This window comes from Paramormyrops kingsleyae, chromosome 22 (genome assembly GCF_048594095.1).
Source record: "Paramormyrops kingsleyae isolate MSU_618 chromosome 22, PKINGS_0.4, whole genome shotgun sequence".
Taxonomy (NCBI): Eukaryota; Metazoa; Chordata; class Actinopteri; order Osteoglossiformes; family Mormyridae; genus Paramormyrops; species Paramormyrops kingsleyae.
Window position 1 is genome coordinate 6,407,873 of NC_132818.1, and position 139,955 is coordinate 6,547,827.

Consider the following 139,955-nt stretch of genomic DNA (forward strand, 5'->3'; position numbering starts at 1 on the left):
ATTACAGTGCCTTTGATTTTTTCCGCTCTTTCCAGAGTGTATTATGGATTCTTAGAGGTTTTATAATGATGTGTATAGTAACCGTTTCACTAACATTTGGGGAATGTGAACATTCACACACAACATCTACTCAGAGAGAAAGAGAGAGAGAGGAGGGGAAGGAGGCAGGCATGGGGATGTCTAAATTTGGCTGGGGGGTGTTTAGGTTGCATAGTTAACTCCCAGGCACAGGGAGCTCAGGCGGGCAGTGAGGAGGGGGGAGGGCAGGCACACCGGACCGCCAGCCTATTACGGTGCCCGGCCCCAGGCTGGCATGAGATTTGCCCTTCTAGAAGCGGAGACTGTCTTGCAGCTCGTCATGACCTATGGTGACCTGAGGGGGTCACTGTCACTGGATGACAGACATTTAATCTATTTTATGGCCAGTAAAAGCAGAAAACATTTCCCATAGAACATATATGATCAGAATAACGTCACATGATTATTGTCAGCTAACTCGCAAGTCCCAGCTGAAAGGTGGGAGTAGTGTTTGAAAATGGAAGCTGCTTAGATAAAATCTCATACTGGCGGGTGACCTGGTGGTCAAGGCAGAGAGAAGGGATGCTGTAGAGGCGACCCACCCCCGCGGTCAGCTCCCGACCCAGGACACCCGCGGTCAGCTCCCGACCCAGGACCCTCACGGTCTGCTCCTGACCCAGGACCCCTACGGTCAGCTCCTGACCCAGGACCCCCGCGGTCTGCTCCTGACCCAGGACCCTCGCGGTCAGCTCCCGACCCAGGACCCTCGCGATCAGCTCCTGACCCAGGACCCTCGCGGTCAGCTCCCGACCCAGGACCCCCGCGGTCTGCTCCCGACCCAGGACCCCCGCGGTCTGCTCCCGACCCAGGACGCCCGCGGTCAGCTCCCGACCCAGGACCCTCGCGGTCTGCTCCCGACCCAGGACCCCCGCGGTCTGCTCCCGACCCAGGACCCTCGCGGTCAGCTCCCGACCCAGGACCCCCGCGGTCAGCTCCTGACCCAGGACCCCCGCGGTCTGCTCCCGACCCAGGACCCTCGCGGTCAGCTCCCGACCCAGGACGCCCACGGTCAGCTCCTGACCCAGGACCCCCGCGGTCTGCTCCTTTCCCAGGACCCCTGCGGTCAGCTCCCGACCCAGGACCCCCGCAGTCAGCTCCCGACGCAGGACCCCCACGGTCAGCTCCCGACCCAGGACCCCTACGGTCAGCTCCTGACCCAGGACCCCCACGGTCAGCTCCTCACAGTGATCCACCTGCTGTGTTTTGACCCGAGAAGGTGGGAGTCTACGCTGCCTTCATCACATGAAACTACACAGACACTTTTGTTTGCACAGATATGAAGCCACTTGCAGGCAATCAGAGAATGATGACGAACAGGAGACCTTACATAGTGCATCAGAACCTGCTGCAGCTGTGGCCCCCTCACAGAGGTGAAGCAAAATGTATGTGGGGTCATTGTAATGGTCATTGTAGATTCTATTTCGTTTTGATTTGTACAACTGTTTAAATTTCTGCCAACTCAGTTATAGGGATGAGAGAGAGACAGAGAGCAGTAGGAAGCTGTTACTGTCCTCCATGTTCATCTGGGAAAAGCGTATCAGATTTCATGGCTATGGATCGTCAGAAATCAACCTTCCGCCAAAGTGTTTTCCTGCCGTCCTTTATCCTGACCCCCCAGGGAAGGTGTCGTGTCTTCAAGGTTGAAACATGCTGAACCCAGGAGGGGGCTTTCAGGGGGTGGGGCTGGAGTGTCAAAAGATACAAGGAAAAACACGAAACAACGTTTGCTCCTTATCGGCAGTGCGGGGCTCCAAGGTCTCGGATCATCGTTTCTCTTCTCCCGACTCCAGCTGCTGTCAGAGTCTCGCGTTCTCCTCCAGCACAGAGACGCCGCAGTCTTCCGGAATGACCGCGGCACAGCGCGCTCACATCGCCCCGGACGCAGAGGTGACGGCCAGGGGACTTACAGGCCTGCCCGCTGTTCAGGTGTAGTCTGGCTCCAAAAACTGTGGATAGAAAACTTTCCTGCACGTCTAGGAACCGTTTAGACGCAAATGTGTACGTGTAACTGCCGTGAATGTGAATTTACATACATTGCGTACAAATAATCAGCGTATTTATGTAGATACTGTATTCATATATGCATACATACACGTGAAGGCGCTTCAAGATGTGAGGAGTAGATACACACATTGTACTGTATATAGTCACAGTGTAGCTATAAGAAACGGTTACACATATTTTGTGTGCATATATCCGCTGTGCACAGTTTACATGCATAACATCTATGTTTGCAGTGCTGCAGAAATGCGACCAGTGTGTTAGTGAGTCATGGTCCGCATGCAGCTCCCCTGATATGTAACCTCCGCGTACATCCGCACAGCGTGTCTGTGTGACCGCTGTCTACGTGTAATTGCCGTGTGCCAGTGAGTACAGTGTATGTGTAAACGCACTGGCATGTAGAAGCACACGCCAAGATGCCGCGCCGGGATTCCTGCAGCACGCGCCGGTCTCCTGCAACGCTTCAGTTCTGCGTCCTGCTGATGGGGGCCCTGGGGGCTGCGGGGACCCCAGGCTGCACGAGCGACGCCAGCAGCTGCTCTTTCCTCTGCCAGGGAAGCGGCGTTCGGCACATGCCTGCCGGAATCCCGCCGAACACCACCAGCATGTGAGTAGCGTGTAGCACGCTAACCACTCAGACTTCCTCACTTTAAATAGAATCTCACATTCCATGGAACGTTGAAGTTGAAAGACTATCACTGATTTAGTGTTTTTGTTACCATGCCTGTACCCAGAAATGAATTTCAGGATGGGGGGTTGGATTCCAGCAAATTTTATTACCTGGTTAATGTCTGATCAGGAGCAAACAATCATTTCTTTGGAGGGGGGACAGTGGGGGGGTTCAAACTCGTAATTTTATTCCGTAGCTACGTGCCCGCTTTCACCGAGACTGAATTTGCTTCAGTAGGATAAAGCGATTAAAGACCTGAATTTCTTCGCTACAATTCAGCTTCCCGTGAGTAAAGGTGGTGGTATGGTGATGTTTTGTGCAGCTAAAGCATGTACATGTGATAACAACAAAAGCTTGTTCTCTCACTAAAATCCGAGGTTCAGTGAGCTTCATGAGAACAAGGTTTGAATTTGATGCACATAAAGATCATTTTAAAATTCTTTGTAAAAATTGCCGTTGGAGTCATTTTGAGTTGCGTTTTCATATGAGTTGGCTCATAATGACCCTGTGATGTATCCTGTAATACAGTCACTGCCAGCCTTTCAGACACATGTATTTATACAACATCTATTTTAAATACAAAATAATATTATTGAACTTTTATTTGATCGACTTTATTACAAATGATTAAGTAATTAGTATCAAAATACAGAAAATACTTTTCCCAAAACTGCATCTGTGATGACGTCGTCGTGTACACAAAGGACCGCGTTCGGTGGGTGAAAGGTGTTTGCATCAAATAGAGCAACACCGTAAGCACTTTAATACTCACCTTTACATATGTTTGTTACTGGTAGGGATAAGGTCCTTTTCTTCATTGTAGCATAACCTTCGTGCTAAAGTTAGCTAAAGGAAGCCATGAGCCCCCATAGAGCGTGATTACTAATTTATTTCTTTGATTCACCAAAGAAAATCTATGATGCAAGTAAGGAAGCAATTTTATCACTTAAATTACAGTAAAATAAATGTTTCTGATTAGTTAGTTAGTTCACTTTATTAAAGACACAAAAGTAGGTTCATAGCAAGGATAATAATAATAGTTACAGGCTTACATAAAGGCTAAAACGTCAATAGTTCCACAAAGCAGAATAAAACCTGACGGAACTCAGTGTGGGGTTTGTCAAAGACATGATTATGCTGTTTTTAGAGCTCATCAGCCCACACATACAACTGTACATGAGGTTCCGTAATACAGCATAGCTTGTGGGCACACCGACACTAACAAACAATAAACTTGCACTGCACCACTGCCACAGTGAGTTTCCGCTTTCTGCTTCGTTTGTAGCGCCTCCATAGATACTTTGAAAAGTGCAGTTTTCACAGAAACAGAACACATTCCAAAATTCGCGTATCAGCATGTTAGCACTGTACATTCTTTAAGAACGAAGTCAGGAAATACCAGTTTCCTGTCCTCCTTACTTCTTACAATTAGAAGATTGCTCTTCTTAACATTGTAAGTGATGTCAAACTCTGAGCCATACTGAAAGCAGACCCTGAGTAACTGTTGAAGGCCAGCACTATATGGACAGAAGATCACTAAATCATCTGCATACATCAAGTGGTTGATTATAGTCCCACCAACTACACACCCTGTTCCACAATCAATTAGGCGTTTTGACAAATCGTCCATGTAAACATTGAAAAGAAGAGGAGACAGAATGCTTCTTTGTCTAAGTCCATTACAGACCTTAAAAGGGACGGACACACAATTACCCCATTTAACATACATAGACTGGTAAGTATACCAAAAGGACAGAATCCTAATTAAGGACTTGGGAACCCCACTGTATTGTAACTTACAAAATAACTTCTCGTGATTTACCCGATCAAAGGCTTTTGAAGCATCAATAAAACCCATAAAAACAGTAACATTGTGCCTGTTATACAAATCCAAAATCTCTTTCAGAGCAAAAATACACATATCTGTACCATGTTTTAATTTAAAACCAAACTGATTATCAATGGTCAAGATAAAATGTTCCATTCTATTTAAGATAGTTCTTTCCAGAACCTTTGATAGAATACTAGCTAGAGCTATAGGCCGATAGTTATCTCTGCTACTTATTTTGCCAGCTTTATTCTATGAAATGGGCACTAATTTTACAGATAAAATGGAGTCAGGATAAAAGGCCATGAATTAAAAACCCTGTAAAACAGACGGCAAGCAGAGGGACAAGTTTCCTACTCGCAAATTTTAAGCGCTTTTGTTCTGATTCTGTCCTTATTACTTTTTTAGTTTGATTTGCCTTTATCTGGGTGTTCGCATTACTTTTTTGGACATATCTTCGCACTTCAAAATATTTGGTATTTTGTTCCATACCTTGTTAAACAGTGAAAAGCTGTTCCTCTCATGCATGGCCCAGCTGAGTCAGTGCGCAGGTGAAGGAGCAGATCAAACAGACCGAGGTAGAATGGAAGTTTGTGAGATGTATTTTTATATTTGAAAAGTTTATCTTGATACATTGCATTGCTGTATTTTTAAGTTTGTTTTAATACACTTATGTTTAAGGTATTTTGGATTTAAAAACAAAGTACATTTTGCTCTATTTAGGCCCATCTCTGCTATCATTACCGTGGTACTAACACTGAGATATCTACATGGACCATGTAATAAGCAAGAGCAAAAGACAATGAAGAAACAGGAAGCGAGAATTCACCATCAAACTGTGATGCTAGCTCAGTGTCAATCTGTACATTGGCAGAAAGAATACAGCTTAACTGAAGTTAAAATGGAGTGAACAGGAATTGATGCTCATGATCACAGAACTGCTTTGGCAAACAGGCTGCCGCCACAGATCTCACACTGCAACACTGCAAACAGGCTGCCGCCGCCACAGATCTCGCACTGCAAACAGGCTGCCGCCACAGATCTCACACTGCCACACTGCAAACAGGCTGCTGCCTCCACAGATCTCACACTGCAAACAGGCTGCCCCCGCCACAGATCTCACACTGCATTGCTTATTTTATTTGGACTATAAATGTCACTGTTAGTTGCTTGATGGTCTTTACAATATAAAATGTTTACATTAAACACGAAATCTACTACTGAGTTTGATGGCCCATCCTGAGTTGTTCCTTGCCTTGTGCCCGCAGCCTCCAGGATAGGCTCTGGACCCTCAGTGACCCTGAATAAGACAAGCAGTTACATAAAATAGATGGATAGACTGATGGATGGATGGATGGATGGACAGATAAAAAGAAGAAAGGAAGAATAAGAATAGGGACTATTCCACACTGATGTGGCAAAAATGAAAGACATGACCTTCGGCGTAGTGTTCAGGGAGCGATAGCGTCCCCGGGAGATTCAGGCCATCGACGTTCTGCCGTAAACACAGACTGATGGATTGTTTCTTTGACTGATTGATGATTTGAGGATTGCCTGATTTTCCTCTGTCTTTCTGCAGTGAGCTGAAGCTGACGAAGCTGCAAGCCCTCCCTCCCCAGGCATTCTATGCACTTCAGAAGCTTCACAGGATGTACGCCCGACTCCCCCCCCCACCTAACCACTGCCATAACATCACACTGCATCTCCACTGCGTCTCCATGCCAGTGTGCGGTTTGTACTGAAACAGGAATGCAGACCACTGTACTTGTATCAACCTGTCCACGGAGAGTTGTTCTTATAATAATACAGATATATTTATATACTTAATAGATTTCTATGTCTTGTTAAACTTTTAACTAGCATGAGTAACATGGAGATTTGCAACTTGCATTTCACAAATTACTTATTAATATCACACATACATCCAAATTACCTAACGAAGTTTGCTGACATTTAGGGCTGTCCAACTTTTAAAAATCAGTATTTAGTCTTGTGAGCATGTTTAGTCTTTGACCTGGAACACTGAGTATTTTGGCTTACTGTGTCCAACACGTTTAAGAGGTGGACAAGATACAAAGAATCATTTTCAAAGCAAAGTCATCCAGAGAGGCATCATCCAAAGGATTATAAAGTACATTTATTTTTTACATTATTGTTGAGGTTTATATTACTAATCTGTGAGGATTTAATATGACGCTGCTTAATTATCAAGTCACATCCTTTGAATTTTTATACCTATTGTCTGACTCTAAACCTTATCTGTAAAGCTACACATTTGTGACATTCTAGCAGGAAACAAGAACAACAACAATACTAATACTACTGCTACTTATTCGACTACTACTACTAATAAAAATTATGATTATTATTATTAATATACATTAAAAACCAGCATGACAAACAAACATAGTAATTGAACTTCTTCTACTGACTGACAGAGATGATGCAATATCTTCATATTTTACGAGGGACAGAATGACAGATTCAGATCTTAGGTTACGCGTCATGCAGGTTTACATACTGATCCCATGTTCGTTTATCAGTAATCAGTCATGACAAATCATGTATTTCATGCAGTAATTACATTAGTTTATGATTTATACTGAGTTACTTGTACCTTGTCAAGTAAAGTGTTACCAGTTATACTGAAAATGTGCCTATATATCATGCTACTGATGATGGATGTCATTTGGTTCATAACAAATTTCTTGTGGTCTTCTTTTGGTCTTCTTGTGGTCTTCTTGTGGTCTTCTTGTGATCCTGTTCAGTGAAGTGTCCAAAAATGGATTCCTGGAGCGCATAGGAGCGCAGGCATTTGCTGACCTGTCCGAGCTAGCGGAGCTGTAAGTAGCTTCCCTAATATGCGCCTCCCTAATGCACGCTTCCCTGATGCGCGCCTCCCTAATGCGCGCTTCCGTAATGCGCGTCTCCCTGATGCGCGCCTCCCTAATGCGCGCTTCCGTAATGCGCGTCTCCCTGCTGCGCGCATCCCTAATGCGCGCTTCCGTAATGCGCGTCTCCCTGCTGCGCGCCTCCCTAATGCGCGCTTCCGTAATGCGCGTCTCCCTGATGCGCGCCTCCCTAATGCGCGCTTCCGTAATGCGCGTCTCCCTGATGCGCGCCTCCCTAATGCGCGTCTCCCTGATGCGCGCCTCCCTAATGCGCGCTTCCGTAATGCGCTATCACAGTGTGCATTCTGCCCATTCTAGCCTAATCTCAATCAACCCATCATGCGGCGTCGATTTCAATCACTTATTTCTTTTTACAGAACAATCACTAATTCAAGACATCTGGCTATCATTGACAAAGACGCCTTCTGGAATCTGCCAAAATTGAAATATTTGTGAGTGTTATTTATTTGTATAAGTTTGACTTTTAAAATCAATTTTACTTCTCCCATCTTACACGTGAAACCACAAAACCGCAGAAGGTCTTGGTTTTTAGTGTGGTGTGTAGGTATCAGCTTCTCATACCTCTGCATGTTTAATTCTTTTTATATATGTGTCTATTATATGTCAAGTGAGAATAAAATTAAAAGCTGAAAAGCACAGAGTGACCAAACAGACTCAGATGAAATAAAGTCTTCTAACAGTATTACAAAATACAAAAAATGATAGATGACGCGACTGCAATAGGTATGCATGAGTATCTACAGACCACGGAATGGTGCATGAAAACAAGTCACATAGCAGCTGATTCTGGGTCAGATCCGTCCACATCTCCTTAAATATACGTATGATCAGTCACTTACCAGATGTGTAGCTGATGCACTAAGAATCTTTGGGGCGATCGCCCCACATAGCAAGATGAGTCTGAACCCAATCCGGGCCAAATGTTGTTCAGAAATCACCACAGATCTGTAAGCTGGATCTGGCCGGGCCCATATCTACACCAGAGTAAAAAGTTACACTCAGAGCTGGTTAATGCCGGTGCAGGAAGTGGCTTGGTGGGCTAAGTCTCTGGCCTGTAAGTGGAAGGGTGTGGGTTCGAGCCCTGGCTTCTACAGGGGATGCTGCCCTTTAGCTGACCTCTGTACTGTGACCCCCCCCAGTTTATGGAGAATAAGATGGGGTCAGTGAGGAGAAGCATTCCAGTGTACTTGTGCTAATAAGCCATGTTTCTTTGTTAAATGTGGTTAAATGTTTTCCAGTCTGACTGCTGACCAGTTTTGCCCCAGGATCCCCCCTTAGGCTACAGTATGTGGGTGGTGATTGGCTCAGAGGGCTAAGTCTCTGTGCTCGTGAGCTAAAGGTCCCCGGTTTGAGGCCCTGCCCTGGTGGAATGATTGTGTGTGTGCATCCTTGACCAGGGCCTTTAACTGTGCTGTATGGTGTAGATGAAGCATAGCTGTGCAATTAATTCTTCCCCAGGACCCTAACTAAGGGTCCTGTTACACACTTATAATAAATACTTTATTCACAGAAGTACAGCTACACATCACATCTCTTTACTTACCCCATCTTGTGCTCCATAGCTTTGAGGTCAGAGTACAGGAAGCACTCCTGTAGCTGGGGGTTAAAGGCCTTACTCAAGGGCCCACAGACACACAACCATGGACCTCCTGTGCACGAGCACAGAGACTTAACCATCTGAGCCACTCACCAGCCACATATACTAAGGGAGGATCCTGGTCAGACTGGTAAACATTAGTCTGAGCCACATTTAACACAGAAATGAAACATGCTTTATTAGCACAAGTACATTGGTGCACTTCTCTTTACTGAACCCTTTATACACTGCATAGCTTTGGGGGGGGGGGGGGGGGGGGGCACAGAGACACCTAACACATAGAGCACACTACTGATGCCGGGGCTTGAATCAGCAACCTTCTGATCACAGGCACAGAGCCCTAGCCCACTGAGCCACTAACTGCACCTGTTTGGGTAGGATCTGAATTTACCTTCTGACTCTGGTGCAGATACAGGCCAGATCAGGTAACATTCAATGTGAATCTGGCCCATATATGGTCCTGATCTGTTAGAAATCCAGAATGTGGATTCAGACCAGTATTGGTGCGTTGTGTAAAAAGACACTGGGCCAGATCCGGTTTACGGACCTGCAGTAATTTCTGAACAACATTTGGCCCGGATTCGGTTCAGACTCATCTTGCTATGTGGGAAAGAATGGAGTATGCATTTGCATATTCATAAAAAAGGATAATCCGTACATATTCAATGTACTTCCTATGTTTAAAGTGTATACTACATAAATCTGCCAGCAAACTAATTTAATCAGAATTGGTAATGCTTGGTCTTGCTGGTCTACATGTTGTATACAATTTTAAATTGCCGAGTAGTAAATGTTCTGCATGCTTGTTAGTTCACGCTTAGAACGGCATTTTTTTATGAATTACATAAAATTCCACATTAAGCGACATGAGAACGAGCCCATGTTTATGCTTCTGTCTGGACACATCGATTTGTTCAGTACAAATGTGTTTGTGCATTTCCAGATCAATCTCCAACACCGGCCTCAAGCTGCTCCCCGACGTCTCGAAGATCAACTCTGCAGCATTTGACTTCTTATTGTATGTCTCTGTATGCTTAATCGTACTGCGTGTGCATGTGATGGTCCTGTCATTTCTGCACAAGAATTAACGTATTTGCACAAATGTTTCTTCTAAGTTGTGCTTCTGAGTTAGAAGGTTTTATCAGATACTTCTGAAACAAGAGCTTTTCGTCTTAAATAACACAAAGCCTGGGCTATTAAACATCCTGAATGAAGATGAATATTATCACAAAGATCCTCAGCACCTTTCCGAAAGTCATTCCCTTCCATGGATTTAAACCTTACGCCATAAGCAGTCTAACTCCACATCACTTTACTAATATTTGTAATAGTATTTGCTTATTAGTACATTACTCAGGAAAACTTTGAGTGTACTTACCATTATTAACTAATTAGTTAACTGTTAACTAATATAGTGCAAGAATGGAATATGAACTGTCTTAATTGATTAATGATGAACGAGCATGGGATCAGTATGTAACTAACACTTAGTTACTGGTCAATTAATGCATTAAGTAAGCATGTATTGCTACATTATTCATGTCCCCTCAAGTAAAGTGTTACCCATTTTTCGATGCTCTTGTAACCATTGATAACTACACTGAAGCAGAATGGATGACGTATGGACTGGCTTTGCTTGCAGTGACCTCCAGGAGAACATGCACATAGAAACCCTCCCCTCAAATGCGTTCCTGGGGCTGAGCACAGATGTCATTAAGGAGCTGTGAGTAAAGAGCTTTGCTTCAGCTCGCCGTCACAAACCTGCTCAGGGTGATTTTATCTGCCCAGAAAGCAGCCAGTCCATAACAATAACATTTATTTTCCTTCTCTGTCACTCATAATTAATACAGTCAAACCTCGGATTGCGAGTCACTTGGTTTGTGAGTGTTTTGAAAGACGAGCAAAATTTTAAAATAAATTTTAACTTGATAAACGAGCGAGGTCTTGCAATACAAGTATTATGTATACGCTTTGTCTGCCTAGTGTCACGTGATCACAACTGAGCTGATGGTTCTTCTCTCTCTCTCGCTACGGGATTGTGGGTAATCGTCTCCCATGCTCGGTCTCAGTCGGCGTGTCTCTCGTATAGTCAAAATTTAGTAGATAAGCACCACCCAAATAAGGGCGTAGCAGTCCAAGCGATGAATCTGTTTAACAACAATGCAATGTCCACATTTCCACAAAATTGAAAAGGAGGCAGAAGCGGCTGTCATAGGATAGGTTCCTTGTTAAAGTCGCACAGAAAGAAAAAGATTCCAGTGAACCAACAGATAGCAGTGATTCCATTAGTTATAGTGAAAGTCGTCCTACAAAATAACCCTCCTCTTCTCCTCTCTCTTGTCTCCCTCACACCATCTATAATTCTTGTCAAAGGTAAAGTGCAGGTCAATTTGTTTTATGTATTTTTACTTTATATTTTGTATTTGTCACGGTACGGGATGAAGGCGAGCAGGGAAGCAGGGAAACGGAGCCAGGGAGTCGGGTAAAGCGGGGATTTATTGGGCAGGACAGGACTGGGGAAGCAGGACGGCAAACAAAGGGTAACACTACAATGACTAATCTGGGGAAGACTGACTCAGACGAGGACTAAATACACATGACAAGCTAGACTTAACAGGACACAGGCAATCACAATTAGGGCTGAACACGAGGTAACGAGGTGGGCGTGGCACACATCGGGAACGGACGGAGCGGGGCGTGACAGTATTCATGACTTTTTAGTGAATATTTTTGGATTGTGGAACGGATCATCTAAGTTTTCATTATTTCTAATGGGAAAATTCGCTTTGATATATGAGTGCTTTGGATTATGATCATGTTTCTGGAACGAATTATGCTCACAATCTGAGGTTTTACTGTATGTATGTGTATATATATATGTGTATATATATATATAAACCTGTTAATGGCCCAGTGGCTCCTGCACTCCAAAGGTGTGTAGTTACAGAAACCGCCATTTCTAAACTGCCTGTTGTGAATGACTGTGGGTGCGAGCTGCATATATGTGTGTATACAACGGACTGGCATCTCATTCAGGGCATTCCCGAGCCGTGGGCCTGGTGAAGCCTGAGATAGACCAGCACAAGTGACTGGAAGATGGATGGATGGATGGACGTGAAGAAGTGACTGAAGAGGGAAGAACACCAGGTTCTTTTAATAATCCCACTACACCTCCCCACAGGAGACTGACCAGAAACGGGATCAAGGAAATACAAAGCCACGCTTTCAACGGCACAAAGATGCAAAAACTGTGAGTGCCCCGTTCCTGCTTATTTACACATCGCACATTTTATAGCAGCACCCCTTAGCATCTTAACATGCGATTCAGGAGAAACAGGCGAGACACACCAGGCAGGTGATGAAATAGGGGAACAAGGGGGAGACGAATCACATGGGAGATGCGTACCCCTGTGAAGAAGGTAAAATAATGAGTAAGAAGCAGCTGCCAGACGAAATATACCATAAGTTACCAATTATACAGGGAAATTCACATTGCTGACAGACGGAATATACCATAAGTCACCAAAATAGGGGAGAATTCACATTGCTCTATAACAAAAACCTTTTACATACTTCACACTCTTTACATGACCGAATTTTTAAAAATCTTACTGGCAGACGTTATTACACAACTATAACTAAAACTTTCAGAAGCACTGAAGTTTGGTGAAATGTAACATATGCTATTTACTTTGCTACACATGAGACAGGTGTGACGTGTGGACAGGAGGGACAGAGGAGACAGGTGTGACGTGTGGGACAGAGGAGACAGGTGTGACGTGTGGGACAGAGGAGACAGGTGTGACGTGTGGACAGGAGGGACAGAGGAGACAGGTGTGACGTGTGGGACAGAGGAGACAGGTGTGACGTGTGGACAGAGAAGACAGGTGTGACGTGTGGGACAGAGGAGACAGGTGTGACGTGTGGGACAGAGGAGACAGGTGTGACGTGTGGACAGGAGGGACAGAGGAGACAGGTGTGACGTGTGGGACAGAGGAGACAGGTGTGACGTGTGGACAGAGAAGACAGGTGTGACGTGTGGGACAGAGGAGACAGGTGTGACGTGTGGGACAGAGGAGACAGAGGAGACAGGTGTGATGTGTGGGACAGAGGAGACAGAGGAGACAGGTGTGACATGTGGGACAGAGGAGACAGGTGTGACGTGTGGGACAGAGGAGACAGAGGAGACAGAGGAGACAGGTGTGACGTGTAGGACAGGTGTGACGTGTGGACAGGAGGGACAGAGGAGACAGGTGTGACGTGTGGACAGGAGGGACAGAGGAGACAGGTGTGACGTGTGGACAGGAGGGACAGAGGAGACAGGTGTGACGTGTGGACAGGTGGGGCAGGTGTGACATGTGGGACAGGTGGGGCAGGTGTGGCTCATTAGATATGAGCTGATTCTCTGCTTTCCTCTTTTCCTACACAAGGTCTCTCATGGGAAATCAGTTGCTGAAACACATCCATAGCCAAGCCTTTGTAGGAGCCCAGGGCCCCGTCGTGCTGTAAGCAGTGTTTCTGCCTGGTTCTTCCCACATAACCCGCTAACCAACATGCCCCTTACTGGTATGGGGGTAACACCAGTGAACTCCTCGTCACTGAAAGCTGCAGCTTTAGTCTGTTGTCAATATGTCCTGCCCATGGCTTATTTGCTGTTTCTATACTGTCTGTTTCTCTAATGTGCCAGATTGCTCCAAAATAACAATCGATCAAATTTGAAAATACAGAACCAGTCAAAAATGTGGAGAGTGATAGTTTCGCATCACATGACCTGGCCACCTGACCTAAACACAGTAAAAATGGTTTTGGAGGAGTTTGCCCAGAGAGTGAAGGAAATGCAGCCAATGAGCACTCAATATATATATGGGACCACCTTCAGAACCAATGGAAAAGCATCCCAGGAGGCCACCTCATGAAACTGACGTAGAGGAGACAGTAGGGTCAGCCACTCCCTGGGGCAACTGGGGTTAAGGGTCTTTTTGTTTGATACATTTTTGGTCAGTGCATAATTCCCTATGTCATATTTTATAGTTTTGATGTCTTTGTGATTATCCTAGAATGAAGAGAATAGTACAAATAAACCTTTCTATGCGTAGGTGTGTCCAAACTTTTGACTGGTACTGTAAGTATACAGCACACTATAGTTTCAAGCATTTGGCGCCTTGCTTTGCTGTTTGTGATAGTGCCACAAACATTCTGCTGATGTGTGATCACTGCCCCATGGTAACTGTGGCGCAGGGACGTGTCGCACACTGCAGTCAGTGTCCTACCGGAGAAGATCCTGAAGGACATCAAGGTCCTGATAGCAAAAGCGGCAGAAAGGCTGAAGAAGCTGCCCAGGCCGGACCTCTTCACCCAGCTGACCGAGGCCAACCTTACCTTTCCCAGCCACTGCTGCGCCTTCGCCAGCTCCAGGAAAAACTCGTAGGTGGCCGCTGTTAGCAACCGAAGCGTCCAGGTGGAAATCTGCACTGGAGCTAGTTCACATGCTTGGCTAATATGGTCGCGTGACAGTTTGTATCTGTGCTCACAAGAGCTGTGTTAACCTCAGATTATGTGTGTGTATCGCTGTGCTGATATAACAGTTAATTTGCATGCGTTTGCACGTTCCAGGTCCATGGCAAGCTCCCTGTGCCACCTCCCTCAGATCCAGCAAGATGAGCCGTATTTCTTCCGGGATTTTTGCTGGAACGCTAACAGGGTGATGTGTTTCCCAAAGCCGGATGCTTTCAACCCCTGTGAGGACATCATGGGCTTTACCTACCTGCGCATACTTATCTGGTTCATTAGCGTGCTCGCTATCATAGGGAACCTGGCTGTGTTGACGGTGCTGCTCAGTAGCCGCTACAAGCTAACCGTGCCGCGCTTCCTCATGTGCCACCTGGCTTTCGCCGACCTCTGTATGGGCGTTTACTTGATCCTCATCGCCGGCGTCGACGTCCACACTCGCGGACGCTATTACAACTACGGTGTGGACTGGCAAACGGGGTCCGGCTGCTCCATCGCCGGCTTCCTCATCGTCTTCGCCAGTGAGCTGTCGGTGTATACGCTGACTGCCATCACCCTGGAGCGCTGGTACACCATCACCTTCGCCCTGCGGCTGGACCGGCGCCTGCGGGTGCGCCACGCCTGTGCCGTGATGGCCGCTGGCTGGCTTTTCGCCTCGATAGCTGCCCTGCTGCCCATCGCCGGTGTCAGTAGCTTTTCCAAGGTGAGCATCTGCTTACCCATGGATGTAGAGACGGTGGCCTCTCAGGCCTACGTGGTGGCGCTCCTCCTGCTCAACGTGGCCGCCTTCCTGGTAGTTTGCGTCTGCTACCTGTGCATCTACCTGTCGGTGCGCAAACGTACCTTCGTGCCCGCCAGCGCCGACATGCGGGTAGCCAAGAGGATGGCCGTGCTCATCTTCACCGACTTCCTGTGTATGGCTCCCATCTCCTTCTTCGCCATCTCGGCTGCCCTCAAGCTCCCGCTCATCACCGTCTCACATGCTAAAGTGCTGCTGGTTCTCTTCTATCCAATCAACTCTTGCGCCAACCCGTTCCTCTATGCCTTCTGCACTAAGACCTTCAAGAGGGATTTCTTCATCCTGGCAAGCCGTTTTGGCTGTTTCAAAGCCCGGGCACAGATGTACCGTACAGAAACATCCTTGTTACAGAATGGCGGCTCGACTCCCACCCCCAAGACATGTGAAGGTACCCTCTATTCACTGGTGCCCATCAACCATTCGCACTGAGCCACACACATACCCCAAAAAGATCACACTCTTCTACATCCTATGAGAATACAAGTTTTTCATGCCTGTGGTTATATGAAGACTTTCTGATATCATCTCTGTAGCAGTATGGATTTTAAGAGGATGATCTGTATGTTTATCTCAGGTTTTCACAGCAATTCAACGGCTCCATGGAAGTCATTTTACTAAGCTAAAATAGAACGCTAGAAGCAAAAGAATTTGGCCGCCTACATTAACACCCACACATTATGTGAAGCTTGAGACCTGTGATGCTCTATCATTGCTGATTTCTTGTATTTGGGACGTGTATTGGCACATTAAATGCAAGTTCTTATGGTGGAATGGTTCAGCATTTTCATGAGGTTGTGGAGCTCTTTATAGACTTCATAGACAAAGTGTTTCTGTAGTGTTACAAATAATGGGTGTACTCTAGCCTACAATTAGTCGGTTTGGTAACACTTCAGGGGGCACAAAAAAATGTAGTACTACGCTCTTACTTAATGCATTAATTAACCGGTAATTAATGTTACGTACTGATCCCATGTTCATTCATCATTAATTAATCATGACGGTTCATGTATTTGAAGTGTTTCATACAGAAACTATATTAGTTCATGATTTGTTCTCGAGTGGTGCCTGTATTGATGATATGCATACGGTGGTGCTGACGTAAAATCTCAGCCAGCTAAAGTAATGCTGATAACGTTTATCAGCTAGCGGCAGCTAATGTTACAGGGCAAAATGGTTTGTTCACATTTTAAATGTCATTGTCTGATTTTGTAAAACTGCATTGTTCATGTTTGCCTGCTTAGGCACAATGGCTACAGTGTTTTTAAGTACCTTGTAATTTAATGTAATTGCCTTGTCATTGCGGGAAAAAAAAACATTAATCTGTGTGTGTCCACATGAAACATGACTGAATGTACGATGTCTCTGTTTATCTTTTCTCTCCATGCCCCTTTGAATGCATAATCTATAAGCTTGTTCTGTATATTAATCATTTTCAAAATAAAAATTAATTAATGAAAATTAAATTATTAGAAGACGAAAATAAAAATGGCAGGTAATAATAGATTATAATGAAATTTTTATGAAAGTGACAGACAATGCAGGGTGACCACGTTTGCTTTGCAAAAAACACCAGCAGGACACAAAGAGAGGCATCAATATGCACACAGAAAGTATTCTGGCTGTAGAAAGCAAATGTTACAATGAAACAAAGTGAAATTCCCTAGGAGAATGAGAAAGTCTACGCAGCCTCTGCTTGAGACGTATAGTTTGATGCTCTTTTTGTATATGATGTATGGCACGACACCTGAATAATGTGACTAACGCACTGAAAAACGTCATAATTAGTCAGTTGTTGTTACACTGTATGAGCACTGGAAATGGAGCACTGGAAATGAAACAGCTGGTTGACTGAATGTAGAAGAGCATGTGCATGTTAGCGGATTGTAGCCTGACTTCATCTTTCATCCTCCAAGATGGTCCGGCCTTCAAATTTGGCCAAAATTAGCAACTGCTTTACGAATTCAAGGTTTCAGATGTTTGCCAATTCTTTAATCCCCACCAAAGGGGACTATTCTCTTCCCCTATGTTCTTCACACCTTGACCGGTAGTGACAACATAAAACATTTTGTTAGGACATGGTCTCCTTGGTGACTGAATACAAGGCTGCTCTCTGATGGAGACTTATCTCACAACAAATTGATATTTTCCTGTTTTTAAATAACCCCCCCCCCCCCCAGATGTGTCTGCTTCAGTGTTGTGAGAAGCACTGAAGGCTTATATCAGAGGGGAAACTGTTTCATATGCAAGCTATTAGAAAAAAAAAACTCTGGAAGGAGAAATCAGCATTTTTAACACCGTACTTAGCAGAACTTGACAATCTGCTAGCGTCGATAAGGGCGGCACAGGCAGAGTATGACACTCTCATGTCTCAACTCCTAATGCAAAAAACCTGCTACTATTACTGTATGAGCACGGTGACAAATAGCCAATTAATGGCACACCAGCTGCGACACACTGCTTTATCTCATCAAATTCCAGATTCAAACCAACTCAGGCTGTGCTACAGATCTGGAAGATGTATGGCTATACGTCATATTCTCCAGATTCCGATCGTTTCCGATAGTTTTGGTCATCACCTCACTGGAACAATGCACTTTTAACACTTCAGATACACCTATTGCTTTATCCAAACTTACCACAGCTGTGTCCACTCTGCAAAGTGGTAAATGTCCAACATCGGATGGATTTCTATCAGGGTTCTATAAAAAAAATGTTGTCCCCAGATCCCTGTCAGACTGTCCATGTTTTTGCTCCCTCCCAGCACCCAGTAGCAAAAACGTGGACTATCTGGGGCTCCCCAAGGACTGGGTTGGGAGACACTGTTAAAGTCTCCCTTTCTGCACTTGCCCAGGAACTGTAGCTGTCCAACATACATGCTTCCGTTCTGGCTGCCTTCTCTGTTCTTCATTTGGCCAGATATCTGGTTATATATCGAATCTGAGCAAATATTTAATATTTAATATAAAAACAGCTGCCGAGAGATACCGCTTACATAACCCCACTTTAAGATTGCAGGCAGATAACTTCACTTATCTCAGCTTAACTATTACACATAAATTCCAAAATCTCTTCAAGGATAACTGTCCCACTGTTGACTGGGATTCAGCATAATCACAAGCACTGGTCTATTTTGAGTCTCTATCTAGTAGGCAGAGTTAATGTTATCAAAACGAATGTTCTACCATGTTCAAAAATCAAAATGAATGTTCTCTGTGTCGAAGCATTCCAGTGTTTATTCCTCAGGGTTAGGGTTAGGGTTAGGGTTTTGCAAAGTTGCCAGCTTAGTTTTGCAATTTGTCTGGGAAAATCATACCAAGAGTGTGTAAAATATCAACAAAAACCAAAGATATTAGAAGCATTAACTTTACCCAGTTTTAGACTTTATTATTGGCTTGTAATATTAGAATTTTTAACATTGGCTTAGATCAGAGACCCTTAACTTTCCCCCCAAATGGGTAGCCATGGAGACAAATCCAGTATGTTTAAAACCCCCGCTCACTGTGCCTCATCTTATCCTTCAGAATGTAATTGTCAGGATTTCTCTCACGATCTGGGTTCGGTTTAAGTGCCCCTTTGTCCCGCAGTCACACTCCGTGGCTAATCACGCCCCCCCCCCCCCCCCCCCCCCGTCTGCATACACGGCTTTCTTTACTTTGGTTTAGATTAGGTGTGTGACAGTTAAAAGACTTGTATACTCACAACGTGTTGGCCTCTTTTCACCAACTCAGATAAATATTCTCTTCCTAAGCAGCTTTTTTTAGATACAAGTTCAAAGTTTTGTTTGTGCCAAATTCCCCAGATTCCTTTTCGTGGGGAAGGACACGCATCTTGATTACTTCTTGTTTACTGCAGCTGTTTTTCTGAAAGGTCTAACACAGTTCATCTTCTGTGCCCTCAAACCTCGGGACTCAGGAGAGAAAATATCAGATAATCTCTGGATGGATATTTTAAGTTGTGGGCGTAATTCCTCTATCTGCACAAGACGTGGCCTCTTACAATACAAACTTGTTCATTGTACTTATTACACCATGGTTAGACTCTAAGACAGAGGTAGGTATCCCTGATCCCAGAGTGCCAGGGTCCAGCACTCTCCTGCCGATCTTATTCACAAGTTCTGGCAATCTCAATGCTAGTGTAACTATTGCACAGACATTTTCCAAGCCATACAAAACATTACTGGAGAAACTGCACCAAATCCTTCTGCTGCTGTTCTTGGGATGTCGTTTTCATCTTCTCTTTCGTCAGTGCGAAAGAGAAGCTACCCTGATATCCAGATATTAAATAATTCATTAGAAATCAAAGACCCCCCCCCCACCACCTCCTGTTTCTCTTAGACTTATACTAAAGGTCTCCTCCAAAAAAAAGTGGAAAACATGGCCCCCCCACTTCCAACATGTGAAAGCCATTAACCTTGTAAATGATCTAGACTGAAAGATCAATCCGGTAGATTGTGATTTCAGTGCAATAAAGGTGACCGTATGATTGCATGTAAGTTACATAAGTACACTGACCATGCAATAATCTACTATCCAACTCCTTTTTTCTTTATTCTTTTGTCTGTGTCTCTGCTGTTGATACACTCTGAATTTGATTGATTTGTCGTATTGTACTGTTGTTGTGTAGCGGGCATATTTGTTTATCCTCTGTTTTGGACAATCGATTGTTGTGTTTGAAAATCACAATAAGTAAAAAAAAAAAAAAAAAAAACAGTCAGTGACCAGTAGTATCACATATTTCTTTTATTCTGGCAGTTTCCTGCATATTTGACTGCCTTTCTCCGGTATGCCCATGTACTGTACGCGTCCGTGGGCAGAGCAATGCTGCAGAGAGGGATCGCCATTGTAGCACAGAGAAGATCCCTGTCATGCTGGCCTTATTCTGTGCATCCAAGGCCACAGTGACCACCAAATGGAATTCCAGGAGACTCTGTGGGGAATGAAATGCACTCAGTAGGTGCGAAAACACCTTAGTCGTTTATTTGGAACTTTTTGTGGTTTGGAAGATTCTCTAGTGCAATACATCTGTTATGTATCATTAAAGAAAGGATACGAAATACACAAACTAAGCAGGCCGCAATTACTATAAGTAAAAGCGGTAACCATAGTCATGTATTATATTAACTATAATATTGTGTAATATAATTAAGTTTGACAAGTGTGTGTTCCCTGGTCACCTGATTTATTTTCTGTCTTTGAAGCTTGATCAGACGAGGGCCGTGCATGTGCTGAAGAGACTGACTCTGCCACCAGAAACCTCGAAGATTCGTCAGTGTGAGTCTGACATCTAGTGGCAAGAGTCACCGCTTCTAAGCTCTTATCAGATATAATGGGACTTGAGGGAACTGAAGCGTACACCGTTCAGCCATAACATGCATGTGTGGCGTTTGAGGGAGAGATAGTGCCAGGATGCACTACGGGAAGAAGGCAGTAAGGTAAAACACAGCTGAGTGTGAAGCTTTTGTCGCCATCTGGTGTTCATTTAAGGAAGCAGTCGCCAAATTCCTCAACAGTATAAACAACTGTATTCAAAAGACATACTAAGCAAATACATAAATACTGTTGTAGATGGCTCATTTTAGTTCAACACATACAATGAACTTTTGATTTTTAATAAATAAAACATTGCAACAATTAAATTATTCTCAATTTAATAATATAAACATGTATTATGTGGGAGCCTAACCCTAACCCTATTCCTAACCCTAAACCTATTCCTAACCCTAACCATAACCCTATTAAAAGTAAAGAGGCATATGTGTTTCCATCAGAATAACAGACATGGGGTATTTTTATTGCACTATAAAGAGTGCAGACAATATAAGAATCACAAAGAATAAATATGTAATAAACACAAACTGCAGGGTAAAAGACTTATGGCAGCTGAAGTCAAAGTAGAACATCCTGCAAAATTAACAATATCTCAGATACTCAAAACACTAACCCTAACCCTAATCCTAACCCTTTCATACAACCAGGACAACCAAATCCACGTCTGATCTATCTAATTACTTTGAATTGAACAATATTACAGCTACATTTTAAAAATGGTCAAAGTACTTGTAGATGTAAATCAATTCCCTATGATAACATGTCTTTTGGTCATATATTGAGTGTCACAACCACTAATTTGAGCTACAAAGCCGCTTCTGTGTAACAAAAAGCATGGCGTTGGGTGTCTAATCAAACCTGTTGAATATGAAATTCAGAAACTGAATCCATTTTGGAAAGTGTGTAAATGTTTTTAAAATTAAATTATAATGCAAAACAATCAGACTGAATTAGTCTACATTTATCAATATGAAGAATTCGACATCTTACCCTGTGTAACTATTCAAAATGGCTCCTTACAAACCTTCAGAATTCAGGATCTTCAACCTCGGCTTACAGCACACAGTTTGTGAGGGGAGGGTTTGAGGGTGAACCCAACCGCTGGAGTGAGGTCCAGATCAGATTCAGACACCCCAGGAGGTGGAGTGAAATGGAACTTCTGCAGAAGTGAGATGAAGAGACTAAGTCTGGAAAGTATCCTGATGGTAAAGGGAAAAGAGCTCACTTTCTCGATGTGGTATCCCCGGAAGACCACGTCACAGCTTGTGATGTGAGGGAGACTCATCAAACTAATGTTGGCCAGTCTCTGTATACGGCGTCTGTATACAGCAGGTTCTTCCTGTCCGCCAATCGAGTCTGCCGACCCCCAATGACCCTGTACACGGTCTAATGGTGGATGGGGAACAGACAGTATCTGTATATAATGGATTTGGGTGCATATCTGTGTATTACAAATGTACTGCATCAAGGCTTTTTGCTTTGTCAGTAACCACTATTTAAACAAAATAATAATAATTAAAAAATGCACTAAATTACAAATGCTCTGGTCAAGATTATAATAGCTCTGGTGTTGGGGTTGGCACTGACCCATTTGTAAGTTTAAAATGCATAAAAGCAGCACATAAATTTGTGTACTGTATCAAGGCTTTTTGACTTTGTCAGGAATCTCTATTTAAACAAAATAAATTAAAACAAAATCAAGGTAAGGCATGCCCATACATGTAAGGCAAGATAAGACCAATTCAGTTTATTTCTATAATTCTCTTGAGGTTTATTTTACCGTTATTTTTTTATTGAAAACGAGAGGTATGCTGTTAAAAGAAAGGTCCAGAAAGCCACACCAAAAATATTAAAACCAATCATTTCATGGATAAGGAAGCCTAACAAGGTAACCAACTTAACAAAGTAAGAAACAAATTGGATGATAAATAATTGTTTTGAGGGTATTTTATGGCTGATTTAAGACACGGGTCGACACCAACCCGTTTAACATAAGAGATAGGAACAGAAAGCTAACATAGGACAAAGGTTAACTTACCTTTGTCCTGCATCCGCAGTCACATTTACAAAGCCTGTAATTTATCAACATTCTCTTCGTATGGATGTTCATACGCATGAGTGACAAAAAACATCTTCCCATGCATACTGGTGATTCGAACAAACGCATTTAAAGACACCCTTCGAGAAATGAGACGCCTGGTTTATAATCTCATGCAGATACTTATCTCACGCTCCATATCTAATGTATGCAACTCTGTGTCTTTCACTCTGAACTCTCAGATTACACTGGCTATGTCCTGCTGGTTAGAGCATGATGTAATAATGCCTTTAGGCTAAGCCCCTCCCCCATCCTGGCCTCCGTAAGCCAACAGGAGCCCAGTACAGGTGACTGTCAGCCCGCCTCTGACGAATCAGCCACTAGACCATTCAGGTCTTGGTTCCTGAACAACAACCACAACCAGTAGCAGAAGGTGATCAGCAGTCTTCGAAGGGACCATGATCCTCTTGCAGGGACTTCTGCAGATTCCCAGCACCGTCATGCTCCTGGGGACCTTGCTGGTGTTGTTGGTCCTGTATCTCCTCTCCAGGACCTATAACAAGGGAAAAGAGCCCGCTGGACCGAGACCTTTGCCTCTCATCGGAAACCTGCTGCAGCTGGATCTCAAGAGACCATATCTCAGCCTCTTCCAGGTACAATGTGTTCCCAGACTCTCATGTGTAGTGGCATAGGACTGCATATTCTCACATTTAGTACATGTTTAAAAGTGCTGCACCCCCAATTAATTTATTTCTCATTATTTTGGTTCTCGTACCTCAATCTGATGACCTCCTGTTCCTGCGTTAATGTGGTCACATAAGACGTAGATGCTGGAATCAATTAAAACAAGACTTTGTTTAATTCTCAAAGCTATACACTCATCCATATATTATACAAATATAATCCCACTCAGTCTCAGAACCAATGTTTATGATATAGCAATTGCAATGAGGGCCTCTTTCCATTCACAGCAGGTCATTGTAACCGTAACCACAACTGGCTGATGAAATCTACTGAAGGGGAGCCCCTCCCCCAGTTGGATAAATCTACTGAGGTGGACCCTCCCCCGATCAGATTAATGTACTGAGGGACACTCCCAAAAATTGGAGTGTCTCTGATGCCGTTATTTTCAGGGTCGTGGGCTGGAAAGTTTGGAAGCCCCTGCTCTGAAATACAGGAAATAAGTGAGTAATAGAGCTTGTAATGGCACAAGGGCCTCAGTTTCATGTGGAAGCAAACAGCACTGCTGGGTATCGCCGCATGGCAACTGTGGGCGCCCAGGGCAGGCGAGTAATCCAGTCACGCAGGTGCAGTGATTTCAGGCCCTGAAGCAAAAGGCTGTGGGGGAGGGAACGCATGTGGGAGGGGCAACCAAGCGCTGAGCCTGCCCTCACCCGCCCAGCCCAGCCCACCACTGGGTGTGTGTTAATAATAAGATCTTTTTTAAAAAAATGTTGCAGAATCAGTCACTATTGACAAGCGTTACATGTGTAAGAAATGAAAGCTCCTCAGCAAAAACACTGTATGAAACACTGGGGAAAAATAGATGGGCTACCATGGACTGACTGGTAAAATGTCAAAAGGAACTGATGAGACTGAGAAATGGAGCCCATTTAAAAAGGGAGACATACGCAATGCAGTGAGCTTCCTTTGCAACTGCAATGCAGTGAGGTTCCAGTGAGTTGATTTCAGGATAGCTGAGAAGCCAGTGATGTAAAATGGCAACTTACAGGTTGTCCTACTCATTAATTGATTTCATTTTCCTGTTCTTTTAAGCTGTGAGAATACCCTCAATCAGCCCCAGTTTTGCTGTCTTTTTTGGTGCAATACCCTAATAAGTATTATCCATTAAAACAAGTATGAAACAAATGTGGGTGGGGGCACCGTTAGTGGCCCCAAATGTTACTGGGGGCTCCAAAACTTCCATTTTGGCTCAAAACACTTCTGCAGCTAGTATGAACAACATTACAGCTTCTGTAAAACAACACTACATAACCTCAATTAACAGTTTAATTAACACACAGAAATTAGTCTTAAGCTTTTCACCTTTCATGTAAAATCCAATGATTCTGGTTTCCATTAGAGCTATGCAGAATTTGCAGAGTTACTCCTCTGTAATGCCTCATTTCTGCGCTGTTGTGAATGAGATCCCTCTGGCAGAACAGGACAAACCGGGATTTAAGCTGCATTGCAATGTTGGGTGCATAAAGGAATTCTTTGGTAACCTTAGAAAGAACGATAATCTCATTCACATAAGGGGTCTGACACAATGCTGTGAAAATTGTTGTAAACACAAGAAGCGGAATAATACTTCTACTGGGATACAAGAAGTTTTTGTTTCCGAGTCTGATGTTCTATTAAGGTGAAGCACTGGATAAATATCTTACTCAGCTTCATTTAACCTGATAGACTCTCCTGATAGACTAAGCATATGGCAGAGGGACAGATGTTCTGTAGCTGTCCCTGGAGTATGTAATTAGCATGTAAAAACAGTGTGAGCCAGCGGGAAATAAAGTTCGAAATAAAGTTCGAGTGCCTAGGACACGTTCCCCTTATTTCTTAAATAAGGGGACCACAACCCTGGTCTACCAATCCAGTGGCACTGTCCCTGACCTCCAAGTGCTGTTGAGAAGGCATGTCAGCCATGACAGCCCCACAACATCCAGAGCCTTCAGGTACTCTGGGTGAATCTCGTCCACCTACATTAAATACAAACCCTTAGTATGACTCAAGGTAGTTGTGCTGTGTCTGGGTTTATGGAAAAGGTGTCGTTTTTTGTTTTTTTACTTTACACATTGTTTGGATACATTTATTTTCTTACTTTACAAATTACTGTTTTGATAAATGTGCTTAGATGTGTTTAGTATATGCTCTTCTTGTTTTATCCTGTTCACTTTGTGTTTAAATGCTAAAAAAAAAAAAACATATTTAGGTTAGGGAACCAATTAAATTAATTGGTTTTCCATTATTTCTTATGGGGAAAATTCGATCAGACTTTTTAGGATTTGAACCCGAGTTCTGAACGGATTACGTTCGAGCTCTGAGGTACCAATGTATATGTATCCTTTTTTGTTACTTGATACAATCTCTGTGTTGGTCAGTCAAACAGCATCTGTTTCTTAAATGTTATTTTTCTCCAGCTGTCTAAAAAATATGGATCAGTGTTCACTGTCCACTTTGGCCCCAAGAAAGTGGTGGTTCTTACCGGCTTCAAGACTGTGAAAGAGGCCCTGGTCAACCATGCAGAGGAATTTGGAGAACGGGAGATATCACCAATATTTTATGATTTCACCGAAGGTCATGGTATGGCTCAGTTACATACTGATGAATTTCAACTGTTCAATATTTAGTGAGTGACTTTCAAGGTGATATATTGAGAGTACATCAATCCATAATAACGGGTACATTAAATGCACATATTTACACTAATGCTTTGAGTATCCTGAATAAAAATGACAGCAATCCAATCCCACACAGGAGTCCTGTTTTCCAATGGAGACTCATGGAAGGAGATGAGACGCTTTGCTTTATCCACCCTTCGGGATTTGGGGATGGGAAAACGAGGAAGTGAGGAGAAGATCATCGAGGAGATCCACTACATGTCAGAGGTGTTTGAAAACTTCAAAGGTGAGATAATGGTTGTTAACTTGTTATAACATCCGATTAATGTTAATTTACTACATTAATGATTTATTGAAAAAAATAATTTAATGCCAGCAAAATGTGCATATCAGTGATGTGAGTATTGGGAGAGTCACAATATAATAAAGTTAAACAAAAGACATGATTGAAACAAAAGAGTGGGATGATGGTACTAAAAAATTATTATTGCACAGGTTAATCGGTCTATTGTACGGTCAGTTAAATGTCCTTCTGTCCCCCCTCCTGCTCCCCCTCCTCCCCCCAATGAGGAGTTTGATGGGGTGTAGCGTAATGCAAGTGTTTTCAAATGGCTACATAAATGCTCTGATTCTCCTTCCTGTTTCCCAGGCGAACCCTTTGACACATTGCAGGTAGTGAACTACTCAGTCTCCAACATCATTTCCTCCATCGTCTATGGTAGTAGGTTTGAATACGATGATCTAGAGTTCCAAAGGATGGTAAACAGGGCGAACCAAAATATCAGGCTCACCGGGTCACCTGCCATCCAGGTACTTTTCTGTTTCTACTGTATTTCACTTTTAAGGTTACTAGGGTACAGTCTGAATGGGGCAGCTGGAGGGACATTTGTTTAACATCAGTTCAGTTAATAGAAACTGCAGAACAAGGAGGAAGAAATTCTGATCAACCAGCAAAAGCCTGGCAATCTTAATCTCAGTTCTAAGATCTTCATAAACCTGCCTTCCCTGACAAATTCCATTAAAAACTAATGTTGAGTAATTAATTGAAATAGGAATCTCTCCAACATAAGGCTCCATGGTAACACATCTAATATGGTTTTTGTTTCTGTGGTGGCAGCTGTATAACATGTTCCCACGCCTGGGTCCTTGGCTGAAGGACTGGGTCACCCTGAAGAAGAATACTGAGAGCAACATAGAGCAGGTGAAAAGTCTGGTGAAGAATCTGCAGGAGACTCTGAATGCTGAGGACAGGAGATGCCTCGTGGACTCCTTTCTTATTCGACAGCAGGAGATTAAGGTACGAAAGTGTTCAATGGGAAACATCTACATTGATCATACTTTTCTTCCAGCTTTGACATGAGTTTTCTGTTTATTTATCATATCATGTTCTGCCATCTCTACCAGAAATCCAGGGAGCAAGAATTCTCCTACTACCATGAGAAGAACCTCATCATTACAGTGTCCAACCTTTTTGCAGCTGGAACTGACACCACTGCGACCACACTGCGTTGGGGCCTGCTGCTTATGGCCAAGTACCCCGATATACAGGGTGAGGACAGACACATTCACACAGGCCTTAACACGGTACCCCCCCCCCCCATATACAGGGTGAGGACAGACACATTCACACAGGTCTTAACACGGTACCCAACTGGTAAATTTTACCCCCCTGCATTCTGTCTCGTTCCTCTGTTGGCTCCAAAAAATAGCTTGAGTGTCACACAGGGGGCCCCCTAGCCATGTTATCTTAAGGTCCCCAGAGAAGTTAATCTGCCCCTGTCCCCATCCACCAATAGACCGCGTACAGGAGGAGCTGGACATGGTCATTGGGGGTCGGCAGACTCGAGTGGAGGACAGGAAGAACCTGCCGTTTACAGACGCCGTCATCCACGAGATACAGAGACTGGCCAACATTGTTCCAATGAATGTCCCTCACATCACAAGCTGTGACGTGGTCTTCCGGGGATACCACATCAAGAAAGTGAGCTCTTTTCCCTTTACCATCAGGATACTTTCCAGACTTAGTCTTTCTCTGCCTTGTCTTTAAGGTATTTTGCTCACGTAATCTGAAATGTGATGTTTGCTATTGAGTATAACTGCAATAACTGAGCTCCGTGGTTTTTCCTTGTTCCCTACAGGGGACCACTGTCATCCCGCTGTTGACGTCTGTACTTTATGATGAGAGTGAATGGGAGACTCCCCATACCTTCAACCCCGGCCACTTCCTGGACGATCAGGGCCGGTTCAGAAGGAGAGATGCCTTCTTGCCCTTCTCTGCAGGTACAGCTCAGGTTCTTCTCTGGCCTTCAGTAAAATGCTTATGAACGGAGCTCTGCTTTTTCCTCTGGCTAACTGTCTGAATATCGTTGTCCGTTATCCCCCTTAATAAGCAGAGAGAATCTCCCCATCTGTCTTTCCTCCAGGGCGTCGGGCGTGTCTTGGAGAGAGTCTGGCCAGGATGGAGCTCTTCCTCTTCTTCACCACACTTCTGCAGAAGTTCCGTTTCACTCCACCTCCTGGGGTGTCTGAATCTGATCTGGACCTCACTCCAGCGGTTGGATTCACCCTCAGCCCCTCCCCTCACAAACTGTGTGCTGTAAGCCGAGGTTGAAGATCCTGAATTCTGTTGGTTTATAAGGAGCCATTCTTATATACTGTAAGGTAGTCTACTTTTTTGAATAGTTACATAGGGTAAGATGTAAAATTCTTCATATTGAGAAATGCAGATTAATTCAGTCTGATTGATAATTAACATATAGTTTTGATTTTTAACATATAGTAAGCAACTCCACATATTTAGAGTAACAACATAGAACAACTTATTTTGAATAAATTACTCAGGGTCAGATGTTAAACTCAGCTTATTGAGAAATACTGACTGGTGTGGCTCGTTATACTCACTGGGGAAAGAACGAGGGGGGAGAATGCAGGGCGTGACAGTTGTAAGACAGAAGCGGCTTTGTAACTCAAATTAGTGGTTGTGACACTAACATTAGACCAACTGACATGAGTTATAATAAGAAATACTGATTCAATTCACCTAAAGAGTTCATTCTGATTCATTCACCAGCTCGTTCAGTGGCACTTCATAATTGCATAAAATAAATTTGGAACATTTGTGTATCGATATGTCGAAAAATAGGCTATTATTATTGGGCTACATAGTACTAAGGAGTACCCTTTTACAATCTTTTACAATGTTTGCATGCAGTTTTTGTCTCGCCTGTGCTTTTCTCGCCGTTTTCGTTTGTGATTACCAGAAAGCTAAAATGCTGCCACACCGCCAATTTAAGATCGGGGGTGTGTCCTCAATTTCAAATTTGCTTGCTGGTTCGGTGAAAACCAAAAACTAACATAGGCTACCTTTTGGCTTTTACTCCCACCTAGTGGTGAAAACATGCAACCGCAAACATAACCATAGAAAACACACAAAAGATTAATCATAAAGGGTCTATTACACTCGCACTATGTTTTCAACTGGTAGGTTTTACATTATTTGTGCAAACCATAATACTACCCCAATACACTTTCTGCCAAATTCAGGAAATTGCTCCTCACAGTTGCCTAGGTGTGTGTTTCACGAGTTCTCTTTAAAAAAATGAGGAATATAGTAGCACAGCCATAAACAGTTACAGCCATTCAACATATTGCTTCAGGAGGAAGGAAGGAAGTGATGTCAAGAAAGGAATTTGGCTGTTGAGCTCAAATATTAGTGATGTGCGATACCACTGATTTCCTCTCCGATCCGATACCAAGTAAAATTCAGGCTGGTATCGACAATACTGATCCGATACCGATACTGTGTACAAAAATGTTTGGAAAATCAAAATAAAATGTATTGTATTTAAAATTATAGCTTCATAATGAATACAAGACATCAGACTACTTGCTCTTATTGTTTAATTATGAAGAATTACCATAACCAACATTTCAACAAAAACATTGAAATTTCACACTTTTCCTCATTCACAGGTTTATGTTAAGGAACAACAGCATATTTACAGTTTTCCCTTTAAGTCTGCTCCGTTTTTTGCTCACAACCTCTCCTGCCTTTGAAAAGATTCTCTCTGCTGGTACAGAAGAAGCAACGATTCCCAGGTATCTCACTGCAAGTCTGCTTAGGGCTGGGAAGGTTTGTTCATGCTCTTGCCACCAAACCAGTGGATCCTTATCTCGGGGAATCATTTTTTCCTCTGAGTACCGGCGTATTTCAATGAGTACATCACTGGCAGCTGACCGGTGATGCTGGCCTGACAAAACCTGAATGTCAAAATCTGTCCATATCCCTCCTTTTGTTGCAGCTGAACCTGAGGGTGCAGGACTCTGGCTAAACCCTGAGGTAGAAGGCCCTGAGGCAGAGCTAACAGTAGCTGTTGAGCTTGGAGTTAGAGTGGGCGCTGACTGTCCTGTCTGATAGACTTCCTGCATTTCAGTGTAGAGACGTTTTTTTAAGACCTCAAAATTGGCTTTGTCTCGAAAACCAAGGTGTTTAAACCTAACATCCAGAAATGTACTGGCAGCTAGACAGTGAATGCTCTCAATACCCCTGAATCTGCGCTGGCATTGCTGTGCCAGTTGTGTGGCAAGGAAGCTGCCCTGACATTCACATGCTGCTACAGCCCTTTGAATGAGCGACACGAGTGGAATCACTTTGGAGACTGAAACATATTTTTCAGATGACACTTCCCGTGTTACTTCTTCAAACGGCCGTAGTGTGTCGACTGTTTGCTTGATGAGGGATAATTCTCCCACATTTAAGCACAATGCATTCTTTCCTAAAAGGCAGAGGGCTGTGGTCACAGCTTCATTTTGCTCACAGAGCCTCTCCAACATGTGAAAAACAGAGTTCCAGCGAGTATCTACTGACTGAATTAGCTTGTGTTCTGCCACTTTCAACTGTTGCTGAATATCCCTGAGCTTCTCTGAGGCCCTTGTGCTGTGGTGAAAAAAGGACACGATCGCACTGCATTTTTCCAGCACCTGCATCACTTCTGGGACAGCTTTTACACTATTCCTTACAACTAAATTCAGTGTATGTGCCAGACATGGATGATGCCTCCATCCAGCTTTGTGCACTGCACCAACCATATTTGCACCATTGTCTGTCACAACTGCAACCACCTTCTCTGTTATGCCCCATTCTTCTGTGATTCGCTTAAGCGCTGAGCTGATATTATCTGCTGTATGCTGCCCATGGAAAGTGTGGGTTTCCAGAACAAATTCCCTCATTTGCCAGTTTTCAATCAGATGACATGTTACGGTCAAAAATGCTTCTGTGGACACTGAAGTCCACATATCAGTGGTAAGGACGACACTAGAAGCATTTTGCAAAGATGCCCTTACTTTGCCTTTGCATTCATCAAACATATTAACAAGATCAGTCTCTGTCAGTTTTTTTCTTCCTGGGAGTTTATATTTTGGGTCAAGAGCTCTCACAAATCTCTGGAAACCTTGGTCCTCCACTATGGACAGAGGCTGGAGGTCCTTCACAATCATCTCTACAAGGCATCTCGTCAGTGTTGCTGCTCTTGGGGAATCATCTACAAACAATATAAAATACACAGAGCAAAACAAGTGATGGGGCTACACTGCACTGAATGTTTAATAATATTTAGATTCAGCTACTGTATGTATGCAGACTCTCAAAATACCCTACACTAAGGGGAAAGGAATTGATAGTTTACATACATTAACTCTTTTATATAGAGTGTGACTAATTGAAATTGAGTTAAATAAATAAATACCACATACTGCATAATGTCACGCCCCGCTCCGTCCGCTCCTAGTGTGTGCCACGCCCCCTCATTATCCACGTGTGCTTTCCCGATTGTGCCCAGCTGTTTCCTGTTTCGTTTGCCTAGTCTTGTGCATTTAGTCCGTGTCTCAGTCGATGTACCCCAGACTTGTCATTGTATTGTCATGTGCAGTGTCCGTCGATGTTCGTCTGCTCCCAAATAAACCCCGTTTTCCCTGACTACCTGGCTGCTCTCGACTGCTTCCCTGCTCGCCTACCCGCGAGCGTGACAGAATGACAGATCTCGCCGAAAGCACGAAGCAGCGGTCCGAGCACCACCGGCTCGGACTGCTGCAGGACTTCGTGTACTGGCATGCCCAGCCCGAGGTACAAGAAGACCCGGTAGCCCTGGAGCTGGCTAGCCGGGGCCGGGACCTGCTCCGGAAGGAGCGCCCGTCGGGGCAGGACTACCCGCTTGGCAAAGCCCGGAAATGCCTCCGTCGGCTACAACGCCGGCTCGCCGAGCGAAGGGAGAAGCTGCAGGAGGAGACTCCATCGCTCTTCCTGGGAGCCTGCTATCTCCTCCCCGCCTGGGATGATACCACCGCTACGAGCCTGGCCAGCTCCCATCCGGAGAAGCCACCTCCGATGGAGGCTTATTTCTACCGGCCGGAGCGTCTGGGGCTAGGCGGAATTCGCGCCGTAAGAGACGGCGTTCCCCGGGTTCCCAAAGCCCTGAAAGGGAGGGTGCCCACGCTCTCAGCACCCCTCCTGCCGGCTCCGGACCTGCATGTTCCGGATCTTGCTGCCGCCGCCGATCTGCCCGCGGCTGCGCTGCCTGCTGCCGCCGCCGATCTGCCCGCGGCTGCGCTGGCTGCTGCCGCTGTCGCCGCTCTGCCCGCGGCACCGCCTGCTGCTGCTGTTGCTGTCGCCGCTCTGCCCGCGGCACCGCCTGCTGCTGCTGTTGCTGTCGCCGCTCTGCCCGCGGCACCGCCTGCTGCTGCTGTTGCTGTCGCCGCTCTGCCCGCGGCACCGCCTGCTGCTGCTGTTGCTGTCGCCGATCTGCCCGCGGCTGCGCTGCCTGCTGCCGCCGCCGATCTGCCCGCGGCTGCGCTGCCTGCTGCCGCCGCCGATCTGCCTGCAGCACCGCCTGCTGCAGCCGCCGCGATGCCAGCAGCACCGCCCGTCCTGCCCGTCCTGCCTGTCTTCCCTGCTGCAGCTGCCGCCGCTCTGCCTGCGGCACCGCCTGCTGCAGCTTCCGCCGCTTTGTCAGCGGCACCGCCCGTCCCATCTGACCCGCCTGTCCTGCCTGGCTTGCCTGCAGTCCCGGTGGCTGGCCGCGTGGAGGCTGCGCCCGCCGAGGCGCCCCCTGCTGGCCGCGTGCTGGTGGCGCCCGCCGAGGCACCCCCTGCTGGTCGCGTGCTGGCGGCGCTCGCCGAGGTGCCCCCTGCTGACCACGGGACGGCGGCGCCCGTCCTGCCGGCACTGGAACTGCCTGTCTCGCCTGTCCTGCCGGCTCCTGAACTGCCTGTCTCGCCTGTCCTGCCGGCTCCTGAACTGCCTGTCTCGCCTGTCCTGCCGGCTCCTGAACTGCCTGTCTCGCCTGTCCTGCCGGCTCCTGAACTGCCTGTCTCGCCTGTCCTGCCGGCTCCTGAACTGCCTGTCTCGCCTGTCCTGCCGGCTCCTGAACTGCCTGTCTCGCCTGCCTTGCCGGCTCCTGAACTGCCTGAGGTGGCCGCGGTGGCGCCCCCTGCTGGCCGTGTGATGGTGGCGCCCGCTGTGGCGCTCCCTGCTGGTCGCGTGCTGGCGGCGCTCGCCGAGGTGCCCCCTGCTGACCGTACGCCTGAGGCGCCTACCCAGGCGGCCCCTGCTGGTCGCACGCCTGCTGCTGCCTCCGTTCTGCCTGAGGCGCCCCCTGCTGGTCGCACGCCTGCTGCTGCCTCCGTTCTGCCTGAGGCGCCCCCTGCTGGCCACACACCCGCGGCTTCGTCCGAGGCCGCCTCTCCCGTCCTGCCCGCGGCCCTGCCTGAGGCCGCCTCTCCCGTCCTGCCCGCGGCCCTGCCTGAGGCCGCCTCTCCCGTCCTGCCCGCGGCCCTGCCTGAGGCCGCCTCTCCCGTCCTGCCCGCGGCCCTGCCTGAGGCCGCCTCTCCCGTCCTGCCCGCGGCCCTGCCTGAGGCCGCCTCTCCAGTCCTGCCCGCGGCCCAGGCCGCCTCTCCAGTCCTGCCCGCGGCCACGCCCGCGGCTCCGGCTGCCCCGCCTGTTGCCTCCTTAGAGGCCCTGACTCCCTCGCCCTTGCCCCGGCAAGGCCAACGCCCCCCAGGACCCCGCCTCTCAGTGTCCAGCAAAGGACGGGGACATAGGCGTCGGGCCCGGGTCCCGCCCGCCCTGCCCCCTGGCTCGCCCGTTCGGCCCCTGGCTGTGGCTCGGTGGCTGCCTGCGGGTCCTCCGGCTCGGGGTCGGCGGTCCCCTCCGGGTCCCCCCCTGGATCCGCGGTGCCGGTCCTCGGTCCCGCCTCCGGGTCCATGTCGGCCGCCTCCGGGCCCCCATGCTCCGGCTGGGCGTCGGACGGCGCCTTCGCCGGCTCCGGCTGCGCCTCCGCCTGCCGCGGCTTCCCCCTTTAGCCTGCCTTCGCTGGTGTTCCCTCCTGCTCCCTCCGTGTCCCCTCTGTCACTCCCTCGTCCCGTTCCTTTGGCCCCTGGGTGGTCCCCTCCTGCTCCCTCCTCCCTCTCCCCTGTGGCCCCTCCGGCCGCTGCCTGTCGCCCGCCTGGGCTCCCTCGGGCTCCCCTTTGTCCCCCTTCCGTTCCTGTCTGGTCTCCCCTGTCTGCTCCTCCTCCCTTCGTCCCGCCTGTGTCTGTTCCTCGTCCCTTTGTTCCTCCTCTGTACACTCCTGGCCCCTTCGTGTCGCCTGTGGGTGTCCCCTCTGTGTCCCTCTTCTCTGTTTGCTTGTCTGCGTTTCCTGTCCTTTGTCGGGTCTTGTCGTTTTTCTCGTCTTTGTTCCTGTTTTGTGTCTGTGTCTTGTTCCCTGGTTTTGGTTGATGTTTTGCTTTGTCTTTCGGGTCCTGTTCCCCGGTTTCGTCCCGTCCGTCGCCTCCTCTCGGGCGCGCCCGGTGTGTGCGCCTTTGGGGGGGGGTTATGTCACGCCCCGCTCCGTCCGCTCCTAGTGTGTGCCACGCCCCCTCATTATCCACGTGTGCTTTCCCGATTGTGCCCAGCTGTTTCCTGTTTCGTTTGCCTAGTCTTGTGCATTTAGTCCGTGTCTCCGTCGATGTACCCCAGACTTGTCATTGTATTGTCATGTGCAGTGTCCGTCGATGTTCGTCTGCTCCCAAATAAACCCCGTTTTCCCTGACTACCTGGCTGCTCTCGACTGCTTCCCTGCTCGCCTACCCGCGAGCGTGACACATAAGTTTGTCAAAACCTACATTTTAAAATATTCAATTAGCCATCAGTCAAAACAAATGAGACTGAGTGAAAATAATACAGCTGAGAAATATTTTATAGATACATATTATCCATCTTATGTATGAAATATTTTTCAGTTTTAAAGCCCACAATACCTGTTTTACTGCAAGTACTCTGTATATTTTAATGACACCTAGCCTATGTAATCCACTTTAAATGATCTACTCTACAGACAACCTTACCTGACTAATCTAGTCCTACTGAATTGATGTGAGGTGAACTCAGGGACACATATTAATCCAAGCTGAACTCATACAGCTATTTATTGTAGCATATGTTTATTTCATTACTTATTTCATAAGAATATTTATTAAAATAATATATATTTTCTCCCTCTGTACCTGGATAGTGCCTGCCTGCAGCACCAAAGGACTCCGCAAGAGACTGCTGTCTGACCCTAATGGCACCTGTCCCTCTCTTCTCCTCCTCTTCAGTTCGCCTCAACATAAGCTCGTCATATTCTGTGTTATGATTTACTCTGAGGTGCTTGACGAGGTTTGTGGTGTTGCCACAACACCTTACTGTCTTGCCGCATGTGTCACAAACCGCGTCTTGGCTGTTTGTGGAGGTGAAATAGCTCCACACATGACTCCGTTTACGCTCAGCCATTGTTGCGAGGGAGCACACCAACGCGCTGTGATGCATTTATACAGCCGTATTACGCATATGACTGTGGCAGGCGGAAGAGAAAGTAGTTCCTTCCAATTTACACGATCCCAATAATATAGTTACTTTCCACTGCGTTCCTGTTAATGATAAACTACACATTTACCCCAAATGACTAAAATATCGATATTTTAATATGAGAATCGATTCTAGAACATAAATAACTGGTATTGGAGGAATCGATATTTCAGTATCGATCTGCACACCACTATCAAATATCAGCAACTGCAGAATCACGGACTCAACCTTTTATTTCACCTACAGTGGTTCTTGAAAGATAAAGATGCTTTATTGTACAAATACAATGAGATTTCGTTCGGAGCGCGCCAGCAGATACACAGTAAAAAGTTACAATAAAATCCAAAGAATAAAATATGTACAAACACACATTCACAGTGAATAAGGTGCTGGTAAATTAGTGCAATATAATCATACTCATGAATGGTTATGATTTTGTATAAAGTGCAGTGCATGAGCAATTTCGCAGAGGTAGATTTACAGTTATACAGCAGGTTTAAGTACACAAATATTCAGAAAGTTACTGTTCGAGATCAGACCTATCACGGTTGTATCGTCTGCAACCTTAATGATGATGTTAGAATCATGGGTGGGTTTGCAGTTGTTTCCAGAAGATTGTGGACCCCTTAAAAATTTCTATATTTTACCATAAATATGACCTAAAAGTTAGAGAACTTCTAAATGATCGTGCATTTTAATCTTTATATGATAATTCGTACTTCGTTTGTGGTATAGAGGTTAAAATGCACGGTAATTTCTTGTCATATCGGCGCAAATGCACAAAAAATACGTACGTATTCAGGCTGTTACAACAATCGATTGCCGCACATATCGCTTTTAAAGGTGAATGCGTAGGCTACTTGCGTAACATTTATGTCAATCCCAGTCTACAATGAGTGCTTTAAGTAAAATGTTACCAGAATTTCTTCTCACAGCGTGTAATCTGCCCAGAGGGGTAGTGCACATTCCTCCAGATCTACTTGACAAGATCCTGCCAACTTTAATTTAGTTTAATTGGCTCTAAGTGAGCTCGATGGGCCTATGTTCTTATGTCAAAACTCGCCAGGAGAGCAGGTAAGTCTAGAGCAACCTGTTCAGTAAAAGTAATCCTGCGAAATCGAAAAGTAAGGAACAATGTCACCGGCGGCGTTTCTTCGGCGCTGACTAAAATAATCTGTTCAGCTTCTGTTTCTGACTTGTGAAATGCAAAATGCTTTTTGGTAGTGATGGCCAAAACGACGCTTCATGAACTATTTGCAATAATTTTTGAGCCCATGTGGCGCTTTTGGGTTCTGGTTCGGTATGCTTTGAGCCCTTTTTTGAACAGAGAGCGCCATCGAGTGGCGTCAGAAAATAGAACACAGGGTTCCAGAAGTGTCATTTTGGCCATCACTGCTGTTTGGCAAGTGTTTGTCACGTTCTGACAATAAAGAATAGATTATAACTACGATTAACCATCTGGTTTCTTCCACTTTAACAAAAGAGTAAAAATCAGCCTTGAAATGAATGGGAAAGAAATAATGATTTGATATTTATGACTGTCGATATGACAGATATGATTTTTTTTACCGCGATAACATTTTTGCGATATCGCCCAGCTCTACAGCTGTGCCCCAGTCCCTCTTACTTTCACAAAGACCAGGGTAACCACAGACTTACCCCATCTTTCTAATAAGTCTGTGAATTGACTAATATTACTTACACATTTTAAATGGTCAGGTTCGTGTAGATTTAAATCACAATTTCCAATTGTAGTCAGGGGTGCTATAAAGTTTGGATGATCCCAAAGGGCCCTGCCTGACAGGTATTCTAAAAAAATCTGAACATAACTGGATTGGTCTGGGTTTGGGACCCAGTACGGTATGCTCTCATGGGGCCCAAAACCCTTCTGTGTAACAAAAACCAGGACAACCCTGAAAATGTGAAAGAAATGCCATGCTTCACTGGGAGTCTGTGGAATATGAATCGGGAATATGGTAATAGAAATGGAATATGAATTTGAATATAAATATCAGACGCTTGGAAAATGTGTAAATGTTACAAGGTTAAATTGTAATGCATGAAATCAGTCTGAATCAACGGCAGATGGTGCATTTCAAAATGAGGGAAGCACTGCGTGGGCTGTTGGCAGAATGACCAAAGACGGTCTTTTCTTATTTCAGTCTGTCAACTACGTTTGTTAATTCTGCTCTCCTTCATCAAAGGACTTTGGAATAAAGTCGACATTAGCTGCAGTGTCGACCACGTTGCTACAAAACCACTACCACAGCCTGAAGACACACAGCTACTGTAGGTTAGCAAGCTAACTACCAAGCTAAAAATCACTAACTTGAAAGTTGAACAAATGACCAAGTTCAAAACTCAGTGATAACTTTATTTATAGTATTTACACTTGCCAGAGGCGGAAGATGACACACGAAGCGATACGGTCACTGGGTTGCAACTAAATGCTTCTACACAGGAAGCAAGCTTTGGCGTGTTTCCTGTGGTTTCAATCCATGTTCTGCCTTTCTCAATATGCTGATTTTGACATCTCACCTTGTGTGACTATTCCAACAAGTAGGCTACCTTATACCTTGTGGTGTCGGGCGGACCGGGGCATCGACGGGAGCAGAGAGACACGGGGACTTGCTCGCCGGGGAGACCGAGCTCTTTATTCGCAGCCCTTAAGAGGACTACATCAGGCACCCAAGGAGCACCAGACCAACTACACACAGGAAACACAAGGTTGTCAGCCACCAAAGTGTAAGATGGACGAACAGTGGGAGATTTATACAAGCTAAATCCACGAGAGGATCGGACCAGGTACACACAAGACGCGGGCAAACACATGCACGACAGTAGGGAAATGCGACCATTAACAGTAACAACAACAATACAACAAGGGCTATTTTCAACTGCACATGGGACATGCTGGGACATGCTGGGACATGCTGGGACATGCGCCCCACCGGTGCTACAATATAAAAACGGTTCCTTTCATCCAGGATCTTCAACCTCGGCTTACAGCACACAGTTTGTGTGGGGAGGGGCTGAGGGTGAACCCAACCGCTGGAGTGAGGTCCAGATCAGATTCAGACACCCCAGGAGGTGGAGTGAAACGGAACTTCTGCAGAAGTGAGGTGAAGAAGAGGAAGAGCTCCATCCTGGCCAGACTCTCACCAAGACACGCCCGACGCCCTGGAGGAAAGACAGATGGGGAGATACTCTCTGTTTATTAAGGGGGATGACGGACAACGATATTCAGACAGTTAGCCAGAGGAAAAAGCAGAGCTCCGTTCATAAGCATTTTACTGAAGGCCAGAGAAGAACCTGAGCTGTACCTGCAGAGAAGGGCAAGAAGGCGTCCCTCCTTCTGAAGCGGCCCTGATCGTCCAGGAAGTGGCCGGGGTTGAAGGTATGGGGAGTCTCCCATTCACTCTCATCATAAAGTACAGACGTCAACAGCGGGATGACAGTGGTCCCCTGTAGGGAACAAGGAAAAACCACTGAGCTCAGTTATTGCAGTTATACTCAATAGCAAACACCACATTTCAGATTACGTGAGCAAAATACCCTAAAGACAAGGCATAGAAAGACTAAGTCTGGGAAGTATCCTGATGGTAAAGGGAAAAGAGCTCACTTTCTTGATGTGGTATCCCCGGAAGACCACGTCACAGCTTGTGATGTGAGGGAGACTCATTGGAACAATGTTGGCCAGTCTCTGTATCTCGTGGATGACGGCGTCTGTATACGGCAGGTTCTTCCTGTCCACCACTCGAGTCTGCCGACCCCCAGTGACCATGTCCAGCTCCTCCTGTACACGGTCTATTGGTGAATGGGGACAGGGGCAGATTAACTTCTCTGGGGAACATGGCTAGGGGCCCCCCTGTGTGACACTCGAGCTATTTTTTGGAGCCAACAGAGGAACAAGACAGAATGCAGGGGGGTAAAATTTACCAGTTGGGTACCGTGTTAAGACCTGTGTAAATGAGTCTGTCCTCACCCTGTAAATGGGGGTACCGTGTTAAGGCCTGTGTGAATGTGTCTGTCCTCACCCTGTATATGGGGGTACCGTGTTAAGGCCTGTGTGAATGTGTCTGTCCTCACCCTGTATATCGGGGTACTTGGCCATAAGCAGCAGGCCCCAATGCAGTGTGGTCGCAGTGGTGTCAGTTCCAGCTCCAAAAAGGTTGGACACTGTAATGATGAGGTTCTTCTCATGGTAGTAGGAGAATTCTTGCTCCCTGGATTTCTGGTAGAGATTGCAGAACATGATATGATAAATAAACAGAAAACTCAAAGCTGGAAGAAAAGTATGATCAATGTAGATGTTTCCCATTGAACACTTTCGTACCTTAATCTCCTGCTGTCGGATAAGAAAGGAGTCCACGAGGCATCTCCTGTCCTCAGCATTCAGAGTCTCCTGCAGATTCTTCACCAGACCTTTCACCTGCTCTATGTTGCTCTTAACAATCTTCATCAGGGTGACCCAGTCCTTCAGCCAAGGACCCAGGCGTGGAAACATGTTATACAGCTGCCACCACAGAAACAAAAACCATATTAGATTTTGTTACCAAGAGATACTTATTTCAATTCATTACTCAGCATTACTTTTTAATGGAATTTGTCAGGGAAGGCAGGCCTACAGCTAATTGGTGTTATATTTAATTAATGCATTGAAAAATTTATTAGAAAAAAAGTACCTGGATGGCAGGTGAACCAGCAAGGATGGTACTTTCGTTTGCTAGATTGACCAACCTTTGGAACTCTGGGTCATCATATGCAAACCTACTGCCATAGACGATGGCGGAAATGATGTTGGAGACTGAGTAATTCACTGCTCGAGTCGTGTCAAAGGGTTCGCCTGAGCAGCAGGAATGAGGAAGACAACAAAGATTTTTTTTTGTTTGTGCTGCTTTTGTTTCAAAGATAGAAATGTTTGTTTGCATGGTTACATGACACCGTGAAGTTGCCCCCCCCCCCCTTTTGCCCACAGTTTCAACCAAAATCAATCGTTTTTATCGGAGAAATTTTCATTTGTACAGCTTTAATTTCTGAGACATATATGTGTGTTTACATGGTCACGTATACTTGATAGTGTAACCAAGCAAAATATACAATAATAAATCAATAAAACTTGTCACTGTGGAACTAAATATACGTAATTAATCTAATAAAACATCAGTGAAACAATTCTTATCAAGCTACATATAGTTATAATCGATAAAACACTGCTATCAAGCTGAATATACATTGATAAGATATTAAAACATCAGTTATACTATCAAGCAAATCATTTTTATTAATGATGAATAAAAACACACTTTCCAAAACATTTGTAAATATATTTTATTGTCAACACTTGTAGCAGCAGTTAGGGTGAACTTGAAACTATCACCAGCCTAAGAGATGAGGGACACTTCATAGGGGATGCAAGTTGGACGGGGGATGCGTGGTAGTGACAAGCATTTATATCTCAGAAACTAAAGCAGCACAAACGAAAATTTCAATGGCACAAACCAACAAACGACTGAATCTGGTTTGGTTAGAATCTGAAACACATGGGCAGCCAACTTCACACAGGTCAAAAACATTTATGAAACAACTTGAAAACTTTTGCATCATTAAATAATAAATATGGGTTAACAGTTATGCAAGTCAATTAAATCTGCAAAACTTCCCTGTATATGCAAGACAATCAGGTCTTGCGTGGTGTAATTTGATCTCATTATGTCGTAATAAAGCAAAATGTTCTAGAACTGACTCTCAAACATAATTAGCTTTGACTGATAGTTATATTTTTATATTTTGTAAGCATTAAAAAATGACATTGAATCATCAATGCAGTAACTAACCATTTAATGATCTTGTAAGTTTACAAGTTAACAACCATTATCTCACCTTTGAAGTTTTCAAACACCTCTGACATGTATTGGATCTCCTCTATGATCTTCTCCTCACTTCCTCGTTTTCCCATCCCCAAATCCCGAAGGGTGGATAAAGCAAAGCGTCTCATCTCCTTCCATGAGTCTCCATTGGAAAACAGGACTCCTGTGTGGGATTGGATTGCTGTCATTTTTATTCATGATACTCAAAGCATTACTGTAAACATGTGTGTGATCAATGTAGATTCCATGTTTCTCACCACACCCCCTTTTGTTACTGAATGGAGTACACTCACACTCACACTCAGCCATAAAACAAGGGTAACACTAAACAGGTCATGCTGAAACATGTCTGTAAGGAATGTGCAATAGGGTCAGTGGATGTTTTTCATACCATGGCCTTCAGTGACATCATAAAATAATGGAAATATGTCCCGTTCTCCAAATTCCTCTGCATGGTTTCACAGTCTTGAAGCCATTAAGAACCACCACTTTCTTGGGGCCAAAGTGGACAGTGAACACAGATCCATATTTTTCAGACAGTTGGAGAAGAGAAAGAACTTTGATCAGTCTGATGAAAGTTACTGTAAAGAGAGAACATGGTCATTGGTGGGAAGGGGAGTCATATGACCAGAGGCTGATAATGCTGATTAATTTTGATTGTTGCTTTGCGTTTGTTTGAGTTTGGTTTTTTATTTCAGCTCTCCTTTTGCAAAGTGACATTTATGTGTTCAGCCCCACCCATGACACAATATCGTGGAAACAAAAAAAGGTTCTGTTCACCATTCCGATGAGCATGGAAGATCTTTTAACCCAAATAGTACAAATAAATTAAAATCTGGAGATGCAGAACCACGAAATACCCACACAATTTTTACCATAAAAATGTACAATATGTAGAAAATGTACTAATGTAATATTTTGTTTGACCTTTATCCTCTGGAATGACACCGAGCTAATACATACGTAATTGATTTAATTAACTAATCATAATAACAAATGCGACACTTACCAATGATGTACAGTAGGTGAAATAAACACGACATTATTCAAAATAAAATGCACACCAAGAAACAATGTAATAATTTTACTAGGGATGCAACGATCCGACTTTTTCAGATCTGAAACCGATACTAATACCTGGGTTTTGGGTATCGGCCGATCCAGAGTACCGATCCGATACCAGTGTTTAATTAAAAAGCTGTATGTCTCACTGTGGGGAGGAGACTGAAATTATTCTGTTTACGGAAACATCAGCCTTAAATATAAATTGTTTTCCTAACTTTGTAAGACACTGTAACAAATGCACATATGTATACATTGAATTATTAATTATTAATAATCAGCCTGCTAATGGTTACTTTTAATGGGGCAACGACAGATAAACTACGAGACAGGCATTCGAAAACTGCATCTCTCTGTATGCATGTAATAGACTTTCACTAGATGTATTGACAGATTGCTCGTTTCCGCCCTTACGTGCAAAACGACTTGTTACTTGGTCATTGTCAGCATCGACTGAAATGTAACTACACTACTGAATGTTTAGTTCTCTCCGCCATCGTCACTAAAAGCAGAGTCTGTGTGTGTGCGCGCTGCGCGTGAGAGAGGCGTTGTGTGATTTTAATGTGGGATTTTCCACTAAACGCTACGCCCACCTCTCAAAACTTTGTTTTTACAAAGATTGCAACTCGCTGTACTACTAGTTGTCGTTTCAAGCGTAAAATACTTACAGAACGATACCCATCTATCTGATGTTCTCTACCTACAGTATTGCAAAGGGATTGCACATGTAATGTTGTGAAAATGCGCAACACAAAATAAAATATTCAAGATGTCTAATAGACTGAGCGCTCAGTTTGAATGCCACAAAAAAAAAAAAAAACAACTGAAATGGTAATGAGCTGTCGGGCAGTTAATTGTACAAATCGATTTAACAAGAAACATGAGCTGTCTTTTTACAGACTGCCGAAAACTAAGTATCGGACGTGGATCGGGTCGATACCCGATCCGTGTAATTAATTATGGATCGACACCGATCTCAAAGTCGGAACGGCGCAGCTGTAAATTTTACCCTCCAGAGTGAGAGATCAAGTCTCTTGAGGTCCAGCTGCAGCAGGTTTCCTATGAGAGGCAAAGGTCCTGGGGGCTCCTTTCCCGGGCTGTGATTGGTGGAGAGAAGCCAGAAAACAAGAAAAAGCAGCAGAGCAGCAAGCAAGGTGACCGTGCTGGGAAACTGGAAAAGTTCCTGTAGCAGAGCCATAGTGCCCTTTTTCTCAGCCCTCAAATACTTTCTGTTTATTTATCGGATGAGAAAACCACACCTTTTGTGGGTGTGACCTCTCAGTGGGCGGAGCAAAGAACTAAAACAGCGAATCATATGAATGAATACATGCATGAAAACAGAAAGGGGTTTTCACCTATACATACGCTGCTGGCATTTAAAATCCTATAAAATCTTAATCAGCATCACATATAAGAGTAAACTTAAATTAAATTCATATAGATATACATAAAAAAGTGTATTAAATAGATAATCAGAATAATTTAAATCAGAGATTTAAAAAGTGTTTCCACAGCCTTTGTATCGGCAGCTTGTACGATTTTCTCGAGTACCAGGTACTCTATTGGCCATGGAGAATCGCATTCTTTGTTCAGTTACATAAGATAGGACATCATCATTTGAACGACATTTTTAATACGTCTTATGCCCCATACATACAAATCCAGTGGTATCAGAATGTGTCCTGAAGTTACTGCTTGGAGACTGGCTTTCCTTTTACTGGTTTAGTGGTTGCAAAGAAATGCCACTCCGCTTTGACTTCAAAATCTCTTTGGTGACACATAAGATTTTGTTCTGCAAGTGAGCTCCATCTGAGAAGTAAAACATTCTGGATAGATGTGGTGCTGCTTTCGTAGGTAGATCAGGACATCCTGCTGAAATCTGCGCACAGCTGATGTGTCATGATGCAGACAATCACCAACAACACACATGCTCTCAGTTCTCCTTGTTTCTTGAAATAAACAATGAAAAGATGAAGTGTAGCTTGAGAATGTTCCTAATGAAATCCCTGTGCAGCATCTCGTACCATAAAGCTGTAATTCTCAGCGAAGTCCAGGATCACCACGGCTTTGATTGGTCTCACCAGCTCATGGTATGTGACTCTCTGGTCTCCAGCTGGCAAACCAGCAAGCATCAACTTTAGATTTTGGCGAATTTGGTGACACAAACTAAGTGTGTTCCTCGACCTCCCACAGCGATGCAGTGATCTGATCAAAGCATGCAGAACTGTGGAAGCCATATCTTGTCCTCAGGAAATCATGCTTTGTAATTTTCAAAAAGCTCATTCAAATTCATAAGGATCAATCTTTTTTGCTTGTGCTCATGCTTTCCTGTCACACTGGACTTCACGGACTTGTCCTTTGCCCCTGGGAGTTATAATGAACGCCTATAACAAACCCCAAAGCTCGGCGTTTTTGTCCCCCTCTGGTGGTAGTAATTCGAACAAGCAGTAGTCAAAGTAAACTTTATTGTCATCTCTGCTATAAACATTACAGTATACAGAGACGAGACGACGTGGGTTAACTTCCTCACAAATTCCTCAACAGCAGTATAAAGAATTATATTAAAAATGACTTACTAAACAAATACATACATACTACAGTACATTTCAAAATATTCGTGATTTTTAATAATGAAGGGTTAATTATTTAAGAAATACAACTAATAATTTTATGACTGTATGGCCTCTAACCCAATGAAGAAAATAGACAAGGGAACTGAGACTAGGATGAGGTAATCTTACCCGTAAATGGGAAAAAGCAGGAACTTACAGCAAGGGAACGGGTCAAGATGACCTTGTTCTAGACACTAAGAGAACAGGAACCCATCTTATTGCTGACACTCATTTTTTACCCTTGTTTGGGAACATGCACACATACTAACTAGAGCAAAAGCTAAAGTATGATGTAGTCACGTAGATGGAAAAGTACAGACGAGGGGGGCCACACCCCAAAAGGCCTATAAAGACCTAGAGCCGACCCCTAGAGTTCGAGCGTCTTCTTGTACATGCTGAATGTATGTCGGATGTTTGCTCCCTGATTATAATCAGAATAAACTGGTGACTTGCAACCACTCCTCGACTGTGCAGTGAATCTCTTCTCATCAACGGACCCGGCGGAGTTCTGACTCCAACAATAATTAAAACATTTCGATATTATCGTTCTTCTCAGTATTATTAGATTATCATGCATATATTGTGTGAAAGAGCAGATTGTGTTTGCATCATAAAAACAAACATGGTTTCTGTTTCATAGCGGTATTTTTATTGTATTAATAGAAGTGCAGATAATATGAGAAAATGGACGACAATAAACAACTCTAATGAAGCCTGTTGCATATGAAATTCAGAAACAAACTTTTGGAAAATGTGTAAATGTTTAAAGAATTAAATTCCAATGTCCGTCTGAGCTTAACATCTGACCCTGTGTAATTATTCTAATTAAGTGGATTACTTTACAGTATGTTGAAAGTGCTCCGTACAAATAGGGTTGGAAGCCGAAAGTAGGTTCCAAATTGGAACCGATAAGAAAAGCCATTATTTTGTAAGCTATTTATCTAATGTAAAACTTTCCAACTACCGTCCTTGGCGAACTGTTTAAAAAACAGTAGTATGGTCTAGAATGTGTGTCTGTCTCAAACGTGGATAGTGGCAAGTGCTCAAAAGCGTCGGTTCACTGCACTAGACAAGAAAAACACAAGGCAGAGTGCAGGTTGTACATCCAACATAATCAAGCATTTAAGGCAGCACAGGATAGATCTGAAAGAGTGCATGGTGTCTGACGCCTTGCGGTCTCCGAGCTCCAATCAACCATCTTCAGCACTAGCGCCTCACAAGCAGGGAAAACCAACCGTGACTCCTCCTTCTCGCTGGCGTTAAAGGGAAAGATGGCCAAAAGAAAAACTGAGGAGTGTCACAGAGCAGTAGCTTCATTTGCGGTGAAAGGGCTACATCCCTTCTCAGTTGTCGAATCTCCGTCATTTAGGTATGCAAGGTTTATGATAAAAACAAATGTGTCGATTGTTTTTTTTTTTTTTTTTTTTTGATGATGATGATGATGATGGTAAGGTAACTTATGGGATTTTCTGAATGTATATAAGAAAAATATATTTGTTATCTAAACATCCTCTTTTTTTTAAGAACCGGAATTGATAACCAGAACCGGAACTGGAATCTATACAATTCACACAATACTCAACCCTACTTACAAATCTGAATTTGGGATCCTCAAGCTCGACTGACAGCACACAGTTTGTGAGGGGAGGGGCCGAGGGTCAACCCAAAACATGGAGTGAGGTCCAGATCAGATTCAGACACCCCAGGAGGTGGAGTGAAACGGAACTTCTGCAGGAGTGAGGTGAAGAACAGGAAGATCTCCATCCTGACCAGACTCTCTCCAAGACACGCCCGACGCCCTGGAGGAAAGACAGATGGGGAGATTCTCTCTGTTTATTAAGGGGGATAACGGACAACGATATTCAGACAGTTAGCCAGAGGAAAAAGCAGAGCTCCGTTCATAAGCATTTTACTGAAGGCCAGAGAAGAACCTGAGCTGTACCTGCAGAGAAGGGCAAGAAGGCGTCCCTCTTTCTGAACCGGCCCTGATCATCCAGGAAGTGGCCGGGGTTGAAGGTATGGGGAGTCTCCCATTCACTCTCATCATAAAGTACAGACGTCAACAGCGGGATGACAGTGGTCCCCTGTAGGGAACAAGGAAAAACCACTGAGCTCAGTTATTGCAGTTATACTCAATAGCAAACACTACATTTCAGATGACGTGAGCAAAATACCCTAAAGACAAGGCAGAGAAAGACTAAGTCTGGAAAGTATCCTGATGGTAAAGGGAAAAGAGCTCACTTTCTTGATGTGGTATCCCCGGAAGACCACGTCACAGCTTGTGATGTGAGGGATACTCATTGGAGCAACGTTGGCTAGTCTCTGTATCTCGTGCATGACAGCGTCTGTATACGGCAGGTTCTTCCTGTCCACCATTCGAGTCTGCCGACCCCCAATGACCATGTCCAGCTCCTCCTGTACACGGTCTAATTGTGGGTAGGGAACAGACAGTATCTCTGTTAAATCTCTAAATTACATGCCTTAGCAGTACATAACTGATTGTTATCAGTGAATGGGGGTACCATGTTCAGGCCTGTGTGAATGCGTCTGTCCTCACCCTGTATGTGGGGGTACCGTGTTCAGGCCTGTGTGAATGCGTCTGTCCTCACCCTGTATGTGGGGGTACCGTGTTCAGGCCTGTGTGAATGCGTCTGTCCTCACCCTGTAAATGGGGGTACCGTGTTAAGGCCTGTGTGAATGCGTCTGTCCTCACCCTGTATGTGGGGGTACCGTGTTCAGGCCTGTGTGAATGTGTCTGTCCTCACCCTGTATACAGGGGTACCGTGTTAAGGCCTGTGTGAATGCGTCTGTCCTCACCCTGTATATGGGGGTACCGTGTTCAGGCCTGTGTGAATGTGTCTGTCCTCACCCTGTATATCGGGGTACTTGGCCATAAGCAGCAGGCCCCAATGCAGTGTGTTCACATTGCTGTCAGTCCCAGCCGCAAACAAGTTGGTCACTGTAATGATGAGATTCTTCTCATAGTAGTAGGAGGATTCTTGCTCCCTGGATTTCTGGTAGAGATTGCAGAACATGATATGATAAATGAACAGAAAACTCAAAGCTGGAAGAAAAGTATGATCAATGTAGATGTTTCCCATTGAACACTTTCGTACCTTAATCTCCTGCTGTCGGATAAGAAAGGAGTCCACGAGGCATCTCCTGTCCTCAGCATTCAGAGTCTCCTGCAGATTCTTCACCAGACCTTTCACCTGCTCTATGTTGCTCTCAATATTCTTCATCAGGGTGACCCAGTCCTTCAGCCAAGGACCCAGGCATGGGAACATGTTATACAGCTGCCACCACAGAAACAAAAACCATATTAGATGTGTTACCATTGAGCCTTATGTTGGAGAGATTCCTATTTCAGTTAATTACTCAACATTAGTTTTTAATGGAATTTGTCAGGGAAGGCAGGTTTATGAAGATCTTAGAACTGAGATTAAGATCGCCAGGCTTTTGCTGGTTGATTCAACTTTCTGCTCCAGCTTCCCCATTCAGACCTTATCTTAATGACCATGGAGGGGAAACAGCAAAAAAGTAAAGTACCTGGATGGCTGGTGATACCATGAGTCTGACACTTTCTTTTCCTCTGTTGACCATCCTTTGGAACTCTGGGTCATCGTATTGAAACCTACTGCCATAGACGATGGAGGAAATGATGTTGGAGACTAATCCATTCACTGCTTCACTGGCATCAAATGGTTTGCCTGAGAAGTTGGAAGAAGGAACACGGGATTTAGGCTGTAATGTTAAAACATTCGCATTACTCTATAGTATATATGGTGTGAAAAGTCATTAAGCCAGCAGAAGTTCTCCATATACATTAGATAGATTCATGTCTTGAGTTGTGTAATTTAAGACTTCACAGATAATTATTTATTTTAAAATTTCAAACACATTTTGCTAACATTAAATTGATTTTTTACAAGAAAGCATAAGTGTAATAAATGAACTTTGGTCCTATTTCGATAGTCATTCATTTATTCTTCGAGAGGATGTTTGCTTTGAGCTGCAGTTCCCAGCCAGTACAGCTTACATTGTTTAATACAACTGTGTCATATAGAGCACAATCATGAAATTATAGAATGGTTTGACAATAATGCGTGGAACCACAGGACACAAACATGAGGTGGTCCCAGGAAGGGAAAGCACGTGTCCAGGCGTCCAGACCAACCGTGTTTACAGAGTGCAATAGACACTCTGTCGACACGTGTGACAGGATGCTAAATGACTACAGGGTGGCAAACAGAGCAAGAAAGTGGACTTTGTGTGCAATTATGCATTTTTGTGACCTCGTTAGTTCATGGATTCAGTACAAAAAAGACAGTCGGTTATTAGGACGACCTGTGAAGCCAAGCCTTCAGCTCCGGGATTTTACTAGCAAAGTTAATGGTTAATTGGGGACGAACAAGGGTCTCAGATCATAAGATGGACCCAGAGGATGACAACTGTACATATCTACACACCGAAGAAGCGTGTGAGACAGCTGGCTGAGGTGCTGGGCACCAAGCATTCATCATGGTGCAGAGGAGCGGGATGCAACAGTAAGATGCATGCAAGGAGCCCAAAAAGCAAGAAACTGCTTCATGAAGTAGCATTGGGAATTATATATGGTAATGAATACACTGACTAGGTAATTGGAAATTAAATATTTCAATAACGCACCAAAAGATTAACAATAGAATGGCAAAATTAAAGCTGTTAAAGTTAGTAAAGTGCATTTCTTAGACTGGATGCATTTTTTTCTCTCATATTATAAAAATAAATCTTTAAGAAAAAAATGTGTTTTTGTTGGTAAAACCATGTATACGAATAAATATGTTTTTCCCAGATTTCGGGACAGTATATGATGTTATTACAAGTTAACAACCATTATCTCACCTTTGAAGTTTTCAAACACCTCTGACATGTATTGGATCTCCTCAATGATCTTCTCCTCACTTCCTCGTTTTCCCATCCCCAAATCCTGAAGGGTGGACAAAACAAAGTGTCTCATCTCCTTCCATGAGTCTCCATTGGAAAACAGGACTCCTGTGGGGGATTGGATTGCTGTCATTTTTATTCAGGATACTCAAAGCATTACTGTAAGCATGTGTGTGATCACTGTAGATTCCATGATGTTTCTCACCACACCCCCTTTTGTTACTGAATGGAGTACACTCACACTCACACTCACACTCACACTCACACTCAGCCATAAAACAAGGGTAACACTAAACAGGTCATGCTGAAACATGTCTATCAATATTGTGCAATAGAGTCACTGGTTGTTTTTCATACCATGGCCTTCTGAAATATCATACAATATTGGAGATATCTCCCGTTCTCCAAACTCCACTGCATAGTTGACCAGGGCCTCTTTCACAGTCTTGAAGCCGGTAAGAACCACCACTTTCTTGGGGCCAAAGTGGACAGTGAACACGGATCCATATTTTTCAGACAGCTGGAGAAGAGAAAGAACTTTGGTCAGTCTGATGAAAGTTACTGTAAAGAGAGGACCTGGTCATTGGTGGGAAGGGGAGTCATGTGACCAGAGGCTGATAATGCTGATTAATTATAATTATTTTATGTGTGTGTTTGAATTTGTTTTTCCGCATTTGTGTTGTCCTTTGGCAAAGTGACATTTATGTGTCTAGCCTATCCCAGTCCCACCCCATGACACAATATTGTGGAAACAAAACATCATTCTGACATGACAGCAACATTCTGCCGTGCTTTAACCCAAACATCAAAAGGAATATTCAAATCAGAAGATATGGAGCCACAAATTTTATTACCATAAACAGGTACCTTATGAAAAACATGTACTAATGTAATATTCTTTTGCCTTTAACCTCTGGAATGTCATTGAGCTTGATCAAGCTGATGAAGAAATTCATCAGTAACTCCCCTGGTTTTTGTATCTAGCTTGCGACAACCACGAATTTAGCAAATACTGTATCATCAGAGTTCCTGTCAGTTATGATTGTTTATTCTGCTTTATGAGAAGGTCACATATCAAGGAATTAGTTTTTAGAAAAAGTACCTGACAGGATGTTTTTGAGAAAAGACAAGCTATTTTAATTTAGGATCGAATTCTATTACACATGTAATTGATTTAACTGAATAACAATATTGGCAGCAAAAACAGCACTTAGTAATTTTTTATGTGAAATAAAACTGACATCACTCAAAGTAAACTGCCCACCAAGAAACAGTGTAACAATTTTACCCTCCAGAGTGAGAGATCAAGCCTCTTGAGGTCCAGCTGCAGCAGGTTTCCTATGAGAGGCAAAGGTCTGGGTCCTGGGGGCTCCTTTCCCGGGCTGTGATTGGTGGAGAGAAGCCAGAAAACAAGAAAAAGCAGCAGAGCAGCAAGCAGGGCGACCGTGCTGGGAAACTGGAAAAGTTCCTGTAGCAGAGCCATAGCGCCCTTTGTCTCAGCCCTCAAATACTTTCTGTCTATTTATCGGATGAGGAAACCACACCTTTAATGGGTTAGACCTCTCAGTGGGAGGAGCATATGACACAATGTCTACACATGGCTCAGCTTTCTCTTTGGATTAACCAATGAAATAACAGGAGGTCCAAGTTGATAGGAACATGAGAACAGAAAGGGCTTTTCACCTATACATATGCTGGCCTTTGAAGTTTACAGTAAAAGTATGTACTGAGCCATTAAATAGATAAAGTACATTAATTTCTCACCCTCATTTCAACATTTCTACAATGATCTTGTGATTTTTTATATCAATATCATGATTCATGTCAATGTTATTAGATTAACATCCATAATACGTGGAGCGCCCATTAAAAATTTTTGCGATTATTTTTCCGATTACAGGGTTCCAAGCTTTGGTCAGCTGGCTGGGAAGAGATTTTCAATTCATCTTCACACGGATTGACATGTAAGTTTTATTGCCCTGTAAACAGTCGGTAGGGCTTTGCAAATTATGCCAACACTTTTGATGTAGCTAATTTAATGATATTGATTTGCAGTAAGATTTCTTGTATGAACGTAAGAGTCAGAAAGTCTGACAGTGTCACGCCAGATGTGTGAGAGTTGGCCACCCTGTGATTAAGATAAGATAGATCTTTATTGTCACTATTACAAAAACAGTGAAAAACCGCTTAGCAGCATAAGTTAAAGTAATAAATAAGGAAAAAGAACAACACACAAAAAGAAACAGCCGTCCTCTTACAGTGTGTGTGTGTGTGTGGGGGGGGGGGGGGGATGAGCACATTTGTACGATAATGGAAGGATAAAGAAAAGTCAAATTATGTCTCTTTCCATTTCAACGCTTCTCACATTATTTTCACAATTTGGTCATGATCAGAAAAACGTGAACCCTGGAACACAATGGATGCGTGGCGTGTGCATCACAGCTATGGGAAGTATGGAATTTTCATTTTGCCGCCCATGTTAACAGATTAGAGCGACCAGGCTGCCTGCATGCAGGACAGGGCTCAGGGGCTCGGGACAGGGCTCAGGGCTCAGACTTGGCCCCCATTAACATTTGGGGCCGCTAACGGTGCCCCCCACCCACATTTATTCCATACTTGTTTTACTGGTTAATACTTGTTAGGGTAAAGACACAGAGCTGCATACATTAAACAATTAATTAGAGGGTGAGATTATGAACCAGGTTCCATCTCTTTTCTTAAAACCCAGATTAATTGTTAATAATTATCTCAAAACAACACCAGCTGGGTAAAGTCAAAGAAACAATTGGCCAGGCCTCTTCATTTTACACAAAGCAGGTTTATTTTAAAAAATAATAGCAATACATTCATTGTAGACAACATGTATCTAGTAAGTTATATCACAATAATGTTAGTTCCCTTTTTCAGTATGGTACCGTTTTGCATTTTTTTTCCATTACAACCATCAAGCTTTCAAGATTTTTTTTAAGGTAAGTTCTGCAAAACAAACAAAAAAAGTCCCAAACGATAAAAGCACCGTGTCTGAAGCCCATTAATCAGAGTGTGAGGGATGCTGATCTCTCAGCTTCTTCTAAAGTCCCAAAGCTTCCTCAGGGATGCGTCAGTGAATGAAGAGAGCATATGAAGGTCCTGAAGCAGGATGCCCCCGCCCCTCCACCCAGCAGGCCTGCTTGAGGCCTTGCTTCGCCCACATACAGAGTGCCAGCCAGGTATAGGTAGGCCGTCTGCAGACACATCCAACTCATTTTCGACGACATGGAGGTTCGGCAAGAAAGACGTTTCACTGTAACTGTGCAGTGATGTGACATTTGCTGTGAAGACATGCTGGGTGCAGTCAGTAAGGAAATGCAGAGTTCAGTGATGCAGTATTAAAATAATTATGATGATGATAATAAAATTTTAAAAGTGTTAGTGTCCAAAACATTGTAGTACTGTTCTGAGATCAGGGCTTGCGGCTGACTGTGATCCTGGAACGCAATCTCACTTCCCATGGCATATTAAAAAACAAATAAAAATTTAAAAAATTGCAGGAAGACTGCAACAGCATTACAGTCACTTGGGATGGAACTTTACATTTATTTAGTGGAAGCTGTTATCCAAAGTGACATACAACTGAGGAAGGAGGGTCAACCAGTAACCCTGTAATAATGGGGGGTTAAGGGCCTCGCTGAAGGGCCCAACAGTGACATCACTCAGTTAGCCACGGGATTTAAACAGACGACCTTCTGATCATGGGTACAGCGTCCCACCCCGCAAAGGCAAACACATACCAGAAACATACTTCTGACAAATGGCAGAATGCAAGGCGGAATGCAGGGGTACTGGGTTTGACGCCGATGGCGTTACGTTGCATAAACCACCACAATCAGTCACAACAACCCAGGGTTTCAAGATGGAAGACCTGGACAGCCGGGTAAAGCAAACATAATGCTGCCCCCCCTCCCCGAGCCCGTTTTATGCATGAAGCATCAGGGACCAGTCACTCCGTCCAGTACAGATAACAAAGTCATACACAGCAAACCTCGCCTGACTTGGTAGGACCTCAGTAGCTTCCAGCTGAAATAAGATGGATGGCTTCACGTATTTTCAAAAAGTTAAACCAACAGCAGCGAAATGAAGATGGAGAGGAAAGAGTAGTAATTTCTCACCAACATGCAATTGTCAGATGATAACTAGGTACATACACATAGTGTTACTAGGTGTTTTGGGTAACCAATAGTGAAACATGGACCTGTCATGTGACATTCCTTCCGCCAACCAAATCCTTTCCTCCTGTGAGGTGTCGATCAGCTGCCTGATCAATTACAACTGTATGTCTAGCTCAAAAATAATTGATTCACTGATACGTTTTGTTGAAGTATGGTTCGTCGCGTGGTGGGTAATCAGCACATGCTCCTTCCTTACCTCTCGCCATAGCAACCTGTCATTGAATATTACTGTATGTTAACTTGGCATGAATTTGATGACTATCACCTTTATAAATTGATTGTAGGAGGGATTTTGCTTTACCACTATGCATTCAATTGTAAACCTAAATATATTACATGTAACCCAGATATCTTTTTAAAAACATTTGTCAATGTATTTTATTAATGTAAACACTGGCTGCTGCTATCAAGCTAAATACACATTAATAATCTAATAAAAAATGTCAGTTATACTATCAAGCTAAATGTAAACAATTTTTTCTAATAATGAAAACGCACCTTGTCTAAACCATTCGGCGGCGTATGTCATTCGTGTAAACGCTTGCTTCTGCCACCATAGAGGGTGAATTTGTGACACGTCACCGGTGAACTGGAGGCGTACGGTTGTATCATTGGCCGACCAGCTGACAGGAGGAAGGATTTGTATTGTGGAGGAAATTTGGCATGGCAGTCCCACGGCACACAAACAACATCGACGAGCACATGTAAACACAGACCCGTGGAGTAAGACATAATGCCGAAAATAAAACTATTACAGTATGGTCCACTGATAAATACAAACAAAAAAAAAAAACAAACAAGACTTGACTGGGTGCTCAGATGAATGTTTCTTGTATAAATGTCATGGGCCATTGAGTTCCCTGAAAATGTATATTTATATGCATTTATAAAGCATCTACAGCATGACTACAGAAGGGTGTCCACGGTGCAGTGGGGAACCCCTCCCACGGACATGTCATCACTGTTTACTAGAACCTGCACTAGGAGGACTTGTGCACTAGGAGGACTTGTGCACTAGGAGGACTTGTGCACTAGGAGGACTTGTGCACTAGGAGGACTTGTGCACTAGGAGGACTTGTGCACTAGTCGCAGGCTTGAATATCTCCACGGCTTCACGGCTCTCCTGCAGGCCACTGGGTCCTGCGATGCACCTCCTTGTACTGGTGACGACAGGGTGGAGCCGGTCCTTGACTCAGACGTCTAAGGCTGTATTTTGGAAGCCAGGATATGGTAAAGAATGCGGTTTCAAAGTATCCCTGACATGCAGGTCCCCTCTATTCCCTCCCAATAATTACTAATCTGTTATCTGGTTGGGAAGAGCTACAGTTCTTCGTAATATTTACAAACAACTACAGAAGTATTTACAGCCTGATAGATTAGCTTTGGGCAGGATATTCACTGGGTGATCGGAAAGCCCGAAGGTTAAGGATGGACTCATGGCGAACTTGATTAAAAAAAACATATAAAAAAAAAACAAACATGCACGTTGTGTGTCAAACATCACGTGGCATGTGAACTTTTACAGACGGCTAAAGGTAGTGAATTGCACATCTCCTTACTGCTAAGAGAGAATAGAGAAGCCGCTGGAAATGACCGACAAAGAAACCAAAAGCACAAAAACGAATGCGAGTTCTCTGCTTCTCTCTCGCTGACACACGCAAACGCAAGCTATAATATGCATTATCCACCTCACATCCAGTGGTAAACAAGGTCTTCGAAACAAGCGCTTCATAAGTCTGGAAAAGAGAAAGGCTTCCTCGTTTGGCCTCAAAACAGTCACAGAGATCAGACAAACCAGCGCTGAGCGACGCCTAGGATCCGGACGTCTTGCTCCGACCGGGGGGTCGGTCCCAGAGGCCGTGACAGATAAACAGCCACCCTGTGTAGTGTGGACGCTGCCCCTGGTCTGGGACGACGCGGCCCTGAAGGCCTGCGCATTTCGGCGCAATATGTCAGTGTGCATGTGTGTGTGTGAGTGTCTGCATTTATAACTGCAGCCGCATGTGAGAGGACAGAGGAGCCCAGGGCTGTTCTAGCTGCCTGGCATGCTGTGACAGGGCCTGCAGTGGCACGAAGTGGGGGGGCTCCGCTTCATTTCCGGCTGCCCTCGGCGCAGTGCTGGAACTGGGCGAAGCTCAGGAAGACCTGCTCCAGGGAGATCTGACTCACACAGTAATCCTCCAACCTGTATTTCTCTTTGGCTGCTTCCAGGGTCCCAAAAACCTGGGGACAGGAAAAACAGCCATGAGGACAGGGCTCACCAACGTCCTGTAGGGGGCAGTCACGTCACGCGCCATCAGGGAGAGGACCAGGGAAGCTGCACGGAAAGGGAGGCGGAGAGCCGGTACCTGCGCCCAGGTGAGGGTCTTGTCGGTCAGGTGGTAGTGCACCATGCCCTGGTGCTCATCCTTCAGCATGCTGCCTGTAATCAGTGGCACACTTTCAGGCGCGATCCGCTGCTTCATGTTAGACAGTATTCCACTACAGCTGTCAAACAGCCAAGTTTCTCCGACACAAGACTAAACACTGTATAATTGACAGCGAAGTTATCGCTTTTTAACTACATACTGTTTGTATTATTCTAATTTGAGATAATAAAACATGGAAGTCCAAACTAAAGTTAATGACCCCAAGACAGTCCTGGAATATCTCTGATCAAAGAGAGTCTTTGATAAGCAGCAAGAATTATTCTGCCACCTATAGGACTGGGGGTGCAATCGCACAAATCGGCTACCAAACGCATACACACTGACCAGGGAAAGTGCTCTCGATGAAGTCCTTGAAGAGCTGCAGGTCCATCTCCTCCTCCTCCTCCAGGCGGACCTTAGCCAGCAGCGTATAGCCGCTGCCAAACTTGCTCTTCAGGTGCTGGGGGCTGCCAAGGCATTTGAACTGGCCATTGACCATGACTGCCAGCCTGGTGCACAGGGCCTCGCACTCCTCCATGCTGCAGAACGGGGCGGGAAGATCAATCAAATTAGACCACTGACCACCATGAAGCCATGAAGCCTTCAGTACACTTAAAAAAGTATAACAAATCACAATTGCTTATTGAGCAGATGCTTGTATTCAACATGATCTATAGCTGAGAGAGCAGGATCAGACAGTCCCTGGAGCAGCTGGGGTTAAGGGTCCCGTTCTGCCGACCATGGGATCTAAGCCAACAACCTTCCGGTTTCACAATCGGTGTCCTAACCCCTCACTGTTTATTTCCCTCTGCAGTCACCATCTGTCCTTTTAAAGCTGCCTTATGGTATCTGTATGGCTGAATGTCTCTCTGCAATGTGACACATGTTAAACGTTCTGAAAGGGGCTGCAGTGATTGGTGTTAAAGGTGCGGCTGCCGCAGGGCATTCTGGGACAGACCTGTGTGAGGTGATGATGATGGCCTTGCCCAGCTCCCTGGTGCGGCTCACCGCGTCCCACAACAGTCGGCGGGCCACCGGGTCCATGCCCGTGGACGGCTCGTCCAGGAAGATGACGGGGGGGCCTCCGATCAGCGCCATGCCTGCACTCAGCTTCCTCTTGTTGCCCCCACTGCAGAAAAGTGGGACGTTTAGGGCTCAGGGTCACGAGGCAGAGACACAGGCCAAGGATTTTACGGTGGCTGAGGCACCGGCAACAGTAAGGAACAGTAAGGAAACTCGCATGAATAATTAGATAAATACTTTACATTTACTTGATAACTAGTTATTTATTTATGATTACGGAGTATTACACTGCCTGCAACCCTGGCCAGGATAAGCAGGTCGGGATGGACGGACGGACGGACGGACAGACGGAGTATTACGTTACTGTCCACACAGAATAGGAGTATCTAGCACAGAAGCCTTCCACAACACAGGCCTGAAACTAAGGTTGAATTTTCACAGTGGTTGGGGTCACATGGGCATCATGTGCATCGTGATTGGTTTGCCGTTGCTGTGGGCGTGGCCGACGTGGCCTTCTTAAGCACGAGGAGAGCCGCACCTGTAGCTGCGCACCAGCTTGTCGGCGTGCGGCTCCAGCAGCAGCGAGCGCAGCACGTTCTCCACGCAGGCTGCCACGTAGCGCTCGGGGATGCCGCGCAGCCGCGCGTACATGCACAGCGTCTCGCGGCCGGTCATGTGCTCCAGGAGGGCGTCGAACTGCGGACAGTAGCCAATGCGCTGCTGTACCTGTGCATCACACACACTGAAAGGTCAGACCCTGCCTCACGCGCCGCTCATTAACCATCGGGCTGTCGGATGTCTGCGCAGGCGCCCTCAGACCTTCTTGATGTCCCTCAGGACGCTGTAGCCGTCGATGTAGGCGTCCCCCGCGGTCACCGTCTCGTCTCCCGTCAGCATCTTGAAGGTAGTGGTCTTCCCAGCCCCGTTGAATCCCAGCAGGCCAAAGCACTCGCCTTTGCCCACAGCCAGAGACAGTCTGTCCACGGCCAGCAGGGCGGCTCCACTGCTGTACACCTGCGGGAGCAACCGGCCTCTCACTACATGGCCTAACACGCGTGTACGAGCCTGTGTACATGCAACAGCCACAACGGTCTGACGCCTTCCAGCAGTGTCTCCCAATCCAGTTCTCTGAGGGGCAAAAACTTCGACCGTCTGTGAGTCCCAGAGGCCTGGGTTAGGAAACAGTGCCCCTTACGTCACAGTCTTAGGGTGATTATACACAGGGTGACTTCTTGAACAATCTGGCTGGACGATGTTGCTGACCAGCGTTGCTCAGGCACTTTCTCATTGATACTGGGTGACAAATTTCTATTTGAAAAACTCTGATTGGCAGTGGGCAACTTTTCACGATCAGCCAGATCCAGTTGCCCTTCGTCTCATCTGCTTGGTAATTGCCCGGCAACATTGCTCAAAAAGTTGCCCTGTGTAATCATGACCTTAACTTGCTAACAGACAGATGTCAGACCCTCCTGAGCACATTCCAGAACCTTCACAGGGACAGCTCCACCCAAGGCTGCTGATTGGTCAGTCCTTTGGGTCCTTAACAGACAGCTTGGTTGGTGGACATTTATAAACACTGCTGTAAGTCTTCACACATTATAGAGGCAGGGCAAGGCCCCCTTAAAAATTCTGCTGATGTCCCCCCCAAACTTAAGCTTACCATAACTATTAAAGCTAACCCCACACAGCTTTTCTCATGAGCTCCCCCTAGTGTCTGGATCCCTGAAAGTGTTCCCCATTTCCCCTTTATAGGCGGCCTTGTATAGAAGCAGCAGGAGCTCAGAGAGCAGAACAGCCCAGGAAGAGCCGCCATCCGCGCATTACCGCCTGACCGAGGTCAGCCTCCCGCGCCTCCGCACGCCGCCGTACCTTGGTCAGCTCCTGCAGGACCAGTGGGCTGCCCACCATTGACTCCACGGCCGGCTGGCACTCCAGCACCCGCTTGCGCTCCTCCGCCACGTCTCGGTCCTCCGGCTGGAGTGAGGAAGCCCCCAGCAGCAGCATCTGGACCCCAGAGATACACCGAGGAGGCTCGTACACTCAGGGGGCACCAGAGGGCGCCACCGTTCAGACAGGCAAGCGCCAGGCTACAGCTGGTCCGCAGGGTAAGAACGTCTGACTTACGGACAACCTGCACTTACGAACAGACTGGCATAAAGCCAATAACTGTATATTCAAAATTCTGGTTAAATACAATGGCTGATAACGGCGAACGCAGACAGTACTTTGTGGCGCAATCTTATTCATTAATTGACTCAAAGTATATTACGGTACAGTACGTAGTTACCATATATAGTTATCACAGAGTAACTCATGATCCACCACACCAGGTCCAGCTCCTTTTCCACACCGTATTCATCAGCATGTTAGAATTACATAGCGGTTACATTAAAGTCTATCAGCAGAATTTAAGTCACGTGAACAAACATGCTGCTTTGTATTGATTTCCCTCGATGCCTCAACCCCCCCCCCCCCCCATGTCACCTTCTGCCGCCTCCTGCAGAGGGCGCTGAGCAGGCGGCGCAGCGTGCGAATGCACTGCAGCTCGATGACGAAGAGCAGTGTGATGAAGACCACGCCCTGAACAGACATGGCCACGAGGAAGCGGCCGATCCCGGGCTCCGACATGGAGAAGTAGTTTTCCTGATACGTGAGATCTGAAAGCGAGAGACGGTGGCAGCGGTTAGCATCAGCGGCGTGAGGCGTCCCGGATCCTCGGCCGCCGGTTACGCTGCGCGAGCCAATCAGAGGAGCCTGGAATTCCTCAGGCACCCAATCCGTGCATTCAGCTGTTTCCTGCACTCAGTACTTCTGCAAAATGAATCTCTGTTTCCTCTTGCCCTCAGTAAACACAGCCAGACCTTATGCTGCTCCCCACGTTTTCCTCAAGCGCCTCTTGCTGTAGATACACGCGCTCGCCTGCATGGAGGACTCAAATTGTCGAGCGCATTTTCTCGGCAAATAAAGAAAATTTCTCTTCACTGAGGGGGGACCCTGACATGTTTTTAGTTAGCAAATTACCTGTGAATTCAGCCGCACATTTCATAAGCAGTCATAACCGTCTGAACTACAGTATAGTTGGGTGTATAGTATACACTCTCGCTATGGTTACGTTAAGCCTTACGACGCACCCACCACCCACCCCCGACGTTGTCGTCATGGATACAGCCACTCCATGCCCACTGGTGGACTTACTGAAGACCTTGCAGAAGGACTCGGCGATGGGGCTGGAAGTGCAGAAGCTGATGACCTCGTAGTTCTGGTAGAACTGGCAGAAGGACATGCCCAGGCAGTAGTTTGGGAATAAGAGGAACACCTTGTCCAGGACCCAAGAGAGGTGCTCCAGGTGCAGCTCTGGGCCAGGGAGAGCAACACCTCCACTGAGAGCGGGACTTTTTAAAAAAACCAGCCTCTACGACAATAACAAGACGGCGAGATTGGCCATTTTGAAGGCAGGAGACGTGAGCAGGCAGCCTCACCAGGGATGGTCATGATGGTGACGGCCAGGAAGGAGGCGGTGCCGCTGACCATGTTGAAGACGGTGAGGCGCGTGTAGGCTGTGGCCGCCGTGGAGAACAGGAAGCTCAGCAGGTACATGAGGGGCACCACGGCCCAGCCGTACAGCAGCAGCATCAGCAGCACGTCCACCAGGTGGGTCTCCCTGGTGAAGGCGTGCACCCCAAAGGCCCAGAACACCACCTGCAGGGGGCAGTAGCGAGCTCGCTCAAGGCTACGCCGTGAGCTACCCAAGCGGCCAGCACCATCACAAGCATTTATACTAGTGTTGCTTAGCAACCATACCGCCAAAACGCGTACTGATAGGTTTGGATGTTGCATGTATTGTCTTCCCAACCTGCGATATATTCAATTGTTGAATAGAACATGTAACAAAGTATCCGTTTGTTAAGCCCTGACTATATTTGTGCTGCTCCAAACTTTCTGGAGACAAATTTGAAAAAAATGTCAAAGCACTACAGATTCACATTTTATGCATTATTTGATGTGACACAGAAGTACAAATCAACCTTAAGGCGAAATACACGCCGCCATGTGATACATGGGTGCAGTAAAAAAAAAATGGCCACAGGGGGGCACCACTGACCAGCATCAGAACACAGGGCAGCATGAAGTTGATCAGGTCCCAGAGGAGTGCAGAGAACCAGAAATTGGACAGGTAGACGCCGCTGACTTGCTGGACGTGCTTGGATTTGATGGAGCGCTCGGTGACCAGGAGCAGAGCGAAGGTGCTGGACAGGGAGGCCATGCCGTACATCAGGTTAATGGCGATGGCGAAGCCCGTCTGACCCCTGGTTCGAGAGGAGGAGGAGGAGGAGGAGACAATTCACAGCGCCACCCACTGGCAGGATGGCAAGCCAACACCACAGAAAAATTCCTAAAGGATTTCTTATCCATTTTCTTAACACTTTTATGCATTTAATTTTAAATTATAATAATTTTTTTAGTTTTCTTAACGTTTTGCACTTCTGGGCCACCGTAGTCTCGTTTAGTCAGGGCACTCGGGGCTCAGCGCCGCAGCATAAGCGGACTGATCCGCACTAACACCCTGCTCAAGGCTGAGGCCGTATCCCCGTACACACTCTGTCAGCTGGCTCTGCGCCTTCTCCGAGATGTTGCGTGGCATTGGGTAGTTGGATGCATGGATGGAGGCGTTGGGCCCCGCCAGCAGCCTGTAGAGGGCGCTGTCCAGCAGCAGCAGAGCCGTGGCGGGAGTGTGGTACCCCTGGTTGTTGAAGTAGGCTATAGCCTCCACAGAGCTCAGCAGGTGGCCACGGAAGGACACGCCCACCACGCAGTGCTCGTTAAAAGCTCCGCCCTCATCTTCGGCCCGACGGAGCACAAACTCGGGGAGGTCTAGCCGAGGTAGGGGGCCACAAAAGAGGAAATTGTTAATATTCCTGTATGTAGCTTGAGAAACAAACCGGCTTATAATCACAAGCACTTTCGTCTGTGGTTCTCTGTAGGAAAGGTGATTATTCCCTGCCGTTACGCGGTGAGGAGGCTCCTGTAAGACCGCTCACCAGAGACGTCCTCCGCGCGGCCCTCCTGCTCCGCCAGCTGCCCGGCGTACATCGCGGCCAGGCTGGCCGCCGCCGGCTCCGAGTTGGCCCCGGCCACGGGCACGACGGTGGGGCCGTAGCGGCTCAGCATCAGGTCCAGCGGGGCCGAGTCGCCGTGGCCGGGCAGGGAGCGTGCCACCACCAGCGACAGCACGGTGAACACCAGCGGCACCAGGAACTGCGCCACGATCACCTTCCAGTTCCGCCAGGTGTACAGCGCCCTCTTCAGGAACATGGCGTAATACTGCTGCAGGTACAGCCTCACCTGTGAGGGGGCCGAGGAGGGGGGGGGGGAGGGGTCAGGCATCTGGTTTGTATTTCTATTAGGTGCTATTTATATTCTATTATGGTTTATATTTCTATTAGGTGCTATTTATATTCTATTATGGTTTATATTTCTATTAGGTGCTATTTATATTCTATTATGGTTTATATTTCTATTAGGTGCTATCTATATTCTATTATGGTTTGTATTTCTATAGTATTATTCTACTTTAAATTTGCTGCACCAATTCTAGGAGGCACAAGACACAAGATATTTGCGTGCCTTTGTATACTATAATGACAACAGAATTGAACTGAACATGACTGAACAGACAGAGTGTCGAGGCTGCTCCTCTCCTGGGGTGGGGGGGGGGGGGGGCTCACCCAATATTTCAGGTGTCAGTCAGGTGCTAATTAAAAGGCGTCTCATCCGGCTGGTCTCAGGAGCCCCAGGCCCTGATATCCCAGCCCAGTGCCCCCCCCCCCAGAGAGCTCACCCCTGCATTGAGCTTGATGTTGGAGCAGTCCTCCAGGATGAGAGTCCCACTGTCGGTGAAGTCCGTCACGTCGGTGAGGCTGCTGATGCTGCTGCCATCGTCCATGGACCAGTCATGTGACCTGCGCTCGTGCTGGTACTGCAGCGGCGGCAGCTGGATGGCCTCAATGTCCAGGCTGGAGTCGACCAGCTTCCCCACCCTGCGAGAAGACAGGCGCACGCACACAGACACACATAACCCTTTAACGAGTGTTCAGTGGAGTTCAGGGGTCATCATCTTCCTCATTTGACACTAATAATGGAAAAAATGCAGTTTGTGCAAACTGCTGACATCAGCAAAGTCTGTATCCAGCCTGAAGCAAACACTGTAACCAGTGAGGATCAGCCCTTAATGTCCAAAAAGGAACAATGAACAGGACAGAAAGACCTCCTTTGCTCACTTAAATAGCAGCAGCACCTCGTTTTATAAATTCCACCATATAAGGGCAGTTTTCCAAAAATTGTGTGTGGGGGGGGGGTTTAAAACACAGCCCCCAGGAAGGAGGACTGCATAGACGCATGAGTCCCAGGCCACCTGCCCCCCTTTTGCCTGGTGCTTGAAAATGAAGCTCTGGGTGAAGCAACAAGACAGCAAGGAAACCAGGGACGATGAGCACAGCCTGTGCTTTTACCGCACAGGTCAGAGCTGTGAGAGCGCCCCCACGGGAGTCACACAGAGGTGGGGCTCACATGGGACACACGCCCTGAACGGCTCAGGGTTCGAGCCAGGGGTGGAGAATACAAAGGAAGGAGTAAAGGGCTCAGACACGGGTTCAAATGAGAATGGGGTCAGACGTAGGCCTGTGCGTGCCGTGAGCCACACGTTTAACACCAAACACCAGCAGTAGAACACCATGAAGGGCAGTCACAAACATCTCAGCTGGGATATCCCACAATGCCTCGATGCTGCGACTGTCAGACTGGACTAACTGACGCGTTATGGTTTCAAATCCCACAAGGTTTAAGAGCATAGATGCAGACCTGAGGAAAACCTCTTCCATGGTGGTGACAGAGGCTCCGTAGCTGGCGATACCCAGCTCCTCTCGGTTCATCTCCAGCTCCGCAAACAGCAACTCAAACCTGGCAGGAGACAGGCAAGGCGGCCGTCAGGACCCAGCTCTCCGCCAGCTCGCTGGCACCCCCTGGGCGGTGCCCGGTGGCCTTACCGGCTGGTGCTCTCCTTGGGTAAGATGTAGGAGAGCTCTGCACCGGCACTGCTCTCCAGCGTGGCGTTGGGCACGTACATGTGGACCAGCTGACTGATCTCCGATACGTTGCACATCTCACCCTTCACTATCACCATGTGGTAGCCAGCACCTGTGATACGAGGAGGTCAGGCACATGCCCTGCCATCACCTTACACGTCCAATCACGGCCTTCGGGATCCTTATATCTTCACGCGACATTTTATTTATTTAGCAGATGCGTTTATCCAAAGTGATGTACATTGTTTGAGAGAGCAGGGCCCCATAAGCAAAGCTAGGGGCCTCACTCAGGGGCCCAAAGGTCTCTCCTGCCAATGCTGGGATTTCATTCCCCCGACCCAGTTGCCCACGTGCCCCCTCCCCGGCCCAGTTGCCCACGTGCCCCCTCCCCGGCCCAGTTGCCCCCTCTCACCATATTTGTTCTTCAGGAAGAGCGGCGATCCGCAGCACTGCAGCTCCCCGTTGGCCATGATGGCGATGCGGTCGCCCAGCAGGTCGGCCTCGTCCATGAAGTGGGTGGTCAGCAGGATGGTGCGGCCGCGCTTCTGGCCCTGCAGCAGGTCCCACGTGGCCCGGCGTGCCGAGGGGTCCATGCCCGACGTGGGCTCATCCAACATCACCACCTGCGGCCAGAACGGTGACCACGGCATGACCACAGCGACCGGAAACAGCCGGCTCACCCTCCAAGGAGCTAGCATGAGCCACGCAGGGAAGCCCTGCGGAGCACGAGCGGCCAACCTTGGAATCGCCGATGAGGGCGATGCCGATGGACAGCTTGCGCTTCATCCCCCCGGAGAGCGTCTTGGAGCGGGCGTGCCGCTTGTCCTCCAGGTTGAGGATGCGGATAGTGCGGTCCACCTCCTCGGGGATGTTCTGACGGGGGAAGCCCTTCAGCTGCGAAAGCAGAGCATGTGAAAGCAAAGCCTAAGAGACGGTGTGTGGGCGGACGGGCATGCGCTGGCGAGAGCCAGCCAGCAGGGGGCACTCACCTGGGCATAGAAGAGCAGGTGCTCCTGCACGGTGAGGTTGTCGAAAAGCACGTCATGCTGCGGACACAGGCCCAGGCTGCGGCGTACCAGCGCCATGTCCTGGCAGATGTCATAGCCATTGATGTAGGCGCGCCCCCTGGTGGGGGGAAAGAGACCTACAGGGAGGACACAGTGTCATAGGAATGCGAACATTTATGTGCAATGCCTTTTTTACAGGCATGCATGCCTGTGTGTGTGTGCGTGTGTGTGTGCGTGCGTGTGCGTGTGTGTGTGTGTGTGCACGTGCACAGGCCTCTCACTCCTCACCAGTCAGCATGGACAGCGTGCTCGTCTTGCCAGCACCGTTGTGGCCGAGCAGAACGCTGATCTGTCCCTCGAACATGTTGAGGGTCAGGTCCCTCACTGCCTCCCGAGTTTTGTTGCCCGCTTTGAACACCTGGTGGAGGGGGAGCGGAAAGGTCAGGCTGACATGTACTAAGCGGGACCCATGCGAACCCTGCGCTGGCGAAGAGATTGTGGCTGGATGGATGCATGGATGGATGCATGCATGTATGAATTAAACTTAATTGTGTTTTGCAACAGTACTTTTATATTACTATTTTAAAAGTTAGAGTTTTATAATCGAAAAGTACAGGTTGAAATGTAACGATAATGGTAATTTTATAAACAGCTTGATTAACCTTAATCATTTGCCCAATGTGTACAGGACACCTTTCCAGTATCCAGATTCCACAAGTCAAAGAAAGTCAACTTTGGAGTCATTTCTAAATATGCAATCATGCGGTGAAACGCCATACTGTTTGTCTGAGAGTGTAAAAACGGCTTCACACAGAACGAGACGAGTTAGAGACACAAGACAATGACAAATAAATATTACATAGCAAAGCATTCGAGCAGGACTGCACAGTGTATTTAATTATACATGATCTCAGTTTAATAATGTAGTTGTAAAGATCATACAGCGTAAGAACGGTGGGCGTGTACATCTCACAGTTCAACGGTTATTATTCCATTGTTACGTGCGACTGTTGCCAAAACATACTGTAACGCAAGCGGAAAAGACTCATCATCGTGTCATTTTTAATGGCGGAGAAGATCAGATATTCAGTGAAGGCAATTTGGTGGAAATTTCACAGTAGATGGTAGCCCTTTCTGACCCGCTTCACATCACTGCAAAATCCACCCCATGATTCATGTGCCCAACACTCTCACCCATAATTATATGATCAGTATTTTTGTTCTTGCCACACTCCACCCAGACTAACCCCGCCCCCGTTTTAAATTCAAGTAGTTTTGTTTTATTTACGTTTTTGTGGGAGGGTGTATAACCATCTTTGGCTGGGGTCCTTGTGTCCTCACTGTAATACTGAAGAATAACTGTACCCCTTTTTGGTTGTTTTTACAATTTCCTTTTGCAAATTCCTGTTTTATGACCTTAGTCCTGCTGGCTGAGATTGCAGTCACTCCAAACACGGCCCCCCCAGCCAGGCCCCCACCTTAGACAGGCGCTTGATCTTGATCCCGGACACCAGCCCCGACGGCTCTTCCTCGATGAACTCGCCCTTCACAGCCTTCTCTGCATCCTCCTCTTCCTCCTTCTCCTTCACCGAGGCCAGACGAGGGCTGCCGCACCAATAGGAGGGCTAAGGAGGAACGACGGCACCTATTCAGACACTGGTCAGTAGGTGGCGTGCTCATTAAGGAACTGGAGCAGCAGCAAGTTTCGACTGCAGAGGTGGAGGGGCAGGGTGGGGAGGGGTTCCAGTGTGGAATCCATGAATTTAATAGAAACTTCAGCTGCATTGATGAGCCAGAGATTCGAAATCCTCTTGCGAGAGCTGAACGTTCTCTAAGAATGAACCAGAAACACGACTGGGGTAACAATTCAAGTAAGAGCTGCTTTAACTTTAAATAAAGTTCACCAAAAGCGCCACAGCTAAATCACCCTTAAGGTGGCACTATAACAGACAAGTTTCAAAGCTACCTTAAAGCTCAAGGACAGTGCACTACAGGAAAACAAAAATCCACACAGCTCTCACCATAAATCTCATTTCCCTCAACCCCATGCAGAAAGGTTACCTGGGATCCTAACAAACATCGCTGATCTATAACAGTCCAGGTCGGTTAAACTGGCGTAACAGCCAGAATGGATACTGTCCTGCAGCACTGATGTCATGTGACGGGAGATCACACGGTGCTTGATGGTTGCCGCATGCCTTACACAGGAAAACTTCACAGAGCATGATCACAGCTGTTCTGTAAAATCACATGATCTGCCAGTTCCTCTTTAAGAACCACTGCCACAATAAACACACAGCCGCCTTGGGCCAGGTCACACTCTATGGCCAAGCAGGCGGGACCGCGGTGCCCAAGACCGTTTCTGTAAGCAGCATCCAGAATGCATTGCCGCTTTTACTCATTATTTATTATCCTGTACTGTGTATGATACCGCCTGTAGCTGAGTTACCAGCCTGGGAGATATTCTGATTAATAAACAAGTGAACTCGATAAGGAATGGCGGGGTGGGGGGTGTCTTGCCTATCCTTTCAAAACCAGAAGCAGAACCGCAGATGAATGAAGGCAGGTGCCTGGAGTGAGGGAAGAGATCTGCTTCCGAGGAAAAGTGCAAACAAGCGAAGAGAGAGGGATGCAGGAAAAATGAGTGCGAGGTTAGGCTCGGGAAAGGGTGTCGGCACAAGGAGAATGAGGGCGGGGTGGGGGGGGGGGGCAGCCGACAGATGAGGAGTGTGGGAAACGTACACAGCAGGAGAGGACAGGAAGGGAGGGAGGGGGGAGCCGCAGAGGAGAACAGCGGGCTGACAAACGGCCCCCCGACGTGTCACAGTGTCAGGCACCTGCCCCCCCATACTTCACCTACTGATAAGGCAGCAGGAGAAAGCGCCTGTCCACAGCACCGCAGCCCCCCCCCCACCAATTCATCCGAAATGGTGACGACGTGCAACGCGTCCTGCACTGGTCCGATTACGGAGCCCAATCATACGCGGACAGCCTGACGAGGGTCAGCATGGTCAGCCCCCTCTACCCCCCCACCCCGTGTGGCTCCTCCCCTTTTCCAAGGGGGATCGGGGGCGGGGTCCTCTGAGCACTTCCTGAGTGCGACGGCCAAGCGCTCCGGCTACGATAAGCGGCTCTTTCCTGATTGGCCCGATGAGCATTTCCTTCCACTCCACACTCACGCAAGCACGTGTCAGGCCTGGCGGGTGGCCTGAATGCCCCCCCCCCCCACCCCCACTGTCATTGGTCCTGCTTTGCCCAAGGTTCCCTCATCGGCCTTGTCAGCGTGTCACTCTCAGGGATTGTCTTCTTGTTCCCTTCGAACTCCGTAATGGGAAAACTTATGGCTTTCCTCCTGGGAGGGGGGGGGGGGTCACATCCTCGGAATGACAATCAGAGTACGCCCTTCTGCATGGCGCCCATCGCAGAGGGCTAGGGTCAGGGGTCGTGGTCTTACAGGCGGAGTCGCCCTACATTCTCACGGAATTTTAAAAACTTCACAGACTTTGTTGCGAAAACATGTGACTGTACCTTGCTGCCAAAATGCAGGAGACACAGAAATATAAGCAACTGATTCATGCAACACATTCCCGTAACACCCAGAGTGGGGGCTTTCCCATCATGCCTACAGAGATGAGGTGGCCCAACTGGCAGCGGCGTGCGGGACATACCAGCAGGAAGAAGTAGCAGGGCAGCGGCACGCCGTACTCCCCAGGGAAGACGGCCTCCACGTACCAGGCCACCAGGCCGTACAGCAGCGCGTCCAGCAGCAGCATGCCCAGTACCTGGGCCAGCGAGAAGTCGTCGTCCACCGTCACCGGCTCAAAGAGGTTACTCCACTGGATGCCAGTCCCTGGAGGCCAGAGGTCAGACCCACGGTGAACCGTCTGCTTAGAGGGGGGTCACCGAAGGGCCAGGAAATGCCCACTCTGGCATTGGAGACGCAGGGATACCCTGGTAAGGTCACATTTTGTCAGGGGCCCAGAATATCTAGCTGAGGGGTGGGCAATCTTATCCACAAAGGGCCATGTGTGCAGGTTTTGGGGACCTTTAGGTCAGCTGTTCAGACCCAGGTGTGAGGACTCTTCAGCCAATCAGTCCTCTAATTAGTAATCTAATCAGGGAGTTTCAGCGAAAACCCGCCAAACACAGTGGCCCTTTGCGGATAAGATTGCCCACCCCTGATCTAGCTTGATCTTGCAGATTTCCCTGCTCCAACATGCCTACTACACCTGGCAATTCACTGGTGAACTGAATCAGGTATATTTGAATTATGTTGCAGTCTCGCCCAGCAGTACCGGAACTGGGGAACCCTGCTGTACGTCACATAATAATGCTGTAACACAGAGTTCTCCGTCAGACATATAGACGTATTGAGCAGTAGTGTCACTGGTGTGTGTGGGCGCCAAACACACAGGCAGGGATCAGAGATCTCCTGCCAGCCGGCGTCCCCCGTGCCGCACGGAGGCTCTCACCTTTGCCCTCGAACATGCCCACCAGTTGGGCACCCATCGCCATGGCGACGTTGGAGACGAGGCAGGCGGAGACCTTCTGCGGGTGGGTCAAAAGGTCGTAGCGTGGCGACAGGAACACGTAGGGGATGTAGCTCAGGAAGTAGATGAAGCCACCAGCAGCTGCCGCCACATTGGCTGGAGGGGTGCAGATAGAGGGACAATGAGCAAGGAGAAGTTCCTCAGGGGGGCCATTAATCTCCTCTCTGTACCACCCTTTCCCCAAAATGCATTGTTTTTCTGCCCTCAGATGCTTTTTATGAACATTTACAAACCTGCAAGCATTTCATTGGCTGTACCAAAAATGACCTGGCCATTCAGAAAGCAGACTGCCACAGTCTGCCTGGGAACTCCCGGGAAATGCTGAGCACATGGGCTTTCCTCAGCCACGCATGCAGGGGCCACAGCGCCACTCAAGAAACACAGATCATACATTATTAACAAACTGCTATAAATGTCGGTCAGCCTCGCCCATACAGAGGCCCGGCGTCACCCCGCCACCACAAACCAGTCCGCTCCGGGCTATCAGCTCCATTCCTTTCTGGCTTTTACACAGCGTCATAAAAGTGCTGCATCCCTGCCAGGATCCTCTGACCCGCCACGGTCACACCTCACGCCCCGTCTGCCGTGCCAAGGCCCCGACACCGTCTTCCACACGCCTGTGAGACTCGAGAGGTGGAAATGAGCCACGACCCCGGACACAAAGCAGGATCGGGCAGCCATCTTCACCCCGGACACAAAGCAGGATCGGGTCGACATCCGTGATGGTCTGTGGTCTGTGAGGTCGACCTTTAATGCGGTTCCAGGGTTGCCATGGAGAACACAGCTGCACAACTGGTCACAAAGCGACACTCGCATTTAGAAAGTCACATGACCAAGCGCCTCTCCTTTTTTTGGAGGGGGGAGGCTGTAAGGACTCGTCTGAAGAGTGCCGGGAGGGAAGGCCTCCACACCAGCCCAGGTTACACGAAGGTGCAGGAACGCGATCGCGCTCCTCCTGACACTCACAAAGGGCTTTTGTTCTACTGCCTTTCAGACGCTCTCTGCACGGATTTCCACACAGTTAACGGCCGCCTCCGCCTGGCTTCCCTGACAGACCGAGCTGAAGTCTGTGTGACGAGTCAGCAAAACGCACAGGGGAACACAAACAGGGCTGCGGGTTTCCAGTAAAAAACGAAACCAGTCACAAGTCTTAAACTAACTCCCCACCGGTCACACACACACACACACACACACACACACACACACACACACACACACACGGCTCTGCTGACAACTGTGTGTCAGCTATTCCTCAGAGAGACAGCGTGCCACGCGGATCTCGAACCCAAGTGCTGCTCCACTACCTAATAACCTGAAAAGAGCATCCAGACACGGTTCTGCTAAGAACAAGTCACGGGCGGGGGCGGGGGGGGGGGCGGGGGACATACTCCAGCTCACTAGAAAACAGCAGCCTGCAGATAAGGCGCGGCTGTGACGTCTGCAGGGCGCTGAGCCTGCGTGCGTGCGGAGCGATAACCGACCAGGCAGACCCAGAGGCCTCCAGCCCGCAGCTTTCACCGGCGCAGACGTAACCAAGCCCATTTCCTTTTGCACTGTTTTTTACGCCGCACTACCCACCACCCTGACACTTGAGTCTCAGGCTGTACCTGAGCCGTACCACAAAGAGACTAGTTACAGCACGACTCAAGCTCGCTAGTTATCCATTGCAGAAGGCCGGCGTGGTGAATTTGCATTCGCTCGGTGAATTTGCATTACGAATCCATTCCATTCAACTGTTTGATAAGCACCTTTTTATGTAGAAGGTTGGAAATTTGTAGTTGGTTGGAAGTTCCAAGTTATCAGGAATTAATCAATACATCATGATGTGTGACACTATTAAAGAATAATACATGGAGTATACACTTTTTCCTTCAAAAAAATCCATGTGCAGAACACTGGTATCTCCGTGCATTTCGCCCAATCAGATGGTGGTGAAGCAACCAGCTCAGTTTGGTCACGCTTCCAGCAGGACTTAGTCACCGTGGTTACGGCTCAGGTACGACTCGCATATTGTACAGGGAAGAGTGCCAATTGGTGGCACGGCTCTGTGGAAAAGTGCCGTAACCTTCTGATGAGCTGACAGACCCTGATGAAGCTGGACCGTCGTGCGCCCCCCCCAGCCGGCGTCCGCTCACCTCTGGAGAAGAACACGCTGATCATGAAGCTGAAGCTGATGGTGGCCACGGCGAAGAACAGCAGGAAGACGAAGACCAAGGTAGGGTCGCTGTAGCTCAACACCGCACCATTGGGGCTGACCTGAGGGGGGCAGACGTGAGCGCGGCCGTGAGACTAAGGGCGACCGGAGACCGTATGGCCTGCGGGAACGCGTCACAAACGGAAGGTTCCGGCGGGATGTCGGCCGGCCACACACCTTGATACAGAAGATCAGCGTGACGAAGAAGATGGAGATGGAGAGGAAGAGGAAGAACATGAGGAACCAAGCGGCCCAGTGAAGACCATTGCTCAGGCCCATCATCCTCATGTATTCCTGACAACAGAGCAGAGACCGCGGGGTCACACACGCTATCCCATAATACTCACAGCATACTAAGCAGGATGTGCCTAGAAAAGCCATTAATCATGATATATTTCGATTATAATCACGCACTTGGGCCACAGTCTAATTCAGGGAAATTGAACTGAACTGAATCTTGGGTAATTCAGCCTAACCCTACACCAGAAAATGTGGATGGGAAATTCAGTCTTAATATTTCTCCGGATTAGTACTGAGAACTGCACTGCCACAGTTGCCTAAATCAACTCTTGCACCATGACCCATATACTGTAAAATGAGTGCAAGGTTTAAGGATGTGATCATTAAGACAGGAAAAAGGTCTACATCACGCTGGGTCAATGTCCTCTGCTCCTACACAAACAGAGACCAGGTCTAGTTAGTTAAGCATTAACAGATAACAGAATCCGAGGAGCTGTGCTTATTGCAGCATCAGACGGCCTCGCCTGGCCACACACACAGACGGTCACACGCATTTGTTTTTGCATTCCTGTTATCAATGGGACTCATTTTCTAACTGATAGCGAAACACCTTCCTGTCTGATGAAGTCACAGGTAGGTTCTGCTGTGGCCATCTGGAGATCATCTTTTTAGGGGAATATAAACAAGTGAAATATCACGCAAACAAGCACACATACAGACGCAGAGACATAAAGACACGGACACGGATACGGACTCGGACACGGACACGGACACGGACACGGACTCGGACAGACACCTTGAGCTCTTTCTCCTTCTCTTGCACCACGGCGCGGACGATGTTCAGGGAGGTGTAGGTGAAGCTCAGCACCAGCAGCAGGGGTAGCTGGTTCTGGATGGCCAGGATGAAGACGTCGTAGATGAAAGGTGGGAAGGGGAAGCGGGACAGGAAGACGCTGGTCCGGAGCAGCAGGGCGTCCGCCGCCGTCCGGTTGTATGCCCGCATGATGGCCCGGTCCACCGCATGCTGCACCGCCAGGAAGCCCTCCCTGTAGTACCCTGACCAAAGCCAACAGGGGGCGCTCTTACAACCCAACCGGAGACAAGGCGTCAGCTAATCTCATTATTTTGCCATTTCTATAACCCCAGCTCCTTCATCCCTAAAACGCTCCACACTAAAAGGCTCTAACTTTGTTAACCCCCACAAGATGCCCGGCGTGTGTGAAGAAATCGCATTACATGCATGGCAAACAGAGCCTGACCCTTCGGATGACCCACACGTCTCATCCCCATGCGTGTTACCAGGACGTATATATCTTCCAAAATGCATTTCTGATCATCGCTTTCCCATGAATCACTGGCACTAAAACCAGCAAAGAGAAGGACACCTGAACGGGAACTGAATTCAGCTGCTGATCAGCTGTGATGCAAAAGTACTATTTTTCACAAAAACAAAGTATTGTTTATTATATATTATATTATTATTTAGCATTACAGCATTCATATTAAATTCAGATTATGGTGAGTATACCCCTTTAAAAAGTGGTATTTCAATAAACAATCTTCTACATTAACATCTCCTATTCACGTCCGCCATGCAAACTGACTGGCTACATCCAACAGGAGGGAGTCTGAGCACCTCTGCTTGTAAAATGCCAGTCCAGCCCCACGCTGAAGGGCCTGATGCCCCTAATGACGGCCCCAGTCGGACCGTTTTCATTCCCTGATTGAGAAACTGGGAACACGAGCCGGACCGGGTCCCCTGGGAGGGAGTGGAACAGCGTGATCTGTGAGGTCGACCTTTAATGCGGTTCCAGGGTTGCCATGGAGATCACGGCTGCACAAATGGCCACTCGCATTTAGAAAGTCACATGACCAAGCGCTTTTTTGGAGTTTGCATCCAGAATCTCAGTCATACATACATTAGCAGCATTTTTGTTGCTTGCCTACAACAAATTCTGTGCATCAGGGCAACGTTTTCTCCGCATTTACTTTCCGGAGGTGACTAACATGCCCCTCTCTCCGATGCTTGTGTTAACACTAGAAAAGGTGTGCGATAGCACTTGTGCACACGGCGGAGAGTGAGAGCATCAGTTTAGGTACATGAACTAAACGTGGTCTGGGCCCTCAGCAGAAACAGACGGAGAAAATGGCGGGCGAGGCTGCAGGGAGACGGCGCTCACCTGGCGTGCCCCCATGGGCGTCGTACTGCTCGCGGGGGCCGGGCAGCTGGAACAGCGGGAAGAGGCTGAGGGTGTGCCAGTCCAGGTCGCTGTTCGGGTTCAGTTCCACCTTCTCGCGAGCCGGCGCGTTGCGGGGGCTGTATTTGAAGCGCAGGTGATAATCGACCTGGGGAGAGGAGACAGAAGGACCAGGGTGGGAGGGGGCCACGGGTGTGAGGTGCAGAAGGAGGGGGGGGGGGGACTGCAGGAAAACAGGAAGCAGGTGACAAGGCGAGGAGGCGCCCAGGCTGCGATTTTCCAGGAGCGCGGGCGGAGGGGGGGCCCGTCTCTCAGCGCGGGCGGAGGGGGGCCTGCCACTTTCCATGCTACGCTATGCACTCAGCTATTTCACGCTACTGCTTTGTGAGACGCTTCTTAAAACAGATCTGCGCAATGTTAATATGGACAAGGCATGTGACGCACGTGCAACCGTAACATCACGAGGACCACGACAGTCTGCCGGGTGGAGACCGCCAAAAAGTAACACGAAGACGTTTATACTCTGTCACGGCAAACAAAACTTAGCAAGCTCTGCAATTTTAAATGATGGTTCATATTTTCAAGTTTATCTAGTCAATCTAGTTTGTCTAGTTTTCCATTTGAAAAATAAATCGGCCTAAAGTTTGCCGTTGCTGGTTTTGCGTGCCTGCGTGCGCTCCTGCAGCATATCAAAATCATTCTCATCATTCCTGCCTTCGGCTGTATGGAGATATTCTGGTTTCCACAAAGACGATATTGAGCAAAAGTAAGTGATACAGTTAGTACAGTCTTGTGTCTGTTGGCACTGCTCACGGCAACGTCACCAACTTACTTGACCACTTGTGTCTCAGATTTCAGTTGTTAGAATGAACCAGAATGTGAGTTTAACTGCGACCAAGTCTCTCCCACTAAAGAGAGACCCTGGAATATTCCAAGGAAGCAAAAGCAAGCTATTTCCAGAGAAGTTCACTATTTGCAAGCCGTAATTGTCAAGAAACATAAAGGTCAGGCCATGGAAATGGCTGATCTCTCACAGGAATCTCTCTATTTGAAGGCAATCGTTTAAACAAACAAGTCTCTCCAGCACGTGGGACATTTGGTAATTAAGGACACAGCAAAGTAAGCTTTGAGCTGCCGTCTTCACTCAGCAAATCAGCAGCGGCGGTCTCATTCTCACCTGGAGAGGCAGGGGCTCGTCCTCTTGGGAGAAGGCATGCGTGAAGACCACGGCCGCCAGAACAGAGCCGGAATCCGGGTCCGTCCTCACAAACTCCTCAAAGAGCTCTTCCGTCTCGAAGCCTCGCACTGTAACACAGACGCGTGCACAAGGGTGATAAATCACGGTTATTTCAGAAATGTCTCTCTCATTTGCTTTGAGTGTCACTCCAGCAATCTAGGGCCAATTTTTGCCTTACGGCAAAGTATCGTAATAAGGCTTCCATGAACAATTATAACCATCCAGTTAATCCTGTAATGCTTAATGGTTTGCCAGGGTACATATAATTTAAGCATTTCACAGAAAAGACCTTTAATTGATGGTAACCAAAAAGATAAAGGGGGCTGGCAGTGTGGGGCTCTGCAGGTTAGGTCAGTAACCGGAAGCTTGTTGGTTCAAATCCCGAGGCTGGCAGGACGAATCGACCTCTCAGTTATACATCGCTTTGAGCAAGGCCTTTAACCCCAATAGCTCCCGGGACCGGCTGGCCCTGCTTTCTAAACTGTACGTTACTATAGTTGGCCACACCACATGCCACCCTCCCCCCCCCCACACTGTGGGATCAGAGGCACAAGCAGAGCAACAAGCAGGGTACCGAGGGCATAGCAGTCAGCACGGATCGTCAAATTCCCAAGCCAGAAAGACGTGCAAATAAATGTTATCAGAGGAGCTTGTTGTCAGGTTGAGGCCCACAGGGGAGCAGGAGCGAGACCCGCCCCACAGGGGAGCAGGAGCGAGACCCGCCCCACAGGGGAGCAGGAGCGAGACCCGCCCCACAGGTTGAGCGATGAGTCCCCCCTGATACAGCCGCCTGCCGTTCTTTCTGCCTCGTTTCCACAGACGCAGGAGCAGCAGCCCACCACGGGGACAGAAAAGGGTGCTGTGTTCTCTGTCTGGCCTTTAAAACTGCATTTTTAATGCATCTTATCCCGGCGGCTGCCTTGCAGGAGCCCATAAATCTTGGCTGCTAAAGTCTCTCCCACTTGGAGCAAGAATTGATCGCGGTCCGGCCCCCCGGGGGCACGGAGCCCAGCCAGGCTCGCCTCCCGGGTGCCACCTGTCCTCGCAGTCCCACCACGCGGACCCAGACCCGCATGCGGCCGATGACAATCCCGCACAGCCACTCGCGCGGCCCCACACCGCCTCTCCACCTTCACAGACACGCCCCTTGGCTATATCTCTCATTTTTAGCTGATCCTCTCGCTTAACCCCTTTCTTCGATCTGCCTCAGGTGACCTTAATGCTGCTTGGACTGTCATTTTCATTCTTTTACGTCTACATATCAATTTATGCTAACAAACATGTTCCTCTTTTCATAATGCTGTCGTCATTTTAAGTCATTTTTCCTGGCAGTGCGCACACCTACACATTCACAATGCACCCCCCTCCACAGTCACCGTACACACACACACACTTTGCCCTGACAGCCCCCGTCGCAAGCCTTCTACTCTGCCGCAGACAGGTAAAGGTTAAAGCGGCTGAGGCTGCGGACGGAGCGCAGATTAGAGGTCCACACGGAGACGTCCATATGCTCTCACGGTCTGCCAGGTAGCGGCGGCGTGGATCTGTGCAGGATGGACCAAACCAAGGACGGACATCACCTGTCACGGCCTGCTGGCAGCTCAGACACAGCCCTTACATAACAATAGCTGGACAGCTTTAACAATAAAGCAAACATACACGTTTGCTCAGGAAGCCGCTGACTCCAATGTGGACACCATGCAATACACACATGTGTTATACACAGCAAATGCAAATCACTGATTCCACAGTATGGACCAGCATTGTGGGAGGATATCCTTTGGAAATATGGAGGGGAGATGCCAATTCCACACACACCTACCTTTCTGGGGACTCTACATTCATTCCTATGGGCAAAACCCTAATGCTAATAATATAAACCTTAACCCCTACCAAACCCTGACCTTAACCATAAGTAATCAAACTAATTAGGCAACTTTTGGCATTTTTCGTTTTTTGATTGAAGTCACAGATTTTTATAAAATCTTATTTCCCCTTGTGGGGGCCAAAAAATGGTCCCCACAAGGTCTAAATAGCAGGTTCTTAACACTTTGTGGGGACATTTGGTCCCCACAGTGTAACATATACATGACCCACATACACATGTGCACGCGCGTATATATACGCATGCACACACAGGCATGCACACATGCATACAGAAAAACACGCACGGACACAAGCATACACACACACACACACACACACACGCCTATCTAAATTCTCCCAGCATCGCCCACTCTGCCGCTGCTGGAATATCAGTGTGTCACACCACAAGCTGTGAAGTCACCTTCCCCGTTTCACACTTTCACTCTGTACATTCCGCCTTTGGAACACTTATTCCGGAGCCTTCCGTTATCCCGCTTCCGCTCGGAGTCAGGCCAGGGAGGGGCCATGTCGTAGCCCCAGGAACCCCGCAGCAGACGGCAAACCCCCCGTCCCGCCCGCCGCCGCGTCGACGACTGACCTGAGCGGATGCTCATTGGGCCCAGGCTCCTCTGCACATCTTCAGCCACCTGCCGCACCACGCTGGAGTTCCCGGGGACGTAGGCGAACTGGAACCTCCCGATGGAGAGCGGGAAGGGCAGGCGGCTCACGGAGAAGCTCTCGTAATGCGTGCCGTTGGGGTAGCTGGTCGAGGGCACTTTCTGGCGGAGCACGATGAGAATGGCAGAAAAGAGGAGCGGAAGAGCCACCTCTACCAGCGTCACCAGGATCTGGCGTTTCTGCAGGCCAGAAGAAGAGGAATGTCAGGGGTACAGGTGAGGCTGCGTCTGAGATCGGAGCCGCGCTGCCATGATCTGCAGATGCAGTGGCGGCGTCACCCACATGAAACTAATAGGCTCCGGATGCATTGTGGGTAGAAATGCTGGCCAAAATTTCCCAGAACGAGTCTAATGCACATATGCTGCAATATAATTCTGCAGTATAAAGATGCATGCATGCTGGAAACCATCTTCATAGGAACAGGCAACAAAATAAAAAAAAAAATTATCATAAAATAAAAAATTAAAAAGCATGCTTTGGAACTGGGCAATGTGTATCCCACAGACGGAAAATGCAATCATGCATCGTGCAACACTAAATCAAAATAAAGATAATGCGATAAGCTGCCAGTACAAACACTAGGTGTTTTTCTGAGGAAAAAACAAGGTTAATCCAAAAATACAGGTTTGGAAGATGATGATAAGGAAACAAGAAAGGACAGACGTGCTTTGTATACATACATAAAATTCCATCTCTAAAAAGACTGGAGTATTTAACATTCATTTTGCTTTATAAGTGCTTAAACTTTACTGGAGCTGATTATCAAGATTAGGCAGACTATATTAATACAGTGCTGCTCATGGTGTCCTTGAAGTTAATGATTTACTAATTTATGAAATTCCATAAATGAAATGGCATTATATACTAATGCAAAAATGTTTTTGGCACTTACAGGTTCAGTTGACGTACGACGGTACCATGCGTGTTTTTAAAACAAACTTACTTGTCAAATAAAATTAAACACATATTTGTGCGATGACACACTGAAGTTCAACGAAAACACGGACAAGGAACAAAAGCTGCCTGTAGATCTAGTTTGTTGGAGATTAAATCCTCCATTTTCCCACCTGCTGAATGTAATTCTTCCATAGCAGCAGGCCAAACTGTCGCAAAACAGCCATCTCACTGACGGACAGCGAGCACAATCACGGCGGCGCAGTCTGTCAGGTTCAGAGATGAGAGAGAGGGAGAGAGATGGGTTATTAATCAAAAAGAAAAGAAAAAAAAACACTGAAAAAGTGCCATTTCCACAAAAAGAGAAAATTACAAAGAAGCCTTTACACCTTCAGTAAATACCGATCCACAGAAGGACAAAATCCAGGGCTGTTTTCCTGCCGAAAAGCAAATGACACCCAAAGGATTATGGATCCAGCATTATCCAGCATGCCACAACCCTGGGCCGGATAAGGTGAGCAGAAAATATAGGAATGGACAGAGGGATGGATCACTGCAATCTGCAGTACTGCATTTTAATAAAATACTCTGTAATAACTCATAGGGAAAAGCGAATATGCCACAAATTATATGTTGGGCACTACAAGAAACATGAGAGGAAAAGGCTAGACTCTTAGCAAATCTGCCCACAGGCAAAGTGAAGAGTTGTAAACACAGTGCAATGTCACCAAACAGGTCTGGCAGCGCTGGGCACATCCTGCCCAGTCCAGAGTGCGATCAAAGACTGAAGTCACCCACTTAAAATGCTAACCTTATGGTAATCACAGGCCAGCTCATCAGGACAGTCCAAGTCAAGCCATTAAATCAATGTAGCAACACTTTTCTGATATACTGTGTAATTAAGGCACCCAGGTATGCAAATTTGCATTGGATCGCTTTCAGAGAACAAAGGCGGCTTTGTAAGCATTTACGTACGGTTGCTTAAAGGAAACTAAGTATAAGAAGGATCCAGGAGTCAAAAATTATTCAGCCTAAATCTCAAGGCAAAACCTCCCGTGTTGACCAATGTACCACCCCCTTTCTCCGTGACTTTAGGGCAGATAGATTTACCTGAACTTTTAAGTCGTAAGTGGTTCTGACAGAGCTGGAGGGGGTAACCATCTTCCACTGGTAATCATTTGTGTTTCCTTACGAAAAGAGAACGCATTCGTCGCGCTGCCTAAGAGGATTACTTTGAATTAATAAATCTTATCGCCCCTTAACACACGTTTAAATAGCGATTTTCTCGCAACTAACTGGCCAGTCGGTCAGGAAGCAGAAACCCTGTTTTTATACAGGTGATGTATTCCACATGCTGCCTTTAAATGTGCCTTTTAAATAAATGTCATTCGACGGTAATTTTAGATAACGTATTAATATTTCTCGCGTTGCAGTTACATTTATTTATAACAACGCGGTGTTTTTTTATTATGAAGCGGCACACTTATTGAAGGCAACATCGCGAGAAAGAGAAAGCGGCAGGCCTTCTTGGAATATCATTTATATAGCCCGTGTACGACTAAGCACACTGACTTATTATCTAAATGTAAAAAGGAAAAGCAGAACGTTTGGCCTTTTGTCTCCCCGAAGGAGCACGTACGTGGTACCCTCATCCCTGTGTATGCACGGTAGGATGGCCACCCCGGCCTGCGCCGATTGGATTAAACACCCGTCAATCCATCGCTAATGGCTTCGGGGGAAAAAAACGAAATATGACAAGGTACGCTTTGTCTGAATATCGAGACTCCGCTTTTGATTAAGCATAAAATATATTATAACAGCAGCTTACCTTGCAGTTCTAGCGTCGTGACTGGCGATATAACTTCATGGAATGTGACTTCTTTGCCGACTTATGGAGAAAAATCTCTAATTACGGAGACAACGTTGACCAGCATTCGGCTTCGTCTTGAACAGAAACATTCGAGCGAATAGTCCTTGCATGTACAGGCGCACGGCGCGGGGCTGCTTGCTGATCTTTACACGCCAGACCTAAGGATGACATTGCACCAAGCACAGGCAGAGCTTGCGCTCACTGTGCAAATAGTACGAGCGTCAACAAGGGATCACGTGACCACCGGCCGGCTTCACGTGATCGCGCTCACGATAGCTCATATGTTCTATCTATTAAGGCAAGACGTGCGTCAAATCGTACCTGTCAGTCCATGTCAAATAAAGTAGTCTTTAAACATTGCACTATCAGCAAGTTGGAAGAAATGTTAAAGCTAAATTATTTCACCGTTCATGACTTGCTGCCTTAATTATTTATGTTCTGACTATGAAGATGGAAACAGCACGTGACAGGGATCATGGTGACGATATCCTCATGGAAGGCGAAGTCCAGAGCTGCGCCTGGAGGATCCCAGCCGGATCAGAAACGCTCGATCGGCAGGCTTTTCTAGGCAGAGGTATCCATACCTGTGATCCGGGCCAAGCGATTGTGGAAGGCTGCCCAGTATCGCACAATAAGCATTTCACAATCATTTTCTACGACTTGAGAAAAAAAATAGCAGTCTTTGAAACGGTTACTCTTTTAAAATGTTTATTGGCAGTCAGATACAGCCGCTTGTTCAAGTCGTTACCTGAACTGTAGGTAGGTCACACCACAATGATCTTTGCATTGATAAGGATGTTCAACACACTGAGAACTCCCAGCAGCACCGAGACCTTCCGGCAGCAGCAGCACTGCATCCACATCAATGTGCTGGCTAAACTTTGGCAGTATATCAATGACATCTTTGCAGATCCCAGTTACAGACTGCAGGGGTACCAACTGAAGACCTCCATTAACACAACCTTTCACGTGCACAAGAGGAAAACCGCAGGAACTCAGGCAGTGCATCCTCAGGTAGCGCAGAGCAGTGTTCCTGTACTTTAGGTTCCTGCAAAATCTCAGGCTTCAAGTAAAAGGCGCTGTGTCACAGTTTCTCATATTAAATTATTTACACAATACATTCTGTGTAGCACAACTATTTACAAATCAGTCGATTTTTGGCGGACAGGCTGTCCCGTGCCACACAGGTTGTTGTTTTTTTTTTTAATACAGTACTTTTTAAATTCACAAGCAACAGCCTCAGTGCATGAAGTCAACTCATGTGTTCGGATGCACTGACATTTATAGTATTTGCTTGCTGTAGTGCAGCAAAAGCCACCAAAAGTTTCCTCACAGTAAACATTGATTTGCGGAAATCAAGGGCACGAAACCACATGCAGGTGTCAGAGATGCTGGGAGGTGTGGATCCCCCCCCCCCCCCCCCAGCTACAACAGCCAGTCGACTAAATGGTCCAATTTTAAAATTAAGCGAAGTAAGGGGATCCAAAGCAGAGCATGTCAAACAGCTGCAGGCAGAGAATCCATTAGCTGGCAGCTAACAGTGTAAACCACTCTCAGAGCATAGTGTAATATGCCTATGTAGCTGATACATAAGCTGTCCATCTCTGATATCCTGTTCCGGCAGACGGCAAGGTGCACTCCGCCACGCCTTCGAGATTTCGAAAGACCCCCCCCCCTGCCCCAAACCTGTCGCACCAAGTAACTGTAAACATTAAGATAGCACTTATCGCCTTAAATCCAAAGGGCCAAACTTGAATAAAACCACCAGAAACGCAAAGTGACATTTCACAGCCCTTCTGACTGGTCTGGCCTCCCGTAAGGGCTCAGGCTCGCGCTTATCTGAACACCCGGACCACAGAATACCAACAGAACATTTCGATTTGTCACGATACTTAAAACCAAAGATTACAGCCTTTTTCTTGAGGTGATCGATCGTCTGAAAGCACCACGGACAGACTGTTGCAACAGCCTATACGGCATTAAAACACTGATAAAGTCCCACCAGAGCCAGATTTCCCAGTCATTCCTGCATCAGCGCTAATCCACAGGAACTCAGGGATCACGTATCTCCAGCAAATAACCCTGCGGACTAGGAAAAAAACGTGGGGCTCAGTCAGGTGGCTGATTTCAGGAAGGACACGTCTGTCCTTGTTGTCCTTAAAGCTCTGTAGTTTAGTTTGTTCATTTTATGTGTCCCTATAAATTTCACTCTTTCCCAGCAGGTGGGGATCTGAAAGTGCTGCGAGTCCCCGAAGGAGCTGGCCGGGATGTCCGCGACGGCGCCCCCTACAGGCTGAGGAAGCCCTCGGCGGCCTCTTCCCCGCCACTGTGCGCCGCCCCGTTCTTCCTCTTCACCTGCCTCCGACCAAAGCTCTTGGCCCTGGTGGTGGCCATCAGGGGGCAGAAGCCTGGTGAAACCAGCACTGAAGATGCAGTCAGATTAGGGAGCGTGCAGGAGATGAGGGAGGGGGGCGAAGAGCAGGAGGAGGATGAAGGACTGGGGCTCTGCACAGAGGAGTACCCAGAGCTTTGGAGGTCGACGCTCGCCAGTCGGAACAAAGGCTCTGCACCGGTGTGTGGGAGGGGCTCCTCGCCGGAGTGCTTGGGCCGGCCGGTCCCATCAGCGTCCGACTCGCAGAGGCTGTCCTCGTCGCTGGAAACCGCGCGGCAGTGCTGGCGCGAGTCTGCGGGCTGAACCTCGTGCGTCAGCAGGATCTCAGGGGCCAGACCTGTCAAGGCTGGGGGGGGGGGGGGGCGACACACACAAATCACCCTCTTGTTAACATGCCCAGAGCAGGCAGGACTAACAGCTCCAGAACACACACATTGCGGCATTCCCAACAGGAAAGCTAAATCCCACTAAACTCACTCTCCGTATCCCGCTCCCCTTCGCTCTCCTGGTCTCCCTCGTATCCGGAGCAGGATGTGTCCAGGCTCCACTCCAGGATGTCCCCCAGCAGCGTCTCCTCCTGACTGGACAGCTCGGCCGTGGGCGTGGCCACAAAGCTGCCCCTGTGGCTGTGTGTGCCGCTCTCACTGCGTCTCCTGATTGGATGGGGGGGGAGAAAAATAAAAATAAAAAAAACAGGTCAAGAGTCACCATCAGCACCACCTTCAGTTCCCTGGCAGTACCCACTGAAAGGTGCCGGACCCTGGGGGGGGGGGCACACACACACACACACACCTCTTGCTGTCGCTGGTGGGGGAGGACAGGAAGGTGTGCAGGCCTCCAGGCTGCCCCGAGCCGCCCAGACCCCCCAGCTCCTGCTCCTGCTCGGGGATCCCCAGTATTTCGCACAGCTCTCTGAAGCCCATGACCTGTGTGGGTCAGAGATAAGGCGGCTTGGAAGGATATTTTTTGCGCAACTCCACATTCATGCATGTTGGTTTTACACAAGTCGAGATCTGCCTGTAATTAACTCTCAACGCGGGAACTCGTGAACGCGTCAATTCCTCATTTCCACCAGAACCGTCGGCTGATGTGCTCCTGGACCTGCAGACACGGCGGGCCTCACCTCCTCCTTGCTGATCTGCTGATAGGCCTCATCCTCAAACCTCTGCTTGACCCCCGTCAGAGACACGTGTCTGTAATCCGTGGGGACGTCGTCGCTGAAACTGAGCATCGGAGACGTGCAGAGAACAGCGGAGTGTCACTTACACACAACTGTAAACCTACAGCTCTAAACGACCAAATGATTAATGACATCAAGCTCGACACTCGGGGCTGAAGTACTCGGAGAAGCGCGCACGGAAGGTGTTCATTACCGCCGTTTCATCTCAGTTTGGGGGGGGGCCCTCGGTCCCCTGACTCAGCCCTCCCACACATACTGTGACTCACCCACGTGCACCCCCCCGCCCACTCCACTTCCACTGATACACACAACTTTGATTACAAATCCGCCGGCATCCCGTCCAGGGTGCACCACGGCCTCGTGCCCTGGGGTGCCTGCGATCTGCTCCAGGCCGCCGGAGACCCAGTTAGAGGAAGAAAGTTTGGATAGATAAAGGCTTTACAGTGCAGGAGCTGTATACTGCACAGACATTAAGGGCTTAGTGCATCTAATAAATGATGTTTGACTGGCCCCTAGTGCCGTCTGTGGGGGGGGGGGCAGAAGCCAAATATGGTGCTCTGGCCCGGCGAGTGGGCGGCTTGCCCAGCTTCAGCGGTTACGCTGGGGGAAGATGGCTGCCAGGGTGAGAGGAACGTGCCGGTGAGCAGAACAGCCAACCCCGTTACAGCCCGTGTTCGGCAAAGCGGTGCCTTGCGTGAAGCTCTTAACAGCCCCAGATTGATAGATGAAGATATAATGAGCGTCCTGAGGATGGACGCAGGAAGGCTGAAGCACATTAGGCTGCAGGCGGCACACGGCTCCTCACATAAGGAGGGGCACCGGAGAGACTAAGGGCAGCCATAGGGACATCATGATGCCCAATGAGACCACGCCAAGCTACAGATCAGAAGGTTGTGGGGTCCTGGAAGCAGGAGGCCGGCATGCTGTCTGTTCGATCTCACACCCCACACAGCTACCCATATACTGCTGCAAAGGGCGGCCATCTGCTGTAAGACGCCGCTGCTCCAGCACGCTGTAGCTACCGAGAACGGAACGTGGACCTTCAAAGCTACCTTCTGGAGTGACCTTGGCTGATCCCTTTTCCAATGACCTTCTAAGATCCTCTGACTTTTAGAAAGGAGACCCAGATATGACCTAATTAGTCATTTTCAATATTACTTTAACGATTACAGGTTAACATGAAATCAGCTCACAGGTTCATCCTGACCTTTTTGTAAGACATGTTTTTGCATTTTCCGCCTTTCTTATCCCATTATAAGCGGCTGTGGGGAGGGGCATGCATGTGACTCACCATTTAGTATAGAGCAGCACAGCACTGGGGATGAGGTCCTGCTTGGAGAAGCCGGTGTGCTCGGCCAGCCTTGGGGGCCAGACGGGAGCTGCAATGCAATGCGAGAGCACAGCACACAGATCAGGGGGCGGGGCTTGTGCATAAAGAGGCAGGGCCTGTGCATAAAGGGGCGGGGCTCCCAGCAGACACTCGCTGCCTGCACGGCAAAGTCAACCGGGCTCACCGTAGTGGTGCATGGCACGCGTGAGCAGCAGGGCGGCGCAGGCAAGCCGAGCCGGGGACGGCAGGGTCAGATCCGTGTAGAGGAGCGAGAGCTCACAGATGTAGCTGAATAGATGGGCACTACGCCTTTCCAGGGGCAGCAGGGAGAGCAGAACCTCGCCGTAATCCAGCAGGGTGGGAGTCTGGAGGAAGAGACGGAGCAGATTCATCACGCGTCTGCCTGAAGCAGCATATTTTCAGTTACTGTTGCTGGTAATTAGCACAACACACAGATAGGGGGAGTCATGTGCTATTGGGCCACAAAGGGCCCCCACGTCAAGGCACATGGGCACAGATGTGCAGAAACTAGAGCTTTTCTGGAGGGAAGTACAGCCAAGCCAAAAGAGAGAACCTTCATCTGGCTAATGTCTGAAAATGGCCGATTTCCTGCAAGCTCCAGCGGATGGAGTGGCTGGACTCATCCCTAAGCATGGTGTTAATCGCCTAGCTGAGGAAGAAGAGCTGCGTTAGAGCCTCTGCTTTCAGTCTGCCGCCTGCCTCATTCCACTTCAGGAATCATCTGTGATGACCATAGCCATCAGTCATGCAAGCAGGCAGGCAGACCCGTTTGATCAATCCCAGATGGATCTGGCGGATCTCGTACAACCCGACTGAAGTACAGCATTTACTTTCAGCTCAGGAGAGCAGTACACACCCGCATCCTGCCCTCCAGTGCAGACATGACCTCTCCCATCATCCTCACGAGGTCCTCGTACTTGTACGTGTTGTCGGTGAGCCACACAGCTTCACGGATCGTCAGAATCTCCTTGCTGATGTACCTAGAGATCACAGTGAGAGACTCTGTTGGACTGAAGCTTTATATCAGCGTTTCCCATCCTAGTCTTTGGGGACCCACAGACAGTCCACATTTTTGCTGCCTCCCAGACAGTCCACATTTTTGCTCCCTCCACAATATGCGGGTCCCTGAGGACAGGATTGGGAAACACTGCTTCATATCATTATGGACTCAAAAGCTGAGGGAAATATGGATCAATAAGTGACGCACTAGTACATGTTCAGAACATAATCCAGGACCTTGCTGAGAAGCAGGTTGGAAAATGCATAGACACAACAGCAGAAGACAGACATGATCTCAGCAGGCTTCCAACTGGCAAAGCACCACCCACCGGGTACAGATGACCATGCAGGCGATGCCTAGCAGCTGGAGGCGGGCTTTCGGCACGGAGTGCAGTGCCAGGTAGCGGTCGACACATCCCACTGTCACGTGCAGCGCCAGGCTGGAGAAGTCCTTCATGGTGGTCACCTCCACCAGCCAGTCCACCAGGATGTACCTGAAGGAGGCAGAGCGACTGTTGTGAAAACAGAAGATTCATTTAAAATAACAATTAGCATTCACTGGTGCACAATGGCTTCTAACCCAATGGAATCGTTTGTGTGGTTTGTTTAATCCCTATTCTGAGGTGAATAAGAACATCAGTGTTTTCAAAAGCTTGCAATAATAAACTATTATTTTTTATAAAATATATACATAGTGCACAGCCAATGAAAAGCTATTCATGACATGACTGGGCAGGCACAGGATACGAGGAAGGTACCGACACCCCAACTAAGGTGACTGACAGGCGGGGAGGAAGCACCGTTTCCCTGAAGCATCACCGACACGAGCTGGAGAGAACACATGGATCACCAGCAGGTGCACCTTCAGGCCACCAGGGGGCGTGTCACTCCGGTACGCTCCACCCGCTTACCTCATGGTGTCTTTGATCCCGTGACGAAGTAGGTCCTCGGGTCGGCGACGCTGGGCAGACTGGGACTGGAAGAGCTGGGCGACCTGGTCAGCGCAGGCCTGCGGGTCCAGGCCTAGAGGGTTTGCAGAACTGCATGCTTTGGCCAGGGACAGCTGGTAGGGGGCGACAGAGGAAGGGGTGATGAGGCCAACCGCGATTGGTCAGCTTCCCCCACCTGACAAACCTCCCGCTACTATGCAGAGCAAGTACTGGCGTGGGAAACATCTGTCATTATTTCATATTCAGTTTGCCAGGGTTCCTCAATTCTGGTCCTGGACAGCCAGAATTCTGCAGTTTGCAGAGTTTCCAGCTCAAACTCATCATCAGCTAATTACACAGTAATTCCTGGTTCAGCAGGCATGTCTGAGCAGGGCAATCAGCAAACTGGGTCGTAAACTGGTCCTCCAGGACCGGAACTGGGAAATCCTGCAATATGCTGTTTAAATGCAGGGCACAAAGCACCATTACTCTCTGTGACTGAAGAAAACTGCAGGAGTGACACCAAGGGAGAAAATATCAGGGGCAGCTGGATTAAAAAGCTGTCTAGTCAGGGCAGGAGGACCGAGCAAGACGCCGCTGAGGACGACTGTATCTGACAGCAGCACACATCATCCTGAGCGCTTCATCCACCCATCGATCGCCCGAGTGAAACCGGTCCGTGTTCTTTTGCTGCTCCCCGCAGATGCGGCTTCCCCGTCCTGTCTAGGCTGTTAGAGCAGCGGAGCTCATCTATCTGAACGGGTGGACAGATCTGCCATTTACGCGACCGCCACGGCAGGAAGTGTGAGCCGTTATGGCTGCACCTCGCTCCTGCACCCCCACGTGGGCACACTGACAAGCGAGTCGGCCAGTTAACGAAGAAGGAAAGAGGCCCGTTACCCAGCACCTGACGCAAACATGCCGCTGCGATCGCATTAGCAGAGGAAGGAACACAGTCTGCGTTATAGCTGCGGAAGGCTTAAAATATCACACGGAGGCCGCAAGATGGGCCAAGTCCTGCTTACCTGCGCCTCCCAGCAGCCTTTGGCCGCGTAGTCCCTCAGCGTGCGCAGACACTGGAGGTACCTGCCGGGGTCTGCCATCTGAGGTGACAAGCAGGCACCACGTTAGCTACGAAGACAGACATGCCAGATTCCGCGCGCGCTCACACACACACACACACACACACACACACACACTGCCAGTGACAGCATCTCAAAAACAAATCATCGTTTTAGAACATTTTTTTTTTTGTTCTGAATAAGTTTGGGGTTTAGAGCCTTCCGGGACCTGAAACGGAGCCTTCCGGGACCTGAAACGGAGCCTTCCGGGACCTGAAGTGTCCCCTTAGTGTCTTACCGCTGCCCTGCGCTGGTGCTCCCACAGCAGGTAGGAGCTCTGCAAGCAGCCATGTCGGGACGACTCCTCCAGCATGTCCAGGGCCTCCACAAGCTTCTCCTCTTCCTGTCACGTGCAGGAGAGGGGCGTTAGGCTAAACACACACAGCTCCATCATGCCCCCCCCCCCCCCCACACTTATTAAATGATATGACCAATTCAGCCAATAAGAAAAGAGGAGGCCCATTAAAACCCTTTGATGATCGTATAACAAAAATAATCACCAGTCAGCATTTAACAATAATGACCCACCATTAAACCCCCCTCCCCGTCTCTCATCTGTACAAACTCACATCAAAAAACTGTAGAACCCGTGCCAGACAATGCAGCAAAGAGCCTCTTTTCTCCTGCAGAGTGAAAAAACAAGAATCCATTAAGACAAGGCAGGAAACAGCAGAGCACACAGACCAAGCGAAAATGCGAAAGCTCTTATTGCCGACTTCCAAGGAAAACGGAGAGGGACTCGGAACCTTCCAGGCAGAATCAATAAGCTATGGTGTAGTCTCTATGGTGTAGTCTCTATGGTGTAGCAGCAGAAACAAACGAAACATACAACCACGTGAGATTCCACTATAATGAACAGGTGAGGCGAACCCCCCCCCCCCCCCCCCCCCATTTTAATAAACCAACATAACAAGTAGGATAAGATCTGAGTTAGGGGGCTTTGCAGAACTTAGTGTGTTTTTTTTGCAGAACTCTAAAATGACCTCGCCTGGCAATTAAACTAACGTTCTGGGACGATGAGGTGAGAAAGACCAATGCTGACTCAATGAGGACGTTTTTATTAGTTGGGGCGGGGGGCAGCTGGAACACAGGGGTGCCGCACTCAGCCAGCTGTGACCTTAAATTAACTCATCACCATGAGACGGGTTTATGCGAGCAGCTAAATGAAGAGTCACACGTCTGGGACAGGGGTGCGGGTGAGCACGCTGGAAGAGGGGTGTTCCCAGAATCGGATGCTTACAGGCTGCGAAGAGCACTCTGCTTTCAGGTGGTCGAACACCACGGCCTTGCAGCAGCTTCCGGAGGGGGACCACGGCGGTCGGATGAAGACCCAGACGAAGGGATCGGCCGTCGGGGCGCGAAGACTCTCAGCCAGGCTGAAAAAGTGGGACGCTTTGCGGCCACAGATCTCGGCCCGCCCCTCGTCAGACAGCGAAGCTGAAAGGATTTGAAAATGATTCGTATTAAAAACAAGAAAAAAAAGACACTTGGATCTACAGTCAATGAACTACAGTAAGTGCAGGCAGCCAAAGAAAATGGGACTTGGATGATCTCCGTCTTTTGTGTAATACTATGTTGTCTGTCGAAGTATCAAAACCTCTCCCAGTATTTGCAGCACAGTGTTTGTTTGGATAATCAATAATTGACCAATTAATTGGTTAATTAAGCTTGAAACAAATACATGTAATAGCTAGGTTTCATCTAGCCATCCAAGAAGATGTCAGTGACTTTTTGGAGAACATAAATGCCAGTGGGTTAATGTTAAAATGTCTTATGTTAAATAGTTTTTTTCCCCAGAGCAGATATAACCTTACTACCCAGATGAATAACCTTTTCAAGACAGAACCATTTTCTTTGACTGTCTAAGCCTTCCACACAGCACTGTATTTAGAAAAACATAAAAACATACGGCCTTCGTTGTACAAGTAGGCTATTCCGAGCTTCACCGCTGCTTCAAAATTCCCCTTATCCGCCGCTCTGAAACAAGAGGAAACATGAAACATCGAGGCATGAATGGAAAAGCAGCCAAACGTCCAAACACGTGACCGGCAGAGGAGGCGCGGACAGGCAGAGGGATCACACACCTCTCGAAAAGCCAGACGGTGTCCGCGGAAGGCCAGCTGTTGGCAAAGCTGACTCGCGCCCAGAGTCGGGAGTTACCGTCGACGAGGTCACGCAGCCGCGAATGCACCTGCGAACACAACAGCAATCAGTCAAAAAGGCCGTCCAGCATTTTCTAAAATTTATCCAGTCCCCAATATTCCTCGTAGGGCTGGGGGCGAGTGAAAAGGAACAGCAGCCCCCAACCATTTAGAGCAGCACCTCCCAGTGGGGGTGGCAAGACGATTTGAAGAGCATGTTTTCTAAAATTTTAAAAAAGGTAAGGGGGGGGGTACTCCATTGCAACTGTAACCAGAGTCAATTGTGATAAATGTACCACGACAGAATGGCCCCGGTTGAAGAAATCTACCGACACAGGGACCCCCAAACGTTGGCGAAATGGGGGTTCATGAGTCTCTGGCGCTGTCTTTTTGGGGGTTATAGTCTGAAAGATTTGGGAGCCCATGACCCAGCGGATGGATGTGAAACTCAAAGAAGGGCCCTGTTTTGGCACACAAGTGTAATGCAATTAGAGGCTTTTCACTAGGACAGATATGGGGAGACCTCGCGTCCTCCACATGCCTGCATGAGAGTGTGTGTGCGCGCGTGTGTGCATGCGGGAGTGTGTGTGTGTGTGTGCGCGCACGTGCATGCGGGAGTGTGTGTGCGTGCGCACGTGCATGCGGGAGTGTGTGTGCGTGCGCACGTGCATGCGGGAGTGTGTGCCACTCACTGCTCTGACAGCCAGCAGGTCCTGGGCTGAGAGGCACTGCAACACACAGAGCAGGACCTCCTCGGGTAGGGAGAGCAGCGTCAGGGCAGATGGGCGCCTCCTCACCCTCTTCTTCACGGGCACAGAGAAGCATTTTGAGCAACGGCAATGAAGCACTGAGCAGGAGAGACACAAGTCGCACGTCAGTAACACTGTTAGTCAGTAATGGATCCCATATGGTTTATTACATTTGGGAAAGCGGGTGAAAGAACAAGATTGTTGATTAAAATTGTTTCATTCTACATCGAAAATCTGAGCATATATAGACTCAAGACACGTTACAATCTAGCCACGTTTATCAAAACACGACTTAAAAGAAACACAGGAATGCGGCTCTACCTGATCGTTTAGGACCAACCGCATTTACAGAAACGGCCCCCCGAAATGTGTCTGTTATATGAACTACAAGGACGAACCAGGACACTCTGCAGTCTAAAATAAACTACACAACGGGCAGAATCAATACCTTTTGATAATGATTTACATGTATTGTGTGTCATTCATAAAAATCTCATTTCGGATAAATTACCGCAGAATTTGACTATAATATATTTTGACATAAGGTACATCGTTCTTGACTGGGATGGGCGCCCAATTTTCCCTCCATGGTCGATGGACATTATAGTAAGTGCCTGGCAATAAGAGCACACTGAATTTTTGCGGTGACTAGCTAGTTATGACCTTATAAATTACCTTGCGGTGCTAGATTAATTATTATTTTAACAAGAAAAATGTCTATCCTGAGATAGTACAGTGGTTAACCATCCTAATAACCTCCATCCAAGATAAAAACCTAAGTATCTTATACAGTGTTACCTAAAATATTACACAAAGTACACTAAATACAACTGTCTGATCTAAGGCAGATTAACAAATGTAAATAAGCACACAAAATCTTACCGCCAGCTTTCATTTCAGGAGTTAGCCAGTTAGTCGGTTATATTAAACGCTGGAGCTGAGCAACTTGCTAATACTAAATAAAAAAATACTGATGACGTTTAATCATACGAATTTGGGGGAACAGCTAAGCAAAAGACCTCCTGGAGACCAAAAAAGTTCTACGAAAATAACCTGTAATTTACGTAGCTAAGCAGCTACTACGAGTATCAACTTCGGACACCGGCTCCTGCCTCCAGACCCTTGCGAAACTTTTTCAAATTCATGTGTGAAACTACTTTAGGATCCTCCCCCAAATTGAAGAAGCACCGCCCGCGCGCAAGTTTAAACATCAACTTTAGCAAGCCATTGGTCGGTGGAGAGACCCGCCCACCTAGCTCGGAGTTATCCTATGATTCGTTGACGAGAGCATTTCTATGTTTTGATTGGCTTAAATTTTAATATTGGCACGCACGACTCCTTATTGGATGCAATGATGCGATTTTCGAATTACGCGCTCTCGCTACTTAGGCTGTGATTGGTCAATACGGATGGAAGAACGACAACTTCCTGCTGAGCTAGTTGAAATGAGCCATACGTAGTAAGCCGTGCTTTTAAATGTATCATTTTTAAAGAGCCAATGAGACTTGCATTCTTGTATTCTGCGTTGGGAAATGCAAACAGGAGAACAGCTAGCGATAAAACATTTGTTTTAGAATGAGTAAATGTTTTCCTTAATAAATTGCACGCCTGTACATTTTCCTAGTTACCGATAGTTATACATTTGAACCTTATTTTGTAATTATCTAAATTGTCGATATTTTTAACATAATCAAACAGCAGAATGGATTTTTTTCTGGTATTTGAAAGTATTTCTGCTAAAAACGCCCCTGACCTTTGAGATTGAATCTTTCTCATTTCTGGCCATAGCTAGAAATAAATTTCACGGGGTCTCCGAAAGTTGAATATTACCTGAATATTATTATTATTAAAAGAGAACTTGCTTGAACAAATTGTGCGACTTGCCATTTTTATAATTTAATCAGTAAAGAAGGTGCAACACTAAGTTTTATTCCATACAAATGCTTCCTGTATAGCAGTGGATCAGATGCTCAATGCCATGGAGAAACCTTGAGGTACGCTTCAAAGTTTTCAAAATCTTTGTGTCAACCTGCTTCAACATTGTTAGATTACAAGTGTGACCTTCCTGTTTGGGCTCCAGCTCAAAAAGGGCCAACCTGATACCATCCTGCAGGATTCTGTGTTTAGCTAGGATTCATGGCAATTCATCCATGTCCTGACACTCTTATCGTGGAACACAGTTTGATTTTTACCAAACATGACCAGATCCAATGTTGGGCACATTATTCCACCTTTTACTTATTTGCCCATGTAACACAGTTTGGAAACTGAAGAAGAATGCAAGAATAGTAAAGTTAGCACAAGCATTTATTTTCATAATGATTTGCAGATCTCCTGCTTAGCCTCTTCACATACTCTAACATACTTTTCTGAGTATAGTCATTCACAATGACCCCAGTCCTCTCCTAGAAAAGCAAGCCTTCCTTCAGCACATTTCTCCTGAGGAAACGTTAACTGGTTACAGTGTCATCACTAGGGTGCCATCCTGGGGTGTGCATTTGGGTATGTTGGGTGGGCACCAGTGTTCAAATTGTGTCAGAGGTCTTGGGGGGGGGGGGTCCCTGGTGGTCCCCACAAGGAGGGGGTGGGGGGGTCTTGGAACAATTCTATTAAATCACTAATGATTTGTTGAATTTGGTCTGTCTGTGTTTGGTGGGCGGGACATGCTTCTAGAAGGACATCTGTTACTGAGTGGATTTTCTTATTGTTCCAGATTATCTCCATTTTGACAATATTGCACCAACTGTGATTCTGTGGCACCTAAAAGACAGAAAATAGTATTTTAATCATTTCCAGACAGATAAGTTTCAAATTCTTCCATCCATCCAACTTCAAACAGCTTAATTTCATCAGGATCATTGAGGGCCTGAAGCACATGCGATAGAAGGTTGAGGCCCACCGTGGACAGCATGCCAGGCCATCACAGGGCACGGGGTTGGGGTACAGCCTGGACAGCATGCCAGGCCATCACAGGGCACGGGGTTGGGGTACAGCCTGGACAGCATGCCAGGCCATCACAGGGCACGGGGTTGGGGTACAGCCTGGCCAGCATGCCAGGCCATCACAGGGCACGGGGTTGGGGTACAGCCTGGCCAGCATGCCAGGCCATCACAGGGCACGGGGTTGGGGTACAGCCTGGCCAGCATGCCAGGCCATCACAGGGCACGGGGTTGGGGTACAGCCTGGACAGCATGCCAGGCCATCACAGGGCACGGGGTTGGGGTACAGCCTGGACAGCATGCCAGGCCATCACAGGGCACACAACGGGCCATTTAGAAACACTAGATGGCATAACTGCTTTGTTTTGGACTACAGAGACTGTGTGTGTGTTTGTGTGAATTTATATTTGCTTTATGTCTACATTTTCTGTACATAAACAACATAGACAAACATTTTTCATGTCAGTATTTCCTAAACAATACAGTACAATAATATTGTATCATTTATGTTGTATTAAGTGTTATAAGAAATCTAGAGATGATTTAAAGTCCATGGGAGGATGTGCATCTGTTATATGCAAATACTACAGCATTTTATATAATTATCCGCAGATTCTGGTATCTGTATGGGGTCCTGGAGGGCTGACTGCGCTGCTAAGTGACATTTCACTGTTCCTTGTGCCGGGACAATAAAGATCATCTCATCTTATATTACTTTATCTCATTTGCACACAGAATGGAGGTGGGGGCCACTGGCCCAGCATCAAAAAATCTTCTGGAGATTCATTTGAGTGTGGCATGTCTCGCCTGTACAGCCAATGTTTCATTTCATTTTGGCGGTTCTGGTGATAAAGGCCAAAGTCAGAGTCATGTGGAGCAGAACTATAGCCTGAATCAGGCCCGATTGTTTCTCTGAGCACTGAAGAGCCGTTCCACGGCCTGAAAAACAAAGCAGCGTTCAGCCGGAATTCCTTTCTTCAATTTTCAAAGAGGCGGCAGAAACGTAGCCATTTGCTAGATTCAGCCTCTCTTCCACAATAATAGACACAGATAAACCTCCTCGCTGCTCGTGAGACACGTCAGATGAGCTTTGTCAGAATTCACCAACATTTGCATGTTTTTTCATGCGAGAAAAGAAAACCTTTCCATTTGTCTAAGACTTACCAGATGATGGTGACTTTTTGCTTTCAGGGAAACTGACAGCTGGACATGATTAGCATTTTATGTTTCTTACTGGCCAGGAGGCGCTGCAGGCAGAGCTATGGAGAGGAGTAAGCAGGGGTTGGGCAGCTCTTCGAAGCGGCTCGCACTGCGAACATTCAGAGACCCAGGACGACAGGGGATGTGCGGCCACTGAGATCAAACAAATGTTAAAGCAAATGTAGTTATAGATGATCACACATGCAAAGCTCACATACGCTTGCTGGATTTGAGCCACGGAAGGAAAACTTCATGAGAAATCCAGTGCCTGGGTGACTGCACCCCGGAGCTCCGCCCACCGCGAGGGCGAAGGTTTATATAGGCAGATACTTGAGAAGTCAAATGCAACGCATTAGGGTGCTTACAGACGCAGGCTGCTGGAACTATGCAGTGGCCTGGAGTATCTGACGCACTGCAGGTTTCATGACGCCAAAAACTGGGGGCCTGGGGGTGTCTGCTATCCATGTAATGAACAAGAAAAGATATTTGGGCGTATTCCTGACATGATTCAGACAATGGGTTTAAGAACCACTGAAATCACAATCCTGTATTTCCCGTACAGAACAATATTTACTGTATATAAACAGTTTGAACTGGATTTTGTGTTCTTTACATTGTTTGCAGTTAAGTTGCCGCAGTGCAAAGGAGATCTCGCCTCCCCCAGACGCAGACCCTCATGCCCACCACCAGTCCTGTAATCTCACAGCCACTGACATACTGCTAGCCTGTATCGTACGGCTAAGTACATCGCCAACATTCTGCACTGTGTTCCCTTTTTGGATTCATAATATCTTTGTATACATCTGGACATTTATATGAATTTATTTTTACTTTGCTGTATTCTCTGTAAATTCTGCAGATTCTTTATGCGACATATTTGTTGTATCTCATTTTATTTTCAACTTTCCTGTGTATCCTTGCCACTAGATTAAGAATACCCCCCCCCCCCGCAAGGGGATCAATGAGGTGCTATCTTATCTCATCTCATCCTAGCTAGAATCCATCCCCACTGTCACCGCCCTCAGCTGCGGTACGGCTTTTTCGATATTTTCCACCACCAGGACCCTGCCACGTTAATTTAAAGGACACGGATGACAGCCCCCCCCCCCCCCCCCCCCCATGTCAGAACACGGACACTGTAGCGGTAGTGATGCAGTGTGACACCGCGACTCAGGCCATGTTTGGTGGATGACAGTAGCCCCCTGGGCCTTCATTAAGCCTAATTATGCTAAGAAGCAGGACAGTAGAGTCTCAAAAATCAATAATACTATCCTATGTACACACATAACCTTAAAGGACATGGGGAGAAACTTAAAGGACGATTTTTTATGGCACAAGACTATAAAGCTAAATTGAACAGCCTCCATAAAAATCATCCAGCCCTGAAAGAAAAATGCTTTAAAAGCCCACAAATGAGAAGAATGGGGGGGGGCAGCAGATCTTAAATGAGTGGCGGTCGGGCACGCTGAGCGAGCGATTGCTGGCTTTGCAGCTTCCTGTTATTTCTTTGGGTATCTTAAGTATTTTTCTCAGTTGATTTAGTGAACACTAGCCGTTGCTATTTACAGAGAAATCAGACAGGCCTGCCAGTGGTGGATCAAGCCCTTTTTCTTGAAAAATAAATGTTAAAAGGATTCCCATCGTGCTGTAGGTGGGCTCTTTCAGCGCAGACAGCAGCAGAGGGTGCAAGTACATTTCCCAGAAGGCCCCGGAGTGCCGCAAAACCACCATGCACAACTGTGTGTTTTCCACAATTTTCATTAGTTACCCTTTCGGAGATGTGACTGGGGGTTTAAATAGGAGTATTGTGCTATTTTTGCTGCTAGACCTGAATTGCTGGCTTCTGACAAAAAGCAACGAGAGGAGTCCCCAGCACGCACGATGAATTGGGGAAAGGAGAGGAAGGAACATATTGCACCCACATTACTAAGCGGCATTTGACGATTTAAATCTGTCTTCTTTTTTTTGCCCGGGGGGTACATTGTTATGAGGCAAGGGACTGGGGTCTGGCTGAATGTTTAATTAATGGGCAGTTCAGACACATACAGAGAGGAGCAGAGTAACACGACACGCAGAGGCAGGCGAGGAAAAAGAGCCATTCTCTCTAAATACTGTTCTAGAATGAAGGCAAGAAAACTCATTTGTACTACTGTCACTCAAAATGATTATAAGCATGTCTTCGTTTAATTGATGTTGTTTTTCAGGATTTGATTTGTGCACTGTGTACTTTTTAATTGGTCCGCACTGTATGAACTGTCTTTGCACCTTGCCTGTTTTACACCACATGTGTGTTCGTCTGTCTTCTACGTATGTGCTGCTTTATGCACAAGGCTTTTCCTCTGGGATCAATAAATCTAATCTAATCTTATCCTTCTGATTTTACTATTTAGTATTACTGTTGTTAGATGCTACTGTTTGCCACCGCTGCTATTACAGTATTCATTTGGATTTTATCGTAAAATCCTTTTATTTTTGTATCTTGCATTGCGCGCCATGTTGGTGCTTATGCTCACGTTCATGCTTCCCCTGTGCTCTTTAGCCATTTTGGGACTAAGTTGTTTGGATGTATTATTCATACGGTGGCAAAGTTCATGTTATCTGTTCTCAGGAACTATGTGATGACGAGTGGATCCAGTGTCAGAGTTTCGGGCAAGAAGGATGTGACGTTTTGGGTGCAGGGTTCTAGCCCGACACGGAGGGGGATACAGGAAAGAGAGTAAACATGCACAAAACACGACTTTGAAACAAAAAAAACAGGCACCATGCAAAACGAACCTTTGTGCCTTGAGACGTAAAGGAAGTCTCGTCCAGGATCACTCTGAAGCGGAATTCACTTATACACTATATAAAGACAACAGAATGAAAAACAGATGAGATAAACACAACCAATGATGGTCACTAACTCAGCCTACTGTATCAAGAAGGACGCCCTCAGTGACACAGTGTTTTAACATGACCATAAAAAGCAAAGGTATTTTTGATCATTTCCTTAAATGTCATTAATTTTTTGTTATACACGCTGTGTCACGGTAACAATCAAGAGATGTACCTGCAAACCACATTTACATCACCATCAAAACAAGCCTGAAAGGATGTGTATAATTGCATTGCTTGTTCCCACAACAGGACTCCTGCCAAATAAGTGATTTCTCCTGCTTCTCATTCAGGATATCCATGCATATAATGAATAAGAACTAAGACAAATGTCCGTTACAGATTCTTAATGCGATATACGCAACAGCTTGTTCCCTGACCGCGCAGCGTACACCTCACGTGTAATTGTGTCGTCAAGACCTAGAGGGCTTACATAACTAATGAATGGTTAACAAAGGAGAATTAAACATCTGGCTCTTTATCCAAGTCTCTGGGTGGAGGTACCGGATGGGCTCCGGAGTGTACTTTGGCAATCTGCATTGACCCCTGCACCCTGATGACGCCTTACACAGCGCCCCCAACACTAAGCTTTTCCCTAGAACTGTCCGCGGCAGGGCTGCCAACTCTCCCGCATCTGGCGTGACACTCAGGCTTTCAGACTCTCACGCTCACACAAGAAATCACAAGGCAAACCTACACTTTTCCGTTATAAACTTAAAACTAGCACAATCAAAGGCGTTGGGGCAGTTTGCAAACCCTACAGACTATTTGCAAGGTAATAAAACTGTTACATACATGTGAGTGCAGTGTGTCTCGAATTGAAAATCTCACTCCAGCCAACTGACCAAGGTTGACAGCCCTTAGACAGCCTGCTTCAAAACCTCACCAATTTGCACTGTTTCATGCTAAAAGTATTACGAAATTCATCCAGAATATTTTAGATGTAAATGCATATTCGAGATTAAATCGTTAAAACTAAGGAGAAATAACCTGCGCTTCGTATCATTCCAGATTAATTTGTCTTAATTTTAAGAATAAATAACGGTACGAATGATCAGTATAAACGCTGCAACAGTTTTAATGTACAATTGTTTTGATCTACTAATGTTGGTAATATTTTCCAAAACTGGTTTCAAAACAAAAGGATAGAACGATAATGGCTGTATGTGAAATCCCCAGCGGGTTTCACTACTGTTCTGGCTACTTCCTGCATAAACTAGCCCGGAGACAGATTACCGGGAAGCAAAGCTAATAAACGTTTGCATGTTAACGCTATTAAAAATGTGGTTATTACGAGTTAATTAACGTAACCGAAGGTAACGTAAGGAAACAATTCCTGGGCCATCTGAATGACCCTCTGAATTAAAGATATTCCCCAGCCGGATCCCCAGTCCATTATGTGTCATTGTTGTATTCGTCATTATGGCATACAAAGCGAAGTACCAGATGACCGTAACTTTGGTAGCGGAAGCCCGTAACAGCCTTAAACCGCATAAGTGAAACAATATCAGCGACACGCTGGCGGCGGTGCGCCTGTTACTCAGATGCGGCCGGACAGCCGAATGCGTCAGAAAATAAAGGGAGCAGATGCGTGCGTCGGAATTACCATCGATTCAAAGCTCGAATCTTCTTATTCTGTCTGATATTTTAGTTCATTTCCCGGTGATAAACATACCATGTGAAAACTGTATTTGTCGCGGCGTGGGGGTGTTGGGGTGATCACATTAATTGTTACTCATTTTCCATGTTCTCGCCCGCTTGATTTTCAGTCTTAAACAAAGAAAGGCACACATAGGTTTGCTCGTATTAATCTTAAGTTTAATACAGCTTTGAAAATACGTCAGATGAAAGTATAAATATATAAATACTGTTTTATATACAGCAGCATATAAGTTACAGACGGAGGCGCATATATTTGTCACCAGGTACAATAAGGAGTCTTCGTATAAAACGCGGTGCCATGGGGAAATAGGTACCCTCTCTCATTCCCTCTTTTTTTAATCAGAATGTGTATACTGCACATCGCCAATTCATGTTTCATTAAGTCGAAATTCTAACGAATACAGGTACAGCAAGCTGTATAAGCGATGCGGGTTACATGAGCGCACATGCATGCGTAAGTTGTGTAGCGGCGGCCATATTCCAGGTTTTCTCAATGAAAGTACAAGACTACGCGCTACCCTCCCCGCTGCTTCGGGCACAATGCATCAGGGTTCCCGTGTCACCATTTAAGGTTCTGGGCAGCGACGAGAAGGCAGAAAAAAGGCACATCTGTACCTATCTACCGTCAAGTAAACATTTGTAAATGCTGGAAATTCCTCCCTATGCTATGCTGTAACATTCTGTTGTCTTTGGAGAGTTGAGGCAAAGCGTCTTGTGATATGTCCAGTGTCTAATGCGATGCAGGAATCTGTTAGGTTGACAAGGAGAAACCGTAGATCCCAGCGTTAGTGGTGTTTACAGTGGTTTGGTTTGTATGACATCAGAAAGGCACCTAACTTTTAATAAGATAATATCAGGTTACGAGTAGTCTGTCCTCACAATGTACTTTAGTAAACTTAAGATGAGTGCTCCACATCACATTACTAGATTTGTCTTTGTGATAAGAAATGCTGTTTTCCCGCTTGAGCCATGTCATAATACGCATGTTGAGTGTACCCACACGTGTCTGAAGTTCTGCCCAGTTACCAAACAGAAGACATTGGGCCTCACAGTGTTGGACTAAATTATTCCTTGTAATGCAGTAAATCAAACGGTGTAGATCCAGTTCTTCTATAGCTGACTTTAAGAACGGGAAAAAAGCGGTTGTACATGGAATGCTGATATTACCAACTGTTTATATATTATATATTTACTAAAGCGATATGAAATACAGCGGAATTACAGTATTCCAGATTACATCACAGTTTTCTTGCCATTTTCCTGAATTTCCTGCTGCCTGTAGGAATCATGAGCTGTGGAGTAAATACTGTACACAGACGAGGGGTGATGCTGACGCGGGCTTGCAGATACATCGGTCAGCGGACGGGAATCGGAGAGAAGGAAATAACTGATGATAACAAACCTGGGTGTGGCTGGGGGACACAATTAAACCCGGCGAGTGAAGGGCTTACTGTCCAATTTAGAGTCCGTCCTAAATTTCATGGGAAATAGCAATTTTGGCAAAACACGAGACGGAATCCAAGTTCTCCACGAGCAGCAGGGAGGTTGCACGAGAACAGCGGGGAACGAGGGCGGTGTGCCGTGCACATGGCAGGCTGTCCCTCGGAGCGTTTCTCGCAGGTGGAGAGCATCTTGGCCTGCGCTGCGCGGCACGTGAGCATCGGCGCCGGGACACTGTAACAATCCATCCATGACCGACACACAAATTCCCATCAACCGCATCTCTGACGCTGGGTGGCCTAACAGAGGCGCGTGCCCACATGAGCGCCGGGCACAGCCCGGGGAGAAGGACGGGTCTCCCTTGCTGGGGCAGCGATGCCAAGAGAGAAAGCGTGACAGGCACCGTGGGAGCAGAGCCGGACAGCATCTCTGAGGTCTGGTGCCCAGAGCCTGGCCGTAATGCACAGACGGGCGCTGGAGGAGGGGGTGGGGGAAGCCTCTCTCCCATCCAGGTTTCGGGTTACAGTCTCCTGGCCCCCATCTCCGATAATGAGCCGCGTCCACCTGTCCCAGGAATGCGAGCACTGACGGCGGCTGTTGGCGGTGCCAGCGACATCGGTGGCGTTCCGCGCTGAGCAGGCAGTGCGTGCGTGCCTGTGTGCATGCGTACGCGCACTCGCCTCATGCCGGGGACGTTGTTTTGAAACGTGAAGCCAGCCAGCTGACCGCAGACTGCGTGAGAGTTCACTGGGACCTCCCCCCCCCCCCGTAGCAGAAAGCTACTCATCTCACTCTTTAGCCACCAATCTGTCCATTTCTCCTGCATGCTCTTCAGGGTGGTTCCTCATTAGGAGCCAGATCGAGCTCCTGCAGATCAGCGCCTCCCCTCAGGCTGCTCCTGTGCTCCTCTGGTCACAGAGCGCTCTGCTCGGGGTCCAGAGGGAGTCCCTCTTTTTTTCTTCGGCGTTTCTTCTTGTGGAGCACCCAGCAGAGGGTGGCCAGCAGCCCAAGGCCGAACCCTACGCCCAGCAGCACCAGTGACATCACACGCACCTGCGGCAGGGCGTCGTACGTGAAGGTGACGGCGGTGGTGGCCACGCCGATGACCAGCGAGATCAGGCCGAAGGGGAAGATGCAGCGATACCAGGACTTCTCCATGCCGCCCGTGGCCTGGGACAGTCTCTCCAGAGAGGACGGGATGACCGGTACCTTGAGCGCGCCATCTTGCGGCGTGCCATCTTGGCCGGCGGGCGCAGGTGCCGGTGGAGGCTGGCAGGACACGGGGCTGGTGGTGCAGCCCATCTCTGAGCCTCGGAGCAAGGCGCCGGCCCGGGAGGGACGGCAGGAGGAGGCTGAGCTGCCGATGCTGTTTCGATCACAAGTCAGATCTGGCTCGGAGAAAATAATAAAGAGCAGCTAACCGTTAGCGTCAAGACTGGAAGAATGATGGGGGCTGGGGGATTCGGTGACTAATCCACTCATATCCTTTCTCTTAGACACGGCGCCGCACTCTCCCGGCAGGGCACCGTGTGTTCAGCTGCCTGGGCTGAGGGGGGAGGTATAAAGAGTCGAAGATGCCCCGCCTCCCTGAGCTGAATGGGAGAGCCAGGGGGTGGGCCGGAGAGCCTGATTGGCTGGCATCAGTGAGTGACGTCAAAATTGGAGAGCAAGCGGTGAGAGGAGGCCGGAAGAAAGGAGGGTTGAGGTAACTGCCTTCCTCTCTTTCCTCTCTCCTTCCCACCATTTCTGTCCGTCTCGCTCTCTCGCTTTTCCTCTATTCTCCCTGCCTACTCCAAGCTGAAAAGGAATCGGATTCTTGGAGGAAGAAGGATGTACTTGTGGCTCTAGGTTTTGAAAACAGAGGGGTGACCATTAAATGGTATATTTATTTAGGGCAACAGTGGTATGGAATAGTGGGGAGATGTGTAAGCGTGTCAGTGCTTGGCCCTTTGCATCGTGAGTGAACGCGTCTGTGCGGCTGACGTTCACAAGGTAAGCAGGTAACAGGTGCTTTCTGCTTCTGCCACTTCTGAGGGCCTCATGCGTGCGTGACATCACCCACATCACACCCACTGGCTCCTGCTAAACACCATTAACCAGGGGGAGGCATGGATGACAGTCTGATTGTCAGAGACACCAACGTCGCTGCACGATCCGTCCAACTCCCATTTCCTTTAAGAGCCGTCAAATTGTCAAACCTCTTCACGCCCCAGTATATTACATGCGCAGAAAGACAGAAGCATCTCAGAGAATATTGATCAAACAGGCTATTTGAGGAGTGTGTGTGCATGTGTGTGTTTGTGTGCGTGTGTGTATGCGCTCTTCTTCTGGGAACCGTTCCACGCCACACGATAACCCACCTACACCATGAGACTCGCACACATATCTAGGTCGCAGAATTTAGTCACGGCACGTTGGAGGGACGCAGCCCCCGGACGAGCACAGATTCATCACCAGTCTCCCAGTGTCAATCACACATCCGTCTCAAGGCAGGACTGGATCCATTTGCCAGCGATGCTTCACCATGGCCCTTAACCAACACTCCCTTTAGCACGTCTCTGTCGCATTGGCAGGAACGGCAGGGCTGCCAACTTCGGGCAGCTGGCTGGAGTGAGATTTTCAATTCGAGACACGTCTGCACACGCATTTACATGTATGTAAGAGTTCTGTTACCTTGTCAATAGTCGGTAAGGTTTGCAAACTGACCCAACGCTTTTGATGCAGCTAATTTTAGGTTTATAATGGAATAATATAGATTTGCCGTTAGATTTTGTGTGTGGGCGTGAGTGTGAAAGCGTGAGTGTCACGCCAGATGCGGGAGTTGGCAGCCCTGGAATGACGGTCGGCGCCATTGCTGATGTTCCAGCATGTTCTGATGGTGCTGGATCCACCTTCAGGCACATTCCCTGCTGCCCCTTCAGGACCTGCCACACCACAGACTCCGCCCCCCGCGCCCAGAACTGCACATGGGCTTAAGCCGCCACTGATGGTCAGTCACTCAAAGAAAGGACAACGTACCCAGAGGGCACACAAGCCGGAAGGTGATTGGTTGGATAGAGCTTGGGTCTAAGATCTGAGGATTCCTGTGGGACCGGAGAAGAGAACTGGACCGATCGCCACGTGAAAATGCAGCCTGAAGTGCAACAAGTATTCAGAGAGACAGGTGGTATAGATATCTGGGAGAAATTCCGTGTTAGATGCAGAGGAAACGTCGAAAAATCAAGCAGCATGATCGTCTGCGTCAGGGAAAATGATAAAGTGGATTGAGCAGTGTTTCTGAAAAGCAGCCGAGGACGGGAGGAGTGGCAACAGGGAGGTGAGGGGGTGATGAATTACATATGAAAGTCAGCGGTGCTCAGTTCTCGTCACACAGCCCGAGCTGGGGGGTGGGGTCACAGGAAGGCCGTCTCCCGGAGGGCTTGGATCTCCCGGGGCCGGCGCCTCTGACGTCCAGGCTCTGCTTTTCCCGCAAACTTATTATCTATTAAAAAAATAAAGACGTGAAACTTCAGAGGAAAGCTGAAGCCTTGAAACGAGACGCTGGAGGAAACTCGGATTCCTGTCGGTCAGCCGGCTTCGTTCCAGCGGGCTTCACTCTCGCTCGGGGAGACGCCGACCTGCTGCCATTTATCCGCGCTGCCCAACTCGGGTAAAGTCGGCAGAGACACGCCAATAAGGAAAGACGGCGACGGGCATTAGCAGATACCTGTAAATCACACTTAGCTGAGAAAAACAAGGCAGAAGGGAGCACACCCCCGCCCAAAACTCCTCCGACAAGGAGAAATTAAAAACACAATCTCTCTTATTCCTACGCTGCTGTAGAATGTGCTTATTTTTGACTTTTAAATAGTTTATACAAAGTCACTGTAACAACTGAAGCAGTCGGGTGCTGTTTTCCCCCTAAAACTCCTGCAGAGAAACACTATCAGAGCCTATCATGCTCTGCGCCTCCTCCTGCGCCTCCTGGGAAACCTACGCCCACCGGGGTACAGCCTTCTGAGAAGTCTTTGCCGGAACAGCCCCCCCCCCCCCCCCCCCCCGGTGACTCAGTGGATGAGGCCTAGGGAAGTCCGGGGGCTGGTGTCAGCAGGCATTCACACCCACAGCGCCACCTGTTGCCCAGTCTGGAGCAGCTTGCTCCTTGAATTTCTCACCCCCCCAGCCTCCACCCCGCTCCTGCCCCCTCCCCACCCACAGGCCCAGCGTGGGGCGCCGATATTCACGGGGCACAGCACTCGATATAAATGTGAGCAACAAGATTGTATTTGTTTTCGGGAAGACGTCAGATGGCAGGTCACATGGGAGAGGAGGAGGCCCCAGCCTGTAACTTTCACATAATTACAGATTAAAAATAAAAGGGTTATTGTTTCTACTCAGCCCACAAACACATATTGTAAAATGTGGCTCTTGTCCTGTTTAGGGGTGTCCTGAGCGGCCTGGGGTATCACAGCAGGTATGCATCTGTGCATCACAGGAGTCCAGGAAAGGGTGACAGAGTTTTGAGCAAATCCCTGTAAAACGGGATACGAGGCAAAGTACTCAATTAACTGGAGACTGAAGGAAAAAGTATTTTTCCCTGCAACCCTGCGGGAGAAGCTCCCACAAAAGGAGTTACGGCCAGGCTTTAATATTTCGGGCAGGTTGTTTACAACAAGCACCCTGCTTTAAGTTTAACCAAAAGCATTACAATATAGGTGTTCAAAAATTGTAGGAATATTCGGAGACACCCTCCAAAATGTGTGCGGAAACACGTCGTCCCTCACGCATGTCAGAACCCGGGGATGTGAGTGAGGGCGACGCGGAGCAAGACGAGAGGCTGAAACCTCGGAGCGCGTTACCGCTATACGTACAGAAACTGCGTTAGGGGGCCCGCGGCAGAACGGAGGCGTGTGGGTGTCCAGCCGGGACTGGGGGCAAATCTGAAGCACGAGAATGACGACCTTAGGCTTTCACCTGCGTGGGGCAGAAATGGCACCATCAATAAATCACAGATATCACGGACGTGGCAGAAAGGTCCGGAGAAACCAGAACCTGTCATTAAGTAGCCGGATCTCCATCGCTACAGTATTACGATGATTCGAGGATGAGCTGCATTTTTAACCAAGGATATGACTGAAACAAATCAATACCTACAGCAGCTTGGAATATTACTTCATTATTTCATGCAACCCGATCACACAGCATTATCAGAATTAAGATTTATAAATCACTGTGGCAGATGCCTGGCAGGCACTACGAAATAAATTACGCGATCAGCACGCCATACTGGTTCTGGCAAACTGGAAGCGCTTCTTATCAAGCATTGATTTGATACCGTTAAGAGGTGGACTGTCTGAAGGCCCATGGGGACTAGGCTGAGAGACACTGAGCACAATGAGAATCATGCCACCTGCTGGCGGAGAGGTGCCACAGCAGTGCTAGGAGCTGGGCAATAATGAGGGAAATTCTGCTTCCGAGCCTCAGGGAGGGGTAGAGCAAGCAGGGCACCTTCTGAGGAAATCTGTTCAGGTAAATCGCAGCCACTGTCGCCATCAGCATGAATATTAATAAGAATCAGATCACATTTTTCCCCACCATATTAATGAGGCGCATTTATGGTTTGATGCCATGGCAGCTCATAAAATCTCCCCCATATTGGACAGAAATTCCCTTTGACATTACTGGTCATTGTGACGTACTTTAATATTATGAATCTGACATGGAAATTCACACAAAAAATAAATCAAACTGAAAGAGCTGGCGGATTCTGCACAGAAAACAAAGACTGCTGGAATTCATCAAACACACACATAGAAACACACACACACACACACACACACACACACACACACACACACACACACAAACACCAGCAGGCAGTGCCGTTAGCGACATCCAGACGCAGCTCTGCAGATGCCACAGTGAGTGTTTGGCAGTCGCTCTCGCTTCCGATCGAGGGCTGTCAGATGCTCCTTCCTGCCCACGCATGGTCCCGGGCCTCACACCTGTCCTGCCGCGTGTCCTAATCCGGCTCCGTGTCCAGGACTAGGGCGGGGAAGCGGAGGCCCCCCTCAGCCAGCAGGGAGTAGAGGCCCCGCAGCACGCTGGGGGTAGGGCGTCCCTCACGGGACAGCGGGGGAGACAAGCGGGAGCCCAGGGCGTCGCTCAGGACCTGCAGAGAGCAGGGAGCACTCAGCTCTGTGTACAGCGTGAGGGACAGGCAACGAAGCCACATATACAGGCGGAGGGAGCCCTGAGGAGCGTGAGGGACAGGCAACGAAGCCACATATACAGGCGGAGGGAGCCCTGAGGAGCGTGAGGGACAGGCAACGAAGCCACATATACAGGCAGAGGGAGCCCTGCGGAGCGTGAGGGACAGGCAACGAAGCCACATATACAGGCAGAGGGAGCCCTGAGGAGCGTGAGGGACAGGCAACGAAGCCACATATACAGGCGGAGGGAGCCCTGAGGAGCGTGAGGGACAGGCAACGAAGCCACATATACAGGCAGAGGGAGCCCTGAGGAGCGTGAGGGACAGGCAACGAAGCCACATATACAGGCGGAGGGAGCCCTGAGGAGCGTGAGGGACAGGAACAGCCACTCCTTCTGTCCCGGCGCCCAAGGGTGTGTTTCCCAGAAGCATAGCTGCTAACTATGTCAGCAACTTGCATAGTTGGAAGCATGCAACTGAATGGGTCTGAGCATGCAAGCCGCTATGAGGAGCATTTGTGGACCCCAGGTCACTAAGCAAAAATCACCGTAGTAGAGGCGTGACCACAACCGTCCTTACAACTCCACCTCACCTTCCATACTCGATCTTACCCTTCATGAAGTGGACATTTTGAACAACATGGTGCGCATTCTGCTTCAGAGATCTCGGCGACTTCAGCCTACGGCGCTATACGGCATAAGAAATTTGGTCCCAAATACGCACATCGGTCAGAAAATGGATTTGCTACTACCGGCAAGTTTGCGCATGGCGGCTAACCGGGGCGGAGGCTAAGCGAGGAGTCGGGGGAAGAGAGAAGATCAGCAAGGCGTGGCAGTTTGAGGGGTGCATGTTTGGGACGGGGCGCTGACCAGCTGCAGATGAACGTCCTGCTGCAGCAGTGCCACTCTCAGCCTCAGGCCTTCCAGGGTCCCCAGCTCCGCCTGGCTGCTGTAGGAGAGGGGGGTGGGCGGGGCCTCCCAGGGCCAGCGTGACTTGAGGGGACGTCCAGCTGGGTCCCGGCTCCACAGGTGCTCCCAAATGTCAGTGTCTGAGGGCAGAAGAGGCGACTTCTGGAGACTTCTGCGTGACTGAGCTGGTAAATCTGCATGACACTGCGTTACGACCTAAACAGTTGTGAAGCTCCCATAACAAATGTGTCTTTTTATTTCTGTCAAGGACAAAACACTAATTACTAAAAAGAATTTATTCTGGGAAAATACCAGGACACGGCAAGACAGGACAGGAAGAAGCCAATCCTCAAAATCTCATTATATATTCATGAAGAACTTTTTGAGCAGCTTGGGAATTTTAATTCTGTTAAACACTGGAAAATCCAGAAAGCACGAGCTTTGCAGCATAAGCCCAGCAGGCTGAAAGAAGGAGCGTACATTCGGCCATGTTGGAGCGGTTAGCGCAGTGACCGTGCGGCTGCAGAAACTCAAAATGGAGGGGCAGGGGGATGTCAGCCGCTCAGTGACGCCGCGATGTTTAGGTCGGCTGTACACCGTGTCCCGGGAACGATATTCTGTTACGGCGGTTCAGTTACAGGCACGGCGTAAATCTGCCCAACTAAGGGGGGGTTGCAAAAGACTGAGGGTGTAATTTCAGTCCAAAGGGCGACGCATGTAGTGACACGGCTCTCACTCCCCCCAGCAGTATGTAACCGTGATTCAATAAGCAGAAGCCATAACCGAAGGGCGTTACAGTGGAATGCAGGCACGATGTCACAACTCCTCACCCTTAACCGGAAACTCTACTGCGACCCTCCATGGCGATAGTGGAGAGGAAACCCCCCAGAGAATCCCTCAACTTGGACATCAGGAATCAATGCCAGCAGTGAAGACAATCAGTGGGAATTGGCCAAGTTTGGGAAATTTGCGATATGACTCACAACGGCTGCTTCGGTAAACGAGCAAATGGAGTGACCTCAGAATTCAAGATGGCTGCATCCGTTATCAGCAGAAGTGAAAGCTGTAGTTATATACTGTTTATTAGCACTTATGTCTTATTTGTGGCTCATTAAATCAGACGTACACACAGTACTGTCCAACTGCTATTCATGAACATGTCGCTATGGTGTTTGTATGTGCAACATACCATGTAATGTGTCGTTATCAACTGATGTTGCTAACAATGACTAGAACTGGGGCCTGTTTCAGAAAGCAGGATTTCTTGCTTAGCCAGATAACTTGTCGGATTTAAGGTAGTCCGGGCTAAATGTATGTGAATGAATATATAGGGCAGTTACACTGGGGTACCTTAAGTCCAATAAGTTATCCGGCTAAGCAGGGAATTGAAACCGGTCCCTGGTAATACTAAGTGGTTTCCCGACTTGATGTACTAGAACACGTTTATCAGCTCTGACTTCCAGGGTAAATGGAACACAGCATTTGCCAGCCTATCAGTGATGACGTGGGCACTGCACCAGCCCAACAATCAACAGTCAGCTTTTTGGACAGTGCCAACTGAATCACTGCATGAGGAGGACAACAAGGACGTCAAATCAGAAGAGCACATCAAAGCTGTCATCTGCCTCCTGGAAGGGATTCTTAGAAGAAGCTAGGCTGCACACAGAATTTACCAGAACTAACACCACAAGCCTATACAGTCGTACCCCGTTATCAGATGATTCACTTAACTGTGGTCAACTGCGTGGAATACAAAATATATATATATATATAATCACAAACAACAAGCTACGCACCATACTCTGCTACATTCATTTCATTACTGCAAGCATTGTATAGTATCATTGCTCCTTCATCATCACCGTCATCGACATCATCATTGCCAGGAGCACCGTAGCGTAATGGAGGAAGCGAACGGTAGGTCCCCACAGCAGGCTTAGACGTTCGATGAAATGTTCTTTTCTTTTACAGGGTAATTTAATGGCTGTACAGTACATGTTTCAGGTACCAACACACACATATTGTCCTCTCTCCCCCATCACATCTCATAAGCAATCAGTAAGGATACTGAACAGCAGTCAGAGCAGTCTAAGATGTGTACTATATTGTACAGCACTCTCATTTTGAATTTTTTAGGCTTTTTAAATTATTTAACCTACATAAACAATGGAAAACAATAAAAACTGACAACTCCTGGTGTTTATATGGCTTTATCTGCGGTGCTCGGTATCCACAGGGGTGAACCTGCCTCTCTGCGGACACCGGGGTACGACTGTATGAATATTAGAGGGAAAACTGAACCAGTAAATAAATAAAATGGGTTTCTGGGCAACAGGCAAGGTGCGGAGAAACCAGGGGTCCATACCACTCTTCAGCTGCTCCGCTCTGAGCAGAAGGTCGCCCGCCATTTTCCCAAGGCCTTGCAGCATCAGCTGGGACTCATAGCTCGTCTCACCGCCGCCATCTGCAGGTACGCGAGCACAAATCACACCCCGCACGGCCTGCAGATTAGCGTCACACATGCTAGCCTTTCCATGAGGAATGCACAGGTGCTTTAAGAGCAGCATTTGATTAAGGAAATACATCAACTGAGAAGGCAGGGTATAATCGGACACCCTCTGGTGGTGGTGGGGGGGGGGGTTTAGCATTTAACACCCCCTTGAAAAAGCTTGGCGTGTTCGGGCACTAGCAAAATTTTTGCATTTACTTTTTCTATTCCTTTATTACACTTACTCTATTGGACTCCTTCTGTTCTTCCATATTTCAGCCCCCTAACAACCCCCCGTGCCCCCATTTCAGCCCCCACGCACCTGGCGGACCGCCCGGCCTGGCAGTCTGCAGTTCGGTCTTGTAGCAGTGAGTCAGAGCCCTGCACTGCAGAATGAGCTGGCCCACCTCCGCCTGGGAGTCCGTGGGGCCGCCGCGGGGCCAGCAAGCGGGGAACTGAGCCGGACAGGAGCGACACGTCAGGGAGCCACACACAACACCGGCCGCCGGTCCTTAACGCAGCAGCCAACCTTAACTTCAGCATTTGTGTGGGGAAGATGCAGGAAATATGAAATGGGTGCTATGGTGTTTTGTTATTGGTCTGCTGGTGTGGGAAGTGTTCTGCCAAATGCAGCACCACGGTCCGACTGCGTCGACATAAAAGACACTGAAACGGAAAGTGACAAAGTGCACGGAAACAGAAGCTTTCATGACACATTACATACAATCAAATCAATAGTCAATTTCACCTCATAGTCAGTGTGCATTTACCCAAATGTACGTCTTTGGTTACTGATGTATCCAAATGCAAGTACTATAGCAATTCTCTCTCACTTGTATAAATACATTAAACCTGGGGTGTGAGGATTGCTTTGCATTTGCTAGCGGCTGGGAGGAGGTCAGGCAGCTGGGAGGAGGGGAGGCGGCTGGGAGGAGGGGAGGCGGCTGGGAGGAGGGGAGGCGGCTGGGAGGAGGTCCGGCGACTTACCGTCCCCCGCAGTCTTTCTATAAATTCGGTTCTCTCAGTCAAAGGGTGAGATACTTTGGTCAAAATCTTGTCCCACAACCTTCAGAAATGAACACAATGTTGTGAAACAGATCAGTGTTTCCAAACACGCAGTTCTATGGCCATAAACTTGGAAAGCAATGAATGTTACTGTAATAACCGTGAAACACATCCCGCTGCATTTATTTCATTTGGGTCGACATCCTTATACTGAAATTTCAGCTTTTGTTGATGTTAAGGTTGACATCAAAACTACTAGGCGTCTTTCCATCTTTAATAAGATCTAAGCATAAATATTTAAGTGAAAGACAAACCGCATTATTGCCTCGGGGACCCAGGTTCAAGTCTCTACCCCAACTTCACATGTGTTGTTCACATATTCTCCCCATGTCATCGTGGTGTTTCCTCAGGGTACTCCACCCCCCCGCCTCCTTGGTGCAAAGACATGCAAAATGAAGCGCTATGCTAAAAATGCCCTCAGGTGTGTGTGCCCTGTGATGGGTCGGTGCCCCTCCTGGGTTACAGTCTGCCTTGCAGCTTCCCAGACAGACTCCAGATCCCTTTGGCCTTGCATAGACCAAGCGGGTAAGGAAAATGGATCATTTTATGGGAATCTCGCCTTAATTACAAACCTTTATGCCAGGGATGGAAAATGTGCTAAAACGTTTGGGGACGCAACCTTCCAATCGTGTAAAGTCAGTCTTATTATCCATATACATAATCAGCTGATTCAGAACCCTTTGCTGCATAGCACAGAGGTAAACACGGTCCCACAAGGAGCAGACAGATAAAAATCTATGTGATTTTTCTATTTAAAGGTACAGTCATGCATCACTTAATGGCAGGGATACGTTCTGAGAAATGCGTTGCTAGGCAATTTGGTTGTTGTGTGAACATCATCGACTGTACTTACACAATAACTCGGTAGTGTGTCACAACAAATTTTCTTACACATAGAAAGAGTATGCTCTAAAATAACAATATACCAAATGCATAAACCAGTGACATAAAACTAATATAATGATAAACAGTTATGCACTGTACATAACTGTATGTGCTATACTTTTATACGACGGTTCGTTTACACCAGCATCACCACAAACATGCGAGTAACACATTGTGCTACGACGTCACTAGGCGCTAGGAGTTTTTCAGATGCGTTAAAATCTTATAGGACCGCCGTCGTATGCGCAGGCCGTCCGCTGACCGAAACATCGCTACACAGCACATGACTGTACAGGTCAGGGGAAGCATATTGAAGAATTTCCAAAAAGGAATCACAAATACTGCAAAATGTGAAAGTCATCATTAAGAAATGTGGCTCCTCTGGGGTATTGCAAAAATAAGGCGGCAGGACACAAAAAAAAAAGCAGAGACTGCCCCCCCCCCCCCCCCCCCAAGTTATATAACCAGTTTGTGTATCCTCCACAACACTGGGCTGTGTGGTAGGGACTCAAGCCATTTGGTGCAAAAGACTACAGCCCAGGCCATATAAAGAATATAAATTTTACAGCCAATATCGCAAAACCATCTTGGAAAGAATCTTGGAAAATATGTTGGTATGATGAGTCTGAAGTACAATGTCTTGGCCTTGATTCTAAAAAATGAGTTTGGTACAAGGCCAACGCGACGCATCACCCAAAAAAAACAGCACCCACTGCCAGTCACGACGCTGGCAGCCTCATGCTATGTGGACATTCGTCTTCTGCTGGGGCAGGGGCTTCGGTCAGGATAGAGGGGAAAATTAACAAATATTGAGATATACTGGTACAAAAGCTGCTTTCCACAGCCAGACGGTGGAAATTAAAGAAGAATTTCAGTTTTCAGCAAAATAATTGTTTGGGGATAATTCAACCGAGGAACTGATTAAAAAGGAAGACTTTCGTTGTGGAATGGCTGACTGATTCTGGACCGCAGTCGTACAGATCTCCTGTGCACCGACCTGAAAAAAGCCATCCACAAGAGCTCTTGAAAAATGGAGTTTGAAAACTGACTGAGATGATACCGCAAAATCCAGGAGTGCCAAGTTTGGAGAGCTATCTGAAGAGATTTTTTCCTCATCCAGTATGCAACCAAAGCACTCAAAGTTCAATTCAAAATTACTTCCATATCCCCAGAAATGGCCCATTTGTTTTACAGTTAAACACTGTTTGTTAAAGATCTGTAGGTGCAGAAATGCCTGTCATTTAAATACGAGTGTGTGGACCTCTGATATGCATCCATTCGTGCATCTTCCAATCATTAATCCTGGCTAAGGAGGTGGAGAGAGTGGACCTTATCTCAGGCAGCTCAGGACTCAAGGTGACAACACAGCCTGGATGGATGTCAGTCTCAAGGCTCAGTCGCTCAGTCAGTCAGACGGACGGACAGACGGAAATTCACAGCTACCAGTTCACTGAACTGCATATCTTTGTCTAACACCAAGAGCTAAATAGCTAAAATAAAGCAGAGCCATGAAAAACTGAGGGGTAAACAAATCAGAAATTACTACAAAGATACACTGGCACTTTATACAAAAAAATGCTATGGCAAAACACTGTAACCGATTGGCTCACTGATCAGAACATTTGCCACATTGACCAGTGACAATGGCAGGATGAACGCACTCACCTGTCCTGTTTGGCGCTCTGCGTTCTCCAGGCAGAGAGGAACTCGGACGGCGCCCTGCCAAGAACACACAGGCTGCTGTGTAATCTCAAACACCACAAAGCCACGCGACTGTTCGCCCACATGCCACAAAAGTGCACCATACCCATCGTCAGCAGCCCGAGAGTCAGCATCTCCTGCAGCCACGCCTCCCGCTCCCGTCTGCTCTCTCTCAGGCACACAGCCCCCGCCACGGCGCTGTCCGGAGGTCACGGCTGTGCCCTTCTCTTCCGGTGGCCGGGAGACCGGCTCCGCACGGCGCTGACATCCCAAGCCGGACGCTGTGGGGGGGTGCTTGACTTTTCTCAAGCTGTGCGCCGTTCTCACTCGGGTCTGGGCGGCGGGACCAGGCCTGGCTGGAGGCCTCCCCCCTGCTGCGGCACAGCCGCCCGTGTGCCCCCCTCTGAGCCGAGAAACTGGAGCCTTCTGTGCTTCCCTGTAATTGGCTAAGGGCTTGGAGGTGGATTTAGGGGCCAGTGAGCCGATCATGTGGTTAGTGCTAGTTGTTTGATCCCCGTCTCTGCCCTCTGGATCGGCAGTTGCTGTGCACTTAGAGCCCCCCAAAGCACCACGGATGCGCAGTGCTCTGGCCAGCGCCCCCTCCAGCAGCCGAACCTCCTCCAGGTCCTCCGGGGGTACGGCGGGGTCTGCACAGCCACACACACGTACAAATGTCAAATATGTCTCTTTTTCCTGCATTTTTCTGAAAGCTGAACAACCTTTCCATTTCCTGCATTTCAAATTATGTCAAGCCTTAAAAAAGTACAGTACACACAAATAAACGGCGAATAATTCCTGTGAAATACTGTAGCACTTATGCAGCGCACACGTAATGCGTTCGCTGAAAACACTGCCATCTACTGTACAGCTGCAAGTAAATCAAACAAATACAAGAGGAAAGGAAAGAACGGAAGCTGAAGTCAACAAGTTGCACATACATCACTGTCATATTTTAGATATTAATCTAGATGAAGCAATCGCCTTTTAAGCAGCTGCATACCTTCCTTTACTCCAGCGGCCAGCGCGTCTTCTTCGGCAGAAATCTTCTGCGGGCTTCTCCTACAGGACCGCACGCAGGATCATGTATAATGTATTACAGTCCGCGATCTACGACTTTTGCCAATGATTCGAAAAAGAGTGCTATAAAAATGAAACGCAGCACATTACATGACAGTCACAGATGTGAAGGGACAGCCATGACTTACAGACAGCGCAGTATCTCCTGACAGCGCCGGATGCTCGCGTTAATCTTGGCTTCCTCCTCCTTGCAATACTCGGTAGCAAGGTCCACTGCACTGTATATAGCAATGTAAAAGTTACAAGTACAAAACTAACAAGCACAATAAAAAGCTGCATACTCAGACAAAATTAAACAGCGGACATACGGCATTAAATAACACGTTTCGCTTACCGCTGTGAGCGTAACATGCTCGACTGAAGGGCTGACATGCCGCAAAAGCGACATTCTAAACACCCGCTACAACTCCCGGAAGTGGACGTGTAAGGTCCTATAAAACAAAACAAAAAATGACATCATCAGGATGATTAAGTAAAGGTCGACGCCGAAGTAATAATACACAATCACTGTATTAAAATAATATACACTGGATGACAATGTGAAAATCATACTTACTTGCACACTTATCTTTGTTTTAATCGTCATATGCAGCTGACAGGCCCTGGTGAAATTCTAAACTAACTAGCACGCAGCAAGCTAATTTTTTGCTAGAGTACATAAACCATTTTTAAATATATACTTACTTCCTACATAGTTAACTACTTCTAATCTATCTGAGCATAGACAGTACAAAAAAGATTTAATAATAGCAGTAAATGTTTTATGAAATATGTAGTAGCTGTGTTGCCTTGACGACAGAGGGACGCTCTGACGCTCACGCGCTGAATCGTGTTCGCTTCAGCTATAAAAAAGACACTTAAATAAATCAATATAACATTAGATAACAATCTAAGATGGATCAAGGGGCAGGGGAGAAGCCAGTGCCCATACAAATAACTGTACTGCGTGGCAAAAACATGGTGAGCTAAAATATTGGCTTCTTTGCCAAATGAAACTTTATATACGATATGTCATACTGTATAATGAGACATATATTTCAATCTACGTAAATGTCATTTTGGCTATGTAACAGTATAGTAAAATTGTAATTCATTTTGTTTGTAAAAATTACTTGCTAAATAAATAAACATTTATTTACATAAACCTTACAGGGAGTCAACAAAGGAGAATCTGCTCTTAATTTTGTTCGTGCTGAGTTCAATAGCATAATACTCGGAGAATCCCAGAAACTGAATGCATCTGCAGACCTGACCTTGGAATATAATTTCACGTGTAGTTTTGACTGCTTTGGTGAGACCAATACACTGGATGACCTTGCGCACAAACCTGTCATCTGTGAGTATTACATTCAATATTTTCAGGGGTCTTAAAAAATTTAATGTTGCATATTTGAATTTAATGGAAGTAACGAAATATGCCGGTATATATCGCGATTAAAAAAAACTTGGTTCAATGTCAACATTTTGGGTTGTTATGGTGTTTAAGTCTTGATGCCTTTGTCCAGTGACTGCTGTTGAGATCCTTCCAAAGGAGCAAAAGAAGCAGAAGGAAGAGAAGACCACTGTCCTGGGCCAAGGTGTGGTGGATCTGCTACCCCTCCTCCACGGTGAGGCTGGAACAGAATCATCTACCAACTGAGGTGGAAAGTTCAGGTTCAGAAAATACAAATCCAGACCAAGATTTTGTTTCAATCAGCCGGTTCAGGACTCTGTGAATGTGACTCTTTATAGTCAACTGGTTGGTTGAAATTAAAACTTGGTCTAAATTTTTACTTTCTGGACTTGAAATTTCCACCTCTGTCTACCAACTGGCAAAACCGGATACTAAAGTAGTACTGCTTGTCCATGACATTTGTCCTCTGACTCTGGATCTCCTAGGTCAGCGCTCCTTCACCTCCACGGTGGTGCTGCACCCCACCCCAGGATCACCCGCAGAGTCAGCTTCTCAAGAAGACAACAGCAAGGTGCAAATAGGACAACCCTACAATTGATCTCATTAAGTCTGAATGCCACGTAATGTGCATGAAGGAGCGATGTACATTCAGGTCATCTTTTACACACCTATTATGATTTTCAATTGTGTTCAATTGCGTCTACATGTCTTGTTTTGTGCATTTTTAAAAAGACCTTGTGAGAACTACCTCCCGTAATCCATATTTTTGCATTTCCCCAGCGGTAGCGGTTTCACATTTTTAATGGCTGCATTTTCTGCATGTGACACAGGCAGCCAATGACAAGGCAAATTCGTGTGTGTGTGTCTGTGCCTGCTTGATAGAAACAGGTGAATATGGTGAGAGCTGTGTGTGTATATGCACACATGTGACAGACTGATGATGACAGAGTGTATTTATGAGCGTGAATGAGTGTGATTGAGAGAGGCAGGTTGCCGCTTTAATGCTCGCGTGACACGTTTGTCCCTGTCACCTGGCACCCAGCCCTCCCTGGATGTGACCATCTGTGCCACAGAGCCGCTGCTCTCTGACGCCCAGCTTTCCAGCTCCAATCTGCTCCGGGTGCTGGTGGAGGCCGCCTACGCCGTCCCTGACGTCTGGAGTCCCGCAGCCCCAGCCAGTTATGTTGTTGGCTTCCAGGTGCCTCTGTCTGCTGAGGTGAGACGACGGGATTTGCTCTGTCCCTTGTGGCTGAAGTGCTCCTCTCGGAAACCACAGAATATCTTCAATGTGAAACTCATCCTGCCAGTCAGTATCCATTTAATTCGGAGCCTTTTCACTTCTACAGAAGGATCAGGTGCTCCTGCTTTCCAAAGGATTGCTGAAAACGGGAGGGGAGAAAGAGCCGCTGCCTCGACCCAAGAAGTGGCCCCTGGGTCCCCTCCTGGCCCCCGGTGCAGATTGTATACCTGGTGCTTTTATAGAGGCGGACCCCATTGAAATGGAGAGTGGGGAGCTGACTGGAATGGAGGTAGGGAACACTGGGAGGGCACCGGGAGAACTCTGGCATAACACTGGGAGAACACTGGGAGGACATTGGGAAGGTACTAGCAGAACCCTGGGAGAACTCTTTGAGAACACTGAGAGGGCACTGGGAGAATACCGGGAGGGCACTGGCTGAACACTGGGAGAACACTGAGAGGGTACTGGGAGAATACTGGGAGGGCACTGGGAGAACACTGGGAGGGCACTGGGAGAACACTGGGAGGACACTGGGAGAATACTGGGAGGGCACTGGGAGAACACTGGGAGGGCACTGGGCCTCAGGCTGGGATCAGCTTAAATAACTTCATACACCATGATCCACTGAAGCACAAATGTCAAACTCATGTGTGGAGCTTCTGACTGGACTGTTTATTACTGGCTCGCGGCTCTATGAATACCGGGCTTTACAGCAACAGCTTAAAGAAAAAGACGGAATGCTGCTGTTACATAAAATGCGGCATAACATGCGTGTATGGGAACCTGTTTGTGTGGAATTTGCTTTAATTGCCCTGCACACACGTGTCCCAGGACAGAGAGTTCCGCACCGAAGCAGAGGTCGACAGGAAGAGAGTGTGCTGGGACACAGAGAGACGTTGTTTCCTGGATGCCGAGACGGCGGCCTGGTGAGATAGATAACATGCTCGTACCCCGAGCCTCCAGGCCCTGGGCTGCCACTTAGGAAATGCTCCCTCGGCTACTGAGCACGTGCTTCATGACTGTCTAACGTCAGCCTGGGCCATAAAGAGTCCCGGATGGGTCTCTGTTCATGAGAACTCAGAGTCACTGCATATGGGTACGCCCTCGGGACCAGGGACCAGGACCCAGAAATCAGCCCAGTCCACCGAAAGCAGCCCTTCTGTGAGCATGTATGACGATGGGAGGCAGGGATTCCTTGATGTAAACATGAACATTCCAGATCTGCCACTCCTCCCGGATGGTCCGGCAGTCTCCCGCAAATCGATAGCAGCTCCCTAACACCCGTAAATGATGTAAATGTCCCAGAAATCTGTCATTCCGCTATGTAGCAGCAGGAAAACTCATAGGCAAATTTTAACACCCCCCCAACTCAGCAATTTAGACCTCCCTGCGTCTCAGGTGGGATGTCACACATATACACATATACAGACCAGCAATGTCACAGACCAGGATGTCACACATATACAGACCAGCAATGTCACAGACCAGGATGTCACATATATACAGACCAGCAATGTCACAGACCAGGATGTCACACATATACAGACCAGCAATGTCACAGACCAGGATGTCACACATATACAGACCAGCAATGTCACAGACCAGGATGTCACACATATACAGACCTCTATATCCAGGATGATGTGCTGCAGAAATGAAACGCTGTGTGGTCACTCAGGTCCCCCCCCAGCCTGCACAGTATGTCATCAAGCTGCCAGACTCTGGTGTTTTTCTTGCTCCGTGCTTCTCGGGTTCCCGATACTCAGAGGCTCCTGTCCCGTGTCTTTCCTTGCCTCCCGTACGCAGCCTAACCCGACGGATCACGCACTGCCGGCTGTGGCCAGTAGAGATCGGGCGGGTGCCTCAGACGGGGCTCTCGAGGGGGGGAAAGCCGGCCAGGGACAAAGCGGTGAGACGCCATGAGATTCCCTTCATTGCTCATATTATCTTCTTTGAAAGGGCTCACATGACTAAGACGCCCCCAACACGCTGTCTGTATAGACACCTACACCTGGGGCGTTTATGTTTAAGTTTTACTGTCTTTGTGGAAACATCTGCTGAATTCTTTTGAGTAAAAGATAAAACAGATGTGTTTTTATTTACTCAGATTTTTTTGTTTAGAAAAAGTGCCAACACTTGTAGCGTGTTATTCATTAAGGAAGGGGTTGGGAGATATAAAATCTGGTAATGTCAATATCTACAGAAAGCAATTGCTAATGGAGATTAAGAGTGTGTGTGTGTGTGTGTGTCTGTGTGTGTGTGTCTGTGTGTGTGTCTGTGTGTGTCTGTGTGTGTGTGTGTGTGTGTGTCTGTGTGTCTGTCTGTGTGTCTGTGTGTGTGTAAGTCTGTGTGTGTGTGTGTGTGTCTGTGTGTGTGTGTCTGTGTGTATGTATGTGTCTGCCTGTGTGTGTGTCTGTGTGTGTGTGTGTCTGTCTGTGTGTGTGTGTGTGCGTGTGTGTGTCTGTGTGTATGTATGTGTCTGTCTGTGTGTGTGTCTGTGTGTCTGGGTGTGTGTCTGTCTGTTTGTGTGTGTCTGTGTGTCTGTTTGTGTGTGTGTGTGTCTGTGTGTATGTATGTGTCTGTCTGTGTGTGTGTGTGTGTGTGTGTGTGTGTCTGGGTGTGTGTCTGTGTGTCTGTTTGTGTGTGTCTGTGTGTCTGTCTGTCTGTGTGTGTGTGTGTGTGTGTGTGTGTGCACAGCAGGTGGAGGACGAGGCCCAGCTCTCCTTCCATGGGGTGGTGTATGTGGACTTGGCCCCCCTGCTGTACCCCGGTGTGAGGCGCATTCATGGCGCTTACTCATTGCACCCGTTTTATGAGGCAGACATGCAGGATAAGGTGAGACCGGCTAGGATCCTGCTGCATGCAGCCCATCCACTGTTTTAGTCTGGCATCTGTGAGGCTCTCGCGATTTCCGGAACATTCAGCCGCGTCAGTACTGGAGCCGATATTATGTCGACTATTACAAACACCTGCCACTGCGTCCCTCATGTCGGGGGTGGAGGGTGGGGGCAGCGACACGACCTGGGGGTGGTTTGCTACATCCGGATCTGGGTGGTGTGACTTCATTAGAGGAACGATGATTTCTGCACAAATTATGTCAGAAAAGAGAGATTCCACTGGAGACTCAGATAATGTATCTGTGACCAGAAGCTGAAGTTTTTAAGTATCGCTATCAAATATTTAGAAAGACTGAAGAATCAGATCAGACAAAAGCCGATAGTAAAAGCCGGTTTAAATGTGTGAAAGGGGCCCCTGGGTGCCGTGCTGTGATCAGCACCGACAGACATTATACTATGTTATTTGTTTAGGTTCAGTCTGATGCCATCCAGTATAAAAAATGCAAAAATAAGAATAGTTTTAAAATACCTTAACAATTTGATGGGGGACTCTTGGCCTGGTTGCACTGATGATGTCACACCCGATGCCCCAGACTAAGCGCAGCACCAGCATCCTGCGGGAGGGCGTGCGCCAGCTGCGGCAGCAGGGTGTAGGCCGGGCCCCCCCCTCCGTGGGGTCTGCGCCGTGCAGGACAGCCTCCGGCAAGACTTTAGACAAGGGAGCAAAAGGGCCCAAGGAGGCCACTAAGAAGGTGAGGGCTGTGGTGTCAAAGGCATGTAATGCAAAGGTGAGGATATATCCCACAGCTTGAGGGAGTTTTACTTACACTGAAATATTCTGAAGGCACAGGGAAAAATGGTTGATTCAGAGAGATAACCAATCAGATTGTAGAGGAGGTGGGTCCAAGCATCTAGAGGAGGCGGGACCAAGACATCTGATTGGTTGATCCTGCCTACTCCAGTTGCTTGGACCCACCTCCTCTACAATCTGATTAGTTATCTCTCTGAACCAATCATTCTTCGTTCTGCCCTCAGAACATTTTTGGTGTAAGTAAAACTCCCCCGAGCTGCCCCATAAGTCCCCTCTTCTATATCGTCCAAACCGGTATAAGGTATTGATTACAGCCACTGTAATCTCATCATCGATGTTTTGAATCGAAAGCTTCTCTTCTGTCAGCAGGATCTCTCTCATCAGGAAGAGTCTTCTGCCCTACCTGTGTCCAAGTTCCTGTCAGCTCGTTGAATCATTCAGCTGTAATTGTGTTTGATCAGTGACTCCATTACCAATGCTGAATAATCTTTTTCGATTACCTGCCCTTTTGCTTGTTGAAAACTCCTGTACTTAAGAGAGATTAAGAGCATGGAGGCTACCTCTGTCCCTAGTGTCTGAGTAAAGCCAGTGACAGCCAGAATGCTTGCTGGATTATCCGCATACAGAACCAGTAAATGATTATTTGTCTTTGTTCCAACAAGAAGACTTTCGCAATCCTTTTCTTGAGAGGACAGAGAGCAGTTTCCCACATCACTGTGTCTGTTAGCCAGGGACTCAGGAAAAGTCACTGCTGCCAGAGATTTCTACAGATGTGGATACGCCTGAGAACATCGAGGGTCAGGTGGGCTTGTATTTGTGTATGTGCACGTGCATGATCACCTGTAATACCCATTATTTAGAACACGATATGATCTAAAATAAGGACCTTGCTGTTTGTCCAGCACTTTGCTTTACCCTGTTTGCATGAGGTATGGCTTAGTAACACAGACAGAGGGCGCTGTTGAGCATACCTTGACAACACTCTCCTTATGGGTCCTAGATGTACACTGAGGCCAGAACCTATATTGTGATTGAAATTGCCCTGGAAAAACCCCTGGTTCCAAAGAGACCTCCTGAAGAACTGGCCAAAAGGTAATATGGAGATGGCTGATGTTCGATAAATGATGACGTCATGGTTATGAAGAGCAGAAAAAAACCTTGGAAATGCATTTATCACAAGCCTGGGGTTGTTTCCTGTGTGTCTCTTACAGAGTGAGGGAGCTGATTGCAGCCAGGCCATTGGCCCCCCGCAGACCAGCTGGGGCAGAGAGGGTATAACACACCCAATCGCACACCCCCTTACTCTTTATCAGAGGAGACTAGTTCAGGTCCAGAAAATAAAAATCCAGACCAAGGTTTTGTTTCAACCAACTAGTTGAGTCCTCTGCGACTGTGACTCTTTATGGTCTGGTTGGTTAAAACAAAATCTGGATTTCAACTTTCTGGACCCGAACTTTCCACCTCTGCTCTTTACAACTATCAAAAAGCCCCCTCTTCTTTATGTAGCACTTCTCCTCTTTAGAGTCATTGACCGATTGTTAGCAACAGAGAAGGCATTGGAGGGAGATGGCAGCAGAACACACTGGTATCTGCTCCATATGCACTAGGCAGTGCAGCAGTACCAGGACCAGGTTGCCAGCGTGGCGGCTCACCTTCTGGAGCAGTACCAGCAGCTATTTGGCCATGCGTTGGCATCTGGGTCTCACCAGCTGGACCCAACTGCCCAGGAAGAGCGGAAGACTCAGCTCATTGGGGAGCTCAACTACTCGGGGAAGTACTTTGCCTTCAAGGAGCAGCTGAAGGTGAGGGACCGTGATGTCACAGTGCAGAGCTGTGATTCCATTTAACAGCTGCAATGTGACGTCGCAAATGGTCTGTTTATGGTCTGTGGTTGACTGTGTGTGACTTTCGCTCAGCATTAGGTCAGTATTTCTGTCATTTCCCAGAATGCTTTGTGCTTATGGTGCATGTATCTGTATGCGTGTGTGTGCATGTGCGCGCCTGTGTGTGAACAGCACTCCGTGGTGCGGATCGTAAGAGAGAAGATGCTGTGTACGGAGCCCTTCAGGGACCAGGAGCGGCTGCAGGCCTTCTTGAGCCAGCTCTACGTTTTCTTGGTGGACGAGATGCACGTTGCGCTCAACAAGGTCAGCCATTCACGGCCGCGCGGCACTACAGAGCATGCCCAGCTCAGCCCCGATGACCTTGCATCTCTGCTCTCACCTCCAGCAGGTCATCGTGATGAGGTGCTAGGTCTCTTTTCCTCTCTCGTTTCTCACTGACATTTTGTCATCTTCTCCCATTCCTTCTTCTTTGCATGTGACCCCCTCTGTCATGTCCTCCCTTCTCCTGTGCCTGTTCTCCTGTCTCCTCTTCCACACAGACTTTCTTGGCGGACCCCCAGGATGACCGGCCTCCCTCCCAGGTAGACTGCACTCAGCTCAGACATTTCGCTCGAGAAGCCCAGCTAAACCAGGACTACCAACTAGCGGCAACCTTCTACCAAGAGGTACCAGACTCACAGGCCATTTTCTGCTGGTACTCTACAGTAATTATCATCCCAAATCACGTTACCTACTTTCCGTGTCCAAATATATCTAATGGTTGCTTTTAAGTAAAACTTGGTGTCAGATCTAGTGGTATGTCGGAGCAGGAGATCCCCAAATATTCCTAACTCATAATTATAACTGGCACCCATCAATAGACCTTTTTAATTGCACCCATAATCACCTGTGTAAAACATGGCCACGATTCCCTGTGACCTTCAGTTGTTTCCTGTTTTTTCTTTATGGCTTTCTCAATGGACTCAGCGTCTGGCCCGAGACCAGAGGAACCCTGAGCACTGGTTTGACTATGGAGTGTTCCACATGTTGACCAGAGACTACTTGAAAGCAGAGGAATGCTTTCGAGAAGCAGTGTCCATCAGTCCAGTGCACCTTCCCAGGTGTGGCGTAGAGGACGAGTCAATGACTTCAGATGCCGAAGCACATTGTCTCTCCAAGACAGATTCTCCATTGATCTGCCTAATTGAATAATATGTCAAATGATCCGTTAAAAGCTGTTAAAAGGAGGGATGCTGTCTCTGTGGTTCTCGTCGTGCCTGCAGCCTGCTGATGTGTGGGATCCTGGCAGAGATGGCAGGCCGCACCGAGGAAGCACAGACCTACCTGGAGGGCGCGACGTGTGTGGATCCTACCAGCGTGGTGGCCTGGACTCTATCCGGTGAGGTTGTCTGTTGGCATGGCTACAAGGGCACAATCAATCAACCAATCAATCAACCAATCAATCAATCAATCAACCAATCTATCAACCAACCAACCAATCAATCAATCAATCTATCTATCCATCCATCCATCCTCCAATTGGACAGTGTTTGGCTCCGTGAGCTCAGCCTCTATTCCTGTGATCGGAAGGTTACTAGTTCGAGCCCTGGCCTCAGCAAAATAGTCACATGTCTGTGAGCCCTTGAGCGTGGCCCTTAACCCCCAGCTCCAGGGGTGTTGCATGCTGGCTGACCCTGCATTGTGACCCCCACCCTCAGTCTCACCTGTGTCTCTCACGGAGAGAAAGATGGGGTAGAGAGAGGAGAAAAGATAATTTCCCAAAATGGAATAATAATTATTATCTAGCACAGGGTTATGAAACATATTATGGTAAAAAATGTCTTCATTAGCATCATTATCATAACATAAAAAAATGACTTAATTAGTTCTCAGTATTTCCAACTGATTTATGATGTTAATATATTTACATGACAACATTAAACAGAATTCATTGCTTTATCACTTACGTGAACATGACCATTGCATATGACTGTTATGAATCGGTAACTTGGGCCAGGCCTGTTCTACGAAGGACGGGAGGACACCATCCAAGCTGAGATGGCCTTTCTGGAGGGAAATGCACAGCTGAGGGCGGCTGTGGCTGGAACCAGACCAGCCGAGCGGGAGTTTGGGGCCAAGGTGCAGGAGGAGCCAGACTCAGGGTCATGTGACTCCTCCACCACCACAGCTGGTGAGGAGGGCAGGTTTAGGGTGGGCTGGGTTATATGCTTATGATGTCACAAGGCCCATGATGTCATTTCCTGTATCTGTGTAGAAGGAGTTGGAGAGAAGACCCAAAGCATCCAGGGCATCAGACCTGTGACTCCTGGCCAAAATCCCAGCATCCCCCAACCCCTGTGTACCCCTCTAAGGCCCAACACCTCCATCTACATGGAGACAGCACACTTCCTGCTGGAGAACAATGCACTGCAGGTCAGTGATGAGCCCACAGAGATACAAACGCACACAGACACACTCTGTCTGACACCACAGCCCCATCAGTGTCTGACACCATAGCCCCATCAGTGTCTGGCACCATAGCCCCATCAGTGTCTGGCACCATAGCCTCATCAGTGTCTGACACCATAGCCCCATCATTGTCTGGCACCATAGCCCCATCAGCGTCTGACACCATAGCCTCATCAGTGTCTGACACCATAGCCCCATCATTGTCTGGCACCATAGCCCCATCAGTGTCTGGCACCATAGCCCCATCAGCGTCTGGCACCATAGCCCCATCAGCGTCTGGCACCATAGCCCCATCAGTGTCTGGCACCATAGCCCCATCAGTGTTCTCCATCCATGGCCCATATCTCCCCACCCTCACATGCCACAGATGGCCCAGAGAGCCCTAGCCCAGGAACTCCTGTGTCCTGGGGGAGGGCCTAGGTGTTCCTACCACCTTGCCCTGGCCAGACTGCAGCTGATGAGTGGAGAGTTCAGCAGCGCTGAGGTCAGTCTGCAGAAGGCGCTTAAGGACGACATTGAGGTACCCATCAACAACATCATCGTATCTCTACATCTCCTCTCTTCATGCGGCATGTTACTGCGCTTGGTGAAGCATGTGGGGTGAAAGATCAAGGCGCTAACTGTCTTTACTGCTTCCAAGCCAATTTGGGCATTTAGACCAAAAACAGCAAGATCAGAGATTATAGAATTTGGGAATTGGCATTTTCACACTAACAGGCCAAGTGTAGTAACATGGGAGGTTTATTTTTTAATGCATGATACATTTTAGTCTTTAACTCATGCTAATATGTTATTTGAAATCCAGTGAAATAATAACGAGTCTTTGAGCAGAGTCCGGATACGTGGGCGTGGCTTGGCCACCTGCACTACCTGAAGGGGAACTACAGCCAGGCGCAGGAGTGCTACGAGAGAACTTTGGACTTTGTGAAGGATGCTGCAGACCCCCACACCGTCTACCTGCGTCTGGGGCAAATCTACCTGCAGGAAAAGCAGGTGAGCCACTCTGCCGGGGCAGCGAGCGCTTCATTCATGCGATAATGGAAATTTAACAATACTGTAACTGACATCGAAAACACTCATTTTATTATCTTAAAGAGGACACAGTGAAGATTTCTATACCACAGGTACCACAGTCTTTGGTTAAGAATATGGGCATGTCTCTGTGTTTCTGTTACTTCTTATCAGGCTCTTTTTCATTGCTTCTTCCACGCAGTTTGAGAAAGCCAAAATCACACACCTGCAGGCCTGTAAGAGCTCCGCCTCCTGTCTCTCCTGGCTGGGCGTGGGCGCTGCCTGTTACCGGGTAACTGCCATTCACACACCTACCGAGTAAATTACAGTACAGTATAACTGCACGGCTCCATGGCTCTGTTTCTCTGTGAATGCTTTCTATTATCTTACAGAATACAGTGCAATAATTCTGCACAGGAGAAATACAATAATTACATAGCATCTCAGTCACTATGATATACTGTTATGAGCTGTCTGTTATAACTATTTTATTGCACAAGGATATGCACACACACACACACACAGACACACACACACATATGCACATACACAGACACAGACACAGACGTTTGTATTCATTTATATCTTTGTGGGGACCATCCATTTATTTCTGTGGGGAAAACTCTAATCCCAGCATTGACATCCGTAACCCCCACCCAGCCCTAACCTTAACCATAAGGAATCCAACAAAATACAAGACGTTTGGCAGTTTTAGTTTTTTTTGCAGTCACAGATTTTTATAAAATTCATTTTCCCCTTGTTTTCTGCTCCTTTTGGAGCAAATAATATATATATATAACCCTCCCGCCGCGCAAACACACACACACACACACACACACACACACAATGCTCATATGCTTCCACGCTTACAATAACAATCGATTTAGATGTGAATCAGCTTTCCCAAGCCGCCACACATCACAGAGATGCCATTAAGGTGAAACTGCACAAACAGGAAGTGAGGCTACATGACTGGTATGTGTGGAGCTGTGCACACTGGTCACCGGTCAGACTGAGAAGGCGTGTCGGTATGTGTGGAGCTGTGCACACTGGTCACCGGTCAGACTGAGAAGGCGTGTCCGTATGTGTGTCGAGCAGCTGGGAGAGCTGACTGAGGCAGAGGATGCCCTGACAGAGGCCAACGCCTTAAACAACACCGACGCCGAGGTCTGGGGCTACCTGTCCCTGGTCTGCCTGCAGGTCCGTCTCCTCGCCTCTTTTTGCGTACTAGGGGGTACAGATTACATGGCTGCATTTCTAGCACCACATATTGTGTAAAATGTGCAATCCCATCAGATCGGAATCCCAGTACACTCCCTGAGCATGACTGGAAGTGGGGGGGGGGGGGGGGATATGGAACCCCTGGTATTTAATTTGGCTTCATTCATCCCCCCAATAAATAGACCTTTGTACCTTTGTACTTAAATGATAAAGTTGTGCCCCCCCCCCCCCATGTCAAACTCTTTCCCTCTCAGACAGGAAGGCAGCTTGAGGCAGAGCAGACCTATAAATATGCCATGAAGGTGAGACCTTCTGCTCCTGTTTGCAGGTTGACTCGTAGCTCCTATGATGTATTGCATGCCATGCTTCTTAATTGACCGTTTCTCTTGTCTCGCCCAGCTGAATTTACAGAAAGAGACACTTCTTCAAGAGATCAAAGACCTGCAGGCTCAGGTTGGCTTTGGGAATCCCTGCTTCTAAACCACAGCCAACCTTGCGACAGTCTGACTGGTGCCCAGCAAAAGCACTATTCCTCTCATGTTGGTGTCAGCTGGAACTGTCACATGACTCCAACTGTGTCACAACTGCTCTGCTATCGGTGGACATGTGACATTGCAATAGACAGGACCAAATCTGTCATCATCTGTGGTCCTGTCTTGCTATTCATGATGATATTACGTTTTCATTTAATGTAGTAGCCTATTCATGTTTTTTTTGTTTATTGAACTACAAACATAATGATTTAAAAACAACTGAATATAAATTCGAATACATTGATTTCCATATTTTGCATATGCTACGAAGGATAAAAGTGTACGTTTTTAATAAACGCCAGCCAAACCACGCCTTACCCTGCCGTGACATTCCCACCGAACACGTCTCATCTCATGAGAGGAGGAGCACGTGGGCGCGCGCTCGCCCGTAGCCGCGAGCCAGCACTTCCTGTTTTGGTGCGGACGGTTCCCAGGAAGAATCGCGGTCTGCCGGACGACGCAATTTATTCTACAAGGTCGGGAGATCTTTGTTACGAATAAAATAACATTACTTTGTTTTGATTATTAGCAGCAACCGGAATGAATTTATTTCTGGGAATCCGCAAGATAAATAAATGCTTCGAGATAACTGCAGTTCTCCTCATCTCGAATTTCTCTGTTATTGCTGATTGTGAGGCTACTTCTGGGGCTATGAGTTAGCTCCGTTACGAGGCCCTTAGCTAAAGGAGGGTAAACATTCACAGGCTGCGATGTAGCAGCGAACTGTTCATGACCGTTACATTAGAATGCAAGTTTGTTTTTACTGGTCTGGGTCGCTGGTTGTACTTTACATCCAAGTCGTTTAAATTTAGGCAATACATTTAAATTAAAAGTGTCCGATTGTAGTTGTTCCACTGTCAAGATACCTGCTTTGCTACAGATGCGCAGTACGGTGAGTAGGGATTACCTGCAGGCCGACGACACGATGAAGCAGAAGATGGCTCTCTGCCGAATGCTTTTAAATAAAAATGAACGTATATAATATTCTGTAGAATAGTATGTTGTAGCAATTTTGTTTAGTTCAGATATACACTGATTCACTTTAGATAGATTTTAACGCAGCAAAGGCGACAGGACAGAAGTGCAAGCACCGGAATGACGGCGCCCGAACAGCCCGATTGACATGAAGCTGCTTTGGCTTTGTTGTGGTTCACTGTTACTCTCCCAGTGAATGAGTGCGCGCGTTGTTGTCACTGCCAGATCTCTATCAGTGCCTGGAATAGTCACGTACGTTATGCCCTTTGGACTGCGGCTCGGTGCCAGCAGATTTACCGAGAGAAGAACTGGCACAGGCTATAAACAATAACACCAACAAACCCTCACACAGCCCTCAGTATGACTGCACACATGCTCGGCTTGGTGTTAGTTTCCAGTTAGAGTTGTAGGCATCGTTTTGTGGATGATATGAAGTCAACTAATTCATTTTCTTCTGGCAGTAAAGCAAATCACATTTAACTTTAGTAAGACTTAAAGAAAACAAATTTGTCAATTTCAGCCCCCTTTACCGCCCTGTTTCAATCTGACAGCGCTCCCGATTAATAACAGCAACAGCGATGGATCTGTCGTCATTGTGTAAAAAATTGTGTTGCATTAAAGGAAGTCTACATTTGAGAAAAAAAAAACAACATATCTTCAACCAGATAAATGACAATTGCAATTGTGGAACTGAAATTATTTGGCAAGATGCAGAGCAGGCTTTTCAAAAGAAGGGAGTTACACTTGTTGATAGTTTGTCTGTATCATAGCTTTTGATCTTTTGCAGTTTTATAAACTGAAGCGGGTGTATTGAGCGAAACCTGTGCTGCATGAGGTAATAAACGAGGAAAGAGTCCCTGCCTGAGAACTGATTATTGTTACAGGTGAATTCATAGACGCTGGTGACAGTGGATCCAGACAGAATGATGCCTGGGGAAAACATAGAGCAGTCTGGGAAGGACTCAGTAGTGAGCAATGGGGCGCTGTACGAGGAGAGAGAGGTGGATGATGTTCTCAGGTAATGACATTCATAATGTGCCGCGGTCTGTTTATGTGGATTATTTGGGTGGGGATGTGCAGCGTGCGCTTTAACAAAGCTCCTACCGTAGCCCCGAGGACCTGTCGGAGATGTTGGCGGCGGGGACCAAGGAGTCCCATGACAAGGCGGAGAACGCTCCGTTTGTGAAGGACTTCCTCCGGGGGCGAATCCGCAGGGAGATCTTTAAGGTCAGTGCGGGGTATCGGTTTCAACCAGGTTCACCCTGAAAACTGTTTGCAAAGATTCGACTATGTGTCTGTTCATGTTCCGAATTGGTGAGCTTAGGATCAGGAAATGTATTCTGTCTGTGGTACAGTGTGGTTCTTCAGCTTCACTGACTTTGTTATTGAAAGGCACGTGATCCAGAGGGTTGGTCAGGAGAACCGCCCCCCCCGGTCTAGTAAGCTGGTAGTAGGTGTTATGTAGGCTACACGATATCACATCACGATATAATCGCCATAGGTCTGCATGAGAAATAATCACCAGCCTTTAATGCTTCTCTGCACGCACCTGCTTGTCTCTGCCAGCTGGGGGCTGTGGCGCTGTACTACACCTATACGGCCATGGAGGAGGAGATAGAGCGGAATAAAGACCATCCCCAGTTTGCCCCGCTCTACTTCCCTGCTGAGCTGCACCGGCACCAGTCACTGGGCCGTGACCTCCAGTATTTTTATGGGGAAGACTGGGAGCGCAGCATAAGCTGCTCGCCGGCTACGGAGCGCTATGTGGCGCGCATCCACGAGGTGGGCGCCTCCGAACCGGAGCTGCTGGTGGCCCATGCCTACACGCGCTACATGGGCGACCTGTCTGGCGGTCAGGTCCTGCGCAAGGTGGCCCAGCGGGCGCTCAAACTCCCCCCCACGGGGGAGGGGCTCAACTTCTACCTGTTCGACGCCATCCACAACGCCAAGACCTTCAAGCAGCTGTACCGTAGCCGCATGAACGAGCTGGACCTGGACACGGCCACCAAGGAGAGGGTGGTGGCTGAGGCCAACCGGGCCTTCCAGTTCAACTTGGAGGTGAGATGCTCCACTGCTGTTCCTATTTTGGTTACTGATGCACAGGATCCATGCGTCATTCTGATGGGTGATTTAAGCTCCATGACGGCTCACGCTTGTGGATTTCATTGCCAAGAAGGCAGATATTATCTCCTGGATTTACACAGCGGCAAAAATTAAATTTGCACCTCTTTGACTGTTTCCACGGCTGGTTCCTCTTGGTGGCTTCAGGGAGGATGATAGCATTTAGGTCACTGCCTCGGTGTTGTTATGACGTCAGATATCGTGAATCCAAACTGGTGTAAATGTCAGCATCCTGGAGGAAGCGAAGACCTCAAGATAACATGTCATATGACAGCCAAGTCTCATTACACTGCGTGCGTGCTAAGGTAAGCTGTATTCAGTTCTCGTGTGTTTCGTCCAGGTGTTTGCAGAGCTAGAGGAGGTGCGGAAAACTCTTCCAGACGATTCTGCTGATGAGGCCATCCCTGCCCATGGCGACATGCAAGGAGACATTAGCAAGTGCCCCTACTATGCAGCAAAAATGGGTAAGGATGCAAAATTGTGTAACTTAGGGATGACAGACACATGCTACATCAGCATTACTACACCTACGGACAACTCGCACGTGTGAACGGACTTGCCATTAAGCCGATTCTATGAAAAAATGTCCATTAAACACAATGCACGAGTCGGCCTCATTTATGCATCTTAAAGACACACTGCAGTAGGCTCATGTCAGTGCATCCTAAGTGTTTTATATGCTTAGAAAGATAAAATAAATACTGTAAGACAAACATTAAATTAACTGATGCTAAGTAAGAAGCGTAATCTGAAGTTCGACTTAAAGACAAACTTGGAAAACGACTCTCGTCCGTAGCCTGGGGACTGTCTGTATGCAGGGGAGCTTGTGTTGGGTGCAGTTTCGTCTTGGATTGAATCTGAATAAAAACAGAGGCCTTTTCTGTCATGGGGGAGTTTCCTCTGCGCTCACCTGTTCTCCTTCTCCACATGTAGCAGCCTGTGGAGGTACGAGCTACGCCTGTCAGATGGGCAAGGCGCTGCTAAGACACCCCACCGGCCAGGTCATGCTGGCTACCTGGGTGGCCGTCGTCGCCGGATTGGTCGCCTGGTACTTCATGTGATTGGGCGTGGCCAAATAACAGCCGGTAGAACATTCAGAAGGTGGATGGGGAAGCTGAGACTGGGGGCCTTGTAGCTGCTTGGACATGAATCCACCAACGACATGCATTGTCTGCATGTTCTTGTTCTTTGTGTCTCCATCCTTGTTTTTAGTCTGTCCGCAGTGTTGTTTTTTTTGCTGTTTTATCCCAGTTTAGATCCTCAGTACCTTACAAACGAATAATCCTTTGCCAAGTTCATATGGCACCATTAAGAATGCGTAGATTGCTGTGATTGAAATTTTGAACTGTGTACTATTACACACTTATTTTTAAGCTGTTTTACTCAAATTCCCAAAATGAAGCATACTCATTTGGAGGATCTGTCCATTAGTGTTCTGTTTTTCATCTTGTCTGTTTTTTTTCTAAATCCCTTTTTCTCATTAGCTTGAACTTTCTAATAACGCGTGTGCAATAAAATGATCCTGAGATGACAGCCTTTAGGGTTCCCTGCTAGCTTGGGAAGCCAGAACAGTCTTAGCTGCAGCGCTGCGCCAGTGCTGAGACGCTCATTCTTGCAGACAGTGCAATGCATGCACATAACTACACTGCGCTGCTTTTACCAGGAAAAAAATGCAAAGGTATGATGTAGAGACCTTTACCATGGACCAGCAGATAATACCACAGCTCACATGCTTTTGAAACTAGCATTTGGTGTGTTAGACCGATATTAGGATGCCTTGGGATCAAATAGGATTACTACCAGGAACTTTTCATTAGGTCAAATGGAAGCTGTTAAATAGCAGGAGTGCATTTGGTTCACTAGTGTCAGTATGAGTACTGAGCAGTGATACACACTGGACCTACAAACGTTCCGTTTCAAAGCCCTCAGGCCAAGTGGTTGCAAAATTCATTGAATTCAGTTGTTGAGTCTGCAGTGTGATCTATTTATTGAAATGATCTAGCCTGAATTTTGACGAGTGTTATAAGTTCTTTGCAGTATTAATGGTAGATGTCACTAATGCAAAAGGATCTTTCTGATGTTGGGTGGGGATTCCTTTAGGCTGTCATTTGTATTCAATACGGCGCTGACCTCCTCAGCGTGCGTAAGCTCCGGACATCTGCCTGTTCAGTCTTGTGATTAAACGGTTTGTCATGTTGCACTTTTTTGAAAATTGTTCTGTTTCATATGCAAGAGCTTTCTGTGAAGTTTAACTTTTAATTTATTTTTGGAATGTACAATAAAAATGGAATAGAGATGATACTCGCAACTAATGAATGGTATATCGTTTATGTCCTATGGTCATCTTGTTTTGTCTCCATTGTCTCATGTGAGGGGAGACTTGAGTATGTCAGTGCTGACTGGTCCATGACAGTCACATGATCTCTGGAACATCCAATCTGTTCACCTTGAAGGGCTAAAAAGAGTTTCTGTGGACAGAGGCTGCCTCCCATCCTGGTCTTCCTGCACGACCGGATCTGGCACTAGGAGGGGAGATGGAAGACTGGAGGCTGTGGAACCTGTTTTACTGGTCCCCAGACAGGAATGGGCAAGATGGCCCCCCAGGATGATTAATAGCCAAAGAATCAGCTGACCTTACAAGTCATTCGGAAGCTGCACATGCAGCTGGTGTTCATATGGCTCTATGGGAGCAGTTACTTAGAAGCTAAGGTTCTATGGGGCTATGGGACCAGTTATTGTGTGAGATGGGCAATGTAGGATGGGAGTATATAGCACACTCAGCATGCATAGGATGGGCTATGGGAGCAGTTATTGTGTGAAATGGGCAATGTAGGATGGGAGTATATAGCACACTCAGCATGCATAGGATGGGCTATGGGAGCAGTAACTGAGGAATGGGCAATGTGAGTATATAGCACACATACAGCACATAGAGATTACCATATAAAAATCTGGCTTTCAAATACTGTTAATCTAAGCAGTATGTAATATTAATGTGTTTTTCATGAATAGCAGTGTTACTGCAGAGGTCAGGTAAGCTGTCAGTGTCTCCTTGTGACTGATTGTCCCCACTGGCAGGGATCTGAATGCATACGTTAAGGAGTTAGGTTTGCCTGTGCCGAGAAGAGCAGGAGCTCTTCATTCAGTAACAGGGTAGCTTCTTCCTGTGGAGAAGTAGTTTATCAAAAACAGAAAAGGTCCATTGTGCTGCCAATAAAAGAAAAGCATTTTCCTTGGTTGTTTCTTGTGTTTTTCCTGTGACTATTGGACAAGCCGCATGGTAATGAGAGGATAGATGGACGGACTGACAGATGGATGCAGAAGCGAGAATGTGAAACTTGTTTAAAGGCATCCCCCCGACCCCCCCCCCCCACACACACACACACATTGGTCATAGGTACAGAGAAATGAGCTGCATCTTCTCATTTATACCAGTTTTTTTAATTGACATCAGTACATGTTCAGATAAACAGTTAATCCTATTTACAGCATGATACCAGGGAAACAATAGTTCTTCGGGATGAATTGGATCAATTCGATCAATATTGTTTAAAGAGCAGCTGGAATCAAGTCCTGGGAGGTGACTGAGTGCGTCTATGTCATGTGACCATGGATGAGCACTGAGAAACTGGGACCTCAGGTTTGGCTTTTGTGTGAAGTGTAATGGAAGCAGTGTGAGAAGCCGAAAGTGCTTCGTCATTATGAAAGCCAAAGATGCTTCCTGCTCAGAGCACTGAAAGTGCCTCATTCCCAAGGAGAGAGAAGCTGTCAGCTCACACCCACTGAAATAGACGAGCACAAACAGAGAAGAGCAGGGAAATCTCTTACTGCAGAGAAAAAGGATTTCAGTGTGCAGGACCTGGAGCTGGTGGGAGTCCAGAGGTGGTTCTGGAGGGCTGCAGTTAATTTCCAGTGGATCTTTTGCCTGGAGGGACGAAACAACCCCCATCAGTCCACTAAGTCCCTTTAACCACGACCAATCGCACACAGGAGGACTTAGTGTTGCCACTGAAGTTGTAAGAAATAAAAATTGGATAAGAGAGCTAGAATACAACAGGCCTGTAAGAGAAGCCCTTAAGGTGTCAGTTTTCCCTACTGCCAAGTACTGCAGGAATTGAGCCTCCATACCATGATGGCTCTCAGAAAAGCCCCGCCTACTGTGGTCATGTGACTACCAGACAGCAACAAGCCAGGAAGCAGCCACACAGTAGCACAATAAAAACCTGTGCCTTTATTTCTTTCAGTGACAAAGGAAGGCCACAGACGGGCCCTACCTGGGTTATGGCTGTCAGGAACTAAACATTTTCTTTAATTTGGAGAAGAAGCCCCCTTCTTGCTGGCTGTGCCCTCCCTCAGATTGCTGACCACTTCTGCCCCCACCTGGACACAAACCAGTATGCGATCAGCCAGAGTGCAGGGCCGCACAAGAGAGCAAACTGCATTAGCGGAATGGCCGCGTTCCTGCACTTTGTGTGAGTGTGTGTGTGTGCGCGTGCGTGTGTGTGTGCGCGTGTGTGTGTGTGTGTGCATGGCTCCATCAGCCCACCTGCAGTAGTGGTGGTCACACCATTGACCGTCCCTTCTACGTCCGTCTCCTCCTCAGCATAGCTCATGAGCAGAGCCCTCTGTCTGTCTGTCAGGGTCCTACACAGCGAAAGGAAGAGGAACAAATCTTACTACGAAATCGCCACGTTCCACGGATCTGCCCTGAATAAGGGGGGAGGCTCTTCACAGCTATTCTGACCTCATGGTAGCTCCCACGAAACCTCAGTTTCTGATCGCATTTCCGGGTGATCGGTCATTTCTCCCTGACCGCCAATATCATTCTCTCCCACCCTTTAATTCTTCATGAGAGCACTTTCACGTCACAAACCGCTCGCTTTAAGCAAATGACTGAGCAACCGAATACCTTCCAATCCAGTACGATTGCGTTACAAAGCTACGAATTTGAGTAACCTGAACAGACGGGCCCGTGACCGACTGCTCCTTACTTTGGGACTCGGATCTTGAAGCGGATGTAATGGTCTCCATAACCATAGCTGTTGATTCGCGCGATCCCCTTCCCAGCGAGCCGGATCTGCTGGTCGGACTGGACACCAGCCGGGATCTGTGGGAGCAGAGGGAGGATCGACACGCTGTGCTTTCTTACCTTTAAACCCACCATTAAGGAGGCGTGACTGACGTGATACCTGCTTATTACACAGGATTATTTTTAAGCAAGCAGAAGAATTCTGCAAAAACATCTGTGGTGAACTGAGCTACAGAATCTCCTCCCCCAACGCCTGAAGATTCTCCATCAACAGTCTCAGTGGCGCTATGCAGGGGTGGGGGGGGGGGGTGTTTTGGGAGGGGGGGAACCTGCTCACCGCCAGGTTGACAGTCTCGTAGAGCCCCTGTGCCCTTATAGTGCCACCCAGGATGGCTTGGGCCACAGAGATCATGACGTCCGAGTGGATGTCCGCACCATCCCGTCTGAACACTGAGCTCTTCTGCACCTGGAGGGAACCAATCAAAGTGTGTGAAACCAAGGCCAAGAATCGGCCAATCGTGATCCGCGGCACGGCCGCTGGCAAGCATTATAGCTTAGATATGCAATAACCAATGCTTATACTCATTGCAGTGTAGCACTGTAAAATGCAAAGAGACAAATGCATACAGCCCACAAAAAATAGCATTCGGCACACATTTCGCTAAAATGCAAGGTCCAATTCAACTGTACTTAGCCATCTTATTATCTGAAATAGCAAGTTCAACAAGCTGCTTCAACATTTACTAATATGGTCAGAATTTTCAAATAATACATTGGATCGACTGGACTAGAAACATCATCTGGACATTTGATGGCAAATCTGTGTTAGAAAATGACAGAAAACTGACCCGGAACGTGATGAAGATCTCCTTCTTCCCTACGGGCATCCGGACCGTCTGTCCGTCCTCCACGCCTGCAGCGAGATACAGGGCAAAGCACCGCTTCATCACGGACTTGAAGGAGAGACCACGGGTTCATGAGTGATCCGAACTACGGCCACCGGCGAAGGCTCACCTGCGGGGACCGGCACCATGACCGTGCGCCTCTGCTTGGTCTGGCCCGTCCCTTGGCACGCCATGCAGGGCGAGGTGATCACAGAGCCCCGCCCACCGCAGCGCCGGCACGTCGAGCGCATCACGAAGGGACCCGTGTTCACAGTCTCCTGCAAGTGACATTGACACCTATATATAGATGCAAAGCTTCGGGGGGCAATATACTACTGAGCAAGATTGCAATCGGTAGGACTGCGCGCGCAGTTTATGCATCATCTGCATACCGTATCTGAATAGGTTGACAT

General features: G+C 47.4%; 9 protein-coding genes, 1 long non-coding RNA gene and 1 pseudogene across 17 annotated transcripts in view; 5 read left to right on the plus strand and 6 right to left on the minus strand.

Moving 5' to 3' along the window:
* The first annotated feature begins 1,781 nt into the window (after positions 1-1,781).
* On the plus strand, positions 1,782-16,856 carry LOC111843240 (lutropin-choriogonadotropic hormone receptor-like). Of its 2 annotated transcripts, none has more exons than XM_072704963.1 (10): positions 1,782-2,686; positions 6,157-6,303; positions 7,346-7,420; positions 7,846-7,920; positions 10,030-10,104; positions 10,729-10,809; positions 12,268-12,336; positions 13,517-13,591; positions 14,325-14,510; positions 14,700-16,856. In XM_072704963.1, exons 1-10 carry the CDS (start codon positions 2,496-2,498, stop codon positions 15,820-15,822), a joined length of 2,097 nt encoding a protein of 698 aa, XP_072561064.1. In that variant the 5' UTR covers positions 1,782-2,495; the 3' UTR covers positions 15,823-16,856. The 2 variants fall into 2 exon arrangements, with proteins under 2 accessions (XP_072561064.1, XP_072561065.1); XM_072704964.1 differs by having other exon boundaries at positions 6,157-6,228.
* A 6,301-nt stretch (positions 16,857-23,157) lies between these two features.
* Positions 23,158-29,777, plus strand: LOC111843246 (cytochrome P450 2K1-like). 2 transcript variants are annotated; one of them, XM_023810684.2, is made up of 9 exons: positions 23,158-23,411; positions 25,899-26,061; positions 26,236-26,385; positions 26,749-26,909; positions 27,217-27,396; positions 27,504-27,648; positions 27,896-28,080; positions 28,238-28,379; positions 28,523-29,777. In XM_023810684.2, exons 1-9 carry the CDS (start codon positions 23,217-23,219, stop codon positions 28,708-28,710), a joined length of 1,509 nt encoding a protein of 502 aa, XP_023666452.2. In that variant the 5' UTR covers positions 23,158-23,216; the 3' UTR covers positions 28,711-29,777. The 2 variants fall into 2 exon arrangements, with proteins under 2 accessions (XP_023666452.2, XP_023666453.2); XM_023810685.2 differs by having other exon boundaries at positions 27,256-27,396.
* Positions 29,778-36,228: 6,451 nt separating this feature from the next.
* On the minus strand, positions 36,229-51,984 carry LOC111843274 (cytochrome P450 2K1-like; annotated as a pseudogene).
* A 1,263-nt stretch (positions 51,985-53,247) lies between these two features.
* On the minus strand, positions 53,248-82,139 carry abca3b (ATP-binding cassette, sub-family A (ABC1), member 3b). Of its 2 annotated transcripts, none has more exons than XM_023810628.2 (31): positions 81,863-82,139; positions 80,208-80,300; positions 79,061-79,319; positions 76,537-76,664; positions 75,342-75,507; positions 73,958-74,217; positions 73,099-73,215; positions 72,863-72,983; positions 70,650-70,823; positions 69,846-70,027; positions 67,656-67,802; positions 66,466-66,595; positions 66,160-66,314; positions 65,909-66,064; positions 65,583-65,793; positions 65,132-65,282; positions 64,947-65,045; positions 63,928-64,126; positions 63,128-63,431; positions 62,687-62,960; positions 62,191-62,395; positions 61,568-61,787; positions 61,284-61,442; positions 60,573-60,745; positions 59,958-60,092; positions 58,908-59,102; positions 58,627-58,814; positions 58,024-58,194; positions 57,411-57,604; positions 57,006-57,079; positions 53,248-56,880 (listed from the first exon to the last, which is right to left on the minus strand). In XM_023810628.2, the coding sequence occupies exons 2-31, from the start codon at positions 80,259-80,261 to the stop codon at positions 56,749-56,751; spliced, it is 5,133 nt and encodes a 1,710-aa protein (XP_023666396.2). In that variant the 5' UTR covers positions 80,262-80,300; positions 81,863-82,139; the 3' UTR covers positions 53,248-56,748. The 2 variants fall into 2 exon arrangements, with proteins under 2 accessions (XP_023666396.2, XP_023666398.2); XM_023810630.2 differs by lacking the exon at positions 81,863-82,139 and adding an exon at positions 80,424-80,445.
* A 456-nt stretch (positions 82,140-82,595) lies between these two features.
* On the minus strand, positions 82,596-93,945 carry ccnf (cyclin F). Of its 2 annotated transcripts, none has more exons than XM_023810654.2 (17): positions 93,649-93,945; positions 92,710-92,864; positions 91,961-92,067; positions 91,786-91,853; positions 91,117-91,313; positions 90,446-90,499; positions 90,115-90,219; positions 89,781-89,858; positions 88,738-88,889; positions 88,156-88,320; positions 87,684-87,807; positions 86,991-87,171; positions 86,768-86,855; positions 85,420-85,519; positions 85,089-85,222; positions 84,774-84,949; positions 82,596-84,642 (listed from the first exon to the last, which is right to left on the minus strand). In XM_023810654.2, exons 1-17 carry the CDS (start codon positions 93,659-93,661, stop codon positions 84,191-84,193), a joined length of 2,349 nt encoding a protein of 782 aa, XP_023666422.1. In that variant the 5' UTR covers positions 93,662-93,945; the 3' UTR covers positions 82,596-84,190. The 2 variants fall into 2 exon arrangements, with proteins under 2 accessions (XP_023666422.1, XP_023666421.1); XM_023810653.2 differs by having other exon boundaries at positions 88,156-88,338.
* A 7,629-nt stretch (positions 93,946-101,574) lies between these two features.
* LOC111843270 (transmembrane protein 100) lies at positions 101,575-104,803 on the minus strand. Its single transcript, XM_023810721.2, has one exon. The coding sequence runs from the start codon at positions 104,181-104,183 to the stop codon at positions 103,794-103,796; it is 390 nt and encodes a 129-aa protein (XP_023666489.1). The 5' UTR covers positions 104,184-104,803; the 3' UTR covers positions 101,575-103,793.
* Positions 104,804-108,545: 3,742 nt separating this feature from the next.
* tedc2 (tubulin epsilon and delta complex 2) lies at positions 108,546-117,891 on the minus strand. Its single transcript, XM_023810693.2, has 11 exons — positions 117,752-117,891; positions 117,530-117,626; positions 117,324-117,413; positions 117,119-117,177; positions 116,225-116,765; positions 116,083-116,136; positions 113,455-113,533; positions 112,790-112,922; positions 112,345-112,443; positions 109,941-110,119; positions 108,546-109,032 (listed from the first exon to the last, which is right to left on the minus strand). The coding sequence occupies exons 2-11, from the start codon at positions 117,565-117,567 to the stop codon at positions 108,883-108,885; spliced, it is 1,422 nt and encodes a 473-aa protein (XP_023666461.2). The 5' UTR covers positions 117,568-117,626; positions 117,752-117,891; the 3' UTR covers positions 108,546-108,882.
* LOC111843278 (uncharacterized) lies at positions 110,060-111,110 on the plus strand. The gene is made up of 2 exons (XR_002838113.2): positions 110,060-110,167; positions 110,248-111,110. It is a non-coding gene; the product is annotated as an uncharacterized lncRNA (long non-coding RNA).
* A 150-nt stretch (positions 117,892-118,041) lies between the features above and the next one.
* cfap70 (cilia and flagella associated protein 70) lies at positions 118,042-130,843 on the plus strand. Of its 3 annotated transcripts, none has more exons than XM_023810632.2 (26): positions 118,042-118,155; positions 118,348-118,531; positions 118,701-118,802; positions 119,074-119,159; positions 119,631-119,804; positions 119,935-120,117; positions 120,660-120,754; positions 121,635-121,737; positions 122,526-122,663; positions 123,259-123,417; positions 124,204-124,278; positions 124,477-124,568; positions 124,688-124,748; positions 125,084-125,278; positions 125,492-125,623; positions 125,860-125,985; positions 126,287-126,420; positions 126,583-126,698; positions 127,317-127,490; positions 127,575-127,732; positions 128,136-128,288; positions 128,600-128,761; positions 128,982-129,071; positions 129,878-129,979; positions 130,255-130,302; positions 130,400-130,843. In XM_023810632.2, the coding sequence occupies exons 1-26, from the start codon at positions 118,090-118,092 to the stop codon at positions 130,478-130,480; spliced, it is 3,189 nt and encodes a 1,062-aa protein (XP_023666400.2). In that variant the 5' UTR covers positions 118,042-118,089; the 3' UTR covers positions 130,481-130,843. The 3 variants fall into 3 exon arrangements, with proteins under 3 accessions (XP_023666400.2, XP_023666402.2, XP_023666401.2); XM_023810634.2 differs by having other exon boundaries at positions 130,259-130,302; XM_023810633.2 differs by having other exon boundaries at positions 127,578-127,732.
* Positions 130,844-130,883: 40 nt separating this feature from the next.
* On the plus strand, positions 130,884-135,941 carry hmox2b (heme oxygenase 2b). The gene is made up of 6 exons (XM_023810712.2): positions 130,884-131,009; positions 132,393-132,526; positions 132,618-132,735; positions 133,075-133,566; positions 133,970-134,093; positions 134,563-135,941. The coding sequence occupies exons 2-6, from the start codon at positions 132,432-132,434 to the stop codon at positions 134,688-134,690; spliced, it is 957 nt and encodes a 318-aa protein (XP_023666480.2). The 5' UTR covers positions 130,884-131,009; positions 132,393-132,431; the 3' UTR covers positions 134,691-135,941.
* Positions 135,942-137,048: 1,107 nt separating this feature from the next.
* dnaja3a (DnaJ heat shock protein family (Hsp40) member A3a) overlaps positions 137,049-139,955 on the minus strand; it is a 5,621-nt gene continuing 2,714 nt past the window's right edge. Inside the window, exons 6-12 of one of the 2 annotated variants that reach the window (XM_023810688.2) lie at positions 139,673-139,820; positions 139,507-139,571; positions 138,996-139,124; positions 138,621-138,736; positions 138,176-138,273; positions 137,904-138,009; positions 137,049-137,554 (exon numbers count right to left, since the gene is read on the minus strand). In XM_023810688.2, the coding sequence (XP_023666456.2) occupies positions 137,918-138,009; positions 138,176-138,273; positions 138,621-138,736; positions 138,996-139,124; positions 139,507-139,571; positions 139,673-139,820 (648 nt within the window). In that variant the 3' untranslated portion in view covers positions 137,049-137,554; positions 137,904-137,917. The remainder of the gene's footprint in view (positions 137,555-137,903; positions 138,010-138,175; positions 138,274-138,620; positions 138,737-138,995; positions 139,125-139,506; positions 139,572-139,672; positions 139,821-139,955) is intronic. The other variant, XM_023810689.2, reaches the window with a different exon arrangement.

What these genes read in the sequence shown, in the direction of transcription:
- LOC111843240 (XM_072704963.1), top strand. Translation starts at nt 2,496, where the DNA reads ATGCCGCGCCGGGATTCCTGCAGCACGCGCCGGTCTCCTGCAACGCTT. An exon ending in CACTGCGTCTCCATGCCAGT is followed by an intron (nt 6,304 to 7,345) that starts GTGCGGTTTGTA and finishes GATCCTGTTCAG; the next exon opens with TGAAGTGTCCAAAAATGGAT. An exon ending in GCCCAGGGCCCCGTCGTGCT is followed by an intron (nt 13,592 to 14,324) that starts GTAAGCAGTGTT and finishes ACTGTGGCGCAG; the next exon opens with GGACGTGTCGCACACTGCAG.
- LOC111843246 (XM_023810684.2), top strand. Translation starts at nt 23,217, where the DNA reads ATGATCCTCTTGCAGGGACTTCTGCAGATTCCCAGCACCGTCATGCTC. An exon ending in CATATCTCAGCCTCTTCCAG is followed by an intron (nt 23,412 to 25,898) that starts GTACAATGTGTT and finishes ATTTTTCTCCAG; the next exon opens with CTGTCTAAAAAATATGGATC. An exon ending in CTTCTTGCCCTTCTCTGCAG is followed by an intron (nt 28,380 to 28,522) that starts GTACAGCTCAGG and finishes TCTTTCCTCCAG; the next exon opens with GGCGTCGGGCGTGTCTTGGA.
- abca3b (XM_023810628.2), bottom strand. Translation starts at nt 80,261, where the DNA reads ATGGCTGTTTTGCGACAGTTTGGCCTGCTGCTATGGAAGAATTACATT. An exon ending in CTTCCTGAAGAACAAATATG is followed by an intron (nt 65,283 to 65,582) that starts GTGAGAGGGGGC and finishes CTCGTATCACAG; the next exon opens with GTGCTGGCTACCACATGGTG. An exon ending in GCGCAGAGCCAGCTGACAGA is followed by an intron (nt 62,396 to 62,686) that starts GTGTGTACGGGG and finishes CTCTCGAACCAG; the next exon opens with GGGTCAGACGGGCTTCGCCA.
- ccnf (XM_023810653.2), bottom strand. An exon ending in ACCGTCTGGCTTTTCGAGAG is followed by an intron (nt 91,854 to 91,960) that starts GTGTGTGATCCC and finishes CTCTTGTTTCAG; the next exon opens with AGCGGCGGATAAGGGGAATT. An exon ending in CAGAGTGCTCTTCGCAGCCT is followed by an intron (nt 90,500 to 91,116) that starts GTAAGCATCCGA and finishes TTCACTCTGCAG; the next exon opens with GAGAAAAGAGGCTCTTTGCT.
- LOC111843270 (XM_023810721.2), bottom strand. Translation starts at nt 104,183, where the DNA reads ATGGGCTGCACCACCAGCCCCGTGTCCTGCCAGCCTCCACCGGCACCT.
- tedc2 (XM_023810693.2), bottom strand. Translation starts at nt 117,567, where the DNA reads ATGTCAGCCCTTCAGTCGAGCATGTTACGCTCACAGCG. An exon ending in GGCCGCTGGAGTAAAGGAAG is followed by an intron (nt 116,766 to 117,118) that starts GTATGCAGCTGC and finishes GTGGCTGTGCAG; the next exon opens with ACCCCGCCGTACCCCCGGAG. An exon ending in TAGAAAGACTGCGGGGGACG is followed by an intron (nt 112,923 to 113,454) that starts GTAAGTCGCCGG and finishes TGTCCGGCTCAG; the next exon opens with TTCCCCGCTTGCTGGCCCCG.
- cfap70 (XM_023810632.2), top strand. Translation starts at nt 118,090, where the DNA reads ATGGATCAAGGGGCAGGGGAGAAGCCAGTGCCCATACAAATAACTGTA. An exon ending in CCTTCAAGGAGCAGCTGAAG is followed by an intron (nt 125,279 to 125,491) that starts GTGAGGGACCGT and finishes GTGTGTGAACAG; the next exon opens with CACTCCGTGGTGCGGATCGT. An exon ending in TGGGCGCTGCCTGTTACCGG is followed by an intron (nt 129,072 to 129,877) that starts GTAACTGCCATT and finishes TGTGTCGAGCAG; the next exon opens with CTGGGAGAGCTGACTGAGGC.
- hmox2b (XM_023810712.2), top strand. Translation starts at nt 132,432, where the DNA reads ATGATGCCTGGGGAAAACATAGAGCAGTCTGGGAAGGACTCAGTAGTG. An exon ending in GAGGTGGATGATGTTCTCAG is followed by an intron (nt 132,527 to 132,617) that starts GTAATGACATTC and finishes CTCCTACCGTAG; the next exon opens with CCCCGAGGACCTGTCGGAGA. An exon ending in CCTTCCAGTTCAACTTGGAG is followed by an intron (nt 133,567 to 133,969) that starts GTGAGATGCTCC and finishes TGTTTCGTCCAG; the next exon opens with GTGTTTGCAGAGCTAGAGGA.